Below are 144,179 nucleotides of genomic sequence, written 5' to 3'. Positions count from 1 at the left end.
TGAACTTTTCCACGTCTTTCGCCTCCCCTTTGGCTTTAGGCGGGCTCCTGGCAACGGGCAGTTTTTTGACATTGGCTATTGCCCAGTGACCTTGTTTCCCCCTTCCTACGTCACACGACAAGTTGGAGAGCGATGAAAAGCGCGGAGGAGAATTACAATCCCTTTTTGTTTTCCTCCACGCAAGAGAAGACAGCATTGCCACATATCTGTTTTTTTATATTTCTTTTAAAAATGTTTTTCTTGGTCTTAGCAAGACCCACGCTGTTGGTTGTTTTATTTTTTCCTTATTCTTTTAAATTTAATTTCAGATTCGTTTATAAAGTTTTAATTCTTTAAGCTTGCAGGTCCAGCCCGTACGTTATTGTATATTTTGACTAATAGCATACCGCTATTTATTTTTATTTTTATTGTTATTATTGCTGTACATCGGAATTACATTTACATTTTTTACACCTTAATGTGTCAATTTATGCGGACGCGTCGGGAAATTGGAACAGAGAATTGAGACTAAAAAAAATTTTTAATACAGTTTATTTAATTAATTAAAAATTTTGTAACGCAAAGTTTCAATTGTCTGTTTCGGTGAAACGCGTAATGGAGTTAGCTTGGTTCGATGTTCACTCAGAAAATTTCCCTTGAAAAGCCAGAGTGGACCTCGAATTGAGCTAATTTACCATTTTCCGCTTTTTAATTTTTAATATTTTTTACTTGTTCCATCGATTGGTTTTTTACTGTGTTTTATTTTTTGCCTTTAACTTCTTCCATCGATTAGTATTTTACTGTGTTTTATAATTTACATTTTATTTCACATGTAGCGTAATATGTCACCTCATTCAATTTAATTAGTTTTTTAAAACTGTGTTAAAATTTCCGAAAATATTTAACATATAGTTTTTTATTCGAACTTGTAAAAACTACTGAATATCCATATGTTGGATTTTTCTTGGAGCCACAGCTTTTGGTAACTTTTTGGCGAGCTAACTACAATTTCTCTTCTCATTTCCTTAATTTTGCAGCACTTTGCGCAAAAAATTTTGACCAAAATTGGTCTTTTTTGTATTGTTCTTACAACTTTGCTTATGATAATATATATACATATACATATATATATAAATATATATATATATTATTCAGTATTTAACCCTTTAACTGCGTAAGACGTGTTTAAACGTTTTTGGAGTTTCCTTTAAAAATGCTTAAGACGTCTTTACACAAATTTCAAATCGCACGAAAAATGCTTAAGACGTGTATACACGATGCCCAAATTTCGCGAAGATTGCTTAAGACGTGTTTAGACGACGCGATCTGGTCTTCCTTTCCCTACCTTTCTGCAGGCGGCTGTCAGTTGGCACAAAAGCCTTAATAGGGTGTGAAGTCTGTTTGAAAAGAACATTTTACGGATGAGTCCTGAGAATGAAGAATCATTGTCAGACAGCAGGTGTGCATTATCTTCCCAACGACCGCAAGCTAGTGAATGAAGATAACTCGTTTTACAACAGTTTGTCTTGTGGTTATTTATACAAATGAAAGTTAAACAGAATCGCTCGTTGTTTTAATATATTACCGAAATTTAGAAGAAACAGGAAAAAGTAACAATTGTAACGTAATCAATCAACCTTTATACGCCACTCCTGCGTCAGATGACGCAACTGTGGGAAGCACACCGTGTTAGGCGGGTGGCTTTGTTTACTTTAATGACCGGTCGCCTTGCCAGATGTGGTGTTTGAATCCACGTCGGCACTTGGCGTTTCTTCACTCCGTATTAGGCGGGAGTGAGAATGGTGTTTAAGCTACCTGACACCGCTTGATACCATTGTGGACCTTGCCAATCCATCCGTGCTTTAGGTTACTCACTCCGTATTAGGCGGGAGGAGACTGGTCTTCTGGTGTCATTATCTTATGTCCCTATGAAGCCTTTCCGCTAATCTGCGATAATGAGAGGGCCTTTGCGGCGAAATCTCTCCTGCTTGTTTTTCATAGATATGCAAACACCATACTGCGCTCTCTCTGACTGGAGGATCCGTCGGGGTTTTGTCCCCAACAAATCGTTTTATCTGGGCTCTCAGGCCATCTTTTCTTTAAATACTTTATTATTAATATTAGAAAGTTACAAACAAAGATTAATATATACTAACAAAACGGTTATAATTAGAAGAGGTTACAATGATCTGCTTATTAATATTAACATCGAGATTAGTAAGTTAAGAATTAATACATTATTACGGGGCTATTTACATATATACAGAAGATAGTCGACCATGCAAGGTCTCTTAATTGTGAAATCTCACGTCGTCACAATTAGGTTGTTTGAGGGATCTGAGATGATTTTCATGAGTTCCCTCACTGCCGCTAGATGTCGCTTACTGGTAGTCAGTATTTCTGGACTTGGAATTCTTGGGAGAATCTTCGCTCTAATTTTGGTGAGTTGTGGGCATCTGTGGAGGTAGTGGGCTGCGTTCGCTAAAGACCCATTCGTGCCGCAGGCGCACCGTACTTGTTGCTTGTGAAAGCGTGACATATAGCTCGGGAATCTTCCGTGATTCGTAAATATTTGAGCCAATAGATGATCTGCCCTGAGCCTTTTGAGAGATATTCTCGGGTAATATTTGTATGTTTCTCTGCCCGTTTCCTCTTCCTCCCATCTTTCCTGCCATGTCCTTAGTGTTTCTTGTAGGATCTTTGATTTTGCCGACTGTTCCGGTAGAAGAACTGTTATGTCTATTGAGGATCTTTGTGTGGTCCTTTTGGCTTCTTCATCCGCACTCTCATTCCCTTTGTTTCCGTCGTGGGCTTTTATCCAGTTTATTTCAAGGTCTTTGTTATCCCTTATCGTATGGATCATCTCTTTTAGACTAATTATGCTTCTTGATCTTTGTTCTATACTATTTAAGCTCTGTAGCGTGCTTAAGCTGTCAGTGAATATTCTAAGCGTGTTTTCTGTCCTTTGGTCTATCCAAAGGAGCGCTCTTTTGAGTGCTAAGACTTCCGCCTGGAACACTGTGGCTTCGTCATTTAGCCTGTATTGTTCTCTGTGGATTTCCTCATTGTTGAGGAAAGCTACGAATGCTGCTCCTACCTTGTTCTCCATTTTGGAGCCATCTGTATATGTCTCGAGATCTTTACCCTGTGGCGGATCTTTGTCCCATTTTGTCTTTATGATCTTTGCTGAGTGCATGTGGAGGGCTGGAAGTCTTTCTTCGACTTCATGGGCCCAGATTGTTATGTATCCTATTCTGGTATCTTCCTTAAAGTGGATGAGCCTGTACATTTGCCTTTCCATCTCTGCTCGCAAGTCCAGGGGTAATATTCCCGAAAGGACTTGGAGTGCTGAAGTCGGTGTTGTTGCATAAGCTTTTGTAATACTTAGGAGGGCTCCTCTTTGTATTTGTAGTAATTTTTGCTTTTGCCGTGCCGTCCCTGTATGCCAAATCGGACATCCATAAAGGATCATCCTTTCTATTGCTCTATTAGAGATGATCTTTATTAATTTCCCCTTCATATTCCATGTCCGTGAGACTATGTTATTAAGTTTATTTATCATGATCTGGGTCCTATCTTTTATTGTACTTAGGTGTGGAATCCATGTTGTCTTGGAATCCAATACAAAGCCCAGGTACTTGAGTACATCTTTACGCGGAATTGGGATTCCCTTCCATTTTATTCTGGATGGTGATCTGTGAAGCTTTGTTCCTTTCGGAAAAAGTATTAGCTTTGTCTTCTCTATGCTGAATTGGAGCTTGTACTTTAGGCTCCATTCGTCTATTTGTTGTAGCGCTCTGTGGGCGTGGTCCTCTAGTCTTAGCCTGTTCCCTCCTTTAATTATCAGTATGAAGTCATCCGCGTATGCTTGAATTCTTACATTTTCTCCTAGATCCAGGGCTAGCGCTGTATCCGCCATTACATTCCAGAGTATGGGGCCCAGGTTTGAACCTAGAGGGGCTCCCTTCTGGTACGCGTGTCTTAATAGTGTTCCGTCTCTGTTGTATACAATTGAACGCTCATTTAGGTAGCTACTTACTAGCTCGTATATGTTTCTCGGGCACTTTAGCGATTTGAGCCTGTCTAGTACTTCCGGCTACCACAGATTGTTGAAGACGGAGGCTACATCTAATGATATTACGCATGTGTGCATGCCTTCTCTTCTGTTTTCCTCTATTTGCAGCATTAAACCCTCTAATGCATCCATTGTGCTTTTTTCGGGTATAAAATCGTATTGTTTGATGTTCAGCGCTTTTTTGTTACTAGGAAATATGTTAACCTTTTCGCCAGTAACTTATACCTTGGCCCATGCTGATAGTAAGCATATGGGGCGATACGCTCCTGGCGTTGTTTTATCTTTTCCCTCTTTTTGGAATAACACTAAGTTCCCTTCTTTCCATGTGTTCGGGAAGTATCCCTTCTCTAGGCACTTATTTAATATTTCTTCAAAGAGATCTTCGTTGGAGATCATTGCTTCTTCTATTATTTCGATTGAGAGATCATCTAACCCTGGGGCTTTTCCTTTCTTTGTTGTTTTTAATTATATTTCTAATTTCTTCCCCTGTGAACGGGATGTCGTTATCTGTGTTTGGGCTAATCCTGGCCCCTTGTCTCATTATCCCATGTTCTATTGTGTCTGAGTTTTCCTCGTCTTGGGGAAAATGATATTTAATTATATGCCTGAGGGTCTCTTCTATTGTGTCTGTCCATTCGTCTGCATTCTTTTTAATTTTACTTATTTTTAATGGTTGGTAGTAACTCCCTTCTACTATATCAAAATACGTACCAAATGGTGAGTTTATTTTCAACTTATTCCAGTAATTTCTCCCATGATTTTTGTTTCGCTTTATTAATATTCTTTTTGTATTGCGCCTTTGCTCTTTTGTAGCGCTCTTTTGTAGTCTTGTCTTTCTTCGTTGTATGTATGTTGATACTCCCACCTTAACTTTTTAATGTCTTTGCGCTCTTTTTTGAAATGGTGATTCCACCATGGGTTTGATTTCTTTGTATCTCCTTTTACCCTTTTGTGTGTTGGGAGTAATGCCCCGATGTACACTTCTTTTAAATCTTTCGATATTAATTGTATTGTCTCATTAATTTCCTCTTCTGTGTTTAGATTATAATCCTTGGACATTACTTTATTTATACCCTCTTTTAGTAGAAGCCAATCTGTGTGTCCTCTTTTCATCCTCATGCCTATTGTTGTACTTTTGAAGCGTGAGTTAACCTCGAAGTTAATCGCGTTATGGTCACTTAGCGTGTTTCTTTTCGCGACTTTCCAATTCTCTATGTTAAGTCCCGTCTTATATTTAACTATGGTCAGGTCTATCCATGAGTTTCCTCTTGATCCCATAAATGTTGTGGGGCTGTCTGCATCGTTTATGATGCACATGCACATGTTATGTATCGCAATAAAGTCGTTTATTCTGGAACCTCTTATATCTGAGTTCAAAGAACCCCAGACTCTGCTTTTGGCGTTGAAATCGCCACATATGATTATGTTGTCATTTTCTCTTTCTTCCATTATGTAGTCTAGGACTGACATTGTTTCTTCTATATCGTCATGCGGGGGACAATACACCAATATTAGTATAAAGGAGACTGTGCCCTATACTTTTATCACTACTATTTCTGGTGTTGTCTTTAATTCTAAGATCGGAATATTAGTATCCGTGGCTATTATTGCGGATTTTGCGTTTGTATTTGCGTAATACGCTCTGTGTCTTAGTGGGAAACCACTGACTTTGTTTTTCAGAACATACGGTTTTTGTATGCATGCAAATTTAAATCTATTGTCCATTTCTAAGTCCTGTCTAAGTTGTAACGTTGCACTCCTTGAATGCTGTAAGTTTAGTTGCGTAATTTTAATTGATCCCATAATTGATTCTTTTTCTGAGGATTTGCCCTCAGGGGGCTCACTTTTGTGAGTACGGGTGTGGCAATCCCGAGGTACCCTAGCCCTTCAGGGGATCATCTTCTTGGTGAGACGGGTGTCACGATCCTGGAATCCCAGTGATCTGTCCTCTTTTCCGTCTCCTATCCTCTTGGCTGGAACCTTTTCCCTTCGCTTCTCCCTTGTGGTTTCTCTCTACGGAGTTTGGGCCTCGGCACGAGAGACTGGAGCAGCCCTTGCATCTAGTTTTCGAGTGGCGAGAAAACTGCCCACGTGTTTGCCGTGCGTGGAGACCCGTGTCGCTGGAAAGGAGGGTCCTGGTAGTTGAGGGGCGAGGTACTGTCCCCAACACACTGCTTTGGCCTCTGCTTCAGCTAAACGGGAGGCTTTCCTTTCGCATGTTTTCAACCTGAGAAAGAAGTGTCTAAAAATACTAAATATTTTAAAAGTGTTGGCGAACACCTCCTGGGGTGCAGAGCGTTGCTCTATGCTTCGCATTTACAGAGCGCTTATCCGCTCTAGACTAGACAATGGCTCAGTTGTTTATGGATCCGCTCGGTCATCTGTTTTGTTAAAACTGGATCCTGTTCACCGTCAAGGTCTGCGGATTTGTTCAGGAGCTCTCAGGACTTCTCCTGTACAGAGCCTATAAGTTGACTCTAACGGACCATCACTTTATCTGAGGCGTGAGCAATTGTCCCTTTTGCAATATTTTAATATTCTATCCCAACCTGAACATCCCAATAAGCTGTGCTTACTTGATAATGAGTGTAACACATTATTTGAAACACGTCCATCCTGTGTTCCTACTTTTCCTTTAAGAGTTCGCCCTATCATTGAGGAACTTTTCCTCTCTGATATGCACCCTCAAGCAGTACAGAATTTTGAAATTCCACCTTGGGAAAATTCACGGATCCAGCTTCTTGATGTTTTCAAACATCACGTAAAGGCGAGCACTAACGAGATCGTTTACAGACAACTCTTCGCTGAGCACAGGCACAGATATAGCAGTTATTATCCCATATACACAGATGGATCAAAGTCAAATGATCATGTCGAGATGGCTTTTGTATTTGAAGATTACATTGAGGGCAGATGCATGCACCATGCTTTCTCAGTCCTAACATGTGAACTAACTGCAATATATTATGGTCTTTTGTACATCTCAAAGCTCTGCCAGAAAATAGTTTACACGGACTCGTATAGTGCTCTTAAATCCTTGGAAGTTTTTCCCAACACTCAGTATCCTGTGGTAGTGGATGTTCTCAAAATTCATATAAATTTAACGTTTCGAGGTTATAAAGTCCTGTACTGCTTTGTTCCTGGACATGCTGGAATAAAGGGAAATGAGCTTGCAGATATCGCAGCCAAATCTGCTGTTGAACTGTCCTGTCGCCTTATCCCTTTTAGAGATATCTGCAGTGTCATCAAGGGAAAGGTCCGAAAAAAATGGCAACAAATTTGGGATGCTCAGCATCACAACAAGTTGAGAAACGTCAAGCCTAGAATTGAGCATTGGGATTTTGCTGGAAATCGTAAGGAGGACGTTCTTTTGACTCGCCTCAGAATTGGTCACACTAGAGTCACACATAACTATCTTCTCAAAGCTGAAAATGAGCCTGTTTGTTTTAATTGTAATGTTTGTTTATCTGTTCGTCATATTTTAATTGAGTGTTCATGTTTTAATAGTCTTCGCCAGAAATATTTTAATAGCTGTGACTTACCTCTCGACTGTTTATTCGGAAGAGAGGTCAATTGTAATTTATTTTATTATTTAAAAGAGACTGGCTTTTATTACCGAATGTAATTTGTTTTGATTACTGTGTCTTGAATTTTAATGCGTGCTTTTAACTTGTGTTTATATGACTTCATCCTCTGGATCTGGTACATTTGTCTACTTGTTTTTATTTATTGAATTTTAATGTCATCAATTGTAATCATCCCATCTTGTGTTTCGCGCGTTATAATCATCTTTGGTTTTTGCGCCATAATCACTCACTCACTCACTCACTCACTTTTCTGAGGATTTCTAATTCTCTTATTTTGCATGCGCACTCTTTTTCTAAACTGTTATGTTTGGTTTCTAAGTTCAAATTATGCTGTTCGTTTGCTTGATGACAGTTGACACATCTGGTCCTTTCGGACTTACATTCTGCTTTGATATGCCCCTGTTTCCCACATTTAGAGCAGCACTTCTCTGAGTTGCATGTCCTTTTTGTGTGACCGAACTTTAAGCAATTAATACACTGCGTTACTTTAAGATATTCTTTTACACTTTTTCCTGACCATTGAATATTAACTTTTTTAGTTTTCATTAGGTTTTGGAATGCTATGGGGTCTATACTTATAACCCAATTAAGTCCATATTTTGCTTTCATGTTAAATTTTACATCTATTTCCGCTTCTTCTAATTCTACATTTTGTTTAACTAGATATTCTTTTAATCCTTCCCGCGAGATTTCTTTATCTACGTTATACACTATTATTCTTGGGTTAAGTTTAACTGGTCTTTTTGGTTACATTACTTTCCTAAGTTTTATATTGTCCTTTATGGCCTCTTCGAGGATTTTTAATTCCTTCTGTTTATTTGTCTCAATTAGAACTCCTCCTCTTCGGATTTTTCTAACTTTTTTCACTCCTATCTTTAATAGATCGGGATTAATGTTCTTAGTTAGGTCCTCCTTTACTTGTTCTGATGTTGTCTCATTATCTTTAGGGTACACTAACAGTATATGTTCTGCCTCCTGTGGTCTTTTGGTCTTAGATTTTGACCTACTCCTTGAGCTTTGTCTATTAATGCTTTAGCAGCATACGTCGTTCTAGTCTCAACTAACCCTTGAAGATAGTCTTCAACGTTTTGGGTTTGTTCTATCTGACCTTGCATGTTAGCTATCCTGACATTTTGTGCTGTTACTATATTTAAAAGTCTTTTAAAGCACTTTTTTACATTTTTACAGAAAGTTTTACTTAGGTCTTCCTTACATAATAGTCCTTCTAAGTCCTCTAAGCATTCTGCTGATTTCTCCAGACATTCTGCTGTTATATCTTAACCTTCATCCTGAACAAACATCTCTGTCTCTTGGTCTGGATGAGTCTCTGCCGGGGTTTGATCTTTCCCGGGGCCTTCTGGCCGCTCTGACTCCTCTGACAGAGATGGTGACCTATGCTGTTTCTGAGCATTTTCCGGGTTCCTCTTTTTCCAGGCGCCTTTCGGCCTTTTTTGCTCGTCTTTCGTAGGCGCCATGGTGCCTTTTAATTGTTCTGCACACTATGGTCGTGTGGAGGAGTGTAGCCCTACTCGGTAACCACCGCAGGTACCGTAAGGGGTGCAACAAGTGCGGTGGGTGCTTTTCGCGGTGACCGGTACCCTGGGGTTCTCACCGATCACCACTACTAGGCTGTGGAATTAGTTGGACCCTTTTGCGAGGGAGCCCCCAGACCACGGCAAGGTCAATTCCACTGGAAAGCGATTTTAGCAAATAGATCACCCGTCGACGACGTTTAGACTCAGATAGTACTGGACGGCACCCGACGTTCTTTCTGAGATGAGTCAACAGGCTCAAAAACTTCAACGTTTCCGTTTCAATCAAAACTACTATAATCGCTTCCCCCTGGGGGAATTGTAACGTAAAACGTACTTTTTAATAAATCATATATTATACAATGTATTGAAAGTTGACTACAGCATCAAGAACAGGATAAAGTTTAAAATGTTGCAAACACCTATCTTGTTTGCTCTCGTATTTCAAGTGCGGGTGTTTCTAATAGTATATTTTTCCTTTTTATATTTTAAAACATTAAAAATGTGCTTTCAGTATGCCTGATTTTTGTATTCGAATATGTGGCTGTGTGTTCCTTGTAAACGCGAAATGACATATAAAAATTTCTTGGATGTCGAAAGGAAGATATTCTACTCGAAAACTTCAATTAAATCGAATAAATTCATATGCTGAAAGAATTTTTAGAAATATTTGTTTTTTAAATTTTATTATTAAGATTTGAAATACAAAATAGTTTTAAAATCTAGGGGAAAAAGTACGCGCTTTTTGGAAAGAAATTTACCGGTATAAAATCACATAAAATTAACGGAGGGTAAGTTAAGTAAAACAGTTAGTGTATGGAAGGGTTACATATACTGCGCACGAAAAATTAGTCAGAGGAACAATTAGGTAACGAATTAAATTAATTACATTAAAAAATTTCGTTAAAAAAACCCTCTCCAAATGTCAATGCTGATAGCAGCACTACAAATGAAAGTTATTAAGTTCGTAACTTAATTAATCCTTTGGTTCTCAATAATTTTAGCTCGCTAGCGGCCGAGCGGTAAAGTCGCTGTAGTTCGGTCTGAGGTTCGAATCCCGTAAACGGGCTCGCTGCATGGGCGTTTTCATGGTTTTCGCCAAGTGTAACGTGTATACGAGCCAGTGTCCATTACAAAGTCCTTCACGAAAGCATCCCTCCTCTTAGGCAGATAGCCCTCGAGGCTTTGTTGTAATCACATGAAACCAAATCAAATTAAAAACCAATAACTGTGTGTTCGCGATTACTTTGCAAAGATTTTTGATAAAGATTCAAGATAAGCCCGCAGCGACCTAGTAAAAATTGGCAGTTTGACCTAGTAAAAATTGGCAATCCCGGTGAATGGGCTGCCTACCTAACAGTTTTCGTGGATTTTTGCTGCCTAATAAGCCAATCTCATTTAAAAAGGTCCTTCACGAAGATCTCCTCTGAGTACTAGTCCTCGCTTGGGATTAGGTTTAGTTTGGTTTGTTAGATTATGATAAAACACGCAAAGGGCGATCTGTCTAAAGAAAGAATGTTTCGTGAAAGACTGTCGAAGAAAAACTATCTTGTACCCGTGTTACGTATAGGTAAATTCACGAAAGCGCCCATGTGGTGAGCCAGTCACAGGCAGGGGCGTAGCTAGAGGGGGACAAGAGGGGCATCTTTCCCCGGGCGCAGAAGCCAAGGGGCGCCAAAATGATGTTACGACATTTTAGAATCAATTGTTTTCCATCCTTGGCAAACAGTAGGGGGCGCGAAATCTTCAGTTGTCCCTGAGCTCTGAAAACCCTAGCTACGACTCTGGTCACAGGGATTTCAATCCGGGTCAAACTATAATTATATTAATAGTCCTCGTGTATTTTATCGTGAGCTAAACAAAATAAATTTTTTTGCGTCCATTAGGAGATTTTGCTCTTTCCCGCTACCCAAGCTATCCCACAACGGAGCACTGCTAGTTCTGTCCGGGGTTCGTATCTCGCCGAAAGGATTCTGCATGGATGCTTCCGTGTTTCTCTCATGTGTCACGTGTACACAAGCCGGTTTCCTTTAAAAAGCCCTCCAGGAAGGCATCCTTCCCCTAATGTAAAATAACCCTCGAGTGCTTTGCAACAGTCAAATAAACCAAACAATTACTACATAACATGCTTAAAATATTTTGTGTTTAAAAGTTTATGTGTCAAAGTTGGCTCCCGTTAAGTGAAATATACTGTTCCTTTTCTTTCTTTCTTTTTTTTTTTTTTTTTTTTGCTTTTATAGCAATGTTCTCGTTTTCAGAATGTGAATAAAATATTTTTAATAATGTGTCATTCTATTTGGTTTTTTGTTTAATGAAAAAATTAATTTAAGCAACAAATTTCTTATGTTCAGAAAAATTTTGCCGTTATAGACATGAGCTGCTGTCAAAAGTGCATTTTTTTACTAGTGCATGTGAGAAAATTCTTTTATGTGTGTTGTCCTATAACTGAAAAGATCCTGAGAAATTTGTATAGGGAAATAAAGTTATTAAATTTAAATAAAAAATGAAATTATTTGTGGGTTATAAGTATTTTGAGGTAAGAGTCGAAACACGAGGTATGCGATGAATTTAAAATAAGGATATATATAGTAAGGATTTCGCCGCTAGACATTCCCAACGAAATTTGCTAAATTTTTCTATATATAGAATTAATGTATATTCCGTTTAGTATATAAATTCAGTGTTATGTAACACTCTCCTTTATCAGTGTTATTCTGTGTTATATGGAGATTTAGTTATGTCCGATATAAGCATTTTATTTTTGTTTTATAAAACTGGTTCGTTTATTAGTATTATGCTTATTAAATACGATTTATCAGGTTTTTAAATCTATCAGACCCCAACCAGTGGCCTTCCTGGCTAAGACCGCTGATTACTACTAGTTCTACTTGCACTGAAACTCAAACGAACAAACTGTCTGCATGGTTGAGTTTCATAGTTTTCCCATGTGTGACATGGATATGAATGAGTTTTACTTAGAAAGCCCACACGGCAACTAGTCTATCCTTTAGACAGACGATCTCGTTTGTTTTGCCATATTCAAATAATGGGGCAAAATTTGAGAACAAAGACTAGTAAATGCATATACCATAATAAAATAAAAAAAGTGCATATTACAAAACTAAAATAAGTGCATATTCATAACTAAAATAAATGCATAAAACGTAAGAAATGAGATCACAACAAATTTTAAATTATTTTTTAATACACTAATTACTAAATTGCATTATTTTCAAATTTTATTTCATTTTTATGTATGTATTAATGCATATTTTATACGTGCGAAAGTGCGGTTGTTTAGCTTATCCATATATATTAAATAAATCTGATTTGAAAATACATATAGGTGAGATTTTCGCAACTTGAAAAAATTCCCTCGCAAAATAATTTCTGAGAAAATATATATATTAAGAAAATAAAATTTTATCTCCCTACTTGGTTTTGTGTAAAACAATTTAAAAATTAGCTTATTACTTTTTTTATATCGAAAACAACTTAATTTTTTTAAATTTTGCTGTCAGACCGGAAGTATTTAGAAGTATAAAATTGGTCTTTTGAATACATGTTTCTGTGGTATTTCCTTGTGGACGTAGACAAAAAGCCAACGCTTGAAGAAGACATTGACCGATTTCACCACCGAAAGACTTTTCCTCTAAATAGGGGGCCACTTTTATCTTTGGCTTCTGCTTTGTAAAATAGTATAACTAAACCCGTTGGCCCTGTTTGCCCGAATAGCTTCTGAGCAGCGGCGGACTTAGTATTTTTACTAGGCTGGGCAAAAACTTAAAACTGCAGCCCTCACTTATCTTCCTTTAAGTTTCTCTAAAAAGTTAAAAAAATTTTTAATAAACATAGAAATAGGTAGGGTTTGAGATAAAATGTAAAATTCATTTTATAGAAAGAAATTATTTGCGTGCCATTTTTTTTATAAAAGAAATATACATAACAAATTGTTTAGTTCTTTACGTACGGCAAAGCATAAGAGGGCTATCTGCCTAAGAAGAGAGATGCCTTCACTGACGGCTCTCGAAGAGTAATTGGCTTGTATGCAAATAACGCATGAGTGAAACGACGGAAACGCCCATGGAGCCAGCAAATTCGTCGGGATTCTAACCCCTGACCGAACTACCAGTGTTCAGAGTTTACCGCTCAGCCGCTGGAGGCCCGGCATACGGTGTATTTAATTATGACAAAGCACACTAGGGCTATCTGCTAAGGGGAGGGAGGCCTTCGTGGAGGACTTTCTAAGGGAACCTGGCTCGTATACACGTTACACATGGGGAAAACCACAAAAACACCCATTCAGCCAAACCGTTCGCGGAATTCGAACCTCGGACCGAACTACCAGTGTTCAGCGACTTTACGCTCGGCCGCTGGTGGGCGGAGGCCCGATATTATCAAAAGTTACACGGATAGAAACCGTGAGAACCCTCCTAATGCAGCTGTCTCTCCGGTGCAATGAAATAATCAAATTTACATTTTCCCTGAAATAGGCATTTTTTCAATATTTGCAGCAATAGTTACTCATACTAATAAATGACACTAGTAGAAAACGATTCAATACAAAACACTAAAATAGTTCAGCACAGTACAAAAATGTTTACATGAAATTTTTTATTTAATAATGTGCACAGTAATCACACATTATTAAATAATTAAAAATTTCATGTAAACAAATATAAGCAAATTACAAATCACTGATGCAGTAGATTGAATAATTTTATACCAATTTCTCTATACTAACATTAACCTAGCACATTAAAATTCGCAATAACGCCTTTATGTAAACTACTCAAGAATTCTATTATCGTCCTCACACAGCTCGATAACATAATAAACCAGCTCGATAACATATATTTATATATTCAAAATATATACATATTCACACTATTTTTGCACTGTAATAATCAAATTGAAATATTTGCAACAATAACTAACCAAACTAATGGAAAATGATTCAGTTCTAAATACTAAAGCAGTTCAGCATAGTACAAAAAATAGGAATGACACATTACTAATTAATATCTGAAACAAATATATACAAGTTACAAATCACGAATGCAATGGATTCAGTAATTAACACCCCAATTTCTCGAAATTAACAGTGATTTTAACCTAGCACTTTAAAATTTCATTTCAATATAATGCCCTTTATGTAGACTACTCAAGAACTCTATTATCGTCCTCACACAGCTCGATAACATAATAAACCAGCTCGATAACATATATTTATATATTCAAAATATATACATATTTACACTATTTTTGCACTGTAATAATCAAATTGAAATATTTGCAACAATAACTAGCCAAACTAATGGAAAATGATTCAGTCCTAAATACTAAAGCAGTTCAGCATAGTACAAAAAATAGGAATGACACATTACTAATTAATATCTGAAACAAATATATACAAGTTACAAATCACGAATGCAATGGATTCAGTAATTAACACCCCAATTTCTCGAAATTAACAGTGATTTTAACCTAGCACTTTAAAATTTCATTTCAATATAATGCCCTTTATGTAGACTACTCAAGAACTCTACTATCGTCCTCACGCAACCCGATAACAGTATAAATATTTACATATTCACACAAAAGAAAGAGCTCTTGGTTTGTATGTTATGGCAAAGTACCCGAAGGACATCTGCCTCAGCCAACTTGTTCGCCTGCGATTGAACTTAGCGTACAGCGGTTTTCAATTCGGTCACTAGTAGGAGCAAATTTTCAAGATAAACTGGCTCGTACTCACGTTACATATGATGAAAAGCCACGAAAACTGTCATGCAGCCAAATCATTCTCTTGAATTTGAAACTTCGGTCAAATTACCGCAATGTTTAATGACTTTACCGCTTGATCGCTGGTGAACGCACAGCTCTTGAAATTAGTCTTATGAGATGCTGTGTGTTGAACAATATATTAAAGAAGATAGAAGGTACAATATTAGTAAACGCATTTTCACAAAAATATAAAGGAAGAGAGAAATGTAATCAAAATATTAGGAGCATTTGCTATTATTTCCGGTATGGCTAGAAATTTTTATAAAAATTGTAAATTAGCTATACTATTAATCACGTTAACTTGTATTATAAATAGCGACAGTTAGAGATATTATTAGCATAACTCAGCGTCATCTCTCTTTAAAAATAGTTTTATTGAAACCTAAACCTAAACTGAAAAATAAGATGCATACTAACGATTCATCAACACGAAGACGTTAGAAACATCTTTTGTTAACTAGAGTTATGATGCAGAACTTTCTAAAAATTATCATTTAAATACAAATTGGATGAATACTATGCAACAATATACAAATTCTAATGTATAGCAAAAAGAAATATATAATGCAAGTTTAAAAAGAAATGGGTGAACAGGACGTTAAAAATTTTAAGCGATGAACAGAAGGAAGTTAGAAATTTTTTGTATAATTAGGAGCATGTTTCATATATTCATTAAACGTGTATGTGTTTAATTACATTAAATGTGTTTCACTGCATATCGGTGAGAGAAGTATTGGAAAACAAAATAAATTTTTTAACATTTCTTATATTTCTTAAAATATGGAGTCTGTAAGAAAGTTAAGTAACTTCAAGTTCAGTGATTAAAAATTGGAAAAGTAAATAATGGCTTAATATTACATATATTATAACAATATTTGTATGAATTTAGAACCGTTTAACAAGCCGAATTTTCGGATTCAATGAAAAGAATTTAAAAATTAGATTAGAACTATTTACCTAAAATGTTGAATTTGAAATTTAAGATCTAAGAAAATTCATAAATATTTATCCAAACAAACAAACAAAAAAAAAAAAAAAAAAAAAAAAAAAAAAAAAAATTAAACTGCGATACAAATTAATATTAGTACCGTAGTATCTTCTCTTAAATCCGACATTTGATAGATTGATTAAATATATATAGTAAATATATATATCAATTTCTTGTAGGTTCATTAATTTATCTGGTTTACATGGTTTACATACGTCAAAACTGATATATTAAACATTACCTCCAAAGTGAAGTTAAAAGTGGACAAGTAATGTTAAAACTAAATAGGAGAAAATTCAAATTAAACTCGGTTATTACACTTCTTAAAATTACATCAGTAAATATGAATGGTAATTTTAAGAAACACGATAACTCAGTTTAATTAAAATTTTTTCCTATTTAGTTTTTGACATTAATTGACCACTTTTAATTTCAAGAATTGGAAGATAATATTTTAGTACATTAACTATCGCTTTGCAAGATCTTAACTACTTAAGTCCCAAATTTCTTCTTTATATAATAATTGTCAAAAATAACATATAGCAGCTAAATGTTGCAACTTGAAAACGTTTTAATTCCTGTGGAGTATAAATAAGTTCTGACTCATCATTCTTTATTATAAAAATATAATATGAGTATAAAAGAAAGTAATTCGTTCGTAATTCATAGTTTCTTCTTTGTGTGTCACCCTTTGTACATTAAAGTGAAGGGCTGAAAAGTTGACCATTGTTAGTTGTCCAGGAGAATTGCATGAAGGTAGGAAATAATTGCATGAAGGTAGGAAATAAATAAATAATAGAATTGAGGAGGGCTTCAATTAATTCCGCGAAGTTGGTATACGATCGGGCAAGACATTTTGAAGTGAGCTTGCATAAAAGGGGCAATAATCTCTTTTGGGAAGGCAAGCGAACGGCAGTGAAAAATCAAATGAGGTTGGTCAACACCCCCTTAGATCTATTATATTTAGGCTGTGTTGAGTTGGCAGAGGCGCGAGCCTCGATGACAGGGTCGTCTGCCCAAAGAATAGACTTTCTTTGGTCTGACCTTGTCAGTGACGCCTGGAGTTCCTCGATTGTCCTCTCTCTGATCTTATCTTTACAGTCGTATTTGGATGTACTTAACTTCTTTTAACTTGTTTCATTAAAATGTTTCTTAGTAATTAATTATAAATATTATTAAATGTGGCCTTTAAAATTACTAATATTGTATAAAAATTAGACAACATTCCAAATACGATCCAGTAACACGCTTGAATTTGCCGCCCGGGGCACAGACCCCGGCTTGCTCCCCTCTAGATCCGGGACTGCTTCTGAGAACCGTTTGCAAAGACTTCGTGTTCCCAAAGCAATCAGTCGGAGACCAATAAAATTTGTTGTCAGCATTTCTGCTCCCTCTTTCTTTCTGTGAGTTCTTCAAATCCAGGAAAGGGTAATGCGTGCATTTGGTGCATGTGAGAAAAAAAAAAATTTCTATGCTGTTTTTTGTATTATTTTTACAGTGGAGCATTTAAAAAAAAACAGCTTTATATGCAAAGTTTTTGAATGAACTCAGCTGAAAACATATTTCTGTCTTCTGATTAAAAAAAAAATAATACTTTTTTAACCCTTTGCTGCATTTTTTAACCCTTTGTTGTATACAAATAATCCAGGGAAGTTAAACGAAAATGTTTGTATTTTTTCTACTTAAAATAACCTTAGTAATAATAAACAAATTAATTTTATTCAAATTTCGTTTTAAATAATTGCTACAGTTTGTTCACTACAGTGGACAGCATGCATGTACGTACATGCATACAAATCTCTTCCCAACGATTTATCGTCATTGCATTTGAAATCATTTCCTGCCTTGTTTGCAGTGCTCATTACCATCTTCTAAATGATAAATCTACAACTGACATGTATATACAGATCCCCCAAAATACCTTCATTTCGTCGATTGTGATTGAATTCATTTTGCTACGATTTTGTAACCTGTACCTATTGAATTCAAATTTCAAATGTTCTAGAAATTCCTTGCCAAACATAAACATTTCCAGTGGTGTTTTGGCTTGATAAGCAGTACATTTGGGTTTTAATTCACTCTTTTCGGTAGATCTTTATCTACCCACTCCACAATTTTCTCGACCGTACTGGCTTTCTCAGCTAAATGATGACTAAAAGAGGCTGTATAAGAAAATATAAGCAATATTATATAATGTTTACTGTGAGAAACTGTACTAACTTTGAAACACGAAATGGCTAACGAAATGGTTGCTACTTCCATTTTCCAAATAGCAGTGCTTTACTTAGTGATGCTATACAGCCATCTATGACCGGCAGTTGAAAGTTCTAATAATATAGAATGAATAAACACAGGAATGGAATCTGTTAAGACATTTACAGAAGAATAAACAAATTTAAACATTTTTCTACTAGAGTGGACATGATGCAACAAAGGGTTAAGTGAATTAAATTCTTTTTGCGCTCTTATTACATTTTTCTAAATTTTTCGATTCCTAAATTTTGCTATTCCTCTTTTCTTATAACACACAAGCAATTTTATAAATATGAGTGAGCCCTGAGCGCTAAGTTCGGTAAGGTCACAAAAGACGGTAATTTGAAGAAGGTTCAAATCTAGGCAAATGAGTTAATTGTGCAGGGGAGCTTTCGTGGTTTTCCCTCATGTGAACGAAATACGAATTCTTTTCCATTAAACGTCCTTTACGAGACGCGACTCTTTTAGTCATATAATCCTCAAGTGCTGTGAAAATTTCTAATCTAAATTTTTATGATATAAAATTTCATATAAATTTATTCTACCTGCCGCTTTTGTGCACATTATATTTATGAATACAAACCTGCGATTAATATTGAGAATACTATTGATGCAATTGATGTTATAATTAATACTGAAAATAATGTTTAAGCTAAAAATCAGTTTGAAGCCATTTTATAAGGTAACATGCGCCAAAGATTTTGGATTATGGTAAAGCACACAGGGGTTACTTACCTAAAAGAAGAGATTTTTTTAGGGAAACAGGCTGGTAATTCACAATACACTTATGAAAAACCTCGAAACCTCCCATGCAGCCGCTAGGATTTAATATGCTCAACTATCTTACCTTTCGACCGTTACTGGGCTTTCTCAGCTTACGAAATATCTATTTTAAGATGATTATTTACATAACAGAAGAACTAAATAAAATGACAGATTATAAATAGTGCATTTTACTGACAAAAAGTTCTTCGAAAAAAAAATACTGTAAAGAATAAGAACGATGCAGTTAACTTAACGGCGGCCGATAAGGAGTGCTGGTGCATATATTTTTTCAGAGAAAATTATTTTGCTCGTGTTGTCGTAAAACGAAAAATATTCATAAATTATTTTTTTATACTTGTTAAAATAGTCATGGATTATCTGTTTTAAGAGAATATCTTCTTAGAAAATTTTCAAAATGAAATTGGCTTGAATTCGCATTCGCATGGGGAAAATTATAAAGACACCAAGCTGCTAATCTGTTCGTTTACCAGCAACAAATCCAGGACAAATATCACACATCCAGCATCCTTGTTCACTCAACTGCAGTGAACTTAAATAAATATTTGTTTGTATATTATTAGTAGTATTAAAATAATAAAACTATTTACTCTAATAAAAACTGTTGTTTAAGACATTTTCTTTTGTTAGGGATTTCATGTAAATAATTAAATCTGCGTTGAAGCAAGACAATTTCTTAGAACTTAATGCTTCAAAAAATTGAATGCTGGGATTCCTAGGAAAGAAATTATCCTCAAAAAATATATTCCCCCAACAAATTTTGAATTTTATTCTTATAAAAACTTCTTAAATAATTAATAATTGTTATAATTATTAAATATAAAGCTTACTTATTTTTTACAAAATGTACACTACCCTTTATTTACAAAAATACCATATTCAACAACTATATTGTAAGCTAATAAATAATAATATAATAATAATAATAATAATAATAATAATGAGCTAATAAATTTGTTTCTTATTAATTATGTGCCATTTTTCCTTTTCAGCTTTCTGTTATAGGGTAATGTTTTTAATCCTTTTTCAGACAAAGTGTACTAGTGTTTCAAGGACAGGAAGGCAATAATTTTTAAACTCGGTCAATAAATTCATGATCAACTGAAAATTCATAAAGACTGTTTCGGGTTAAAATTCCCTTTCAGAATGGAATTGTGTATGTAAAAAAGTGAAATGCAAATTTTAAATTGATATTATCACCGTTTCAGCCCTTAAATAACTCCTAAATGTTTTGTTTATTGCTTTTAAAAACAGATCAGATGTTTAAAAGTTAATATCGTAATGTTTGTATTAGAAAATCTCGAAATTATCGCTTAAGAAAAAGCGGAAACCAAAGGCATTATTATTATTTATTTATACCAAGGGCACGTTTAATTTCTTTGAGATCGAGAAGATATTTTAAAAAATTTTTTATGCTATATCCTGAAATAACTTAATTTTTTTTTCATAAATCAGATGAAAAATAAGTCACATATGAAACCCATCCTTTTTCAAAACAGCTATCGCCCTCAGGGGACTCACTTTTGTGAGTACGGGTGTGGCAATCCCGAGGTACCCTAGCCCTTCAGTTGATGAGACGGGTGTCACGATCCTGGAGCCCCAGTGATCTATCCTCTTTTCCGTCTCCTCTCCTCTTGGCTGGAACTTTTTCCCTTCCCTTCTCCCTTGTGGTTTCTCTCTACGGAGTTTGGTGCTCGTCACGAGAGACTGGAACAGACATTGTTTCTAGTTTTCGAGTGGGGAGAAAACTGCCCACGTGTTTGCCGTGCGTGGAGACCCGTGTCGCTGGAAAGGAGGGTCCTGGTAGTTGAGGGGCGAGGTACTGTCTCCAACACACTGCTTTGGCCTCTGCTTCAGCTAAACGGGAGGCACCTTAGTCGTCCTCACGGGCGTCAATCGGCTGGTCACTAGTCCTTGTGTCAGTGGCTTGGGGTCAAGCTCTCGGGAGTACCTGCTTTCGGGAAAGCCGACTCTGGGGCTTCAGTTTGCGTATAGGTCCGGCTAGCCCTAACACAGGAATCTGTGTTCCCTTGTTGGGCTCCGTGGTAGGCGGGGCCGTCGGACCCGAATCTTATATTTTTCAATCATGGCTTCCTTATTTATTTTAAAAAAACCTGAAACAAACGACACGAATAAAGATATTGAAATCATTGACAAATCTGTGAGCAAGAAAATTCGTACCGATGCAAATACCAAAGAAACTACTGAATGTCCTCGTTTTGTTGTTGTTACCAGTGCCTCTGAAGAATTTAAAACGATGTCTCCTTTCCTGATAAACAAGTACATTCATTCCTGCATAGCTGAGCCAAGGAACATAAAGCGTCTCCGTTCGGGAGACCTGCTTATTGATACCTTTTCGGCCACCCAGTCTGCTTCACTTTTACGACAAACCAAACTTGGACAGGTACCTATAATTGCGTCAGCGCACAAAACGCTTAATTTCTGTAGAGGCGTGATCTCAGAAATCGACCTTCTGTGTGTTTTAGAAGAAGAGTTCGTCTCCGAGTTAGCTGATCAAAAGGTTTGTGCTGCCAAGCGGATCAAGATGCATAAATAAGCTCAGTTGATTGACACCAAACACATGATCCTGACCTTCAATTCGCCTGATCTGCTGAAGAATATTAAGGCTGGATATTTAAATTGCCCCGTAAGACCTTATATTCCAAACCCCATGCGATGCTTCCAGTGCCAGCGTTTTGGCCATTCCAAAATGTCCTGTCGTGGGACACTGACGTGCGCTCGATGCTCGTCGGTTGGCCACGATAGCGATAATTGCACTGCTGCAGCACTGTGTATTAATTGAAAGGGCAACCATCCAGCATTTTCCCGTTCCTGTCCAAAATGGAAATTTCATATGCCGAAGCCAGAAACATTTCATATGCCGAAGCCAGAAGACAAGTTCGTGTCGAGAGTCCCTCGGTTTATCCTGGACAGGGCAGACTGGGAACTCTTCTCTTCCGTTGCAGAGCTGACAGAGGAAATGGTAGAAGATGTGCATATCGATGACGCTGTTGAAGCTGTTACTAATACTATTATTCAGGCAGCTATGCTTTCGATTCCTAGAACATCAAGAAAAATACTAATATTCGAAACCGTGGTGGAATCGCGACTGTCATGAAGCACTGAAAAAACAGAAAAAAGCATGGGGTATTTTTCGTAGATATCCTACTCTGCGAAACCTCATAGCCTTTAAAAGAGCCAAAGCAAATGCACGAAAGGGAAGAAGGCAGCGCCAGTCGATTCTTGGATTTCATATGTGTCCTCAATAACATCCTCAACGCCTAGTAACCGGGTTTGGGAAACTGTCCTATAAGTCACTGAATGCCCTTCTCACTCTTTATAATAGAGTGTGGAAGGAGCTTATTTTCCCCAGTGCATGGAGGAGAGCTGTTGTAATTCCTATTGCTAAGCCAGGGAAAGATCCAAGGAATCCATCGAACTATCGGCCAATTGCCCTTACCAGTTGTGTTTGCAAACTGTTTGAAAAGATGGTAAACAGCCGCCTAGTCTACTTCTTGGAAAAGAATAATATTATATCGCCTTATCAAAGTGGTTTTTGAAAGGGAAGAACAACTGTAGATAACATGCTACTCTTGGAGACATCTATTCGAAATGCATTTGTAAGAAGAAGCCACCTTGTCTCGGTATTCTTCGACATTGAGAAAGCTTATGATATAGCATGGTGATATGGTATACTTCGTGATCTTCATGAGAGTGGCTTGCGCGGCAACCTACCAATTTTCATTGAGAATTTCTTGAACACTAGAACTTTTCAAGTAAGAATTGGCTCTGTTTTGTCAGATTTTTTTGAACAGGAAGAGGGTGTCTGTGTGGTTAGTGTAACGCTGTTCAGCCTAAAAATAAACTCTGTATTAAAAGAACTTCCTCCCACCATCTTGAGATCTCTATATGTAGATAATTTACAGATTAGCTATGGAGGGGCAGACATGAGATACATAGAGAGGCAATTGCAAATGGCTCTGAATAAGATCCAAGAATGGTCAAAGAAACAGGGATTTAGTTTTTCCAAACAGAAAACTGTGTGTGTTCACTTTTGTAGGAAGCGAGGTCTGCATCCTGAGCCTGAGTTATATCTGAATGGTACAATTATTCCAGTTGCGTCCGAAGTAAAATTTTTAGGAGTAACGTTCGACCAAAAATTGACTTTCCTTTCTCATGTTTTAAACCTGAGAAACACTTAAACTGCTTAAAAACACTAAATATTTTAAAAGTATTGGCGAACATATCCTGGGGTGCAGAGCGTTGCTCCATGCTTCGCATTTACAAAGCGCTTGTCCGCTCTAGACTGGACTATTGCTCAGTGGTTTACGGATCCGCTTGGTCATCAGTATTGTTAAAACTGGATCCTGTTCATCATCAAGCTCTGCGGATTTGTTCAGGAGCTTTCAGGACTTCTCCTCTCCAGAGGTTATATGTTCGCTCTAACGAACCATCACTTTATCTGAGGCGTGAACAATTGTCCCTTTTGCAATATTTTAATATTCTATCTCTACCTCAACATCCTAATAAGCTGTGCTTACTCTATAATGTGTGTGCCACTTTATTTGAAGCACGTCCATCCTGCGTTCCTACCTTTACTTAAAGAGTTCGCCCTGTCATTGAGGAACAATCGCTCTCTGATATGCGTCCCCAAGCAGTACAGAATTTTGAAATTCCACCATAGGAAAATTCAGGGATTCAGCTTCTTGATGTTTTGAGGATTACATAGAGGGCTGATGCCTGTACCATGCTTTCTCATTCCTAACATCTGAACTAACTGCAATATATTATGGTCTTTTGTACATCCCGAAGCTCTGCCACAAAAAGTTCATAGTTTATACAGACTCGTATAGTGCTCTTAAATCTTTGGAAGCTTTTCCCAACACTCAGAATTCTGTGGTAGTGGATGTTCTCAAAATTCATCTAAACTTAACGATTCAAGGATATGAAATCCTGTACTGCTGGGTTCCTGGACATGCTGGAATAAAGGGAAATGAGCTTGCAGATATCGCAGCAAAATCTGCTGTGGATCTGTCCAGTAAAGAAAATATTAAAAAAAATTAATATCTGCATGCAAATGAAGAATATAGAAAAATGTTGAAAGATTTAAAGATTTTTAATTTATGACAAAAACATAGAAAAGCAGAAATAGTATCAAATGTAATCGAACTATAAATATTGTTTTTTAAATGTTTCAGGAATCTCACAAAAAGAATTAATATTGCACCAGATATTTTTAATATGAATTTTATTAATAGCAGTTTAACCAATCTGCATTGAAATTCATATGATAATCAATGACCCAGAGACTTAGGTAATTTAGATTAAACAGTAATAATAATTAAAAAAAGAGCGGGTAAATTTTAAAGCCAAGTTGTTTCAAAGTAAGAGGAAAGAAAACTTTTAAGATCGTATTAGCAAGTGTACCCTGTAGCAATCATAGGGTCATCACAGAGAAACGAGTCTTTTGCAACTTTCTTGACAGCTCACACCTACGGGTACTAATAACTTCACGAATTTAAACGTAAGTATATTCTTTAAGGTTCTGTTTTCCTTTCTCCAATTTAGTGGTTTACTATGCATGGCATCATCTTGCATCTTGAAGTCAGTATCATGAGCTTAACCAGTGGTCTGAAATTGGAGGGCTGCCAAAGCAATGTTATGCGGCCCGCGAAGCGTAATGGCAAACCGCACATCGAGTTGATCAATGTTAAAACGAATTTCGCTTGCTGCGCATGCTATCGTTGGCGTGGGAGGAAATAAAACGTAAGCAACCCTAAACAAGCCTGTTAGTTATATTTGTTTTACTGTTTATATTTCCAATACTACGGAAATTTGTTGTGTGCTTATTGCATGTGCTTCTGTTTCATTTCATTTTGGTTTATTTTCTTCATAAACATTACATTTAATATCAATTATTTGACTTTAATTCAGTAATTTAAACTGGATTTATTCCTTAATTTGTGAAAGTATATACGAATGGAGCGCATGTTAAATACTCAGTTGCTTGAGTTCCCAGAAGTATAATCAATAAGCATTCAGCTAATATATCTTTTAATGTTTCCTGTTTTGTAATCCTTCTTAAAGGAAAATTTGTTTTGTTTACAATCGATATTTATACTTTAAGTAATGAAGCAACTTACAATCTGACAAGTTTTAAAACCCCGAACTGTTTACGCCCCAGATAACACAATATCAACTATATAACGTATTTATCTTCTTTTAAAATTGCGCCAAATCATATTCGGGGCATGCGAAGTAAGCGAAATTCGTTAACATTGATCAACTCAATGTGCAGTTTGCCATTACAGGGCCGGTGAAGACATTTTTGCGAATATACCATTGATTTCAAGATTTTTGTTATTTGAAGTCCTAGTTTATATTACTTTCACTTAACATTAAAAAAAATTTATAAATGAGAAGTAATAAATTTACGTTACGATAAATCCTATTGAAAGATTTGAGAATGCAGATTTTATTAACTTCTTTTGTTTCTCTAAAAAAACATATGTTCAGTTATAAATTTTTGCATTCAGAATAATCGTTTTGTTTGGGAATAAGATTATGTGAAGAGCCTTTTTTGAAGTTGAAAAGAACCCGATTTACTAACTGATCAGCATGCACAATCCGCAATTTAAACAATTTCCAGAAATTTCTCTCCAAGGCTACAAACTTTATGATAATCGAAATGCCATTAAGTAGAAGAGAAGAGAAACACGCCAATGTGACAATTAAAATCGCAATAACAACCTTGTATTTAGCGTACATATATTAAAACACTCAATCGAGGGCAGCTAAAGGTCACAATTATTTACATACAAACACGTATTTTCATTTATGCATCGAACAAAAATTTAATAAATGATAGAAAGGTTGCTGTAATTTATCCTCATGTTTTGCCCTACTTGGTAAATTTTTTCTGAGAAAGTTTTCAAAATTTGTTTATTTTTAGTTAAAATTAAAGCAATTTATTTGATGATTCATTAAACATGTTAAAATTATCTGAAATAAATGAGTCTAAGAATTTAATATTTGGCAGTCAAGATATTTGAATTACAAAGTGTAACCAACAAAAAATGTTTTTACAAGTACCAAACTTTAGATTTCTGACAGCAAATAAATATAAAACTAATTTTTTCCTCTTTGTGATATTATTATTGTTTATGTACGTTTTAACAAATAAATAGTAAGAAAAAATTCAGAAATTTTTAAAAATATTTGTTAAATTTTTTTTATAAAATTATGATATTGTTTTTCATTTTGTAGAAAAATAAATAAAAAAATAAACATGCAGCAGATAAGCTATTTAAGCACCTTTATTTCTGTTACTCCTTGGGAAGGTGAAACTAAGAGATAGAAGGGCATTCAGTTTGAATTTTTCTTTTTCATTCTCTCCCAAACGGAATTGCAGATACCATATTTGACCGCATATAAGACACATCCTTATTTAGAAGGCCACACACAAGGAAAAAAAGTTTAAATAGTCCGTGCGAAAGCGGGGTACCACAATAACTTAAAATGTGGTTTCTTTTAGTTCTCACATTTCGTAAAAGCCAAATAAACAATCATTGAATGCAATTACCAAACATATTTTTATTAAGGAAAATTAACAAACGGCAAGCTATTTTGAACATGATATGTAAATTTCAATAATGAATAAATGAATGAACGGCAGCAATTAAACATAATACAAAATAAAGCAGAAACAACAAAAAATACAGATTCAAGAAAAACGTTGCCTATCATGAAATTAGACTTAAATCACTTTCAAAACCATAAAAATCCTTTTCACTATCATCATCATCGAAAACGAGAATATCGTCATTATTAGTATCATCTTCGAATAATGCGTAGTCTTCTGTTCGTCAAGAGCATTACTGCACTTCTTAAAAAACTTAACAATTACTTCAGCCTTTACGTCCTCCCAAGATCTTTTTACTCACTCGCACACTTGTGAAATAGAAGACCGCTTCATTCTACTTGATGGTGTGACAGCATGATGTGGCTCTCCTATCCACTTGTTCCATCGTTTTCGCACTTTTTCCTTAAATGGCTTATTCACCAATACATCTAATGCAATTGGTTAGTCAGTCTACCAGGAATGACAGCTATCTGGGTTTTTAATTCTCTCGCTTTGTTCTTTATGGTTTCAGTTCTGAGGGCGCTAAACTGATCCAAACCTAAAAGAGAGGGTTTTCTTAAGAGTCCACCAGGTCACCTTGCCCTTACGTTCTGTAACCACAGTTTCATTCCAGCTTCGTCGAACCAGCCTTTCGGATGAACATGAACAATCACACCTGTTGGAAATTCTTCTTTCAGATGAGTTTTTCTTTTGAATATGAAAAGTGGCGGTAGTTTTGTGCCATCAACACAACATATTAGAACTACCGTATATCGGGTTTTTTCATGACCTGTGGTTTTTATGGTTATTGATTTAGAACCTTTAATACTCACAGTCGTCTTGGATGGTACATCAAATGTGAGTGGAATTTCATCCATATTTCCTATTTGACTGAGCTCAAAAGAAGTTTTCTTGCGTGCATTTATAACAAACATATGAAATGCTAGTATTTTTTCTTCATAATCTGCTGGCATTTTCTGTGCAATAGTTGTTTTTGTGCGCATTGATAAGCCTTGCCTTTTCATGAACCTGTAACACCAGCCCTCTGATCCTGAAAAGTTACGATTCCCATGTTTTTCTGCAAATCCTTTGGCCTTATTGATTATCATTTTGGTTGAAACACTTATCCCAGATTTCCTCTTATCTATCACCTACATTTTTACGGCATTTTCAAGTTCAGGCCAAGATGGAGCTGGGCATCGAAGGTTATGTTTTTTAGCAGTTTTCAGTTGATCTTCCTGCAGTCGGCAAGTACGTATCATTTTTTCGGTAGGTGGAGGACCAAAATGCCTTGCTGCTGCTCTGTTTCCATGCATTTTGGCATAGTTTAACACTCCTAGTTTATACTGAATTGTATAGCTTAATTTCTTGTTTTCTGTAGTCATATTTTCCAGGGTATTTTTTTTAAACAAATAGTTTTAAGCACCATTAGTGACATTTTTATACAGAGTAGCACCAATACCGACACGTGTGTCGGCTGAGTCAAAGAAAGTGTATCTAAAGAAGGAAAGGCTCCATAGACGTAACGTGACTGTCGAACCTGTTCGAACTTCGACATCAGCTTCAAGCTTTGGCGACAGATACTTCACGCATGCGCAAAATAATTATGGCAGATGTAGAAAAAGTTATGTGTCTCTAGACCTTTATCCGGGCTAAAATAGCATTGGATATTGAAAGTTAACCTGCATCCTTCACATATAACATGCAGGTAGCTTTTTTGAGACCAAATTTGGAGAAAAAAGTGCGTCTTATATGTCGTCAAATACTGTACTTCAATTCTATTTTGAATTTCCCCCACACTTACTATAAGTATTAATTGTTGCGAAAGAACTTTACTCATTTCTCTATATGTTGTTTTAACATTTTACAAATTTGCTTTCTGGCGATTGAAATTCATAAACAAAGTTCACCTTTCTTGTAATGAAATTGATTTTCATAAATTTAAAAGGCCTAGCAGAAATATTATTCCCTCCCTCCAATCTACTGAACTTTAGTGTCACTCCAGCTGACTACTAACTAAAAAATGAATATGTAGAGAAAGGTTGAAAACTTTATGCCTTTATATACTAATTTAATACTTTCAAGATTTCCCTACTGTCTATTGAATCTTGATGATATTTTTATTTCTTACTATTATGAATTGATATTTTGAAAAGCTGAATATTTTATGTAAAATTTTTCTCGATGATACCTTGACCTATAAGTACTTTAGTTCTTGAAAAATTTCCACAAAAGCTAATAAATAATGCTGCCTTGATAAATGAACATATATTTAAGCAACTTGTTTATTGATTATATTATTAGAAATTAATAAATTCTCCAAACCTTTAAAACAAAACCAAAAATTACAGCTTTAAATTTTTCGTCACATAAATAAAATTGATCAATGTTTTGTAAGGAAAAATACGGAACATATTCGACATCACTTTAAAATAGCAAATCAAAATATACTTTAATAAATATTACATAATTCCAATGAGAACACTGTGGTAAATGAATCTACAATGTTTTTAAGAATATGATACAACATGTTAGTGGAAGTTACTGATTTATGGCTTAGGCATGATAATTATATTTCTCTTATGACAATCTATAAAATAATTATAATTATTTTACACTGACTACTGAGATATTTGTAAAAAATGGAGAGTCCAAGCATTGTACTCATGAGATCCCATTTTTCCAGCTCATTACCTGAGCTCTCAAAGCCTTACAAAGCATTATATGTTTACTAATTCTCAACATTTTCTCAACCACCACCAACATAAAATGTTTGGAAATAAATTAAGAATGTTCAGTAAACTAATATTACACAATAATACATTAAGCATAATTAATAAAGCAAATGGTTGAGAGAGAAATTAACAACATTGTCTACTGCACTGTTATGCAAGAATAGAAAATGTTAGGCCATCATTATTTATAAGACATTTCACATTATTGGCTAACTTTCTGATGATAATACTCAACAATTCATGTAAAGATTCTCTAAAAATATAAATATATATGAAGAATTGGCAGTGGTGATTATCTCTTCAAAACCAGGCCTGTCGCCATAGTTTTAAAAATCAAGGCATCAGAGCCTAGGTTAAGAAAACAGTCTAATTTAAAATACTATACACATGAAATAAAATTGCATATTATGAATAGTCACTACACAAATATAAATCTTTCTCAGAATAAAATTTTAAATATATTACATATAATTTGCAGTATACATCTGTACACTAGCAAGATTTATCGGCAACTCCTGTCAATTGAGCACTCAAATTATTAATGTTTTACTCCTTTTAAACAGTAACTGCATAAAGTAAATCCATTTTCGTATTGTGATCGAATACAAAATAAATTATATATGTAAGTAAAAAAGTGTATCTGATCTTGTCTGACAGATTTCTGTCCTGAGCTATGTAACAAATACACAACTTGAAAATATAAGAGTGCAAAATTTTAATTATCTACAAGCACATACACCAGGCACTCTGACATCACAAAGAAGTCACAAGTCAGAAGGATTGGAATGCTTTCATGACATTTATAATAGTTTTCATGCTGATCCTTGCATAGCCATAGCAGCATAAACATGGCGCATTGCATAGTAACTTAAATATTATGAACAGCATCATAGTTTAAAAGTCCAGAACTGCATAAAAAAGAGACAGTATTAATATAAAACAAATTTTACTTTAAATTTTCATTTCTTTTCTTTTTTGAATAAACCAGGAATGGATGCATAGAACATCCTGCATAAGAAGGCCAGTCTTCACTAAATAATCAACAAATGTATTAAACACTTTTTTGGCCCTTATTAAAACTGATTTTGATTAACAATTGCTTTGAAACCACATTTCACAGACATCTTTCATCCTAATTTTAGTCAACAATATATATTAGATTTGAGTTGCATAGTAAAACTTTTATAACACCTAAACATGGATGCATAGCAATTCAGTTTTATTTGCATAGTATCATCTTTATAAACCTATAAAAGTACAGCAATATAACTACGATTTTAAAATAAATATCAACTCAAAAACAAATTTTATTTCGCATTAATTTTAAAAAAAAGTTATGATCAATTTGTAACCGGAAGTACGCTATTTTAATCATTCACTAAGAGATTCATAGTTTGTAGCAATTCACTATCCTATAATACCAAAGAAATTGAAAGAAGGGGGGATAGCCTAAAACAGCTAATATTTAAAAGTAACAATCTGCATCAAAAGCAATTAATAATCGACAAATGAAAATACTAATTTTAGCATACAATGGCACCACCATTTTACTTGTGAACTGCAATACCAAAAATTAAATAAATCCAAAGATATTGAACACTATTTACTCATACACATCAATCTAGATAAAATTCACGTATCCTTAATTAACAAATTATAATTTACATTATAACACTTTTCAAAACTACATATTAATTTGTTAATTACATCTTTTAATAACAATTCCTATAAAATAGTCTTTAATATACTAATATTAATAAATTATGACTGAATGACATTTAAAAAAATTTTGAATTATTATTATATATCAGAACAGAGTTATTCTTCTATTCTTTCTTGGATTTAAATTAAGTACATATTTTCAGAAAAAATTAGGTAAATGAAAATAAAATCATATCCAGTGAGGAGCTTGAAAAAAATTACATTTGTATCTAAGATATAGAAGTCAAGACTACTGTGATGTACTGTAGTAAACAAACATGTCACAAAGTATTTATATTTAAATTCTGAACTTTTGATGACTAGTCATCCGTATTTTTTGCTTCTCATAAAACCAAAATAATAACAACATTTAACAAAAAATAAAGAAAATATGAAAATCAAAATAAAAAAAATTACAAAAAAAGAAGGAAACCAAAATACTACCAGGAATACTGTAATAATTTTTATAATGAATGTTAAAGAGTATCTAATACAAAAGTCTAAATTTTTTATTCATATTACTGTGGGAAAATAATATTTATTCAAATCTGTTATAACCATTCACCCATTACATTTCACAAACAAAAATAACCACAATCAAACCTAATAATTGGATAACATGACCCACTTCATCATAGTGAACTATCAAACTACTTTTAAAATATTCATTTCCCTGATCTGTAACTTAGCATGAAATTAAATAAAAAGATTTCTTGCAAACATTATTTATATAACTGCAAATAACTAATTTTCTTGCTATGTGAACGTTAAACAGTTTTCATTTCTAAGAATAAAGCTACAGCGGTTTTGTACACTAGTTTCTTTGGTAATTTTTATTAAAAGGATTAAAAAATTTTAAATATGAATTTAATTTTGTTTTTTTTTAACTTCAATAGTTGTCAATTTATTAATTAGTTTGTTTAAATTCACAAGTTATCATAGGAACCCTGCATGTAATTTGATTACATTATCTATTTTATAATCACTAAGGCTTCATAACTCAGATCATTAACCTTCTGAAAATATTCAAGAGCACTTAAATAGCACATCATAACATTTTCTTTTCCAGGTACCCAAATAATTTTTTGAGAATTAAATACAAAAAATGCTTTCATTACAATACATTACATCCAACATAGATTAAACTATGTTTCCCTTGGAATATTCTAGAAAACAGTATAGCTCATCTACTGATGGTAGAGCTGTTATTGGCTGTATGCCAGAGAAGTTCAATTCCCCTGTTTTGGGATAAAAGTATGTTTCTAAGATTTCCCTACCCCAATACTGACATTCTATCTTATTATTTACCAGGAGACATTTTCACTATTCCTTTCCATTTTAGGATTACCGAATATAATTATACAGGAAATAACTCATGGATTTCATATGTAAATAACAAAAGAGCAAGAGATGTTATGCAAAATTTTATTTCACAGTTGCAAAGGTTTACCATTCGATTTTCCATTTATAAATAAAAAAATGTGCATACCATTTTTGTAATTATTAACAATTTGCAGTAACTCATCATTTTGTTTTGAAAATATTATCATCAAAATGTTGAGTTGCACAACATGTGAATTTCTGGAATCTCACTCTGAAGTTCTCCATTATCCTTTTAGTCATGTCAGATAGCATTGCCATGACTTCTGTCTGATAATATACACTGAATAGCAATTGAATTAGGTATAGCTGATGTTATACAAATATTGAGCTGTGTGCAAGCCTGGAAGTGACTTGCAAATGATGTAAGCAGCAGTTTGACAAGATAAGAAATGCTGCCCACAGTATCAGCAATAGTCAAAAGCAAAACAGGTAAGGTACAGATCTAAGTGCATTTGACCATGGCCAAATTTTTTAGGCCTGAAGAATGGTTCACTTTATTTCAGAAGTAGTGGCGACACTCAGATTTTCACGCATCAACGTGTCATGGGTGTACTGAGAATACGTCGATTCTGGTAAAACCATCCCTGCCAGGATGACTAAGGTCATTGGCAGCTAGCCTGAATTGTAATACCAGATTGATGGGCCACAGTATAACAGAATCACCTATCAATTTAACGCTGGTTCACAGCAACAGGTAAGCTGCCACACCATACAAAACCATTCTCTCTCAGTGGGGCACAGGATTCATTGTCCAACGAAAGTCCGCCCCTCTGCTGACTGCACAATACATAGTGCAAAGATTAGCATGGGCATGGGAACACTGTCTATCGAGCATCAAAGATGTGGTAAAATGTTGCCTAGAGTGATGAGTCGATATTAACTTTGGTACAAGCTACTGGCAGAGTACCAGTATGGCATAAAACACATGAAACAATGGGATTTTTCAAGCTAATGGAGATTGTATTCTTGTCTGGAGAGTATTCACATGGACTGAAATGAGACCCCTGGTACGTGTGACATCGTCTCTCATAGGTGAACACTGCTGGGATAACCTTGACGACCTGCTCTCTTATGTTTGCTTTCAGCAGCCCACTACAGAGATTATCCTTCAACAAGTCAATGCACCTTGTCATTGCTCCCAAATTGTATCGGAATAGTTGGATGAACATTTCGCACACCTGCATGTGCTTTCCTTTTCCTGGCCATGAAGGTCAAGATACCAGAGTCCTATCAATCATATCTGGGATGCAATTGAGAGATTTTCATGAATTGTGGGAGTATGTTCAGGAGTACTGGACATGCATGGCTTCCCACTGCTTCCAGCATCTTGTCGAGACCGTGCCAAGACAAATTGCAGCCGTCAACACGATGAAAGTTGATGCTATGCGCTACTAGACAGGTATCCCTAATTCAATTGCTCTTCAGTGTATTTCTTTTGTTTCACTGGTTGTTGCTCCACGAGAAACAAGTAATAAAAGTTGTTACCTAAGGATTCCACATAAATGGGCTGGCTGCATGGTCATTTTTGTGGTTTTCTTCAGATGTAACATGAATATGAACTAATTTTTCTGAGGAAGTCCTCCATGAAGGCATTCCTCCCTTTGAGATAATATCCCTTATAAAATCCTCCATAAAAGCATTTCTCCCTTTATGCAGATAGCTTCAATGTGTTTTTCCAAAATCAAATAAACCAAACCAATCAATGGTTGTCCTTGGCCTTCCTTAATAAACTTTCTCTTTAGGGACATCCACAGAAAGAAGTCAAAAGCTACATGATCGGGAACCAATAAAACAAAAGCTTGAACTGAGGCAAGATGCTCTGCAAACATTTTATGTAGCATGTTCATGAATACATTTGCTGCGTGTGCTGTGGCACTAACCTGTTGGAATCACATAAAGGATTATTTCTGGCTGCATGTGGAGCATAATATGGTACACCTTTCAACATCTAACATTGCTTTGTTATTTACAAATGTAATCTGAGATTTAATTTTGCTGCACCTTGCATCATATAGGGAAGAACAGTAAAAAGCTGGATATAGGAGCAATCTAATACAATGTCTCATACATCCATTCTTATAGTTAAAAATGGACACATGCATTGCTTTCTGAAATTTCACAAAACTGACTGAAAGTTTTTCTGAGTGTATTACTGTTTGTTTAATGTCATGCACTACAATCAGAGAAGTTATTTCATGGTTGTGACATTACATATATCAGAAAATATGTACTCTAATTTTAGTTTAATAAGAATCAATATAATAAAGTTTTTGATCTAGCAATAATTAAAATTAATCATAAATAAATCATTTTTTTAAATAAAATGAAAGTTACTCAAAATAAGAAATTCAATAATTTAAGTAAAAATTCCCTCGACTGTATATGGATTTTTCAAATTAATTTAAAATTAGATGGAAATTTTGAAAAATTTAATTGAAAATTGGATTTTAAGTATAAAAAAATACCTAAATAAATGTGAAAAATAACCAAAACAAAACAGTAATATTTATCATTTGATTTTTAGAAAACTTAGCAACAGTTCAAAATTATTTTTGTTATTCTAATTTTCAATTTAAAAAAATCTGACGTGTACACCACATGACTTCCTTGCATGGAATATTAAAGTATACACATTTTTTCTTGCATTTCATTTAAACTTATTGGATTGAATTAAATCTACTTCGCCGACAACGCATAAACCACGATAGAATAAATGCATTCTTTAAAATTCACTCTATTTGTTTGCCATAGCGACACTCGCTAGGTTCACTTAACAGTATTATATTTCGTTCATATTATAACTCAGAATGCACAAAATTTATATCATGTAAAGAATTATCTAATTGTTGCTACATGTTCTATTCAAATACTATAATAAAGCTAGAATGATGTATAAAAGAAATTAAACAAAACAAAAAAAAAAAAAAAAAAAGTTTTTCACAGACGATTGAGTACTTCTCATTCAATTAATTCAGTTCTCACTTCGCGACAAGGCAAAAATACATAAAAACTCAAAATATCCGTATTAAAAATTACGAAGTAAATCTTAAACGCTTATTTCCTCGAAAAAATTCCAGAAAGGATTAAGCATGATTTAATTGGCAATAATAAATGAAGGCGTTATCTTTGTTCTTACGAAGCTAAGTTTCTCTAGATTGGCAACAAATCCGCTATCCTGCTGTTTCAAATGTAAACAAGAGCAATGGTCACCATCAAAAACATTATTAGGCTTAGCGGCACTTAAACAAATTTAAAATTGTTGATAATTCTAAAAATATTCCATACAGATTTACTAAAGGCATAAAAACCTTAATCGGAAGATAAGAACAACATAATTCAATCATTTTTAAAGCAAAAAATGTACAATTTACCAACATATAAGAGTAAAGAAACTGAGATCACTGAGCCAGGTAACAGAGTGTATATATATATAAATATATTTATATGTTTGGTGCGGCTGATTGCAACCAAAATACGAGGTGCACATCTACATGTTATAGCAGTCCTATATACAAAATTTCAACGTTCTGAGGCTACTTGTTTTTGAGTTATGCAAGATACATACGTACACACGTTCGTACAGACGCCACGAAAAATTCTCTTCAGAATTAATTTTAAAGCAGTTTTATAATTTTTTTGGAGGAAAAGAGTGTTTTATTCTGTCCTTACGTACAGATATCATGGAAATACATCGTTAAATTGCATTTGAAAGAGGTCAAAATGGTATATTTTCGTTTAAATATGTTGCCTGAAACTTTTCGCGATTACGATACTTCCTTTTTACTTCGTACAAGGAAGTAAAAAAATCAACACCACATGTTTTTATGATGTACACAAAAAACATTAATTTGAATTATAGCAATGTGGATGGAAGATGATTTGATGAAGAACCTAATAATACTAACTTCTGTAGAAATTTGATTCAAAATAATAAGCACAAGCTTAAATAAAACAAAAATCTTCATGAAGTACTTAAACTTCTAAAAATATTTTATACGATAAAATTACTCTATTTTCAAATGCAAATGCAATTTTAAAACTTATAAAACCAAGAATTTCAATGACAAAATGTCATACAAGACATGACAGAGCTTGAGTTCACCTATTACCAGTATCAGAAATAAAACCTGTATGAAAGATAATTTTTTTGGGGGGGTGCTTCTAAACATTTAAGAATCATTTTTAATCTTGCTGGAAAATTTTTAGAGAGATGCAGATCTTTGATATATATACATACACTTCTAAGCATAGACAAAATACTGAAAAACACGCAGAAGCTGGAGATACATTCAAAAGCAAAAATACTTGGCAGAAATCTAAAATAAAAATATTTTTGCATTTGACTTCACCTGAAAATATAGAAACTTTCTTCAAACTTATCTATATTTCCGCCACTTCAATTTTTAAATAAGATATAGTAAAGCAAAATAAAGTTTTTTAAGTACTTTAAAATATAACTAGATATTACAAAATAATAGTCATTCTCTTTTATGTCAGAAGTTTGGGGAAAAGGGGGTTGGGAAACCTTTTTTTGGAAGGGGGACATTGTTTAAAGAATTTTCAAATATCATGTTTTACGAAACACAGACAATTAAAAGCTGGAGATCTCAGATCACATTGAGATAAAAGATATCCTCCCCAAAGACTAGAGTTTCAAATTCAATTTATAATTATATTTCAATTTTTGAAAAAGATACACGCACATACACACATATATATATAAACTTCTTTTAAGCTATTTACATCATATAATTCACATAAAATATTATTCTAAATAAAATTCAGACCTTGATCTTACAAAATGATTGTGAAACATCTTTGTAAAGTGACAAATGCTACTTTAAAGATATTAACTAGTCTTTAGCTATCAGCTATCTCTTATTTATATTCTCTTCTCTTTTTGACTATCAAGACATAATTGCTGTTAGGGCATAAAAATATAAAACTCTTTCCCATTTCATGGGCATTTAATACAACTACAGCACATTTTTATAAACCTGACAATTATACAGCCATAAACATGATTGAGCAGTATGCAGTTTATATGACAGGAGTTGCTCTCAAAATTCTGAATGAATTAATCGAAGAAAAATATTAATAGACATGAATGATTGAATATTTTACAATAATTTTAAAAAATACATTGAGTGTCAATTATACAAAAAAATTACAATATCTGTAAAATACTGTATAATGGACCATCCAATTTAATTGCAATAAAACAACACAAAAACTGTAGAACCCCAGCACAATCCACAGCTCTCCCAAATTTTGGAAGAAAGATGAAACACAATAAAATGACTGAAAAAAAATAACAAATGTTTTACAAGATATATAAGTGATAATTGAATAAACAATGTTTATGATTTATGATTAAGAAGTAGACTATTTACAAATGTTTTCCTGTCTTTGCATATCCTACAACGTTGTGAGAAACAAGTTCAGAAGGCCATTAAAATCATTTTTCAGGCACTGCGATTCTTTACTAGCATACTAAAATAAATCCAATGAGTTCTACAGAAGTTGAACCTTTGCTCAGTTTATCAAAACAAGGGAAAATACAAATAAAACAGACTACAAAAGCAGTATGTTTGCACATTCAATAAATTAAAATAGAGACACATGCTTCATGATTATTTAAAAACAAGTGAAATGATACATGCATCATTTCTTACCAAAATCTGTTTTTTTTGGAGGGGGGGGGATGACACCAATATAATTAGCTACCAAACAAAGAATGATGGAAATCGATTAAGAACTATTTTGAAACGCTCTTCTGTAAAATACAGACAATGAATCAAATAAAAACTTGCCCTTTTTTAAAAAAAACTATAATTATGTCTGTATACAGAATGCTTGCAATTTTGCAGAATAGAGCTACGTTTTAAAATGCAAGTTTTAAATACTGAAAAATGTAAACATATAATCTAAGTCATACTTTAAGTAGAAACTAGAAAAAAAGTAAGTACATATAAAATAGCACGACCATTACAAGTAACTTCATTCTACAAAATTTAATGTGTTTCATATGTAACTTCATTCCAAAAAATATCTTGCAGCATGCATAAATCAAAATCTTTTATTAAAATAAATTAAGGAATATAATTGAAAAGCATCGTAATTGCTCCTCACTTGTTCTTTGATAATAGAGAAAAAGCTGATATAGGCTCAACTTTGTGAACTCTGGATTTTTATGAAATTTCAGTCTATGAAATTATGAATGTGAGAGTTCTTCTTTGATGCTATTTATCTGTGATATCAATTTCAAAGCAGGACCAAGCTTCATGTTCATAGCATTCATAAGGTGATCTTCTTTTAATAAAAGTAATGCTTGACCATCAATTTCTTGAGATCTAAACTCATCTGCATAGTCTGAGCAACCCGGGAGATCACAAATGAACTGAAACACTTCTTGAACCTGAAATTAATTTCTATGTTAAATAATTATATGCACACACACATTACAAAAATCATAAGACATCAATCTAACCTTTACTTCGCAGTCATATTATTCATAATGATACAAAACTATGGAAAACATGAATCATCAGTTATTTATTTAATAGGAGCAATTGCTATTGCTTTAAATAAAGCCAAGAGAAAATTAAGGACAAAATGTGGCATTATGAATGCACATGGGAGATATATTACTTGTATAACTTGATGAAATTTTATTTATGTACATAATTAACAAATTAATCATCGTGAATGGCAAAAACACACAAACATTCCTTAGTGTTATTCCAACAAATGAATGCTACAAAGGGTGTTGATACATTTTTAGAATGACTTTGGAGCTGTTTCAATTAATGTTTAAAATGTATAAAGTAATTCTTAAAATGTTCAGTCTGGTAGCTTCCCCCCCCCAGGACTATAAACTTACATCATGATTTCCCTGATATAATGGCTTTTCATAAAATTTGCAGGGGTATTCATTTCAATTCCTCTTCCTCTACTTTCCAGAGTCAATCAATCATGGAGGGTTTGCACTTAGAGAAAGCTCTTTTTAAGAGAACAAAGGTACCACAGTTCCAAGGTGAAATAAGGGAAATAAGGGTTCAAAGGGGACTTCAAAGGATTATGTTCAAAAGGTACATAAGCAAAACCTGTATCAGCTTTCATTTTTTCAAGAAATGCATTGGTGCTTTATCTTGATGAAGTTTTATTCTTTGAAAGTCACTATGATAAAGAAATGAGATTTTTTGTAAATATCAATCGTAAAACTCTCTCTAGATACTCACTGTATTAATTTAAACACTTTTTACTACTTTTTTTATTTTCCATTGTACTGTGTGGCAATCATGAACCACTTGCTGAAACTTGCTTTGTATTGAGGGAACCAGGTCTGTACATTTTTTATTCCTTGTTTTCGATAATAAATAGACTTTTTTCGTTGTAGTTATTCAGGTAAACCCATGTTTGATCAAGGATCACAATGTATTTTCATTTATCTCCTACTAAATAGTTTTCATACAAGGTTCCAGAAATTATTCTCTGTTGATCCTCATGTCTCAGCAAAAATTAGTACACATTCTGTCTTTTATCTTTATCTTTTTTCAGTTGTAAATCTTGGTTCATTATTTTATGCATTAGAGTTATTTAGAAACTAAGTTCTGAATTGCTGTAGCTAATTCAATATCACATTAACACTGAAAGATGCATGCATACAGACTTCTGGCTTGCCTTGCTTTTCAAACGACAGTAATTGCATTGGTATTGTTGCAGTGTGCTTGCTGTGTACAGTATTAATTCGAAATGTTTAAAACAATTGGTCAGCCCACTGACTGACATGCAAACAGTAATTTGGTTCTTAACAGCAAAGAATGTTTCAGCAGTGGAAATGCTTTGATAGATATGTGACATGCATGGCCCTAATGCGATTTTTCTCATCCTAGGAAAGCTACCACTTAATTATGTCATAATTTTTCGTGACAACATTCTTGAAAAGCAAATTTTTTAATATGAAAAGTATATTTTGATAAATTAGGAATACTTTCTGAACTTTAAATGATTGTGCCACAGAATTACATGAGAATTTCTACAAATGAACTCCATTTCAATGCAAATATGTCAGCCACTTTATTTGTAAGGAAAGTCATTACTTTACTTAAAGCTGCTTCTAACCTGTCCTTAAATTTTACAGGTGACTGCTAAATTTAAAGATCACATTTAATGACATCAGAACATCAACTGATTTGTTAAATCTCATCTAACACTATCAGTCAAAAGGCTGTGAATATAGTCCTAAAAACTGGCAACTTACACATGTTTTAAAAGTGACTGATTTCTAACCTACATATTATAATTATAAAAAAAAAAAAAAAAAAAGTTTTTAAATTACTAAAACTTTCAAGAACTAGCAAAATTCATATTGAATGTATTTCTGTTATAATTCCAATCAGTGACAGTTACTGAAAGTTGGAGAGCAAACAGTTTAGAAATTATTAGGCATTTGTTAGCACAGCATAAGAAAAATCAGCTATGTCTTCATCAAGATTTGAACTTCAACCCAATTGCTTGCTGCATATGTTATGAACTACTCCACAAAAGTACGTAGTAAATAGAAGAAAATTCATTACATTCTTCCCTATTTAACCCTCTGCCTGGTACAGGACTTTGTTCAGAAAGGTGAAATTTTCCAAAACTGCCAGAAAAAAGAAATATTTTCTTGATGCCGAAGCATCCTTGGTACTTTAAATAGATTGCCTTAATTTCTTGGGACATATTTCAAGATACACGTGCATATATATCCTTAAAGGCATCACAAAAAAATATTCTAGGCTGTATTATATGGCCTTGCCAGCCAAAAGTTTAAAGGATGCCAGGGATGAGAGGAGATCCAGTACAGGTGGTGATTTTAGCTCTGGTACCACTCGCAGAGGCCTTTTTTAGAATTTAAGAGGCAGGAACTTGGATAAATCAGTTATGCCCTCACAGGAGATTTAAATTCCAGATTTACTGACAGCGAGCCCGATGTGCTACCAGTTATATGAAGACAGCACATAGTAAGGAAGGCAAAAATTCCTTACATTGTATTCCATTTACAGAAAACTACAGAGGAAGGAGACCTATTGGTGATGAATTATCATCCACTGCATTATAGCCACTTAAGGGGCAAAGACGAAAACTGGTAATAGCACATTAACATGCATGCCAATATAAATTTTTTGTACTATTTATTTATTGCAGCTATTGCTAGGAACTTAACACTTAAAAAATATGCAGTTAAAAGATTGACAAGAAAAATTCACAAATCCAAAAATAAAATTGTAAAATAAAAATACTTACACTCCATTTATTTGGCAATTTTCGAATTACTTCAGATTCAGATTTGACCACTTCCATTTCTTCTTCCTTTTCTGACTGAATGACAATTGGGCAAGGATTACCTTCAGCTGGTTCTATATTGTCATCTTCTATCTTGACAGGAAGAACTGACTCATCTTTGAGAGATTTAGTATTTTCTTCAAACTGCGTAGCACTTACTTCTACATTTTCATTTTGGCTCTATTAATTAAAAACAAATATTTAATGAGGGGGGGGACTGCTAAATAAAGACAACACTGCTTTTTAGACCTCTTGAATTTCAAATAAAAAACAAGCAATAAAAACCTGTTCTTACGATTACAACATGCATATTGTGAAACTTGGTAAATACTGCAGTCAAATGCAAAATTTTATAGAAAGTGTAAATACAAATAGCTGAGTAACCATTCTGACCTGATGAATATAGTTTAAAATATTTCTTTGAACAATTTACTAAATCATACTGTTAGAGGATGAAATATTTTAAAAAACAAACTAATGACAAACTAATCATGAAAATATTACATGATGCATCCTCAAGTAGCAAAGGAATAGAAAATAAAAAGTGTTTTACTGTGACTGCTTGGCACAAAGATGCCAAAACAAACTACATTTGTCTAATTTGTGCAGTTACAGGAAAAGCTTCATACTCAATGGTCCTCCCCCTTTTTAAAGAAGAAACTACATGAAGCGGCAAATTCAATTATGATTTTTCAATCATTAAAGATAAAATTATTGTAAATAGAATTTTATTTAAAATCTCTCATTCTAACAATAAACTTCTTAAAATACACTGTGTTTCAAAAGTCCAGGAACACTTTAAAAAAAATTATTGTAGCCAAACGTGTAGCATTATAAAGTAACGAAGTACATCAATTTAGAGATTAAGGTTGTAAGTTTTTTCAACAACACTCATTTTACAAACACTGTATGTGGGAATCGTGTGATCCTACAAACATCAGCATGATAATCCAACTGTCGCCACGTGTCTTCCGAGATTGTGGCTGCTATTTGTTCAATATTTCCTTTTCAATGTTATAACACATCACCTGGAAAACGAACATAAACAGGGTTCTTTACATAATCCCATAAAAAGAAATCACAAGTGGGATATCCGGGGACCTAGAAGGCCATTTTTGCAGACACTGGTCTGTAGCCTTTGTTCAGATATAAATAAAAGAAATTAAACAAAAAAAAAAAAAAAAAAAAAAAAAAAAAAAAAAAAAAGTTTTTCACAGACGATTGAGTACTTCTCATTCAATTAATTCAGTTCTCACTTCGCGACAAGGCAAAAATACATAAAAACTCAAAATATCCGTATTAAAAATTACGAAGTAAATCTTAAACGCTTATTTCCTCGAAAAAATTCCAAAAAGGATTAAGCATGATTTAATTGGCAATAATAAATGAAGGCGTTATCTTTGTTCTTACGAAGCTAAGTTTCTCTAGATTGGCAACAAATCCGCTATCCTGCTGTTTCAAATGTAAACAAGAGCAATGGTCACCATCAAAAACATTATTAGGCTTAGCGGCACTTAAACAATTTTAAAATTGTTGATAATTCTAAAAATATTCCATACAGATTTACCAAAGGCATAAAAACCTTAATCGGAAGATAAGAACAACATAATTCAATCATTTTTAAAGCAAAAAATGTACAATTTACAAACATACAAGAGTAAAGAAACTGAGATCACTGAGCCAGGTAACAGAGTGTATATATATATATATATATAAATATATTTATATGTTTGGTGCGGCTGATTGCAACCAAAATACGAGTTGCACATCTACATGTTATAGCAGTCCTATATACAAAATTTCAACGTTCTGAGGCTACTCGTTTTTGAGTTATGCAAGATATGTACGTACACATGTTCGTACAGATGCCACGAAAAATTCTCTTCAGAATTAATTTTAAAGCAGTTTTATAATTTTTTTGGAGGAAAAGAGTGTTTTATTCTGTCCTTACGTACAGATATCATGGAAATACATCGTTAAATTGCATTTGAAAGAGGTCAAAATGGGATATTTTCATTTAAATATGCTGCCTGAAACTTTTCGTGATTAAAATACTTCCTTTTTACTTCGTACAAGGAAGTAAAAGGGCCCATAAAGTTTGCTATTAGACATGGCACAAAAAACAATGACCTTTCGAGAATCTCGCTCATGTTCAATAATGTTATGCGGGTTTTCTGTTCTCCAAATTCTCAAGTTGTGTCTGTTTACCTTCCCATTTGTATGAAATGTTGCCTCATCTGAAAAAAAAAATGATTGAACTCACAAAAGCATCATCTTTGTCCTGCAATACATGGCAACACTGAAATAGCTGGTCTTTGTCTTTAAGATATAAATTTTGCATTAACTGTAGTCTCTATGGTTTCATGTTTAATTTTTTATGCAAAACATGTCACACAGTTGTTGTTTGTCACCACACAGTTATTTTAACTCATGCGAAGCCCGGAAGACACTTTGGGCCATGTGTGGCAAGAGTTAGATTATTGCATCATTGTTTGTAGAATCACAGAGTGTTGTTGAATGGAACTTACAACTTTATTCTCTAAAATGACGTACTTTGTTACTTTGTTATATTCCTCATTCAGCTACCAAAAAAAAAAAAAAAAAAAAAAAAATAAGTGATCCCAGACATTTGAAACACACCATATTACAAAAGTATTTTGAATATATTATGCAGATACGGTACGATAATATGGCATGACCAAAATTCTAAAGTGTCACATCATCAGAACTTTACTAACCAATTTCAAACATAATTGGATAGTTTTTCTTAGATGTTAAGGTAACAAAAACCAGTATAACATTTGTGAATTTGCAGCATAACATTCGTAAATTTCATAAACTGCAGATTTACAAAAACTATGATCATTCTTTTTGTTGTAATACCTACAAAAAACATTACTCAGTATGTTATTTTAACTTAGATGCATGGATGGATTAATGCACGGTAATTAGAAGTTCATAAAATGCAAATTTAAAATACTATACATCTTCACTTGTAAAATCAGTTTTCATGTGTACAAGGTGACTTAACAGAGATGAGAACATGCCTCTCATTACACATTCTTAAAACTGATGTTTAATTTAGAAAATACTATTAATGAAAACATATTAGTGATCTAAAACTAATAAAATACAATAAATCATATCAATGTTTAAAAAAATTAACATACAAAACAATTGATGCAATGCAGTATTATAATACTGTACAAAATTATAATTGATTATGCTTTGTATAATAAGTCAAATTTATATATATATTTAATCTCTAAAATTGAATGCCAATCTCAGATCCTAATATTACTTACTGATCTGTTTAAACAGTTTAATAGATTAAGATGTATTGGTTTTGGAACCAGGAATTATTTGAAGCTGATTATGTGTTACTGATATTCATCTCATTTGATCAGAAATAAACAAGTGCAGATGTCCTCCATCTTTATTAGTATTCAATATGCATTAAAAAACACACTTTTTATATTTAAGGGCTTTTCTTCTCATAATTAAATTTTTTTTTCGAAAACTCTATCAGTACAAGCTTATAAACAAATACCAGCAAAATATGGAACAATTATACAGTTAAAAAATTGTTCACACATACTTGTTTTCGCAAACCTTTCCTTCCTTTAAAACCAGCTTTCCTCTTTCGTCCAGGACCTTGAAAAGATATTTTTATCACAAATTTAGTTACCCAATTAAAAATGTTATAGAAAAATGGACCATCCACATATATACATATATACAGTACAAAGTCCGTAATCCGGACTCGTCGGGACATCGGCAATTCCAGATTAGGGATTTTTCCGGATTATAGATCATTAATTTAAATCTGGTAAGATGGCATGCAGAAATTATACAATTAAAAATATGAAACCGTAATTTATGAAATAAAGAGCAATTATGATCTAAAGGCTTTCAAATTTTACAAAAAAAAGAAGCTTAATATTCATTTGTTTACTTTATTAAAAACATTTCTTTCAATGCACATTTTTTATGTGCATGCGTAAAGTTTGTGGCTTTGAGGTCCGGATTATAGATCATTCCAGATAATGGATGTCTGGTTTACGGAATTTGTATATATACATAAAAACTACGTTAAAAAAAGTCTACATAATGCATAAAAAATTGTGTATACAGTAAACTTATTTTATTGCACTGTTATGAAGTTTATACAATTTTATTCACAAGTCAAAGAATTGATTATTTTGCATTTTATTTACATAATAAAGACCTGATTAAACTTCAATCTCTTTCTTTAACCTGACTTCATTTTAATAATTACAAGCAATGATGCACACCTTATCACTGAGGCTCTCAACTAGAAAGAAGTGCAAGTAAGACAGAGATTTTTATTTCAGACAACATTCTATACTTCACACTTATAACAAGCAACAAAATAAACAAAGTTAATTAACCCTTTGACGCACGGTGGTCGCGCCCTGAAACCACCAATTTTCAAATTTTTTTTTCTCCTCTTTCTTCGGAAATTTATGAGTGAAAATAAATGGATTACTGATCTTTGATCTCTAAATAACACAAAATGACTACAGAATCATACATGTTTTAGGTCTTAGTACTTCAAATCGGATGCCTTTTAAAATTCGTTTTCAATAAGAAAAAATAACATCCTTTTATTAATATAAACAACTTTAAATTTCAAAAGTTATTCATCGCACATCATGATTTCTATCATAAACGATCAAAAATAGCAATAATTAAACTGCATATATAAAAAAAAACCTCTATATGTATGGCATTTGCTTTGTGGTTTCAAAGCGCGACCATTGCCCCACTAGAGCATTGTGTCACAATGCTCTAGAGGCTTGGTGGTCGCGCCCTGAAACCACTGCTCTTTACAATGGCATTTGCTTGCTTAGATATAGATAAGGGGTTTTAAAATCACAGAGTTATTTTATTACTAAACAATACACGCACCTGCCCAGTAAAAAGGTCTTTCTTTTCCAGAGACTTTTCTCTGACCTCAACACACTTGCTACCCAAGCTAGTATTGTGATTTTATAAATTATTTCCTAGAGTTTAAATTTAATGTAAATATATTTTGCTGTAATTAAAAATAGAAATCACGTAAAGTTTTATCCGTACCAAAGCCAAAAAGAAGAAGCCCTCCTCCTCATTAACATAAAAAACCACAAATGTTGTGCCAGATGAAAAGAAACTAAATAATGCTGGACATAAATCGGGGAAATTTAGATCCAATCAGGGTACATTTTGTAGGAAGAAACATCATGGAAGATACATGTGCGAAACATGCAATGTGGGTCTATGCATGTACTAAAAAGACAAAACATGCTTTGAACAGTGTTACAAAAAATATTTGTTCTTTGAAATTAAAGAAAAAAAAAAAAATGCTGAGTCTTTTTTTTTTTTTTGTTCTTTATTTTACTGAGTTTTTTAATCCATGTAGCCAAACGTCCTTATTATGTAGATACTTATACTTTCACTGCTATAGAAAAATTACAGAAATGTTTAAAATTTTTTCTGACGATTTAGTTTGTAAAATAATGTAAAATATATATATTATGCAATTCTTAGATGCATTTGTTTTAAAAAATTCATAAATTTCGTCATTTATTGGAAACGCACACGGAAAAGGTAAGTTTTTTTTCCCCTACTACCTAGGTAAGTTTCAAAGTCCTAGATGCGCAGTGGTTTCACAGTGCGACCACCACCCAGAAAACAATGGACAAGAGTAGATTTTTTTAAATTCATATATAAACACAAAGAGGAGGGGGAAAATTACAGACAATATTTTTTTTAACAATCAAAATTTTTTCGTGAGAAACTGAAAATACAATTTTTAGCTGCAAGGGTAATGCAGCTAAAAATTGTATTTTCAGTACTGGAATACCAATTTTACAAAATCCATATAATTATAGAGTATTTTAAAGGCAACAGATTAACATAAGCATGACATGCAGCTTCTGAAATAAGCAAGGAAAAGCAAATCTTACATTTGAAACAACACACATTCTTGAATATATCTATTGGGTTGTTTGGAAAGTAATTTAGTTTCCCCCCCAACAGAGGACTTGAGTATTTTTTTCACAGGAACTTCACACTTAATCATTATCTATTTTGACAGCTGATATAGCAAGGCTTGCTCGTGAAAAAGCTTGATTGATTCTACACAGTAGTTTTTGGTTGGTGCCCTTTCAAATATGGAAAATGAAAAACAGCATTTTCGACATATTTTACTTTTTTTACTATCAAAAAGGTAAAAATGCCGTTCAAGCAATAAAAAAAATATCCAATGCGTATGCAGAAGATGTACTTACTGACAGAATGGCAGTGCCAAAAGTATTTGCAAAATTTTGATCCTTCAATTTCGACCTTGAAGATGCACTGTGTTCTGGAAGGCCAATTAAAGCTGATGAAGATACAATAAAGGCATTAATTAATGCCAAACAGCTCGTGAGATCACTGAGAGATTAAATTTATTGAATTCGAATATTCATGATTTGAAATGCCTAGGTTTAATTTCAAAGCTTGATATACGAGTTCCTCATGTTCTTACATGAGGAACATGTTTTTACATAAAGAAATTTGCACCATCACATTGACTTTTGTGATTTGTTTCTCATACATCAAGAAAATTATCCATTTTTACAGCTCATCATCACTGGGGACAAGAAATGGGTTGCCTATAACAATGTTAAATGCAAGAGATCATGGAGTAAAAAAGATGAACCAGCTCAAAGCACTTCGAAAGCAGACATAAAAAAAAAAAAAATAAATAAAATAAAAATAAAAATAAATAAAAATAAAAAATAAATAAATAAATAAATAAAATAATAATAATAAAAAAAGTGATGTTAATCCATTTGGTGAGATTTCAAAGGAATTGCTTCTTTTGAGCTCCTAACCAGACTACACAACGATCAATTCTGAAGTGTAGTGTCATCAGCTGGACAAACTGAATGATTCATTTGAACAGAAAAGGGCAGAACTGATCAATACAAGAGGTGTAGTATTCCACCAAGATTATGAGACACATCATACACGTTTGATAACTCGCCAGAAGCTTTTACAGCTTGAACAGGATATACTTACTGCCCATCCACCATAATTCTCATGATCTGGCAACTTCTGATTACTATTTGTTCCTGTCTCTACAAAATTTTTTAGATGATTAAACCTTTATTTCAAATCAAGAGGTCAAAAATCACCTGGATTAGAAAATTTTTTTATAAGCGTGGAATCATGTTACTGCCAGACAGGTGACAAAAGGTATTGGACCAGAATGGACAATATACAATTCAATAAAATAATTATTCACCAAAAGAAAATCTTTTTTCATTAAAAAAAAGAACGCAATTACTTTCTAATAGTTAAAACACAACTTTTAGTTTATTGCAATTTAACAAGTGCTAATACTTCTGGACACTTCGTTTACAAAAATAAAATACTTTTAAAGGAATAATGTAAAAAAAAATGTTGCAAAAAGCTCAAATTTGTTCCAATTTCCCGTGTATTTTCCAGAAATTTACTCAATGAAAAGATATTTATAAAAACAAAATATTTTTGCATCAAGTACACATAAAAGATAGAGTCAATTGTTCGAAAAGAGGTTATTCTTTAAAATTTCAAAGGAAAAGTGCTTGTTTATATTCATAAGCACCTCTCTATTTTCCATTTATCTTGCCAAAGCAGAGGAACTCTCAGTGATACAGATATATTAAAAAATGATTTTTCATGGCATTTTCTTGTGCTATAATTTTCCAAATTGAGCAATCAAAAAATTACATTACAATGGGACAGAGCTTGGGCAAAATCAATGTTATAAAAGTTGAGTATTCCTTTCTCAGACTTAGTTATGTTTCTATAAATGAATGCTAAATACTAAAAGCAACATTTACTAGCATTACATTTATTTCAAATCGAAATATTTAAATTCAAACTTGAGTTAGACATTTTTCAGAAAAAAACATATTGATTTCAATATTTGACATTAAAAAGATGCAAAACAGTAAAATGGCTTTTCATAAAATTTAAACTAAAATTTAAAAGCAGTCCAAGAAGGATAAGTTGCAGATTCTATAAAACATTAAGAGGGAGAACTGAACTCCATAAAGCATATTTCAAAAGAAACCCCCGTCCCCAAATTTATGTTACATATAAATAGCCCCATACATTCAGCAGGAAAAATTTAATTTAGGAAAACACGGGTGTTTAATATTTTGTCAATATAAGATAATCCAATGATTTTGAAATAAATGAGGCTCAATTGAAACTATAATTATTACAGTTTTGACCGTAAAGGAAAAAATAGTACTACATAGTCAAATATCTATAGGATATTAGGCTGGAGCCCATAGGTTGTGAAATTTTATGAACCTGACATTCCTCCCCTTCTTTCCATACATGTGCCATCAAAAACTGCTTATGAAAAAAATCATCAACAGGTCCTCAGAATAAAAATGACAGGAGAAAAGGAAGATTAATTTTGGGTGTTTCTGAGATGAAAGACTAAAATATCAACAGGGAATTTTATGATAATCTGATATATAAACTAAGAGATGGAATTAAGAATACAAAGGCATGGAAAATTGAGAAAGGCGTTATCCTGCACCAAGACTTATGTCATACTGCCATCAGGGTTGCCACTCAAACAGGAGAATAAAATTCCCTGACTTTTCCAGGTTTTCCAGGTGTGTTTCAAGAAAATTCCAGTCTATCCGCGTAATGTACGTTGGCTGTGCTAAGAGGTAAATTAATTATGGTATTACTTGTATTATGTAGCAAATTCACTTAATTATTCAATAAATCCCAGAGGACATTTATTCTTAATTATTCTTGGTATACTTTGATAATTTTGTTTACTTTTCCACTTAAGAAACTTAAAAAAATTTAAGATATATACATTGGATAACAAATGTATGTTTTATTTAATTATTAATCATGATCATCACCAGTTCAACACGAGGCTAATCCGGCCTTATAAATCACAACGCAATGCTAAATAGTTAGGTAAGATTTTAGGTAAATTTAATTTGTGTGAGGTATGTTCTCAAAAGGCACCTTAGCACTTGAAAACACAAATATAATTATAATAGTTGTTGTTTTCTTCACTGAAGATTGAGAGTAGAATCTTCCCAATCTCGAATAAAATAAGGCTTTTTTTTGCAGACATTCTGCAGCTAAACGAAAGAAATCTGTGGCTAATCTTTGGAATATGGTAACAGGTAGTTTGGCGACATTTTGGTAAGGTGATAAAGGTTACTAGCTAGGACTTAAGCAGTGTACATGGATAAAGTCAAGAGTGTGCGCAATGCCATTTTTGTGCAATTTTGGGATTTTTTTTAAGTGAAAATAGGTTGACGTGTACATGGATGATACCGTGTATGTGCAAGTCTTAAAAACGCGGCAAGCAGTGGGCGATTCTGCACTTTCTCCCAATTTCGCACCTAATCTTCGTCATGATTAAGCACTTTTGTTCCATAAAAGTTCTAGCATAAGAGTAATTCGGCTAGCAGATTGTTGGAAAAAAAATGTTGAGTAAAAAAAAAAAAAAAAAAAAAAAAAAAAAAAGCCTTTACTTAGTGAAAACAAAATGGCGTCCAAAAAAAAACTAGCAGGTTGCTGTAGCAGGGTTGGTCGCCAAAGTTTCGCCAAAAAATCGCCAAGTTACCATAATCCAAAGATTAACCAAATTTTTTTTTTAATAAATTGAGGTATTTTACATTTATTTCGCAGCATACATAAGGAAAAAAATGTGCATTAAATTTCGTGAAGATATGTCATCATACTGCCAGAATTAATTTCAGGATTATGCCAGAGAAAATTTCCTGAAATTTGGAAATATTATTTACTAATAATAAATAAATTTAGAGGGAAGAAGCAACATTAAATTATACGAATAACATAAAAATAAAGATAATAACTTAAAAATTGAATTAGAATAATCAACGATATTTTAGCGAATATAGTTATATTACATGGTTAGCCTAGATGACTGATTACTATTTTTTTATTTTACTGCAAAATGGCAAGGTATTTATTAAAAAGGATAAAAAAAGAGAAAAAAGGTTCAAAAAGATTTTGTGGTGAAATTCTAGTATACGGTAAGGCTTTGGTACGATTTTGAAAATTGTCGCCAAGACTAAAATGACCCGTTTACTGCACATCATCATGTCGCCAATTCCCATTGTACCATACATGGAGATTATTCTAAACAAAGAACGTCTATGTAAAGAAAAGGTTCCATACAAGTAAAATGCTATTACGCCGCTAGAATGCGCAGGGAAAATTTGCCAAGGGATTTGGCGACGGAACCTGGCAGCTAGAATTTCCCTCTCCGTGATGTGTACAGGAAATTGAGAAACACGTGTTAAAAATAAACGTTCTTTGACAAAAAGAAAACTATGAAAACCCATTTTTAAATTATTGTGAAAAATCCAAGAAGAAACGTTTTATCAAAGGACGTTTCTTCTTGGATTTTTCGCAATAATTTTAAAAATGGATTTTCGTAGTTTCCCCCCCTGAAAATAACTAATCCATGAATTAATTTACTTGCGCCAAAAAATATTTTCTTTTCCTTTAGAGTTTAACCACTTGCGCTAAGACTAAACTTCACGGTTGCGGTGCCGTGCGCTACAGTATAACAAGCGGTAAAGTGTCTCATTTACATCGCTCCGCATCTGTGAGTGCAATCCAGAGCTGTAACTGGAGAAATACACAATCTCGTTGTTAGGCGACATGTGCACCACATTATTTTCATTTTTGCGATAAATGCTTATCGACGTGGTGTTCACGTCGCTCGCAGTTTGAGACAAAACATCTCGATGTGCGTGGCACGTCTTTTTAGCGCAAGTGGTTAAAGAAATTTTAAACTATATTCATTTTATGAACTCTTTATAACATGACCTTCGAACTTCAACACCGGTTTCGAGCTTTGGCGACAGATATATCACGCATGCACAGCTGTTTCCCTCTATGATGGAACGGAGCCACGTCTGTTGCAGAGAAATTTCCCTTCTTTACAATACATATTCTTTGATTTTAACCGCCATAGTACCGTATACATACCGTATATTATGATTAAACTCATTTTGTTTTATACGAGAACAGGTACTTTCTTTAGTTCATGCACTGCACATGCGATTCTCGAGAATACTGGAAACCAAAAGTTGCCGGAAACTTGCTTTGCCTTTCTAAAAGACAATCAAATTGGAGCTGCGAAAATTGGCTCTGTGCCAGCTGCCCAAATGACATTCACGTGATACACAATTCGCCAAAAAAGTTATCTCTTCCGACGTCAGCGCAAAAATCGCTTTTTTTGGCGGGATCGTTGTATGAACTTCCCTGACTTTTCCAGATTTTGACAAAAATGCTCAAATTCTCTGACTTTTCCCTGAATTTTTTGGTCAATTTTCGAATTCCCTGACTTTTTCTAGTTCTCCCGGTTTTCCAGGTAGTGTGGCAACCCTGTGCCATGATACAAGCCACTTTTGTCAAATGTGGCTTCACCACACTTCCCCACCCACCTTATTCTCTCAGTTCCCTACTAGGAAGAATTCACTATGAGGACTTCATTTCGACATGGACATTGTCACTGAAGTATCATTTAGTGTGCGAGACTTAGGACAGATGACTGCAAATAAACTGCAGCACAGCATGCATAAGTGCATTGAAAAAAGGTCAGATTAAGTAGAGAAATCATAATGAGAATCTGTAGTTCAGACATCCCTTCAATGTGAGGCTGAAAACGTTTCACCCTTCCCTCATGAATTGGATGCTGCCCTTTAATTATAACATTTTAAACTTATTTGAAACGAAAATCTAATAAATGAAATATTTAATTTTAAATTTTAAAAATTACATGTTCAACTCATACAATAGATTTCTTCAACCCATCAAATGTTTTGCAGTACATATATTATTATCGCATAATGCATTCTACTTCTTATTCCTCAACTTTTATCTTTACAAATGATACTTTGAAGTAATAAAATGGAACTATACTACATTATGTGATAATATGGTACATCATGCAATTGCTCAAGCATAATTTCCTAGGTAATGTTTAGAGAGTTAATGAGGATATAAGGCTCAATAATACCTGATATGTTAGACAGAATGTCACTATGAACTTCAAGGTTCATAAATATATATGTCCAGCATTACAGTTCCAGCAGCGGTGAATGGATAATACCACTGAATAGTTACGCTTCAATTCAAATTAAAATACCAATGAATGAACTAGCTGCATTGGTTTTTTTGTAGCTTTCTACACATGTAATATGTCAGTTTCCTTTAGAAAATCCTCCACAAAGGAAGATACACTTTCTCTTAGCCAAACAGTCCTGTGTCTTTTAATCTTAATCAACTAAATAAACCAACAGGAACCAACACATGTCCCTTGAACAAACTATTACATTACATGGGTTTATGAGTAACGCACACAAAGGGACCTCAAATAAAAATTAGTTTTTTAAAAGCAATTCTTATATATTTTATTAACTTTGTGAAATTAAAATTATTTTCTTGGAAATCAATAAAACATTTAATAAAATGTTAAAATATATATTTAATTTTATTCATACATAAAACAAAATTTTAATTATGAAAAACACTCTGTACTTCTTAAATTTATTTAATGTTGATAACCTACTCTGCTTATTGCTAAAACTTTCAAAATATCTTAAAGAGCAATGTCAATTTTTTATATTTTCTTAGAAAAGGAAATGAATCCGCAACTATAAAGCAAACTTTATACTGCAAATTTCTATTAATTATATTAGAGATTTTAAAATTTTACTTTTAAAATCTCTAATATAATTAATCTAATTACTACAGTCAATTCTGCTCTCAGCTATTCAGCAAAATCTAAAGGAAAAAAATCTGAAATCAAAAACTGTTAAACATTTATGATTTTAAGAAATACTTGTCTTAAAAAGACGTTCTAAAAATCTTAGATTTTCACATAGGGTTCATACATGAAAGATCTATAAAAGCTACAACTAACAATAAAATGGAAAAAAATTGCAACCATACCAAACTTATTATTTTTCAACAATACAGAAAGAAAAATGAGGATGCTGTCTCTTCAAAATATCAAACCATAACCAGCATTACAACAAAAAATAAAGTGATCCTGCAGAATTAATACATAACTCAAAACAGATTATAAAGTGACAACAATTTCAGTCTCTATTCTAAAATAATATTGAAACAGATATTAATAGATTTTATCTTCACAAACAGCAATGCAACATTCAGTTAAAAAAAAACCTGATTTCAGTGGATAAATTTCTCCCTACCTTAACTATCAAAATACTTAAAACAACCAGCTTCATTTCCATTAAATGCCTATTTTTGTTCGAGACACCCTTCAAATAATGACAACAAAAAAGGGCTAAAATAATTTATGAATACAAAAATAACTGGAAATAGGATAGCTCCTTAATACTTAGGTCTTAATTAAAGAATGCAAAAGACAGAAAAACCAACTAGTTAAACATCACGACCATCCCACTGTAATGTAAGTTAACATAGTAAAATCAAAGTGTCACAGGCAAATTTGTATTAGTTACATGAATGACTAATCATGCAATGACAACCCGACAACTAAATAACAATATTTCCCAAATGGCAAGGCGCTAAAGGTAAGCAACGATACTCCGTACGGTACAGATAAAATAGGATACCACATGGCAACCAACTGAACAACAGTTTTATCCTGGTAATGTCAGTTTCACGTCACAAGAATAGAAACCCCTAAAATGATACTGCATAAGCTGCAGATTGCTGTGATTACTTAGCTGATCTCAGTGCCATACTGGGAGCACTTAGCTATGGACATACGAGTATAAAAAATACAACCTTAATGATTAGAAAAGGTTATAGGTCCAACAAATCTCATTTACTGTTGCAACATAAAGTCAAATGTATCACTAGCATATGAAATGGTCAAATGAAAAGGATCATGGAGGATATGCTATACTTAAAGCATGCTCTCAAGAGAAACATTAAACGCAAGAAACTGACATCTGCATTCTAATTAAGGATTACTACACATCAGGGCCATCATCTGGATCTTTTTCATTACAGAACAACATACAAAACACAATTTTCTTTAGAAAGTTAGATACACCAATGTTGCCTATTGGTCATTGTTAAATTAAATGTGTTTTTCTTATCTCTTGTAATAATACTCTTGTTTTCAGTCAGTATTATCAGAAAAAAATTTTTAAAGCATAAAGTATTTTATTTAAATCTGCATTTTTTTAAATAGCTTATGAGATACATTTTTTATGTTTAGGAAACTCTAATGGCAGTCAGAATAAGTGCAATGAAGAAAATCAAATGAAATGGCTATAAGAAGCATCTTGCATGCACTGAGAACTATTTTTTGCATAAACAAAAATGCAATATAAATAGAATTAACAATAGAATAGAAGAGAAACACGCCAATGTGACAATAAAAATCGCAATAACAACCTTATATTTAGCGTATATATTTCAAACAACCAATTTCGAGGGCAGCTAAAAATCACTCCTCGTCAGGAGAACAAAATTACTAGAAAGGGGAAAAAGAAGAAAAATAAAGCATTGGCAAAGGAGTCTCAGAAACATGTGGTTGTTATCAGCACTGCACATGGTTGTAACCGGATTGCAAATCAGAGTTACACTGGCCGCCTACTTTTACTGAGTCAAGCTATCTGATCAAATATATAACACAGACTACTAAAAAAAAAAAAAAAAAAAAGGGAGCGAGGGGCAACTGCACCTTTACACACTAAGTCTGAACCTCAAATAAAGGGAAAGCAACCTCTGTAAAGGCATTTTTTATACCCTCCCGTAGTACCATGCATGCAGAGGCAATGCCATCTATTGGCAAAAATAATAAACAGGAATTATGTTAATAGAATTTTAAAGGTGTTAGAAAGGACTGGATTGGAATTAAAATCATTCACTAAACATGCTAAATCCTTGTGAATATGAAAAGCCTCAAGAAAATCCAATTCACCAATGGAAAAAGCCTTTTGGATAATTTTTGCAGATCCAAAGTCGAAATTATGATTAAATTTCCAACTATAATACGCTCATATTAATACAGGGAAGATCATGAAAACCACCTATACAACTAGCTAGTTCCCTTGAGTTAGGTGTGTTTGATTATGGCAAAGCACGTGAAGGCTACCTGCCTAAGAAGAACGATGCCTTCGTGGAGGATATTCTACGGTAAAATGGCTCATATCCACATTACAAATGGAGACGTTGAAACTGATTTTGAAATAAAATTCATAACGCATGTCTTATACTGTAATATACAGCCTTTATTAGTTATTTAATTAAACAGTGTAGATTAGTGTAAAAAATTTTTTTTCAGTTTGTTACAAAAAGCTTAAAAAAATTTAAACAAATAATAATAAAAAAGCAGTAAAACGTATTTCCCCTCGTTTTACATTTAACACTTATAAAAAATTAATTTCATATTTTATAACAGTTTGGTGAAACAAGCCTTCATAAATATAATTTATAAAAACATGGAGCGCAGCAGCACAATATTACTACTCAAAAATAGTTCTAGCAGATTAGTGATATTTTAGTTCATAAAAAATAGTAAAATACAGGGTGTTTATAAATAAAGAACCCTATTTCAAAGCTGCCTACAAGTGGTCAAAAAATAGTGAAATTTTGTGGTGGACTAAATGGAGAGATGAGCACTTCTTTCAGTGAAAAAAAATTAGTTACAAATAGCATTCACTAGAAGACATTATATTAATAAATTATACTTTTAGGCACACCTTTATAATAGTTTTACAATTTTAGTTACAAAAATGTTCTACATAATGGCCATCATTTTCAGCTACAACCTGAAATCGCAAGATGGCATGCTCTACAGTTGACTGAAGTGCGTGCTGGGAAATGTTCAGCACGTGGCAGGAAATGCTGGCTTTAAGGTTACGTAAAGTTCTTGGATTGTCAGAACTTACCAGATGTTTCAAACGTCTTGAAATCCAAAAATTGCATGGACTAAGGTCTAGGGATTGGGGAGGTCACATATCATGAAAGTTCTGGTTAATGACACGTTCTTTTGTAAAATGACATTCAAGAACATTTGTAACATACTGTGCAATATGTGAAGGAGCTCTAATTTGCGTAAGACTGTCTGTGCAAGGCACGGATGTGCTTGCAGAGAAGGAGGAATTTTATTCTCTAACAGGGATGCATATCGCTGCCGGGTGATAAAGCATGTCACTGGACCTGTGGAACTTAACTCCTTGAAAAAGTATGGGCCGAGAAAAAAAATACATAAAATCCACCCCACACCCTTTTGGTGAAGGCAATGAAAATTCTAAGACTAGGTGCGGTTTTTTTTAATCTCCAAATTCGGCAGCTGTGAGTATTAACTGCACTGTCCAAATGAAAATGCACTTCATCCATCCAGAGGCTATTCCAGGGGTCATTCTGATTCAACCTCAAAGCAAGAAACTAAACTGAGAACTGGAGTCGAGCGTCAAAATCATGCAGAAGCAACCGCTGCACTAGTGCAAGTCTGTAAGAGTAATATCGGAGGATATTCCACAAGATCTTATGGACATTTAAATGTGGTCTATCCAGCACCTCTGCTGTACTCAGGACACTGCTAACCTGAAAGTTTGCAGCTGTGTCCTCTAGGACATGAAGCACAACCTCCTGTACTGCTTCTTCAGAAATAGGTTTTCTTCCTATTCCAGGAAAAACAAAAAATGATTCTGTTTCTTTAAATTTCATTATTTTCCAGAGGTTTTTAACATTCATTGCACTCTTAGAATCCCTTTCAAAGTCCAAAATTTCCGTAGAACAATGACAGCAGAATTATTATTTTAAGACTAATTTTACTAACAAAGCGTGATCTCGTAAACTTATCGTCATTGTGAACAACATGCACATTCAAAACGAAGTCTCCGTGAATGTTTCTAGGTTTTATAAAAGCTGTTGCATTAATGTTGACAAAGATTTGCATTTTTACTACAGGTTTTCAAATTAAAACACCCTCTGGTGACACTATTTGTAACTAATTATTTTTTCACTGAAAGAAAGTCTCATTCCTTCATTAAGTCTGCCACAAAATTTCATAATTTTCTGATCACCGACTTCTCTTGTAGGCATCTTTGAAACAAAGTTCTTTAATTATAAACACCCTGTATATATATATATATATATAGATAGATAGATATATCTAAAAAATCTAGCTGTGAAATTTAATAAACACCTACAATTTCTACTTCAGTATAAAATAACAACAAAAATTTGAAAGTGAAGTTATATTAAAAAAAAGGAAATTATGTATGCAGTTTTTAAAGTTATAAAACATACTTGATTTAAAAATAATGAGCAAAAATACAGTAACATCCCAAATTATGTCACCTTAACCAAACTGTAAGAGTAAAGTTTCATATGGTTTATTAGCACTAAATATGTTGCAAATTTTTTTACATCGTGTATTCGGAAGGAAGAACAGGTAAGTCGCTTTCAAAGGGTGGTAGAGATTACAAATTCTGCAACCAATACAGAAAACTGATTCAAGTTTCCTTTTAATTCACAATGCTGTTATTAAGGAAAATAAAAATAATTTGGAAGTTGATATGGATGAGATAATATAACTCCTAATCTTCTTAGTCAATAGAAGTACAAGATTTTTTTTAAGAAATTGAAAAATCATACAAGATTTATTTTAAAAAAAAGTAAATTTTCAAAATTAAATCAAGAGAAATTTTATTGAAGAATAAATATCCTCATAAATATTGATTTGGATAAGAAAAAAGAAGTAATAAACAGAAAAGAAATAAAACATATTCTCACCTGCTATAAGGAGTTTTTAAGGGGGGTAAAGAAGTGTTTGTTGGTCCAAACTTCATGGACAAACAAAGCCTTAACAAAACAGTATCCAAAGACCTTTTTTACTGCCATAAAATCAAGATTTGCAAGTGGTAATCTTTATATGACAAACAACGGTAAAAAATTTGCATCAAGTACAAATGCATATTATCTTTATTTATTTATTTTTGCAAAAATTATTTTCATCATGACTTTTCCCATTTTAACATTGCTGCAAAACTTTGCATATTTCCATGGCCCATATAGGAAACGAATTACAACATAACTTCAGGATACTCATGTATTCACATATACTTTCAATGAGGGAAAATTTGTATCAAATTTTCAAAAAAGGGTAAATGGGGTCAAAATAAAACAAATCATCTCAGGAAGATGATTTTAAAAAACTGGAATATTTTTTGTGATAAATTTTGCCTATTACGCTTATAATTTTAAAACACAATCAATGCATTATTAAGAGATTAGTGATTGTACAATGAATTACAATCTAATCTTTAAATATTTTTAAACCTTTTGCATTAAAAATTGTTATTATTCGGAATATTTTATTTATAAAGTATTGTAAATTTAGTATTTCCACAATAAGACAATACAATTTAAATTTTGAAACTAACAGCTGATTAAATGAAATGAAATGTTTCAGATCTGAACCAAAGTGGGGATTTGACTAAAATGTGCCAAATTGCTCTCCAATATTTTTGAAAAGGAAGGCTATGGGTAAAATGAACATTTTACCTGCAGCCACATTTTCTTGAACGGCTGAAGGCAGTAGCCCCACACGTTTGGAACAGCACACATTGTATCTTTTAGCACAGGAAGTAGAGCAAAAGCGTTTTGAACGTTTAAATTTGGATTTTGGCCCCATTTTCCCACAAAATTCACACTTTGCCAATTCCACATTACCTCGAGGTCTGTGTATTTTCATCTTCTTTTCAGGAGATGCAGCTGGAAAGAATATGTAAGAAATAAATTATAAATAAAAAATAATAAGATGAAAGAAAGCAAATAATTTTATTAACATTGTAATAAAACCAGAATTAAAATTTTAACATATTTTAACAAATCAAAACTGAAAATAAAATTTTACTCATTTAAGATTAGGTGCTCATGTGATCTGTTTTACTTTTCAAAATGTAATAATGACATTCAATACATTTATTTCAATTAATTAAATCCCTTTATTTCCTATTTATTTTTTTCTTAAAATTGTTAAAATAAAATTGTACATTTTCTGTTGATAAACGTTCTTTAAGAACTACTCATTCAAGTCTCAAATATATAAATAAAATATCACATAAACTCTGAGTTATTTTCATTGTTTTATACCAGTACTTACCCTGACAGAAAAGTAACAGATAATAAATACAACATGCACAGTACTTCCTTTACACTATACGGAAAATAACACTTGCTAAAAGAAAATTCGAATGAAAAGAATACTGATAGTTTTCAATTCAGTTTTGATTAATGATCATGACATAACTCATAATGATAAAAAAATAGTATTTGATTGTAAGAATATATTAATAGTAAAATAATTTTGACACAATGCTTTTGGAATTTAATACTTATACATAGAGAGACTTAAGTTAAGCCTTTGCAACACCAACTAGCTTGAAAATAATTATACTGAAACTTGTTCATACTCTTTTTACAAAAAAAAAAAAAAAAAAAAAAAAAAATTACAGCATATCATTCCCAAAATAATGAATAAGTGACTGAAGAGAAAATATACAAGGATAGCCCCAATATAGTTACAAGTGGAATAATGAATAAGTGACTGAAGAGAAAATATACAAGGAAAACCCTAATATAGTGGAATAATGAGAAATTTATATTGAGTACCTGATGCTTATTTTAAATACAATTTCAGAAAAGAATAAATTGTATTACCAATAGGTGAATCTTCGGTTTTTTTAAGCTTCTCTGCTGAATCAAACAATGAAGATCTGCTGACCTAAAAATAATTTAAGAAAAATGTTACACAATGTCAAGCAACAATTTTGTAAAAACAATAAACACCAGCATTTTAACCATCTAACAATATCAAAGTTATCATCTTGAGGAAATTGAATTTGGTTTATATCAGTGGCATTACTCCTTAACTCTTGAGTTAAAAGTAAACATATTAAGCTTTACCTCAAAATAAAACATTTATAGCATATAGCTATCTTTTTTTATTGAATAGTTTCAGTAAGTTCCCTGTAAGTTTGTCTCATATGCAATGCATTTCTTGCGAAACATCTTAAAAAATGCAGTGTTATTTTATATTATGACCATTATGGTTTTTTTTATTGATATCAAAATAGAGAGAGCAAATAGAAATATAACCAAATTATAACAAAATAATCAAGTCAATAAAGTCAATAACCAAGTCAATAAAAAATATATGTATGACCACCAGGCTTTCTAGAATTTTCATAACATTGTAACTCAAAACATGAAAAAATACTGATAGCATTTCTTAGTTAACTACTGCCATGCTTATATAGCATCCTCACTTCATCTGGTCACAACGACCCCCCCCAAAAAAAAATTATACATATATTTCTTTAACCAGAATTAAGAATTTTAAGAACTTACTATACAATACACACTACTTCATATAGTGTTCAAACAATTCATATAATTTTTCAGAATAAAAATTACAAATACTTATTTTAATGAATATTGTTATATTTGACTACCAATATTTTTGTGCCCTTTTTCTTTTCAGAAAGATTCCTAAGCTATCAATATTTATTGTAAGTTGATAAACATTATCAACATATGAAAACAAAATATGCTTTAGAAGTTGATTTATTAATAATTATAAAAAATAAAACATGTTCTCCTTCACATCTTTCTACAATTTCTTTTTGTGCTAGCCTTTTTCCGAAGTACACAGCAATCTGTTTTTACTTAAAAAACATCAAAGAATTGCAGACACTTTGTGAAAATCGTTAGCAACAGAGGGGTATCGAGGAAATGCATTTACTCATAGTTCCCTTTAGAAAATTTTCAGCAAAATTCTGTATTCTTGCAGAAATTTTACTGCAATTTCTTCTACTGCTGGTAAATTTCACAAGCTCATATTTTAAAACTAAGGCAAAAAATATCATGATTTGTTTATAAAAACAGTTGGAACATGGAATGCTACAAAGAAGAATACATATGAAAATGGCGACATAGCTTGACTGAAGGGTTGTCATAGGAAGATTGCCGAAAGATTGTTTATGCACATAGTTGCCATAGAGTTTGGCACATACTGATAATTTGGTGACTTCTACTAAGGTGGTTGCGTTAATATGCAAGTACCAATGCTTGGAAATGTTATACATCAAAGGAAAAAATTACTTAAGAATTAAGTTTAAATTCAGTCATGTTTTCATGTTAACTGCTTGCCTGATTATCCCGAATTATCTCAGGTTCATATATATTGCAGTTAATTATTATCCCGAGAAAACTCAGACGAAGCAGAATTTGTTAGTCCGATTTCTTTTATCACGGTTTTACTCGGTCTGGAGGAAATGAAAGGAAATATTCAGCTTTGATTGGCAGTTTGCCAAATTTTGTTGGTTACGTGGTTCTTTTGGAGGGACTGGTCACGTGTTTCCCAATTGTATAGTATACGTTGGCTTGTGGATTAGTAATGTATAAAACAGGATGCATGCGTTGGGAAAAAAATAAAATAATGTCGATGATGCAAGATAGCGAAAGCGATGATTTTTCAGATAGTGATTATGAAGGGGGGGGAATCAAATCCAACGAGACAGTGTACTCTGTGCTCCCGTGAAAGAGATTCCAGCGGTAAGCCAGTAAGAAAAGAGACCAGATACCAGTGTAGAATGTCAGGTATCACTCTATGTTGTAACTTGTTTCAAAAACAATCATACAAAGATTAATATTTAACTATTTTCGTTTGCCCGAGATAACTCGGGATAGTAAACTAATATTAAAAATAAATGCTTTTACACCTTTAAAAAATTAAAAATTCAACTTAAAACCTACATATTTCGATTTGTTTTGTTTTGTTGTATTTAATAATAAAATTTAAAAATGTGATGATTTTTTGCAATTTTTTTCAAAAAAATTTGTAAGAGAAGCGGTTAAAAAAAAGTTAACCTTTAAGCATGGTATGAGTCCTGGTACCTAAACAACCCATTTTAACTCACTTTTTAGTAAATGTTATGTGTCTTGGTATCTTCATTATTTTTAATAAAATCACTATACTAAAATTTTAAATTATTTTAAGTAAAATAAATTTATTTTAAGATAATTTTAATTTAAAATTCTTCAATGATGAAATAGTTTAAAAGGAATAATTTTACTCATAAGCTCAAAGGTTTCAATTATAGCAATTGCATGCAATTTTCATAACCATTAATGGTTAATTTAATTCAAATGCCCAACTACACTGGTTATCATAAATTAAGGAAAAATCACAAAAATCGCGAATACTGAAAAAGTTACATGTAGAATTTTATGAAACTTACCCACAAACACATAGTAAGGTATCAAATAACATAAAAATAAATTACCAGACAATTATGGTAGTATAGAAATTAGCACCTGTATAAAATGAAAAAATTGAAGGTGTCAGTTTGCTATAGAAAAGTACCTTCAATATGGAATATGGTTGCCTCTAGAAGCAATATAGCACATACAGCGATGCGTGATGCTCTTAATTATGCGGTCTATCAGTTCCATAGGAAGCGAGAGCCATTGCTCTTGCAAAGCAGTTGCAAGTGTGGCAAGGGTCTGAGGGGGTGGATTGACAGCAGTTAGACGTCTCTCTAAAGCATCTCAAACGTGCTCGATAGGATTCATGTCCGGGGATCGAGCTGGCCACTCCATGTGCATAATTGTTTCCTGTTGAAGATAATCATGTATGATGTGAGCTCTGTGTGGTCTTGCATTATCTCCCTGTAACAGGAAAGCATCACCTATTGCCCCGGCACATGGGTGCACATAAACATCAAGGATGTCATCTCTATAAACCGGAGCATTCGCGATTTCTGTTGGAAAGACATGGAGGTCTGTGCGTCTACCCAAAGAGATGCCACCCCAAACACAGACACTGCCTCTTCCGCATGCATATCTTTAACAGATGCTTGACGGATGATAATGGGTTCCGGGTTCTCTCCATATCAAATAACGCCTACTATCGCTTTCTAGACTAAACCTGGACTCATCCGTAAAGAGAACAGCCCTCCACTGATCAGGCGTCCAGTAGACATGTTGTCGCGCCTATTGCAAACGGTCATGCCAACTGCAAACGGTCCCTCCTATGGTGTGACGTGAGCGGCATGCAAATGGCTAGTCGCCTCGCATACAGACCACCTTCTTGAAGCCTTCTACACACAGTTAACATTGATATCAACCTTCAGGTGGCTACAGCAAAGGAGGATCTAAGAAGAGTCGGAATAGTGGTTCTATTCCTGCGTGCACATAATGTCAACTATCGGTCATCAGCGCTCATCGTAGCAGTTGGCCGTCCTTGGCTGAACCTCCTAGATGCCGAATCTGTGGTTTGAAATCGCCTCCAAAGTCTATGAACCACAAAAGGACTCACATTTAGCCATCTGGCCACTTCTGTTTGACTTTATCCTGCCTCTAGTCTCCCAATAGCTCTTCATCGTACTTCTGCAGGCAAATGATGCCTGGAGGTCATTGTTACGAATTGGCTATCTCAGATTTCTGATGTCACTATCGCAGTGAAATATGTGGGCTTGCTCTCAAACACAGACTTTTATTCTCCTCGCAGATGACGTATTCCGAGTGCAACACCACTAATTTGCATATTGTAGTTTTATTCAGCTACTCTTACTTGGCAACATATTCAAATTTTACACGGTTTGGCTTATTTTTGAGGGAGTTATCGCTATTTTTGTGATTTTCCCTTAATTTATGATAACCAGTGTATGTAAATAAAATTAAGTGTAAAACTAACTTAGCAATCAAATTAATTAATGGCATTAATAGCTCACAATGGAATAATATAAAACATAAAAAGGGGACACTATCAATTCAAAGTTTCATCAAAACTTAAGACAGCACACTTTAGAATATACAGTACAAAGTCCGTAATCTGGACGTCCATTATCCAGAATTATCTATAATCCAGACCTCAAAGCCACAAACTTATGCATGCACATTTAATGCGAGCGTCCGCTACACATGTGCGTAAAGCGTTTACCCATGCGCGCTTCCGATAGTGAAGAGATAGATAAGTGACAGCGAGTTTATTGAAAACGAACAAATTTCGATTGACAAGTTAGTCGGTATTCTCGACACAGCAATTACAGGACTTGAACAGTGGAACTTTGTAACTGAACAAGAAATTACGTCTGTTTATAGAATTAAAGAGAAAGTATCAGCACAAAAAACGAAGCAACTTAAACAACTTACATTGAAAGAAATGTTTAATAAAGTAAACAAATAAATATTAAGCTTTTTTTTTTTTTGCAATTTTTGATACCCTTTAGATCATAATTGCTCTTTATTTCAGAAATTAGAGTTTCATATTTTTAATTGTATAATTTCTGCATGGCATCTTAGAAGATTTAAACAGATGATCTATAATCCAGAAAAACCACTAATCCAGAATCGCCGAAGTCCTGACGAGTCCGGATTACAGACTTTGTACTGTATCAATTAACCCTCTGCAGTTGTATGTCTCACTTTCAGACATCAAAGTGTTTTTACTGTCCCAGTCATATGTCTGCTCTCAGCCACCACAGCAAAGAACCACACTAATCTTGATATTAAGTCGTCACGCTTCACCATATTGCATATTATGTACTACTCTCTGTTCAATGAAAATTAATTCCAACCAGCATGATACCTATGCACAAATTAAATACGACTGCAAAAGTTAAAAATCTAGAAATATTTTTTACCCTACAAAGAAAATGCACAGCCTTGGTCTTGCTAATTTAATCTAGATTCTGTGTAACTATAGAGAATTTTAAAGTGAATAAAAATATTTAAAAAAATGTATTTCTTTAAAAAAAGGGGGGGGAGTAAAGAAAAGAAAGAAGAAAAGCCAAAAACTTGAGGGTGAAATTATATATAACATTCACATCACTTAAAACCATTCCTCTTGAGCAAAGAGAAAATAAACATCATCATTACCTACAGCTTCTGCTTACAAATTCTTTTTATTATTAAACTGACAATAAAACCAAATAAAACATATCCTTATTTCATACACAACAGTGCTGAAATAATTACTCTTGGAAGATAAATTTTGTTCTAATTAATGCAATTATGAGGTTGTAAGCTATTGTGCAACAAATATTAACTAATAACAAGTTGTTTTAATAACAGTAGAATATCCCCCACAAAAGATATCCACTTCAAAAATTACATCTGAAAATATCTATTATCATAAAATTTTTTTTTACAATTTACACTAAGATAAAGGAGTACTGCCTAACTATTTTTTCCTCCCATAATAATTAATCTAATGAGTTTAAGTATGTACACTGCACAAAAAAAGGGGGGACAGTTCTAACAGTTCTACATTCCCCGTTCTACTGAGACAATTGACGAAATTCAAATTGCGTTTTTCATGTCTCAAACGCGCAACTTAGAATATATATTAGATTTACTAATAACAAGTTGTTTTAATAACAGTAGAATATCCCCCACAAAAGATATCCACTTCAAAAATTACATCTGAAAATATTTATTATCATACAATTTTTTTTACAATTTATACTAAGATAAAGGAGCACTGCCTAACTATTTTTTCCTCCCATAATAATTAATCTAATGAGTTTAAGTATGTACACTGTGCAAAAAAAGGGGGGACAGTTCTACATTCCCCGTTCTACTGGGACAATTGATGAAATTCAAATTGCGTTTTTCATGTCTCAAACGCGCAACTTAGAATATATATTAGATTTATATATAGCATTATTCTAACACAAGTATTTTGACACAAAATCAGACTTTTCTGAAGTGACATGCCATTTTTTTCCATATTTCGAATCTATGACTCAAATTATGCCAGGTAAAAATCGCAAGAGTAGTTTTTAAAAAATTAGCTCTCAAAATTTTAGCTCCTCAATGTTCATTGAATTTGGTACATATTTATTAATATCTCATTTTTTATTGAATTTTTTTTATTCTTCCTTTCACATTTCAAAATTTAGAGGTTCATTCCAAATAAAACTCACTCATTTTTTATGATTTGTTTTTAAAATAATTTTCATATATTTTTCAAAAAACATTTTGAATTATAACCTATAAAGTTTTACCATCATCTTAAAGTAGGTGTATTTCTAAGCATACCTGCAAACAATTAGACTTCCTTTCACATTTCAAAATTTAGAGGTTCATTCCAAATAAAATTCACTCATTTTTTATGATTTGTTTTTAAAATAATTTTCATATATTTTTCAAAAAACATTTTGAATTATAACCTATAAAGTTTTACCATCATCTTAAAGTAGGTGTATTTCTAAGCATACCTGCAAACAATTAGACTTTTTTATTCAAAATTTTCTAAGATATACATGAATTTACATATTTGCACATTTTGAAATTTGACATCTTTTTTTCGAGTGATAATAACGCCAAATGTGGTTATAAATTTTTTTAAAGTGAATTGCCACAGCTATTTTTAACCTTAAATTTCAAATAGTTTTATGGAGAATTAATCATATGAAATATTTACCCTCAATGATGTATAATAAATATTTATTAATACTATATGAAAAGCTATTTTTTTTAAATTATGGATGATATTATCCAGATTTTAAAGTTTTTCTAAAATTTCTAAGCTGAAAAAGTTTGTTTGATGTTTAATTTCATAATGTTTTTAAGCAAACAGGATGTTGGCAGTTTGGGTCATGTCCCAGCTTTAAAAATATACATATAAATATAAATTTTTACATTAATCCTCTTAGAAAGAATCTTTTAAGTAGTAATTTTCTCTCGTGTTGTAGAATAAGAATCGTGTCACTCGGTGATACAGGATAAAGGCTGCTGGAGGGTTTGTTTCTTCCTCATTAAACAAAAATCTTTTAATTCAAATATTTATCCTTTGAACTTTATTTATAGTTAAAATGTCTAGAAAATGAAAAGCTGTCTTTATCTGAAGCGCATTTGATGGAATTGATATTTTAAAAATTTTTTCAAGAATGCGAAATTTATGGAAGTGTAACAATCAAAAAATCTTAATTTTCTTGTGTAAGCACTAAAAACAAATGTAGAAGGAAAGATGGAAATCGGGAAGGGAAGCAAAAATTTAAAGGGTAATCAACTTCAAGAAAGTTGGGTGTTCAAAAAGAAAACACTTGGACATGTACACCAGCAAATAGTAGATATTATGTTTATGCTAACAAAAAAGAGAAAAATGATATCATTGCAGATTAAAGTGAAGAGCGACTGGTTTTCAACTGTATGGTTGCATGAATTTAAATTACTTCATAGAACATCATATTGTATCATAAACGGAGCACCCCATGATTTCTCAGTCGAATTATTTAAAGATTCCGGAATTTATCCAATGACGTATATAGATATCAGCTAAAGACGTTTTCTCTCTTGATGAAACCAGACTATCCTTTAATCTCATGCCTTCACAATGCTTAGCCTGTAAAGACTGATAAAGCTCTGACCAAATACTGATGAAATGGATCGATTTGGATTATCAAGTTACAGCAAAGCCGGCCTACCTGCCTTAAAGGAGGGATGCCTGTGTAAAGAACTTTCTACATGAAACCAGTTCATATACATGTTACACATGAGAAAAACCACAAAAATACCCATGCAACCAGCCCGTTCACCGGGATTCGAAACCCGGAGCAGACTACCAGTATTCAGAGACTTTACCGCTCAGCCATTTGTGGGCTCTTTTGAAATGGAAAACAATAAATTTATTTAAAATTAATGTCAGAAATACAAAGATGTTTAAAAAAGTTGTATGCTTTTTAATATACTTGCAAAATGCCTAAAGAAAAAGAATATTAGAATAAAGTAGCAAAACATATTACTATCAATTCATATTCACTGTAAGAAGATCCAGTTAATAAAGGATCAAGAAAATAGCTAAGTATGCATTAAATAATTAAAGAAAGAAAACATTTAATAGACTGTGATATTACTAACCGGGAAAGGCTCTGGGCCTTCTTGTATTACAAATCCATCTATAACATGGGTTAACACTTGAGGTTTCACTATAGCTTTCTGCAGTTTTTCCTTCACATTGCCAAGAGGCAGTTTTGTAATAGGTTGCTGTGGTTTCAAAGGTTCACTTTCAATCAATTCAATAGGTTCAGTTTGTTGAGCAACAGGTTCAACAGATTCTTCAGGTGCAGATACTGGTTTTGTGTCATCATCTGCAGGACAAACGTCTTCTGGCGCTATGTTAGTAGAAGCAGGTGGAGTGTATGGCAGGACAGGAGAAGTATTCACAGCAGCTGAAACAGAAGTGCTGGCATTAGCTGTTGTGGCAGTCGTAGTCACAGGTGCACATGACACTGGTGTTGTCGATGAGGACGAAGTTATCGTAGAAATTCCAATAGTGGATGAAACAGTTGTTTGCACAATTTTAGTTGATGGTGCCACCATTGCATGTGATTTCACAGGTAATGATGGAGGTAGTGGTTTGGTTTCAATAGCTATTGATTTACTTTGCGTGGCTGTGGATTTTGTTTCAGAAGCAACAGGCACAACAGGTTTTACTTGATTTGAGTGAGTCTGATTAGCTGCATCAGATTTTTGTTGGGGAGTTGGCTGGTGCTGAGGCTGTGAATGTGACTGGCTTGTCTGAGTCTGTGTTGTAGCCATCTGTGGAGCAAGTGGAGAAGGACTTGCTCCTGGAGAGGAACCAGTCGGAAGTTTACTTTTTGGCCTGATCTAAAAAATAATTCAAGTTAGAAGATGAGGAAAATAAAATACACTCAAAGAAATATGAAACTTTGTTCTTAGAACTATCAATCAGAGCTCAAAGCGATATGAAAATGTATAGTTCTAAAAATACACCGTTGAGTTATATAATTAAAAAATACGTATCTACACCAAGATGCATCTTTACTCTTAATTAGAAAGATAAAATGTTTATTAATATGAAAATAAAAAGCAAATACCAGATCAGAAAATTATAATTAATAATCTTGAAACGCATCACAATCATTTATGAACTGAAACAGACAATCCATGTTACATATTTTGAGGGTTACAAGTTTAACATTAAAAGCTTAACTTCTTATTTTTATTCATTTATTTATTTACTATTTAAGGAGTTATTCATATTTTAGACAAAAAAAAAAAAAAAAAAAAAAAAAAATCTGAAAACTTGATTTGTGATCCAAAAAGTTTAATTTTTGGATTTTATTCACTCAAAAATTAACATAATATCTAAATTTTCAGTTGTTTTAGTCAATATAAAACTTCAAGGAATGCACACAGCAAATGAATTCTTCTACAGAACCAACCAAAGTTCCATTTATCGGCTCCTTTATTGATAAATTTGCCACCCTTTAAAAAAGAAGACATATCTCTAATTATCCGAAGTGATGTTTTGGAAATTATTCTATGAATAAAATTTGCTTACTTCATGTAGATAAATATAAAAAATATTAATATCTTTACCAAATAGCTGTGTAATAAATCTGTTCTTATTTTTTTCTCATTATCAATAACATTAGATTAAAAACATTATGATTATTAGAAGTAGCTTTAAATTTGGACATTTTTCAAATCCTGGAACTTGCTTACACATGAGTTCAAACTATTCCCTCAAATACTCAATTTACTTATTCAAGTATAGTTCATCTTTATTGAAGCTGCATAAAAAAAAACTGAAGATGATTTCCTTAAATATATATATATTCACTCCACTAATTCTCAAACTTGATAAAATGTGCTACACTAAGAACCAAAATGATTATATATTCCGTAAAGATATTTCTAAATAATGTTATACGTCTTGTTTTACTTATTTCCAAATCATTAAATAAAAGTCAATTTTTTTTATAATGTTTCTTCTAAAGCTGACAAAAGATCATACTCTTTCTCTGATGATTTATTTCAGAAAGTATCATCAGATGTACATGGGTGTGTCCCAGAAATACTGGAACAAACTTAAATGCCAGGTAGAGCATGTGAAAAGGATTGAGAATTGCATAACAAGGCAAGACTGCGTATGTCATTAGGTGGTGCTGTTCACGATGTTTGGGCAGCAACTGCTTAGTCAGGCCTTACCTCTGATACATTTTCCGGTGATGTGTTGCTATGCAATTTTCAATCCTTTTGACGTACCCTATCTACTCTTAATTTGTACCAATATTTACGGGACACGCTGTACATGAAGATTTTACTAAAAATAACAAGAAGAGGTAGTACTTTTCTCTGAATCAGTTATGAGATTTAATGCAATACCAAAACTTTTGTTAGTGTTAATAAATGACTGTAATCTTTGACTGATCACTCAATTTTCACTTGTGAATGAAATGTTAGTTTATAAACAAAATTTCAATATTAATAAATTAACAAGACAGCAAGTGACTATGCTTCCCTAGTATTCATGAAAGAACATTAGAACCCTCACTTTTAAAATAAAATCATTCAAAGAAAATTAAATAAAAGAAAGAAGTTACATTCTTCTAATTAAGAACATATTCAAGTAAAATAACAAAAAACTTCATAATTAGATATAAAAAGTGCACAAGAATTTAATTGATGATACAAATCAATTATGGTTTTGCATGCCCCAAAACACTGCTTAGGAAAGACAGTTCTTTTTATAAAATATCTACATAACTGACTAACCAGCAGTAGAGAACTGCAAAATTCAGCATCCTGCTTAAAGAATTCAACATTTTATTATTTAATTCTACTAGGAATCTAGCATAAATAATTAAATTAAATTTCTCTTCAATTTTTTATACATGTTTTAAATATTGATACACATTATTAAAAATTTTTAATGAAATCTGATTAGTATGATTCAATTCAGAAAAGAAACTAGCAATATATTTATTGAGTGGTAATAATAACACACTAAGTATTTTTTTTTATTTTTCATAAACTCTGCTAGCATGATATTATTAAAACTAACAACAAAATTACTTTATGGAAAAGAAAATTATTTAAAAATTATGAAGATGTCAATCCTTATTATTCTCTTAGCTGCCATTTTTTTTTACAAACCAATCATTTGGCATTAATGATAAAATTATAACATATTTCAGGAAGAAAGAAATCAAAATTAATTTTAAAAAACTCTGAACAAATTTGAAATTTAAATGAAGTGACTACTTTAGATACATTACGTAAACAGAATTACCTACGCTCATATTCACACTTTTATTTTATTAAAAAATGCTTTAAAAGCATAATTTAAACTGACGTAACTAGTAGAGAGCATTAAGAATGAAATGACTAAATTCTATTTTTGCCTCTTTATGAATACAGTAGAATAGGATATTTACTTGTGTGCGGATGGGTGTAGCATTTGAGTTGACTGTAGCGGCACTGGAAACAACAGTCTGAGTAGCAACTGCAACAGTCTGTGTTCCTGAACGAACCTAGTCAAAGAGAAATTATGCAAATTTACATAATTTAATTTCCAACATATATAGTAAGAGTTGCAAGAAGCAGAAGTGTAAAGTAAAAAATCTCCCAAAGGTGAAAACCCAAATGTTTTCTGATAAAACTATTATTGCCTTCTTCAGGTAGCAAAAATTTATCTGGACCCCCCTTCCCCGCTTGAACAACAGAAATGAAATAAAATTAAAAAAGGTAGGAATAGGATCAAAATCAAAATATCAAGAACTACAGGCCTTTAAGCCAGAAATTTCCTTAAGAAAGACAAGAACTCTCCTTAAGTTTCATTCAGTGCCTAATGACGACTTTTTTTTTTTTTTTTTTTGTGTGTGTGTGTGTACCACAGTGGCAATAAAAGCATTTTATAAGGAATGAAATAGAGTGGACAAACATGTATAAAACTAAAGTTCACAAAATTGACAACACGGAGACATGATCCTAAAGGACCGATCAGACTCAGGATAGAGCAGTACTAAGCCATGGAAAGAGATGAAAAATTATCTCTGTCTCAGTTTTCAGTGTGCAGCTTATTGTCTTCTTCAGAAAATATACAAACAGAACATTTGAGAAACTGCAAATTGAAAACTCTGAGAAACAATATGGCTCCAAGAATATCAAAATTCATCAGCTTCCAATAAAATAAACTCTAATAACAGCAGCCAATTTGTCAAATTTTTAAACATTTCAATAATGTCATGGGGAAAAAATATTTTTTATCATTTGCAGACACTACTACTTAGGGATTATTTACTTAATACATGCGGCTTAATTCTTTACACTTGAGGTCTTTCTTGCTTGGGCAAACCTGAGACGATTTTTGAGCCTCAAGACGATTTTCTGCATATTTGGTGAATTTCTTACAGATAACATATTTGGTGAACTTCACATGCAATTTAAAGAAATCAAATCGTTCTTTTGTATCAGAAGATACTTATGATCCTGTGGCTCTTTTCTCAGATAAAAACGGTATTCTTTGTGGTATTTCTTTGGATTCTGAATTTTCAGTTCTATATAATTATTGTCATTTTTACATTCACTATCTATTACTCTGATTTTTCACCTTTTTACATCTCTTCCTCACTGCTATCCTTATCACTTATTTCTCCATCTCTATCATCAAGTAACAACCTATATACACAGTAAGTCATCAAAATAAGTGGAGATCGAGGCTCTGCTCTCGAGTTACCACATCAAATCAAGAAAAGACCAAGAGTCACCTCTTCAATGAAAAAGTTTAATATTGAATGTTATCTTCTTCTGTTCTAGTTTAATATTGAATGTATTGATTTTAAATGCAAAAATGCATGAATTTTAATATTTAATGATAAAAATGCCTGATATTTAGATTATTAATCACTAATCTGTAAGGTTTCAAATACTTCTGCACATTATTTTTACAACCAATTAATACAGACCTGCTAATGGTCAAGCCATTATTTGTTGGATATTGCTAAGATACAATCAGTTCAAATCTAAAAAGGTATGATCAGGTAAGTCAAATATGCCAAGCCAAAACATTTGGAAGTTTGGCACAGCATGTATTCTCGACCAGTTAGATGTTAAAGTCCTTGAGTGAAGTAAAGCCTCCCACAGTTAATTAATGGTATTGTTCAAAATGTCTTAATCTATTAAATTTCTTAAAACAAAGATTTATACAGTCAATTCCACTTAATCGGACCACATCGGGAAGCGATCGTTTCAATCCTATTAACCGGCTGGTCCGATTACACAACCATACCCTATGTTGTAAGACAGGGTAGTAAACAGTAAATGTAACAATAAACTATATGTTTATGTAGTAAACAATAAATGTACACGTAAATCATGTACTAAAATGTAATTATGAACTTTATGGTGCAGTACACACATATGGCGAACATACATGTACAAACAAGAAATACAGTCGAATGTTTTTTCATTGAGAAAATTAATTTAGAAATGAATTCTAAGAAACAATCTCCACGATACTCAACATGCAAAGCACAATAAAAACAATTTCTTACCAAGTTCCAGTCAGCATTTGAAAAATTTATCCAATGTGATCTGACACGTTCTCTTGAAGGACTGCGCACGTTAATGAAATCGTCACAAACATCTAACGCAGCAATGGGACTGCCTTCATTTCCCTCCTGCATGAAATACTGACGCAAAGTTTCAGTGCATTTCCTTGCATCCTGTGTTCTCACTTGCACCAACTTATTAGCGGCATCAATCATCATCACTTTCTTGGTCTTCTGATGCTGTCATGTGTTTTTCTGCAATTCGAGCAACGATTGCATCGTCGTATTCTTCGTTTTCATTGTAGCATTGAAGCTTGTGGTCAACGGATAGAAATTCTTCGCAATTTTGTACCTGTTGAAGTTCCACACGTAAATCATCATTTTTACTTTCAGTGAGCATGTCCACATCCATCTCCAAAACTAAGTGCTTAAAGTCACAGTGAGAAAAACAGTTCTGAATTGTCTCACTGCTCACTTTTCGCCAGCTGTCGGCCACAAATGTAACTGCTTGTAAGATGTTGACCTTTGCACTGACTTCGCTGGCTTTCCCTGATAAGGTCAGCAAATTTTCTGCAATTGCTTCAAGGATGTAATTAACCAACCTTGCACAATAAAGGGTCTTCAAATTTTTTATGATGCCCATGTCCATTGGCTGGACCAAAGCTGTGGTCCTGGGAAATAGAAATTCCAGTCCTCATTTAGATTCATCAAGCAATCTAAATGAGGATGAGCGTCACAACTGTCAAGAAAAAACAGCACTTTTCTCCACTGGCATTGTAGCTCTCTGTCTCAATCCTTCAGCCATTCTTTAAAAAGTTCAGAGGTCATCCACGCATTTCTATTTGCACGATACACAACTGGTAAACTCTCCATCCTAAGTCCTTTAAAGCTGCGAGGCTTAGTGCTTTTTCCTATAACCAACAGCTTCCTCTTGTCTGTTCCTGACATGTTTGAGCAACACAAGACAGTTATGCGATCCATAGCTTTTTTGGAGCCGAAGAGTGCAACATATTTGTAACTTAACGAGCCATCCGGTGTAGAACGATAATACAGCCCAATCTCATTAGCATTGTAGATGTCATCTGCTGAAAAATTTTCAAGAAGCTCGGGTAGTTTTGCTGATTTCCATTCTTCAGCATTTGCATTATCAGCACTTTCTTGAATTTTACGTCATGTCCAGATTTCCATCGAGACAACCAACCGTCCATAGCTTTAAAGTCATCGTGGCCCAGCTATTTAGCAAGTTGTTCTGCTTTCCATTTTAACATTGGGCCACTTACTCACAGACTGTCCAATAAAATTGGCAAACCATTCATTAAGGGCTTCATTGACATCTGGGTCCTTGCCTTTACGCTTCCGTTTTTTGGAAGTTCCTTCTCGTCCTTCCCACTGTGCCCATTCGTCTCGCAGCTCATTTTCTTGTTTTATCAAGAGCGAAATTGTAGTCTTTGCCAATCCAGTTATTTTCACCATCCAACGCTGACTAGTGTCTTGTGGTTGTTGCTTGATCTTATCCAGGAACCAATTTTTTCAGCTAATGCCACGTTGTGGCATTTTGGCAGGGGAGACAAGACACACGCACAGTTCACTGACTAAAGTGGTCTGAAGAAACCTTGGTGTTTCGGGTTCAAGATGTTGAGGTCAAGAGGGAGATAAAAAGCTAGCCATTCAAAGCTTTGGCACTAAAATCACCCCAAAAAGGTGATGAAATGATAGCTTTCTTGTGCAAACTTTGATCATGATTGACAGGTGGGAATTCCTTCCAGGTGGAGCCGGACACTCTATTATTCATTTCCTCAAACTCGGAGGCGCAGGTCAAAGAAAGGCCAAAGAAAATGGTGCGCATGTTCACCTCCAACCAGTTTTGCTTTTGTCATGTACTTTAAGGAATTTCTGACCTTTGATAAAGCATTTTCCTGGGGAGCAGCAACTATAGATCCTCCCATATGTCGCAGACCACCTGTACATCCGCTGTATGTGGCCGACTTGTGGCTTTTGTTCCTTATTTGCTCTCACTTTTTTTTGTCTTATTAAATGGAATTTTGGTCCAAATAAATGAATAATATTAGGCTTATGTTCATAGGATTTGTTTCGGTTCTTTAGGATTTGGTTAAAAAATGCGGCTGGTCCGATTATCCGGTGGTCTAATTAATCGGATTCGAATGTAATCAATTTTGATGAATGTTCCAGCCATCAAAATAGTATAAACATTACCGCTAGAAGTTATTGCTTTAAAAAGCAACCGACAACACCTGAACATTCAGAGTGCTACCGAAGATAGCACAGAAAATAACATTCAGCATGCAAATACTCTTTTAACTATCAACAAAAATGGATAAAAAAGAAACTATAAACAAATGCTTGGAACTACAATATCTTATTTGTCAATGATGACAATATAGAAAAATGAAATTTATAGTCAGCTTAATGACATCATAAGAATTCAGATTATGGAACTTGCTGAATTTATTAGGTATATCTCAGAAAAAAATATTCTTACAGTTGTGTTAATTTAGGTACTTAATTAAAGCAAATCAGGATTAATTAAAGCAAAGTAAATTAGGATTGCTTTTCTTAAAATGAATGACTTTGAAATTTTCTAATAAATGTATAGGGCATTTTCTCTCTCCTTTACCACATGCTTTCACAGTGTAAATGGAAGCATGCTCAACGCATATTCGGAAGCTCTGAAGTTTAAATCTTGGGGAGGGCAATTGCAGATTTCAGTTTTCCGACACTGAAAATTTCTAAAGTGGTGCCCGAACTAAAAGGTGGTGAATGAAAATTCGTCTCTACCAGGATCTGGCACCACCTTTCTACATGCCTTCATAGTGTAACTTGAAGCAAGTTTGACATGTCTTCAGGTCAGAAGATTCGAATTCTGGAGAGGGAAACTATAAATTTCTTCAGTTTCCTGACATTAAAAATTTCTAAAAGATCCTACAGACATCAATTTGTACTTTTCCACACAAAGAACAATGAACCTGCTTTTGTAGTTAATATATTTTCATTGGATTTTCAGTTCTAGGCGAGACTACCACTTCACAAAGATTTTAACTGTTTGACCACTGGTGGACCTTCCTCTTGCTAAAGGAAACTGATTCATATTTACATTACACTGGAAAACCATGATATCAAATATGAAGCTATCCCCACTGCCCTCCACAAATAGAACTTAAAACAAAACTATTAGTATTCCGTAGTTTTATCTGAAATATTACTGACAGGTTATTTTAAACTTTTATTCCTATTTCACTTTTACAATAAATAAAATATCATAGTTTTATATTTCTACTTCCAAGCATTTTTATAGCAAAGTAAGGATTTATCATTTAATTGTATCGCAGTTTATAACAATTCAACTAGTAAATATTTTCAGAAAATACATTTTTAACCTTCGATGTATTTATATTTTAAATAAATGCACTGTAATACACATTTAAACAACATTTTAAAATAACAGCAGTTAAAAATAAATGAAGGAGGGAAAAATTACTTTTATCCTCATTTAACATTTGAATATATCCAGCTTAAGTTTGTTAGATCAACTATTCCCCATCTTTTTTAATTTACAAACTATTGATTCTTGTACCCTTAACCATAAAAAATGAGGAAAATTCATATTTTATTGAAGAAAAATTTAAATAATTGAAAAACATTATCCCTGAATCTATGTCATTATTTTTGAATTTGTGCATTAACTTATCAAACATTTTAAAATGATTTCAGTTACACACGGACAAATATTCAGAAGTCTGGAACATAATAATATGCATTTTCAAGCTCTGAACAGTTTGACAGTTAAAAGCTCTATACTAAAATTCACTTAAATATAAGCTGTATATTCTATGTATTTTATCTTAATGGATTAAAACACATGGATAGTTATTAAATTACTTTTAATAAAAGCACCTGAAATATTCATCTATTTCTCACATCCGGTCTTCTTTTTTTTTACAAAACATATATTTATCTTTACCAAAGTTAATAACAGCATACTGGCATCAAATGAAATAAAATTATTATGAATCACTTAAGGTTAATATAATAACTTTCCAACACCACAATAACTACAGTATTGGAAACATAATACATTTCTGTAGTTTGTAAATACTTTATGGCAATTTAAAGAGTAAAAAAAAAATCACAATTAATATTAATGGTAGCCCTCATAACTGATATTTGTTATTGAGGTATATATAAAAATGTTTCATATAATTTCAATCTTTTACTAATTCAAAAAACTGTTTTGTTTTGCATATATAGTTATTTCCTAGAGCTGGGCATGTCTTTTCATTTATTTAACACTTATAATAAGCATAGTTAGCTTTTAATAGAAATCACATTTAAAATTGCTTTTACTGGATTTAATAGAAAGCATTCCATAAAAGTTTCATACAACAATTTGATTAAAAATCTTCCCCTCTTCAAAAAGGAAAGAAAACACACACAGCTTTTACACTGCATTTTTAATGAAATACAAAGTGATTTAAAAAAAATGGAGATCTATTTTTTTAATAACAAATGCTACATGTATATGTTATGCATGCTGAACAAAAACGTTTAACCCTAAAAGGATATGGACGTAAAATTCTACGTAGAAGTACGACTATCCAATTCGTTACAAATGGAGATTTTTGCCAGTTTCCGATGGATCCAATTTAGGGTTGAATGTATAATGGAAGAAAAGAATTAAAGTGAGACGATGAAGAAAATACGACATTTTGGGGAACTTCAAAATTTCAGAGCAAAAACACACAATGCTCGGAGAAATAAACATACCAAACAAATCAAAATGGTTCAAAACAATTCATGGTGACAGATTTACTTACTATAATGTAACTTCACTAAATAATTTGTAACACAAAATGACCCACCAGTGTCAGTTAGTTGATTGTCATAGGCCATATATAATATATATTTTTTGTATATAAATTTATAATTTTATGTTGTTTCCTTTTACAAATTATTCATTTTTACTACTACACCATGTTTAATTTTACAATAAAAGTTTTTTCTAATTATTTTTATTATTAATAATCAGATTAAAATTCATAATTTATCTAACGTAATTATTACTTAGCACATTTTAGGTTAGCAACATTATTTTGCTACTAAACATATCGAAAATATATTTTTGTTTCAAAACTTTTTATTGATCTAATATTACAGATTTTAAGAAGTCTTATTATTATATATTTTTTAGATCAAACTTCCATTCATTATTTGTTTTTATATGTTATATTTCTCCTGTTTTACATGTTTTTGTTTTCTGAACTTCGTCCAATCAAATTGAAAATAATTATTCTATTTTTAAGCTTTTTGTTTATGATGCTATAATTTTTTTTAACTATGGCCTGTATGGTTTCAAAGTCTTCCCATGTTTTTATTTTCTCATGTAAATAGATTGCTTGTATTTACATGTTTTTATTTTTTGGACATGTTCTTATGAAAATAAATATTTTGAAACTTTTTTGATGCCATTATTTGACAAAATGTTTTTGCACTACTAACTATAACATATAGGGGTTGGACTAAGACACAAATAACATTGGCCGATTTTCTGACATTAAGTATTAAACTTTAATTTGTCTCTGTTGGTTCAGAAAAAGGTTAATTATTTTAGTTCTTTTGTTGTTCCAACACTCTGATGGTGATGCCACAAAACATGTAAATTTATTTTTTCATTTATCGTTTCAGCTCTTTTTATCCTTCTCATGCTGTCTGCCAATATGCTTCTACTTTTTTTGCCTGGTGATGCCACATTTTGCCTTTTTTTGCATGGTGATGCCACAAAACATGTAAATTTATTTTTTCATTTATCGTTTCAGCTCTTTTTATCCTTCTCATGCTGTCTGCCAATATGCTTCTACTTTTTTTTTTTTTTTTTTTGAAATTTGTTTTATTCTGAATCGAATATGGGATGTATTTTAAACATACCATTTATTTTAATTTATTCTGCATATCAACACCACTCATCACTGCTTCCAGTTTGCAATTGGATTAGATTTTGAACTGCTTTTCACTTTGCATTTATTCATTTACTTATATATCTCTATAGTATATGTCATATCATAATCGACTACAAATGGGATCGAACTGATGAAGACACACATTTCTATGATTTACTGAAATATAAAATTCTAATTTATAATTTGTATCATTATCAATTCAGAAACAGGCCATTTCATTTACTTCTTTCATTGCATCCTCTGACAACAATGTGGGGAACAATATAAATAACCTTTTCATTTTTTGCACCTTTTCATGCAATTAGTCACCGTAATTCTCAATTCTATTTTGAATGGTTTGCTTCAAGCTTGCATGTTTAAATGTTTTATTTTTATTTTTACTTTATAGTACAACCACTACTTGTGCAGCTTTTAGCACTATTTTAGTAACATCTTACTACTATCTCCAAGAAAAATTTCAATTTTCTCGCCAATTTAGGCAAAACTTTCTTAAATAGAAAACTGCACTTTTACGACAACCCTTTTTACTTCCATCACTTAATACTTGAATTTTCAGCCATTTGGTTTTTAAATTTTGAAGACAAGTTTGTTAATTTTAACATACTATTTTGATCCTTAAATTTCTAATTAACTACTTGTTTTAAATTTAATTTAAGATTGTATCATTTTTTATCTTCTTATGATTTTGAATAAACTTTTAATTGTTTTACTTCTGTTTTTGATTTTCAATGAGAGTGTAGAGGATATGTCTTCTAAAGAAAGCATCTCGTACAAATTAATTGTGTTCTTAATGAGAAACTTTAAAGTTACTTGCTATTTTGTTTTACAGGATTCTTATAGCTTAAATGGACTTTGTCTTTATTTGGATTGAGTATTAGTCGTGACTTATGGTTTGAATCTAGCAAATAATTTGATGCTTACTTGGAAGTAAGATGAACACTCTCTTGTTGTTAATTGATAGTAGATTGGTTTATCCCCTTGATAAGTCGATTAATATGCGATCAATGACAACAGCTTCTAGTTAAATATTTAAAATTTACTTTTGGTTTTGGATTTTTTAGCCGATTTATAACAAGAAGTTGAAATTACTATTTAATATGCTTTTTACCTTCTAAAAAAGTTTTTCTTTTATGGTTTTAATTCAATTTGTGTTCCTTGGAGATGGTACAGTAGACATTCGTTTTTACGAACCTCTTTTTTACGAACACTCTTGATTTGACGAACTAGCGAATGGTCCCTAATACACTCCCATAGATGTAATGTAATTTTGTGCTATTATTTACGAACTACAAATCAGGAAAATCTCTTTTTTGCAAACTCAGTTTTCATACTTCTGTGTGTTTCATTGGGACGAAGTGTTAAGGTCAAATAAAATCTCCAACTATTTTGAGGCAGCAAGTGCGAAATATTCGAAGAAGTACAGTAAGGAAGGAGGGGGCAGAGAAGAGGGGGAATTAGGACAAATTTATGGTGTTGTTTGTTGTGGGAGGTTCTCAGAAGAGCATCGGCCTGATGTTGTTGGGTGGGGGTGAGACCATTCATGTTAAAGGGGTTTGGGTTGCTTCTAAAAGAGAGTTGTTGCTTTTTGTAATGTCATAGTCATTTGATCTGGACAACTCAATCAGTGAAGTCCCGTTAGTCGAGAGGGAGATTGGGCCAGTTTTTGTTAAGTAAGATTCTTAGAGCTATGTCGCAAATGAAGAAACGATTTTGTTTAGCGGTTGAAATAAAGAAGAAGATTTTAAAAGAAGTTGACGAAAAAATATTAAGCAAGACACAAATTGCTCAGAAATATGGAATTTCTAAAAATAGTTTATCGACGATTTTAAAGGCAAAAGAGAAGATCTTTGGAGCTAAAAACGGAAACGATGAATGTGGACCCTCCTCTCGAAAATCAAAACACCCAAATTTGGAAAGGGCTTTGCTTGTTTGGTTTCGAAAGATGAGAAGCTTAAACATTCCAATTGATGGAAATGTACTTAAAGAACAAGCACACTTTTTTGCTTCCAAATTAAACATCACAGATTTTAAAGCATCAGATGGTTGGTTACAGAAATTTAAATTTCGGAATGGTTTGAGTTTCCGGAAAGTTTGTGTTGAAAGTGTAGCAGTAGACACGTCATCAGCAAATGAATGGAAAGAAGAAAAGTTGAAATTGCTTCTTTCTGAATACGCTGCAGATGACGTTTTTAATGCAGACGAAATGGCTTTGTTTTTTAAGATTTTGCCAGAAAGAACATTAGCTTACAAAGGAGATAAATGTGTTAGAGGTAATAAAGCTAAAGAGAGACTTACAGTTTTGATTGCAGCCAGCCAACATGACTGGGTCACAAAAATTGCCTCTGCTCTTTATTGGAAAATATCTGAAACCAAGGTGTTTCAAAAACGTTCAGAAGATTCCTGCTGCATATTATGCTAATAATAAGGCCTGGATGACTGGCAACATCTACGAAAAATGGTTGAGAGATTTAGATAACCGTTTTTCAGCAGAGAAGCGCAAAGTTCTCCTAATCGTGGACAATTGTACTGCACACATGGAAGTCACTGGGCTTCAGGCAATCCGTCTGGAATATCTCCCACCAAATGCAACTGCAGTTTTACAGCCAATGGATCAGGGGATAATCAATAGTTTCAAGCGAAAATATAAGACAGTGCTCTTGCAAAGAGTAATCCTTGGCTTGGAAAGGGAACAACCTTATCAGATTGATATTCTTGGTGCAATGCATTTATCAATCAGTGCATGGAATGATGTTTTAGATGAAACAATTTCTAAAGCCTTTCGACATGCAGGTTTTGTTAAAGAAACAGACATAACTGAAGAAATCCATGACAATAGATCTCACGACGAAGATGAGATTCTCATGCATGAACTTCGCCGTAGAAATCCACAGTTGCCAGAACTTTCATTCGAGGATTTTTTAAATGTGGATTCTAATCTCATCTGCACGGAGGAAATATCGGATCACGATATTATTAGCAGCATAATCAATGAGAATGAGAGACTTTCAGATCCAGGAGAAGAAGAAGAAGAAGAAAATGAAGTAACACCAAGACCGACTTTAAAAAAAGCTGCTGAATACTTGTCAGAACTTGGATGATTTTTTGAGGCCAGTGATAATTGTGAAATGCTAACAAATATAGAGAAGATGGAGTCTTGCATTGTACAATCTGTTGTTTTAAAACAGACAAAGATAAGTGATTATTTTGTTGCTCAAGGGCTTAATAAAGGTACGTTTTACAAATATTTTATATTTCTTGTTTGTTTAATAGAATGGATATCATTTATTAAGTAGTAATACTATTAAAAATAATTCCTAATACATAAATAAAAGCATGGAATAGTGTCACTAACCTGTTTTGAAAACATTAAAATGTGAAATACTAACAATTTCTGATGCTTTTCTAAATTACGAACTCTCGATTTAACGAACTGTTTTCGTAGGTTCGTAAAAACAAGCGTCTACTGTATATAGAAAGATTTCTTATATATATATATATATATATATTTCCCTTGAAAAGCCAAAATGAACTTTGAATTGGGCTAATTAACCATTTTCCGCTTCTTAATTTTAATATATTTTGCATTTTACCTTGTTCAATCAATTAGTATTTTACCGTGTTTTATAATTTACTTTTTAATTAGCATATAGCCTATTATTTTACCTCATTCAATTGATTTGCTTTTTACTGCGTTAAAATTTCCTAACATGTTTAGCATATAGCTTTCTTATTAATTTAAGTAAATATTCAAATATTTTTTCCATTTTCATACTTTTCATAGCAACTGAATATGTTTATGTTGGAGTTTTCTTGGAGCCACAGCTCTTGGTAACTTTTTGGCGAGCTTACTAAAATTTATCTTCTAATTTCCTTAATTTTGCAGCACATTGTGCAAAATTTTGACCTAAATTGGTCTTTTTAGTTTTGTTCTTACAACCTTACTTATAATAATATATATATGTATGTATAAAAAGTATATGTATATATAAAAAGACATGTATATATAGACACATGTATATATAAAAAGACAATTTTAACATTTTACAATTAGTTTATTCAAATAATTCTGAAATTAAAAGAGGTCTTTAATGAAAACCTTCTAAAAAAATTCTATCGAAGAAAAGAAATATATCAAATACCAGAAAATTTTATTTAATGAACAGCATGACAAACAAAAACATTAAAATAGTAATTTTCAAATAAGTAACAAAAATTATGCCCACCCTTACTTGCTTGGGCTTCTGAGGAGCTAAAGGTGTGCAAGTTGTTGGAGGAACAGGTGCAGTTGCAGCAGCAACTGGTAAATGCATTGCAGTCTGTGGTGGTGACTGTATAAACATATCTGACTGTTGACTACGAATGATTATGGGATTCTGCGTTAAAAGAGTAGATGATTGCAAGCATCCTGGTGTGGCCCAGGATATACCTTGTGGCAGAGAGCCTAGAGCTTGTAAGGAGCCTACAAGAAATTTATGACAATTTCTCAAATTCTGATCATACAAATTTTATCTTTTGATTTAACCATCAGCATATAAGTATTAAATTATTACCTAGAAACTGAGCTTGGCCGAGCATAGTACCAGCCTGAGTGGTGATAATTTGCGGTTGTGAAGTGATCTGTTTTAAATGGCTTCCATTAAATACTTGAGCTGTGGAATGGACTGGTAAAGATGATGAATAGAGAGACTTAGGTTGCAAAGCTGCCTGTTGGTTATGAAATGTCTAAAAATAACATGTTTTACAACATTGGAGTGCACTAAAAACTATTGAAAAATGCATTTTAGAAGCTAAAAAATTATACTTAAATATACATGTAGATTATTAAGACCACAAAAAGGCGAAAAAAATTACTCAGAAGATAAAGAAGAGAGATTAAATAAAGTCAAACTTTTTTAAAGTGAAGTAACACTCTCTACATACATAACACTAAAATTGCAGAACTATAAAAAGTTTATTTACAACTGTTTCTATGTGCATAAATGCATCATACACATACAGTCAAAAGTCGTTAATCCAGACTCGTCGGGACTTCGGCGATTCCAGATTATCGATCATCAGTTTAAATCTGGTAAGATGGCATTCAGAAATTATAAAATTAAAAATATGAAACCGTAATTTATGAAATAAAGAACAATTATGATCTAAAGGGTATCAAAATTTACAAAAAAAATCTGATGTGTAATCCACATGACTTCCTTGTACGGAATATTAAATTATACGCATTTTTTCTTGCATTTCATTTAAACATATTGGGTTGAATTAAATCTACTTTGCCGACAGCGCATAAACCACAATAGAATAAATGCATTCTTTAAAAATCACTCTAGTATTTGTTTACCATAACGAAACTCTGGCGCTAGATTCACTTAACAGTATTAATAATTATATAACAGTTAACTTATATAATAATTATATAACAGTTGACTTATATAATATTTATATAATGGAAAATAAGTTAACTGTTATATAATCCAATAATTATATAACAGTTAACTTATATATTTCGTTCATATTATAACTCATAATGCACAAAATTTATATTATTAAAGAATAGAATTATCTAATCGTTGCCACATGTTCTATTCAAATACTATAATAAAGCTAGAATGATGTATAAAAGAAATTAAGCAAACAAAACAAAAAAGAAACAGTTTTCCACAGACAACTGAGTATTTCTCAATTAATTCAGTTTTCACGTCGTGAGAAGGCAAAAATACATAAAAACTCAAAATATCTATATTAAAAATTACGAAGTAAATCTTAAACACTTATTTCCCCCCCAAAAAAAAAATTCCAGAAAGAATTAAGCATGATTTAATTGGAAATAATAAATGAATGCATTATCTTTGTTGTTGAGAAGCTAAGTTTCTCTAGATTGGCAACAAATCATATCAATGGGTGCCACAAAAAAAAGGCTTAGCAGCACTTAGACAACTTTAAAATTGTTGATAAGTCTAAAAATATTGCATACAGATTTACTAAAGGCATAAAAACATTAACTGGAAGATAAAAACAACATAATACAATCATTTTTAAAGCAAAAAATGTACAATTTACAAACATATAAGAGTAAAGAAACTGAGATCACTGAGCCGGGTAACAGAGTGGATATATATATAAATATATTTATATACATTTGGTGCGGGCGATTGCAACCAAAATACGAGGTGCACATCTACATGTTATAGCAGTCCTATATACAAAATTTCAACGTTCTGAGGCTACTCGTTTTTGAGTTATGCGAGATACGTACGTACGTACACACATACGTTCGTACAGACGCCACGAAAAATTCTCTTCAGAATTAATTTTAAAGCAGTTTTATAATTTTTTTGAAGGAAAAGAGTATTTTATTCTGTCCTTATGTGCAGATATCATGGAAAAACATCGTTAAATTTCATTCGATGGTGGTCAAAATGGATATTTTTCGTTGAAATATGCTGCCTGAAACTTTTCGCTATTACAATACTTCCTTTTTACTTCGTACAAGGAAGTAAAAAGCAATGATTTTCTATAAAATTTAAGCCAATATCAGACTGAAACTCTAATTTTAATAACTGTCAAGGCTTCCAGGATAATTTTTAAAGGAAAGAGATTTAAAATTTACATGTGTTGTTGTCTGCGTGATACAGACCTATTAAAAGCCCCCACTACAGTTTCTTTCTTTAAATTAGGCACTTCAAGGTTGTGAACGTAACGTGTGTCATCATAACCACACAACATATATTTCCTTCAACACATTTGTAACTGTAATTTAATTTCAGTCATCACAATGCATGTATGCAATGATATGCATACATACATGGATATTTTCGTTGAAATATGCTGCCTGGAACTTTTAACGATTACAATACTTCCTTTTTACTTCATACAAGGAAGTAAAAAAAACTTAATATTTATTTGTTTACTTTATTAAACATTTCTTTTAATGTAAGTTGTTTAAGTTGCTTCGTTTTTTATGTGATAATACTTTCTCTTTAATTCTATAAACAAACATAATTTCTTGTTCAGTTACAAAGTTCCGCTGTTCAAGTCCTATAATTGCTGTGTCGAGAATACCAACTAATTTGTCAATCGAAATTTTTTCGTTTTCAATTTTCTTCGCTATCGGAAGTGAATTATAATGATGAGCAATTTGATTTAAATCATATCAAAGACGGAGTACATCGAGATGAAATACTACATTTAGCAGGGAATTATAAGCCAAATAAAATAAAAACAACTGCCCTGAAGATAAGGATAGTGCTGACAGATCAACTTCCAATTCATTGCGTGCCACCACGTTAAAGATAAACAAAGTTTAGATAAACAAAGGATATGCCTTTATCCATTTTTCGCAGCAATTCCACTTTTTGTTTAATGGACTTCGAAACATACTTTCGCTTTTTAGATCCTTTACATATTAGCAAATATATAACAGAAATTCTATTTGACATAATCGAAAGTTCAAACTTACTTTTATAAAATCGCTCTAACAGTCTGCAAAAAAATAATAAGCCGAATCCAATTCGAAGATTAAGGAACAACGCAATCTGCAACATTAACTGAATTAAATAATTTTAGCTTAGCTTATACCGTCCATTATACATTAAACGCGCATTCGTAAACGTATTTTGCGCACGCGCACACTCGCAGCCTCAAAGGTCTTCTGCGGCATGTGACACATGCGCAAGCTTTGAGGTCCGGAATATGATGTCCGAATTAATGACTTTTGACTGTATATAATAAAGTAAGTACATTGCAAACATTCTTAAAATACTCAATCTCATATATTTTTATAATAACAATAAAGCTTGGAGGAACATCTGTAATATTTGTTAAGAAGACTAACAGGACACATTTATAGGGCAGTAAAGTGGCATTCAGAGCCCAAATCTGTCATTCAGATTACAGAAACTCAATATTAATTAAAAAAATAATGAAAATAACAGCACAATAAAAAATAAAAATAATTTAAATTCACATCACAAATATTTATTGATGTTTTTATAGAATATGTATACATATGTGTGCCATGTGTGTATATATGTATATTCAAAGCAAATTCAAATAGTACATCCCAACATGGTAATAATAAAATAAGAGCACAAATAAAAAAAATATATATGTACGATATATGCATTCATGTATGTATGTGTGTGTGTGTGCATACACACATACATACATAGAGGTCTACACACACACATATATATGTATGTACATTACATATGTATATGTATGAATAAAGGCGACGAACTGCACATGCTCACACCATATTAGTTTGTGCTTTCTTCGGCTCCTGAAAATACGCCATTTTTTCCGGTAAATGCCGTTTTATAGCATTTTATTTTGTGATATTTTGAAGCTAATTGTGTTCCAGTTGTGATATTATATCACACTTTATGTTTCTGAGACTATTTGACGAACTTATGGATGTTTGCATTTTTGTGTGCTTACGTGGCTCATCATGCTTTGGCTTCAATTTTTGGATTACTATTTCTATGATATAAAAGGTCTGAAATGATCATCAAACTGTAAGCATGTTTGATTTCTACATTATTCCACTATTTTAAAAGGGGTACTGATTGGATAATGTCTTTACAAATTTCAAAAAACAAAATTGTAAACTCAATTAATCCCACCCAATTACACATTGGTGTTAGAAGACTAAAAAAAAAATTAATAAAGGAGGTGTTCTAATAGAAAGACCTCTGACATTGAAGCCTTAGAAACAGAGGTTAAAAGAAATGATTTATTTAGAAACAATATTGTAATTCAACGTCCTGTAAAGAAAGATCCAAAAATTATTATTTATGATGTTTATTCTGATCTCTCTCGAGATGAACTTAAGAAGATGAACCATTATAAAATATGGTCTTTGAAAATCGTGGTTTTGACTTAAAATTTTTGATAAAAGGTAGAAATACCAAAAGGACATTGGGTGGCCACCGTAGATGCTAAGAAATATAGAGAACTTATAAAAGCAGGAAAACTTAACATAAGATGGTCTTGTCTTAGAATTAAAGAATTTTTGAAAGTAATTCAGTGTTTCAAATGTTCAAAGTATGCGCACTTTCAAACAAAATGCCTAGAACTGCAAATATGTGCTAAGTGTGGTGAAGTTGGCCATAAACATTGGGAGTGTAAAGCTACTCCAAAATGTATTAATTGCAAAGAGGCAAATGAAAAGTATAAATTTAAGCTTAGCATTGATCATTCTAGCTTATATAAAAATTGTCATTGTCACAAACGACAAATGGATCTTTTAATCAGTCGTACTAATTATGGTTAGTAGAAGTGACGAAGACTGTAAAATGGTTCAAATAAATTTACATCACACCAAAGCTGCTGTAAATCAATTATATATTAAAGCTATTGAAAGAGGCTATAAAATAGCCTTGATTCAAGAACCTTATGTAATGGATAATAAAGTTGGATAAAAGATAATAACAGTTGTAATAAAAGACAATAATGAGTTGTGGGGGAATCTCAAAGAAATTTCGAACTTTTTGTGACAAAAATTATCCACGAGCGGCAATCGTTCTGTTTGACAGCTCTGCAGAAATGCTTTTGTATGCTTCTTTGAATATAGTGGCAATCAAAATGATTATTAATAATAGAAACATAGTTTTTGTTTCGGTGTATTGCCCCCTAATGACGCCTTGAATGATTATTTATTCAAGGCCAATAATACTGAATATTCGCATGAAGACTCGGAAATAATTATTTGTGGAGATTTCAATGCTAAGAGTCCCCTATAAGGTCCTTATGATCACTCAATAGATCCAAAAGGTGATGCTATAATTGAATTCTGCTCAACAAACAATTTAAATGTTCTTAATAGTCCTGAAGGACCGGCTATGTTTTCTGGTGCTAGGGGCGAAAGCTGGATAGACCTTACCATTGTAAGATCTTCTTTTGTCCTGAATTGGTCTGTTTCTATGGATATATCATGTAGCGATCATCGCTACATTGAGATCGGACTTTAAACAACTTACTTAGGGAGAAGAAATTTGAATGTTTCTACATTTGGGATTTGAATTGGCTAAATTTTCGTGCAGAACTGTATAACTTTATAAATCAAGTTTCCGAAAAAAATTTAGAAAATACTTCTGATTTAAATATTTATATTAAAGATCTTACTAAATAGAGGATATCTGTAAGAAAAATAAGAAGATGAACAAATTTAAACAGAGCAACGCTCTGAGTAAACAGATGCACTGGTGGTCCGAAAAACTGGCTGTTTTAAGAAGTATCGAAGAAAGTATTGAAGAAAATTTCAGAGATGTTAGAATTGTAAAGATTCAATATAAGAGGAAATTAGCTGAATATAAACGAGAAATCAACATTAGTAAAAATTGTGCTTGGGTACAACTATGTGACACTTTGAATATTCATCAACCTTTTGGCATTCCTTACTATATTGCTGTTAATAAATATAAACCAGCTTTACAAATTGCCTCTTTGAAATATCAAATGGGTCTTGTACTAAGAATATAGACGAAACAGTAAATTACCTCCTACAATATCACTTTCCTTGTGATACTATTTATGGAGATCTATCATGTTATTATGAAGTTAGATCAGATTGTAGGATACTTCCAGAGACTATAAACAATTATGATTTTACTTTGGATGAAGTGGAATTTACTCTTAAAAAGTTAAGGTAAAGCTTTTGGTAAATATGGCCTGACAATGGATATTATTTTAGAAATCATTGAATGTAATAAAAAGATCTTTGTAGCTATTCTGAACGAATGTCTTCAGAAGAGAATTTTTTCTGAATGTTGGAAAGAGGCTGATTTGGTTTTGTTCAACAAAAAAGATCCTTCCTCTTTTCGTCCCATTTGCTTACTGCCTTTCTGAGGCAAGGTGCTGGATAAACTCATGACACAATGGTTACAATATTATTTATTATCAAATAATCTTTTAAATAAAAATCAGTTTGATTTTATGCCGGGTAAAAGTACTACCCAGGCTATAAGATAATTTAATTTCTGACATCCTTCGAAATAGAAGTAATGGTAAACATATTGCAATTTTATCCTTAGATGTAAAGAGCGCTTTCAACAATGTTTGGTAGCCCATTTTATTAAAGGAACTAAAAAATATTAAATGTCCAAGAAATATCTTCTTATTAGCATGTGATTTCCTGAATGAAAGAAAAGTTTCCTTATATGATGGTAATAAGTGGCATCACAGAAATTACCAAAGGGGTTGTCCCCAAGGCTCAATATCTGGTCCACTTTTGTGGAATATTATTGCTAACATATACCTTTAAGCATAACCTTAACCAGGGTTCGTACACATTTCCTTACATGAAAATTAAGGACTTTTAAGGACCATCAAAGAAAAAATTAAGGACCTATCAGCAAACAAAAAAACGAGTAGAATAAAGCAATTATCCATACAACCGACTTCATGCTTGTAATTTTACTTTAAGAAACTAACAGAAGTGTGTATTATGCACTATTATTAAATTCAATTTAATACTTACCATAAAACAATTTTGAAAATTAAACTAACTCCCTACAAGTTATGAAGTAGATAACATTAAATTAGGAACATAATTTCTTGAAAAACATGTATAAGTGTACTTTACACTAATAACAGTCACTATTTTAGAGATTTAATGATTATTATTTAACTTATTTGATATTTATTTAAACACAGTCAACTACTATTATAATCACAATGTAAGAATATTTTGCAGATTAAAATAACTGATTTGTAAACATACAATTTATTTCCTTGGTTTTTTTGAAAGATACTAGAATAATAAACTGTACAATAAAAGATACAAAACATTTGTGCTTTTTTTAAATCTGAAATCTTTTCAGCTATTTTAACATCTAATTTATTTATGTCCATTTCCTTTTCTTTAATTATTCTTCTAAGTTCATTTCTTTGATAAACAAATCAATGTTCCTGCTGGTCTCAGCTTCATCTGCTAAAGCATCTACTTCTTCATTAATATCTTTAATGTCCCTTTGAAGAAATTTTTTCTTCTGCTTCATATAATCAATTTCTTCCTCAATAATATTTCTTTTCCTCTTTGAATTTTCAGATTTAGTTAAAGATTTTTGTTCTTTTAAATACTGCATATATTTAGACCTTGCAGAAGCTGCTGCTGATCTCATTTCTTTATTAATTTCGATATTAAGAACACCTCCAGAAAATTTTATGTAATCAAATACTGTGCATTGAAAAATGTATGATGAGTCACTTAAATTTTCAATTTCAATTGCTTTATTTACAGAGAAGCCCCTTTCCACAGAGGCCTGTCCATGTGACAAGATAAGAATCATTTCCACTATTTTCCATACTTTTGAATAATGAAAATCATGAAAATAAGAAGTGAGAAATGTGTCAAGAGAAAGATTTTGAGGATCAAAAGTAGAAAATTCATGTAAATTTGTCTTAACTACTTTGTCTAGAAACTCTCCAAACTGCAGCAGAATTTCATCACTATCATCTTGTAAAACACGTTTATTCCGCATTAATACCGTTAGAACTATTTTCATTTTGTTCTGGGCTTTTTCTGGACTTTTAACCATCAATCGCGGGTCTATACAAGATGCATTTCGAATAAGAGAATAATTTATTGAACATTTAGACATTAAGTGTTGTACCATTGTTAAGACACATTGTTGACCTTCTTGTTTCAATGCAAAACTTTCAGCTTGTGAAATGTCCTTCTTGCGGCATTTATCATTCATTAACTGCTCAGCAATAAATCCCAAATAAACTTTACTTTTATCATTATAACAATTTGGATCGTTAAAATTAAATTTATAAACATTTTTTGCTTTAGTTATTTTTGAATATTCTAGTTTCAAAACTTTAAAGTGCTGAAGGCTATCATTTACAAGTTTTAAGATATCTTCAGCGAAAAAGGGAATAAGTGGTTTATCACTTTGATAATATTCAAGGAAAGGCAATAATATTTGAAGGAAAGGCAATAATTATATCTCAACAGAGAGAGAAAAAAATTAAAATTTTATAAGAAATGTTTTATCTTTAGTTGCCTCCAAAATATTTGAGAAGGATTTCGATGAATTTTTTTTAAACTTCCCCATTTCAACTTTTTTAATGTACAGTAGCAAGTCATCCCATATTTCAATGGCTCTTTCAACTGCTGGGACATTTTGCAACCATCGGTAAAAGCAGAACTTCACATGTAGCTTTTTTAAGCCATATATACTTAAAACAATCTTCACGTCTTGCAGGAGAATCTTTAAAAATCTAATATAAGGAGGTTAAGAATGATGGAATGTCCCAGCCAGTGGATGACATCCCATGCTTGAAAGCATTGTTAAGAATGTGTAAACCGCATGTCCCTAATGTCAAGCACTGAATGTTATATTCCTTTGTCAAGTCCTGTTGCAATAAATCATAAAATTTCCAGTTTACTGCAGGACCATTCATTGATATTTGTAAGAGTTATGACAAGTCTAGTTTTTCAACACATTCATAATATTTGGATAAAATAATTTCACTTGTTGCATGCCCTATAAATGCAGAAGTAAGGTACTGAGTTCTGACCTTATTTTCGTGATGCATAAATAAGCTTTACAAATAAGTCAAATTTGTTTTGCTTCTAACTCTTCCTTTGCCTGATTTTGCATTATCCTTAATTTATGGACATGAGTGTATATGTATATAATGTATGTGTATATATATATAATAAGAAATGTATACTAAAAATATACATTTTTTACTCTCTCTCTATATATATACAGTACAAAGTCTGACATCTGGACATCCAATATCTGGAATGATCTAAATTCCGGACCTCAAAGCCACCACCAACCAATTTTCTAGGGCTTTTTTTGGAGGGAAGGGGTATGCTTTATGCATGCGCATTAGATTCTTTTCCTCATCATAAAAAAACATGCCGGAAATCCCGATTCTTAATCTCAGTTTGGCGCTAAATAAAATCTTATTATTGAAGAAATAATTATTTTAGCATAAATTTGTGTGATTAGTAACTTAACTCCATAGCTGCGTATCTGCTTGGCATAATCTCAAACCGAAACATTTGTTAATTTTATACCAACTAATATTTTATATCCTTGATGCCGAAATCGCGAATCATTATTTATTGTATTTTGCTTTCATCACCACGTGTTTATCAACGGATTACAACTTGAGTGATGACTCATGCAGCGACGCCAAATAACAGAGTATTATCCGATTACAGATTTAAGTTTAATGCGCTAAAATGCTGACAAGGGGAGATTTAACAGAAATTTCTTTCCTTATGCTAAAAATGGATTTTGTTGATGATACTCATAGGACAAACGATTATATTTAGTGCTATTTGAATTAAGAATAACTGATTTGTTATTCACGTAAAGCCAGAACCAGCACCAGAGCTCGCACGGCTGCGCCAGGCGGCAGAATTTAGGGAAGTTAAACAGAAGTTTTTCATTGCGATGACAATGCCCCAATCATCAATCAATTAACGGAGGGCGAAATCTGTAGTATGGGTTCTAAATCCAGAAAATACAGCTACCGATAGTGTAGAAAGTACCAGAGAGGTTACTGAACGAGAAAAAAATTTTTGACAAGTTATTCGGAATTCTCGACACAGCAATTACAGGACTTGAACAATGGAACTTAATAACTGAACAAGAAATTATATGTCTATAGTATAAGTCTAAATTATTAGCAGAGAAAACAAATCAAACAACTCACATTGAAAGAAATGTTTAATAAAGTAAACATATAAATATTAAGTTCTTTTCTTTTTTAAATTTTGATACCCTTTAAATCATAAATGCTTCATTATTTCATAAACCACGATTTCATATTTTCAATTTTATAATTTCTACGTGCCATCTTAGTAGATTTAAAATGATCTAATATCCGGAAAAATCTCAAATCTGGAATCGCCGAAGTCCCGACGAGTCCAAACCTCAGACTTTGTACTGTATAAATATATATATATTCCATATTATATATATATATAATATGGAATGTATATTTTCAGTTAAACTTCTACCCAATAACTTTAGTAATTCATGAAAGTTAATTTTGCGTCTAGTTAATTCAGGAAAATTAGTTTCAATTAGTTGTTTTCAGCTTTAAAAATATTAAATTTTTTTAAAATTAGTTAGTTGTTTTCAACTAATAATTGTATCGCTATTAGCAAAAATAATGCATTGCTATTAACAGCATAGGATTAAACCAAATACTTAATTGTCTATTGAAGCTTCAAAACATATTTCCGAACTTCACTTTTTCTCGGCTAGCGTTACCGAATTTGCAACTGGAGACCTAAAATCGAAATGGAGCCAACAGATTTCCCGCGAAATCGATAACAGACCATCTGCAGAAATAAACTCATAATTCCGATATCCCATACATATAGTATGTGCAAAAGAGAATAAACTCCGTAAAAGGTGATAAAAATTAATTTATGGCTTAATTGAAACAAACACAGAAATTAAGCTAAGCAAAACCGTGTAAAAACAAATTGAAATGATAAAACGAAACTTAATTTTCATGTGAATTTTCAACGCTGACTCTTCCATTCTAGAAATTTCAATTTGTTTCAGGCAAAGACCACATTTAGCTTTATAAGGATTGTCATCCATCAATATCCAGTCTTTATAGTCAGCTTGATGAGGCCACAGATTATTGAAAATGCACTTGCCAGGCATCGGCGTCGGAAGGGTTGTGGCCTTCCAGGTTGGGACTGCTCTAATTTTGGCAAATATTTTCAGAATCCCCCCCCCTTTTTTTTTCTCGAGCACCTTCATCATCACTTTTGCTTCTTAAAAAACTTCCGGCTTCATGCTTTCGTCACAATCTGCCAAAATTTATGGATAACACCTGTTTCAAAAGATTGGGTGAATAGCCAATCAGACACCGATACTTTCGTTCGGGTAGCTGGTTTTTTTTTTTTTTTTTTTAAATCATGAGAAATCGCAATTCACACTGAGAATGGCAATCATTAGAAATGATAAGAAAATGTCAAATGAGCAAAATTAAGGACCGTTTATTCATTTTGGCCAAAATTAAGGACTTTTAAGGACCAAAAATCATTTTTGAAAAAATTAAGGACTTTTAAGAACTTTTAAGGACCGTACGAACCCTGTTAACACAAAATATTAGTATACAAGCTTATGCTGACGATTTTGTTTTATTGGCCATGGGAGGATTGGATTTTGGATTGGATTACTCAATTATGGCAAAGCACATGAGGGCTATCTGCCGAAAGGAAGGGATGCCTTCATGGAGGGCTTTCCCTGGAAAACTGGCTCGTATACACGTTACACACGGGAAAAACCACGAAAATGCCCATGCAGCCAGCCCGTTCGTGGGATTCAAACCTCAGACCGAAGTACCAGTGTTCAGCGTCTTTACCGCTTGGTCGCTGGTGTGCCTATTGGCCATGGGAAGTGGTCGCCATACTATTGATAAAGCTTTAAGTTTCGCCACTCAAGAATTAAAGAAGTGGTCTTTCCATGTTAAACTCAAATTTGATTCAAAGAAGAGCTTTCTTTTGGATATTGCCAAAACTAATACTAGATTAATACATCCTAGGTGAAAAAAATATGGACAACCAGAGAATCAAATATTTGGGCATTATGATCGATGAAAAGCTCACTTTTATAGCTTACCTAGATCAAATGCTCCCACATTCTTAATACATTTAGTAAAATGAATCTCCAAGGTAAATTTCTTAAGAGTTTACAGACTATTGACAGAAAGATCTTGTATGCATGTTGCACACGGTGAACTGGAACGGTCCGAATGCATAACAAAATTTTGCAAATTCAAAGAACCGCTTTATTGGGGATTACTAAGTGTTTTAGAACTGTTTCCACAGTAGCTCTTCAGATTTTGGCTGGATGTCCTCCGATCGATACTTTAGTAGAACAAGAATATGCTATCTTTAAATTAAAAGCCGGTAATAAAACTGTCCATTTTTTTAGTGAGATCTTCTCAGCTAGAGATTTGGGCTTTGACAAAGGTTTAAACATTCACCCAGCTTTGTTGAAACGGTTGAATTGGCATAAAGGCCTCTCAAATATGACACGACTTTTACAGATGGATCTAAATTAAATGGTCATGTGGGGGCAGCCTTTTATGTATTCTCAGATGAGAAACTAAGCTTACAAAGGAAATATAGACTTTCTGACAATGCTTTTGTCTATCAGGCAGAGTTAGTGGCCCTGCAAGAGGCCTTATATTGGCTTATTTCTAATTCTGTAATAGATCCTGTAGAAATCTATAGTGACTGCGAAAGTGCAATTGTTTCAATTATGGATGTTTGTCCAAGTAACGACCTAATTACACAGATAAAAGACATGCTCATTTTTCTTAGCAATTTCAGAGATATTAAACTCTTCTGGACGAAGATTCATATTGGTACTATTGGTAACGAGTTAGCAGATAGATTGGCAAAGGCTGCCACTGAAAATCAAATTACTGATTTTGAAGTAAAGACTTCCTTTGACAGTTTGAAATCCTTGTTGAAAAGAAAAAGTTTGACTCAGAGCAAAGTGGGACGACCCAGATTCTAAAGAAAGATTTACATATAATTTAATCTCTACTGTAAGTGAGAGAAGATGCCTAAGTGACAAGCATCTAAACCAAGCTTTAACTAATCATGGACACTTTCCCTTTTATTATAATAGGTTTTCAATAAAAAATTGTGCCCGTCCATGTAGCATGAGTAATGTCGATATTGAGCACCTGTTGTTTACATGCTCTTCTATGAAAAATATTGTTCTAAGATTTATTCCAGACATTGCTAAATTTAATACTCTAAAGAATCTAAGTAAAAATACAGTGACTAAATTGAAATTGTCACATTTCATAAAATATGTACCTGTAAACGAAATGAATTTATATATTGATTGTGTTTAAAATTTCCCTGTCTGTTTTAAGGAAAACTAGGATGTTTATGATATTCTGTTATTTTATTTCTTTGTATATGTAAGTAACATATTTTTACGCATGTAAGTAATATGTGTTATTCTTTACAAAGTATGTAATGATGTGCTTTTGTTGGTGTAGATGGTAATGGGCCTGATTTAGGCCTCATTTTAGATCTCATTGTTTCTTTAATTAATAGCTCCACTAAGCCCTATTAAGCCTCTAATGGCGGTACAGGAAGTTTGACCAGTCATACATATGTATACACATACATATATACATACATAAACATATATATATATACATACATACACAGATGTCAAAAAAACTTCTCCAATTTATGAAACCCCAGCAGCCTATCCGTTAAACCAACTGAAATAAAATTTCATATATTGATAATTGAAGATATGCGCTCAAGAATGGAATGATTTAAAATAGAGCTTTCATAGTTATGGACGGTTATAGTGGAAAAATTTCTGGAAATTTTTAATGGCAACACTCTTCCCCCCCTTGTCAAACTGATGAAACTATAAACATTGAAAAACTATAAATGGCACTCGAAAGATATATATATGATGAAAATTGTTCTTTGCAAAAATAAAACATTTGCAAAGAACAGCATTGCAAACGACCAATGACAACACAAGAGAGAAAAAAAAAAAAAAAAAAAAAAACTTTCATTGAAATTACAAGATTTTAACCTGCCTACCTTTGCAGATGATAATGCACTGTATGTGGGAGATTATTGATAGCAGTGATGAATGTAATATCACAGGAGGAATCTGCATAACTTCACATTTTATGGAATTTTTTTATTATGACAAATGTCATGGATTTGATGTGTACATGTTAGATTTTAGATATCCTCAGAACCAATCCACTGGAGTGGGGTTGGGGGTCATGGTGACAGTGAAAGTACAAAGTTAGGGAAGATGAGTCTGCCTTCAAATGGTGTTGCAGCACTTGCTGAACACATGCGGCAACATATGGAGGAGCACCCTTTCGCATCCACATAAAGTCATTAACGACATTTCGCTGCTGAAACTGAGCACATGTGACTGAGCATATTTTCATACCTGTGGAAGTGACTTGCTTGAAGAAACATAGACCGAGAATGAATGCACTTGTGATGCCACATCACACAGTCATTTTATAGCTTTGGATAAAGACACTGGTGCACATCATGAGGATTTAGGAAACTTAATAAGAAAATTGATCGGATCACCACAGAGATGAGAAAAGATACTAAAAAAGTATGAAGATGGTATATGTATCCCAGACTTGTTAGAGAAATATTTCCAGGTTCATCATTACTTTTATTTTATGATACCGGCAATAAGAAAAAATGTTGCACTTTTAAATCAAAGGTATAAAAAAACTAAACTCAGTGGCATAACAGCCCTACTGGGCCAAACCTGCTTTCTTGATCGTGGGCCCCCAAGGTACGTAAGCATATGCCCTGCACAAGTGGTCAGCTTAATCATAGGACCCCCAGTGTTTAGTCCCCAAGCAAACTTGGTACTCATTTTATTGACCTAAGTGATGGAAATCAAGGGATGAAAGGCTGAGTCGACCTTGCCCAGCCCGGGAATCGAACCCCAGACCTGTGGTGCTGCTGCGCGATGTGCAGCTACTGCGCCACTGGGTCTCTAAATCAAAGGTATATCTTACCAAAAATTGCAAATTAATAATAATTTAATAAACACTATTTCTAACAGTAAACTAACACATAGAATTTTTTGAAAGTCATCTATTTACTTAAAAATTTTTATACCCAGCAGCAAAACCCTGGTATACAAATGATAAAAATTAATTTTGAATAAAAAGTTTAGTGTGTAATAGATGATAAAAATGACTGACAGTTGGAATTAATCAAAAAATGAGAAGATCAACAACAAACTATAAAAAAGTTTGAGGATTAAATTACTCTTCTGTTATTGGGACCGGATTCAGGAATGTACGTGTGCAAAAATATGCGAGTCTATATACACACACATATGTGCAAATACATTCATATATTTCTGAATGTGGTCCCAACAATAGAAGAGTATCAATTTTTAATCATGCAAAGACTACAAAAAAACAAAATTAAAGTAAAAATTTTCCAACATGTTCTGAGAAATTTAGTTAGAATCTCTTTCCATTTTACTGACAAAAATTTCAAATAAATGAATAAGACATACAAACCTCAATTTTTCACTTCTATTCATAAAACAGAAATGAAAAGCATAGACTACAAATGCAAAATGTGAGAATAATTATATAAAAAATTATATTGTGTTACAAAAATTAAAACTGAGAGTTTGCAATATCCAGAAAGAAGGTCAGTTCATAATATCATTCTGAATTTAAAAAAATAATAAAAACTGGTTACTTTGGTTAAAAAATTAGCTAAAATATATTACTATGGTAAAATAATATATTAACATATTAATATATATGCTGTTTATTACACTCTGCACTGTATAATCTGAAATACACATATTATGCATATGAATACTGCACAATAGCTGTACACAACTCTAATGTTCAATTTTTTTTTACTAATAATTTAAATATTATGCCTTAATAATTAAATATTTGAACTTACATATGTTTTTCCTTTCTGTGAATCGGCTAGAGCTTTATGGTTGAAAATGGACTGCTGATTTGGAAGTACTCCTAACTGTCCAATAACTACAGTCTGATTGGCATTTGCTGGTGCAAATCCAGATTGACTGTGGATAATTGTTGATTTCCCTGGAGTTGTCATCATCTGCTGAGGAAAATTTGATTTAGGAGTAGTTCCTACAACTTGACCGGATGCAGTCATCATTGTACCAGCATTTACAGCCATGCCCTTCAATAAGACATTCATGAACAGGACAATATTAAAACGATGTTGTCAATTTTATTTTCCAAGAGAGGAATGCAAGGTATTTACGTAACTTGATGATATGACAATTTATTTCACACTTCAAAAGCATTTACTGCACAACAAAATGAACTGAATTTAACTTCCCCTCACCACCAGGAAAAAGGAAAATAAATTTAAATATTATTTTGCATGTTAAGGAAATTAAATGTGAAAAAATTACGATGAAGGAGAAAAATTAATTTATTAATATCAAAATGCATGCTTCCTGAAGTAAATATTAAACAAATGAGAAAAAGTAAAATGAAAAAATCCACTTATATATATATTTAAAACATACAGAGGGCGTTTACACATTTTTAGAAAAATTTTGATAAAAATTTAAAAAGGCACATGCTTTGGAATAAAAATTTCTGGGAATAATGTATTATTTGAAATGAGAAATATTATCTGCTACTTTTAAATTTACTCTTCTTTCAAAACATTGCACATAAATAAGCTGTACGTTGAAGGGTATGTTTTTGCAATTTATGATGAGAAACATCTATTTCATAATTCAAAAATGTTGTGTAATGCGTGGTATTAGCAACATTAATTGGAAAGGGAAATTTTCTTTTTGCCAAGAACACACAGTTGTCTTGCACAGAATAATTTCTAGAACCCTGTATGAAAATTATTTAGCAAGAGATAAATGGAAATACATTGCGATCTATCATCAAGCATGGGTTTACCTAAATGACAACAACAACAACAAAAAAAAAAAGTCTATTTATTAGAATAGAGGAGAAACACAGCAATGTGACAATCAAAATTGCAATAACAACCTTGTATTTAGCGTAAGTATGTTAAAATTTCGAGGGCAGCTAAAGGTCCCTCCTCATCAGGAGAACGAAATTCCTAGAAAGGGGAAAAAAAAGAAAAATAAAGCATTGCAAAGGAGTCTCAGAAACCTTATCAGCACTTATCTGGTCCTTATCAGCACTGCACGTGGTCGTAACCGGACATTGAATCAGAGTTACACTGGCCGCCTACTTTTACCGAGCCAAGCTATTGATCAAACATACGACACAAAGACTAAAATGCAAGAAAATCACCGAAGTAAAAAAATAGAGAGCGAGGGGCAACTGCACCTTCAAGCACCAAGTCTGAACTTCGAATAAAGGGAAAGCAACCTCTGTAACGGCTTTTTATATCCTGCGGTAGTATCAAATGCGAGGAGGCAACGCAATCTATTGGCAAAAATAACAGCCAAGAATTATCTTAATAGAATTTTAAAGGCATTAGGAAGGACTGGATTGAACTTAAAATCATTCACTAAACATGCTAAATCTTTGTGAATGTGAAAAGCCTCATCACCAACGGAAGCCTTTTGGATAATTTTTGCAGATCCAAAGTCAAAATTATAATTAAATTTCCAAATATGATACGCAATTGAAGACTTGTTAATTTCACCTTTTCGGACATAAGCTTCATGTTCCTTGATATGAAACTTCAACGCTCTTTTTGTTTGGCTAATATATCTTAAGCCACACTAACATAATATACTATAAATTCCTTAAGAATTAAATGCTATTAAAGCAAGCTTCTTGCTTTAAGATATATTGTCCAAACAAAAACAGCGTTGAAGTTTCATATCAAGGAACATGAATGTTATGTCCGAAAAGGCGAAATTAACAAGTCTTCAATTGTGTATCAGAATCGGAAATAAAATCATAATTTTGACTTATTTGCATGACTTGGATCTGCAAAAATTATCCAAAAGGCTTCTTCCATTGGTGAATTGGATTCTCTTGAGGCTTTTCACATTCATAAAGATTTAGCATGTTTAGTGAATGATTTTAAGTCCAATCCAGTCCTTCCTAACGCCTTTAAAATTCTATTAACATAATTCTTGGTTATTATTTTTGCCGATAGATGGTGTTGCCTCCTCGCGTTGGTACTACCGGAGAGTATAAAAAAACCGTTACAGAGGTTGCTTTCCCTTTATTTGAAGTTCAGACTTGGAGCATGAAGGTGCAGTTGCCCCTCGCTCCCTATTTTTTGACTTCGCCGATTTTCTTGAGTTTTAGTCTTTGTGTCATGTTTGATCAGATAACCTGGCTCAGTAAAAGTAGGCGGCCAGTGTAACTCTGATTCAATATCCGGTTACAACCATGTGCAGTGCTGATAAGGACCACGTGTTTCTGAGACTCCTTTGCCAATGCTTTATTTTTCTTCTTTTCTCCCCTTTCTAGGAATTTCGTTCTCCTCAAGAGGAGGGACCCTTTAGCTGCTCTTGAAATCGATTGAGTGTTTTAATATACTTACGCTAAAAACAAGGTTGTTATTGTGATTTTGATCGCCTATTTATTATTGAGAACGAAGAACACAAAATGCACAAACCTAGTTTCATTGATGCAAAGCAAGTTTCAGAAAGCAGTTTACGATTGTCATACAGTTTTCTTACAATGGGAAATACAAACTAAGAATGGGAAAAAATGCTTAAATTAACTCGATGTAAAATCAAGAGAGAGTTTTATGCCAGATATTTACAGAAAAAATACCATTTCTTTATCCCATTGACTTTCAGTGACATCATCAGGTCAAATAAACTTTGAAAAGCATTACTGCATTCCTTGGAAAAAATTAAGATAAGTATTGCACAATTTTTAAATGGTTTCCTGCAAGTCCCCTGACCTTTCACCTATGGATTATAGTGCATTCACATCTTCAAAAGAGTTCTTTTTAAGAACAAATCCACTATGATTGATGTTCTCTGGAAAATAATGAGGAAGGAAAGGAAATCAGTACCCCTGGAAATCTTATGAAAAGCCCTTTTATCATGGAAATCATGATGTAGATTCATAGTTGAGAAAAAAGGCTATCTATTAGATTTGAACTTTTAAAAAAATATTCTTTACATTTCAAACAATAATTAGTATGGCTCCAAAATTGCTCTAAAAATGTGAAAATAGCTTATCTACTGAAGCACTTAAGGAAATGTGATGCTTGGAATTTAGTATGATGTACATTCTAGTGATACATTAATATGTCATCATTTTTAATTCTACTGTAACAGAAGGAAATGAGGAAGGAAACCACTAATTACTAATGAGTAACATCCAAGCCAGAATTTTATGCAGTAAGATACAATACTACAAAAATAGTTTTACAAAACTGTCATTAAGATAATGGCTGTAAAACAGTTTAAGAAAATCAGAATATTAATTTTACTGCCATAATTAAATTAAATAGAAAATATAACATTATCAAGGTTAACATCAAATATAGCAAAAACAAACTTATACTATAAAAATGCACTCTTAAATGCAATTCTCAGGTCACTAGCCATGACCTCAACCAGATCATAACCTAAACCATGGAATATAAAAAAGAAGGGAAACTGGTATTACCATTTTCCTCAAAAATGGTCCACTTATTGTCGCATTATTTATAAAGCACGCTGCAATCACTAGCTTTCCGTCTTTTCGTAGTATTTGCATAGTAATAGCAAAAATACTGGTTTGATATGAATTTTCATTATAAAAAAGTCAAATAATGGAAACTGTTTCGTCCCTGGACGCAACAGTGGTTATGGAACTGTTCGACTGAAGAATAAAAGCTTGGGAATCAAGAAATGAGATATATTTAGAGTTCCAAAGGTGAGCAACATTTATATTATGACTGATCATATATACGAATTTATATAACTTTTCAGAATGTCTTGATTGTTAGTAAATAAGAGAATATTTACTGTATGCTTATAAAAAAAGTAATAAATTGGAAATTAGTTAAATATTGCATGTAACTTATGTGCATTTGCATTTCATCCATGAAAGTATGCAATCATTAGATTTTAAAGCTAAATAAATTTCTGAAATTATACAAGAAAGATAGAGTATTTGCCCTTCTATTTCATTTACAGAAAAGAGGATAAACTCATTCCCTCCTTCTTTTCAGTTTGAAATACGTTTTTATAATAAATGGAAAAGAAGACAATGCTGCATGATTGAGCGAAAACATAACAGCGGATAAGTGTAATGAAAAATGGATTTTCTGTGAGATAAATTCAGCATATTAAATAAGTTATGAATATGAAATCATGCCACCTGATCATGAATGAATGGCTATTAAAAATTAAGATCTAAATCTTGTTACAGTGCAGAGTGAAAACCATTATGCCCAAGGATTTTAAATTTAAATTTGAATTTGTAGAACTGTTCAAGTGTTACAAACTGGCAGTGTTTGGTGACTTTTGCTGCTCAACTGCTGGTGGGAAAGAACAAGGTGCTTGCAAATTGAACGAATCACTCTAGCCTTCTATAGCTCACCCTTGTGAGTAACAATATAAAACAATACTGTTAAGATTGTTTCAGGATTACTTATATAATTACTGTTACATTTTTATTAAAATTTTGTTATTTAATTGAACTTGTTTCTTTTAATGTGAGTCTTTAATCGTTGAAAAAGAGATATTAAATTGAGAATAAAAAAAGTAAATAATTACTGCAAGAGAAAACAGACTTTAGTTCTACATAAGTAATTATATTTTTTAAATACCGCAGCAAGCACACATTAGATATTCTGATATTAAACTGGTAGTTTTGCAACAAATCTAATTAGACTCTATTAGTAAATAATCAGTTCAATAAATGAAAATAAAAAATAGGGGATCTTTTCCAGTAAAAGATAACACATGCACAACATTTTTTTTCAAAAAAGCTACATGTACCAATTTGAAACTTAACAGCGAGAAAATATCATCTCATTATAACTGCGATAAAATTTTTCTAAACATAAGAAATTCCATCTTTTTGGCTATTGAATGGGACAGAATTTTCCTCCTGCACATGTACTTTTAAAATAAAAAAGATCTGCATTATATTTTTAGTTAAAATACTGCATTTATTGGTTAGAAGTTAAAGCAGCACAAAATTAAAGATAGATTGAATTAGTTTCAATATTTTTAACTCTTTATATTTAATTATGAATAATATAAAGTTCAGCATAACCAAGTGTTCAGAATATTTAACTGAATTCAAATTCGAATTCTATTTTAAAATCTTGTGAAATCAATTTGAAAAATACTTCTCAAATAACAAAGATATGGAAATTTTTAACAGAAAACGATAAAAAAATCAAAATCAAAACTGACATCTGATTCATAAAAAAGAATAACTCATGATAGTAAAGAAAATTTACTGACTGAAGCAAAAAATTCCATAAGCTTCATTAAAATTTCGTCACAGTTTATATCAAGCTGTGTATCTGAGCATTTTACAAAATGAGAGACGCAAAGAGCCTATTCTAATTAAATTTAACATATATACAGTAAGTATTATTACCAGTAATATGATTATTTTTCTAAGGGGGAGGGATTGAAAAATTATCTTCAAATTAATCATTCATAAAAAGTACAAGCCCTACAGCATGAAAAAATTAATTTTATAATTTGAGGAATAAAATACAATCATTAGTGAGTAGAATATTACAACGTTGATAATAATGCAATTCATCACATTAAAAGCAAACATTTTTCAACCCGCTAGTAAGCTTAGCCGCCTGGCTACTCAATAAATGTTTACATTTGGAACTGCTAAGATGGAACAGAAGCGACATCTGGTGAACACATTTTAGGACCCCCCCCCTTTTTTTTTACCAAGCAGTTTCACCTCCTTCATTATACTCTGTGACCTTAAACATATAAATATTTTCTTATAGGAACTAAAAATGCAACTTATTGCCTTTTGTGAAAAACTGTAAATATTCAATTACTTTATTTGATGTGTTTACAGCTTGAAGTGCCTGGCCTCCAACTGAAGTTTTAGCATCCAAAGTTGTTTTTGCCTGCAGCTGGAGACTTAAACCTTGAGTAGCACCTAAATTCTGTATTGGAGTGGTCATGCCAGCATGTTGCAAAGTTAGGTTACCTGGAAAAAGCATCTGTTGCTGTGGGTACAAATGTTGAAGATATGAAGCTGAAAGAGGTTGCTGAATAACTTGAACCTGAAAAAGAAACAATATTTACATTAGATGATAACTGGCACATAGCCATAAAAATACACTTAGAAACTTACAGCAATGTATTCCTTCATATGATAATATTTTTCTATCTTGATACAAATAATTTAAGACTATAAGCTCTAAAATGATGTACTTCTTTACCTCATTTGTTAGCAATAACTAAATCCATGGGGATTACCTATGTTCTGAGAAGTCTGATAAACAAGAAAAGCTTAATTTGGCCTATTTGCATTTGATTGTATTTACAATTTACTATTGTTACTGATTTTTCAATTTCCAGACTTTGTCTAATTAGCCGACATTTATTCTGATTTTCACTGAAAATAAATACCTTGTTGTTTCTGTAATTAACAGAATTCTGTTAATATAAAAATTTAAATTTTTACATGCAAAATATAAAAAAATTACATTATTTCACAATTATACATAAAATGTTATTACTTACATTATTTTATAATTATACATAAACTTTTATATCAATTATTTACAGAAAAATTTTACATTAATCATATGAATATAATTATTAGATATTCATGTTACTTATAAAGAGATATTTTTTTTCTTTTATCTACTTTAAATGCTGCTTTATTATAAATCTAGCTGTTCATGTTGCACGATATAAAATTCATAACAATATGTTGTGGAGAAATCATTATTATAACACAAATAATATTGAAGAAAATATCCCATATAAATACACTTGTACACTTTTCGCAAGATATATTCTGAGTACGTTATTACAGAAAAATTTTACATTAATCATATGAATATAATTATTAGATATTTATGTTACTTATAAAGAGATATTTTTTTTCTTTTATCTACTTTAAATGCTGCTTTATTATAAATCTAGCTGTTCATGTTGCACGATATAAAATTCATAACAATATGTTGTGGAGAAATCATTATTATAACACAAATAATATTGATGAAAATATCCCATATAAATACACTTGTACACTTTTCACAAGATATGTTCTGAGTACGTTATTACTTTGGAATTTTAACTAAGCTTGTGCTTTGAAAATAGCAAGGCCTATAATGATAACGGCTTAATTTGATCTGTTTATGCTGCACTAATAGGGATAGCAATTGAACAAACTGATTATCAGAATATGTCGGATTTTGTGCTGTGTATGAAGCAATTGATTTCTTTCTTTCTATTATGTAAACAAATGATAATATATATGTAATATATTACAAAATATGATGGCTGCTCTAAGAAGCAATTGGCGACCTCAAAATTAACTATTCTAAATTTGGTGTCCTCCCCCCCCCCAAATTCAAAATCTTTCCGTATTACATAACTTGAAAAATGGAACTAAAATCCAAAATTAACCAATCACAGATTAGCTATACTTTATGCACTTACCTAGTATAGATAGCTATTAACTAAGTCTCTCTCTCTTTCGCCTGCCTGCTGACAATGTCGCTTAGCCTCTGCTAGCTATTCGCCATTATGTAAAATGCAATTGCATATCTTAATTTATAAGGTGCGTTTAGCAAATTTAATCTTCTACCAGTTATAAAGTTATGTGCTAAGAAATTCATTATCTAAAAATAAATGATGTTTAACTATCAAACTGGTCATGCTTCTTCTAAAATTCCACCAGATGATTCCAATTATGATGGAATTTCCAATCATTTATGCAGCAGTAGTTTCAGCTATGACTAGAACGCGATTATTTTTATCTCTCGCCTAAAGTACAACATTACATATATGCATTACATTTTACAATTAATTGCATTCCTTTCCTTCTTTGTTAATTTTACTTTTTTAAAGTTTAAAATTATTATTTATTTTCCATATTTTGCATTTTTAATCACTGCTATTTTCTGTCTGCTACTGAGCTTCCTAATTATTATTACAACTTATCATAAACATTAAATTCTGAAAAATAACGGTACTGAAACCTTACAAATTATTATGTTTGCTGCAGATTCAATGGAGGTCTCCTAATGGATACAAATCCAGTCTATAGATGTTTGTAGCATTTTTTTTTTAATTACTTGTTGTTTTATGTAAATTTTAAAGGGCCATTATTTTGTAAAATGGCTGTGATTTTCCATGTGCTAGTTGGGCAAAAAAATTAGTCACTAACGATTGGCTGCTTTTTGAAAGGGTAGGTAAACCGTAATTATCAATAATATTTAAAATAATGATGGTAACAAAATTTTAAATGTCAAAGACATTTAAGTAAATTAAGAGAGAAAATTTAACGTCCTTGGGTATTAGTCGGGATCCACTAATACATCGGCAATAATCTATACTCTCTCTTGGCATCTGAATACATTTTTGATATGAGATTAATTCAAAACTTTTTCCTTTTTAGTTTCAAGGCAGAATATTGTTTGGCAATGACACAAACTGTTATTCTGTGTAACTTAACTTCTATGAGCTTAATTCTATCTTCATATCTGCTAAATTAGGTAACTAGTGGACCTACAAATCAATTCACAAATCCTTCATACACCTTCCATTCTTAAACAGTTTCGTTGCTTGAGATTTGGAACTAGAAAACTCAGAACTGTCAATTTGGGGGGGGGGGGGGGTGCAGGAGGAGAGAAGCAAAAATTATTGCTAAAAATATGCCTGAAAATAATGGATTGTTTCATTTCTCATTAAATGTAATATACACTTGACACAAAATGCAGCAGTAATTCACATTGTTCCAAGAAATTTCCACAGGGAAAAGATTAATAAGAAAGTTCATTTAAGATACCATCTGCTGTCACTGCTGCTGCACTATGGCCCCCTTTTTTTGCATTTTTCATAGTCAATAATTTTTAATTTTATTGTTAATATGCACAAAACATCCTATATGAAACCTCAAGTTTTTATATGATCAAATAGTCTTTTAACTAATATCAAAATAACTTGATGTACCTCAAAGCTTGAGATTTCTTATGCTTATTTCTTGAGATTATTTATTATTTAAATCATCTCATTTTAAGAATTTATTCACAATTTATTGCCTTTTATTTGTTTCTCCACACACACATTGGCATCCATAATGAAAGTTTCCCATTGAGAGTAATCAACAGCCATCATCATAGCTGTATATAGCTCTGAATGGGAAGCTTTCATTATTAATTTAAATTCAAATTGTTTAATGTGCTTATAGTTGTTACCTTTTTCTTCTGATTCATGGACAATTAATTGAGTTATTTCATAAGGCAATAGACCCAACAGCTGAGAAACCCAATTTTATTCTTCTAACTCAATATGTTGTGCCTGTCTCTCAAATAAGACTAAATAAAAACTTACATCACCTTCATTCAAATCATACTTATAAGCATTAATTTACTCATATCACAAAAATTATTTTAACTAACATTAGAAGGAACAGAATCATTTCCATTACTACTTCTGATTTCCGCTTCTATTTTCAATTTTTCGAGTTCAAATGTTCTTTGCTTATCTTTTTCTAAAATTTCCATTTCAAGTGTTCCTTGCTTTTCTTTTTTGAAAATTTCCATCTTTTATATGAAAGCAGCAGAATATGAAAATATCTTTTCTAACACAATAATTATACTTAAGTTCTATCAGTTCAAATGCTCTTTGCTTTTCTAACTTCTCCCTGTCTAAACATTAATCTATAATTCTATCTAACATTTGTTTAGTAAATTCTTCATTATAGTTCTTAATATTCAAAATCATATAAGCCTACAGTTTTAATATCAGAAAGGACATCTACATCAAGTTCGAAGGCAAGTTCTTTTAAGTCACATTTCTTGCCCATTGCCAAATAAGCCATCTTAGACTTCAATTTTCAAATAATAACACAATAATTATACTTAAGTTCTATCAGTTTAATACTCAGACATAATAAACAGTTTATAAATGCACATACCTTTCTACTTTCAGTTTTGGTAACCTTCCAGGCTTAACATACATTAAGCCAACACCTTAAATCCTTGGTAATAATTTTTCTTAATCCCACTTCTGAATTATTAGCTTACTTACTTTCTTTAAGAAATATTCTTCACTTATGTTAATAAATCTTTATTCTCCCATTACTCACATATCAATGAGATGATACAACTAAAAATACAAAATTACTACACGCACTTCAAAAAACATTACCGTTCAAATCAGCATCCATCAAAATACTCCCTCGTTGCCACTCAGGCAAAATATATTTAAAATAAAATCAATGTGTTGCATTTACAATACTACTACTTCATGTGCTAAACCACATCAATGTACAATTTAATATATTACCTACACCATGTCAAAATAATGAATCAAATTGTTATTTCAAGAAATATGCATTTAAAGATTTTGTAACATGCTCTCACTTGGTTTTCAGAAAAATTAAGTTGAGACTTTATATAGTTTTTTTATATGAATCCGTGAGAATACGCAACCATCTTTTTTAGTATAATGTAAAACAAGGAAAACAAGGAGGTATCTAAATGCATGTAAAACAAAACTAAGGAGAAAAGAATTCCAAATTTGTGACATTTTAATTTTTCTTGCAAGATGTTGAAGCTGGTTTTAATATATTTTCTAATTAAAGGGGCCCCTCATACGATACATTGGTGACATTTTAAATTTGCACATTAGAGGTTGGGCGTATAAATTTGCCAATTTAGGCAAATAAGTATAGTGGCTACTTTAACAAGGAAGGACCTTCAAAATTAACTTTCATTTCCCACTTTAGGAAACAATATTTGTATTTAGCACCTAACTTACAATATTTACTTTGCATTGCATATGTACTACATTATGTTTCGTTTCCCTCATACCATATAAATTTACAGTTTACTTAATCCAGAATGCTGCAAGCATGCCTTGTTGTTATTAGCATATTTGCCAATTGGTCCAAGACAACCCTGGGGATATACAAGTGTCTTGAGAATACTGATAGCTAAAATCTAGACTTTCTGGCCACTATGGCAACACCTCAATGGCTTGACCACCACATTGGCGATGAAAAAACCTAAAAAATATTTATTTGTATGTAAAGTTCCCCCCCAAAATGTTTTAACTTAATAATAAAATTATAACACTAACTTGCTGAAGAGGAGACTGAGCCATAGTCATCGTGGGATGTATCATAGTCGGATGAGGCCCTGAGCTTTGAGACATCATATTTCCCGTTTGAACTGTTTGTGCCTGTGCTGTTAGCTGGGGAACCATTTGGACAGTAGTCCCAGAACTTGTATTAACATTTTGTTGCATGGTTTGCATCTGCTGAGCCTGGGATACATTAATAGTAGCAACATTTATAGGCACTGATGTTGTTACATTCATATGACTTGCTTGTTGATCACTTGTATTACCCATTGACATTGCCTGAGCTTGCTGTTGAGGCTGTTGTTGCATTTGTTGCTGTGGCTGCATTTGTTGCTGTTGAAGCTGAGATTGCTGCATCTGATTTTGTTGCTGTGGTGGTGGTGGCTGTTGTTGGATCAGCATTTGTGTATGATTTTCATCAGCCATTTTCAAAATGTGTTAGCATGCATCTAAAAAGATGAAGTTATAAAAATCAATTAGAATGTAGTTTAATTTGAAAAATAAATAATTTTTTAAACATGTTATGATATAAAGTAAATTTCAAAGTAATGCCTTCACAAAATATACAGTAGCAAAAAGTTACACACACACACACACACACACAAAAAAAAAAAAAAAAAAAAAAAAAAAAAAAGTCATGCAATTTCCTCTTCTCCCTCATAAACTTACCATACAATACTAATTGCTTTCTTTAAATTCATTTTCAATAAATGTCTAAAATCTCTCCAGAAATTTTAATATTAAGAGAAAAACGCACATTACTTTCCTTTCCAGATGGCCCTAAAATACAGATTTCTTAAATAAAAACTGTCTTCCATATCAATGCAGTAACACATATACCACAAAGAAATTTTTTTTTTTTTTTTTTTTTTTATTTCAATCGCTTCAGGTACCTCTTTTGGATGAGATACTTTTTCCTATTTTCTTAACTAATATCCTCAAAATTAATTGTTTTAAACTCAACTTTAAAAATTATTGTTGTTTGTAGAATCTGTCTGCAATGGAGATAATTACACTAAACCTAAAATCACGGTACTTGTCTTCTGTAGCAGCTCTGACGAGAAAGTGGATTTGGTATGTTTTAACACTGGCAAGAAACAAAAAATTAGCAATCTGCACATGTGCAAGAAACAGTTAATAATATAACTGATTTTTTATAATGTATCACTACAGCAGTACAGATTTTCCCACTAATAGAGAAAGAAGCTACAGTTGATTGTGAGACATTATTAGCAGCAACTGCTAAACAGTGGCACAAGTCTATAAAAATGAAATTTTCCATTACATCCATATCTCTTTCTTTTTTAAAAATTGCTAACAAAATTACATTAAGTAAAATAAATAGAATTTTTTGGTATGTTTAATAATAAATAGAATTTTGTGGCAATGTTTACAATGAATGTTATTTTAAACTGCTTTAAACAATACTTAATGCAAATACTAATTAAGTTCTAATTATGTTCTTATTTTTAATAAACTGCTGACAAAATTGTACTAAATTCTACAATGAATACAAATGTATATTAAATCTCTTTTTTTGCTTTTAAGGGTGTTTAGAACTTGCTTTTATGAATGTTTATGACATTTGGAAACAAACTACCCTTTCTTAGCTAGAATTGAACCAATGCCACTACAGAAGAAAAATACTAAATTACTTACAGAAAACAATTGCGAATCTACTCTAAAGCAATCACCAAGAAGTTTCTACCAGGTCTAAAGAAACTTGTAAGCAGGTATTATTAAGTGATTTTCAAGATAAACACCTAATTAAAAAGTAAATTATATATGCATGTAATAAAATTTGGAAGCACTTCCGCAGAGAACCCGGTAAATGTAAACATTGCCAACTTTGGCGATAATAGTTCAAACCTGGTAACCCGGCGGATTTATCCTATTCGCTTGTTCGAAGTTTGCAACCATTCCTCTTGCCTTCACTTTGTTGAATTATCACTGTCGTTGCTCGCATTTGCAGATTTATATTATTCTTCTCTTATTTATTATTATTTTTCCTGTATTTTTTTAACAACGAATAGATAGAAATATTTTCGTAGATAGATGCCGGTTCTCGGTTCGGGATGAAACGAAGAAAATACGGCGGGAGGGGTGAATGCTAATTTGTAACATGGCTGTTCACGTTGTGTTTTTAATTATTAACAGCTGTAAGCATGCAGAACTATGAGGTTTTTAACCCCTAAAATAATTTGTTTTCGTAGGCCGCAAAAATATGCATGTGCATTTTAAATAATTAATTAATGCTTTTATTTTTATTATTGGTTATTGTCATCTAAAATTATGAGAATAAATCAATTTTTATGGTATAAAATTTTAACAAGATAATATATTGTTAATGCTTTTCTAACAATAACCTTTCAGAGGATGGCAGGTTTGACATAAATAGATGATTAAATTGAAATAAAAAATATGATTGATTACAGAATAGTTTGATGCATCATCATGGTCATCAAAATTAGCAAACCACTGCTGGTGTAAGGAATATATTGTTTTCCGTGTTAACTGGAATAAGAAAATTTGTTTTTGTTTATCACGTTTAACCGGGTAATTTCAGTACATTAATACTAATTTATATTTTTTATTTCCGTTGTAAATGTTTATATATTGTCTTATGCTTAATATATTCTTTTCTGTGCTAACTTGAATTTAATACAAATTTATTTCTGTATATCACGTTTAACCGGTTAGTTTTACATCTACATGCATATTATCTGTGAATTTTTACTACCATATGCTTAATATATTGTTTTGTCTGTTAACTTGAACTTACATGCACTAAAAATCACGTTTACAAAATAATATCACGCTTACGGCTCGGCTCACCGTCGATGAACCGCGAGCTTAGCGATTAAAAATGCACCGGCGCCAACGGGTTCTCTGCGGATGAAAACCCTAAAATTTTTTTCTTGCAATCATACATCATTCTTTTTCTTCCGTAAAACACAAACTGTACCAAGAATAGGCAGTACCACAATCTTTTCTATTGAGGTACGCACGAGTAACGCGTGCCTACAAATGTGTAGATAACCTTACCTAGAAAAATAGCAATCTTAATTGAGATAGGCATTTAACATTAAGAATGAGATTTAATACGGAGAAGTAATATAGATACATAATAAAGGCTTAAGAAGCGTACAGTCCCACACAGATCGCAGTTACATATCACGTGGAAGGCACAAGAGTTGTTTCACAGACGCGCAGACACAGATTGAAGTCGTTACCCAGAACTGCAGAGGAAAATTTTCCTCTTCCCAAGCGAGAAGGAGTGAGAGACAGGGTCACCAGTGAGGTACCCGTGAGTAACGCATGCCTACAAATGTGTAGATAACCTTTCCTAGAAAAATAGCAATCTTAATTGAGATAGGCATTTAACATTAAGAATGATATTTAATAAGGAGAAGTAATACATATAGATACATAATAACACACAGATCGCAGTTACATATCACGTGGAAGGCACAAGAGTTGTTTCACAGACGCGCAGACACAGATTGAAGTCGTTACCCAGAACTGTCGGGGAAAATTCTCCTCTTCCCGTCAGCCTGTAGGGTTGTCAAGCAGGTTTACTGTTTCGCCAATTGGCGCTTTTCTCCAGAGTTTTTGAGTCTGTATTGCCTGTTTGGCGCTGCCGCTACATACTTCCTCCGCAGTGTCAACGAAATGTGACATACCGACATGGGGATCGGATTAATCATCCAGAACAGGTGATACCAATGTCCGAATGTTTTTTTACACTCTTTGGAACAACTTGTGAAGAGTCCATGGTTACAAAAGCAGGTTTCAATCTATCTATGAAGATTGTTTGTTTAGTCCCTTTTACTTCGAGATCAAACGTTTTATCTCGTCTTTCTAGCACTTTAAATGGTCCATCATAGGGAGCTTGCAGTGGTTTTCGAACTCCGTCGTGTCGAACAAACACATGTGTGGATTCGTGAAGCCGTGGATGAACGAAACAGGTTCGCAGACCGTGGCTAGAAGTCGTAGTCGGGCGGACACTGGCAAAATGGGATTTTAAATCCTCCACAAACTGTTTGGGGGACACGTTCATAGGTGTCGAATTGAAAAATTCTCCTGGGAGACAAATCGTCTTTCCATACACAAGTTCAGAAAAGGCTGCTCCTATGTCCTCCTTGAGAGCGGAGCGGAAACCCATCAGAAGCGTTGGAAGAGCCGCCACCCGGTTACTGGCATCATAAACTTTTAAGGCAGCTTTCAAAGGACGGTGGAATTCCTCGATAAGTCCATTCGCCTGTGGATGGTACGACGACGTCCTGATTCTCTTGATTCCCAATAACTGGGAAAGAGCTCGAAATAAGCTGCTTTCAAACTGTCGCCTTTGGTCAGTAATAACAGCTGGACAACCAAATCGTGTAATCCAAATAACAGCTGGACAACCAAATCGTGTAATCCAGTGGTCATAGAAAGCTTGTGCTACTGTGCATGCAGTTACGTCTGGTAGGGGTACTGCTTCGGGCCATTTAGTAAACCTATCTATCATAGTTAAACAGTAATAATTATTTTGAGAAGAAGGTAGCAGACCAACAAGGTCAAGGTGGACGTGATCAAATCTCTGTGATTGGTCTGGAAACTTCATTAACGGGGTTCTAGTATGTCTGCTTACTTTTGCTTTCTGACATGGAATGCACTGTCGTGCCCATTGTGTGCAATCTTTACGGATGGAAGACCAAACAAATCGAGAACATATTAACTTTGTTGATGCACGAATGCTGGGGTGAGACAAATTGTGCAATGTGGCAAAAACTTTCTCACGGAATGCTGGGGGAATGTAAGGGCGGGCGGTACCTGTTGACAAATCACAATATATTGGTAAACTACAATTAGGTAAGGTAACTTTTTTGAGTTGAGCTTTTCTGGATCAATTTGTTGCATTTTAGCAATTTCCTCATAGTCAATAGGGTTAGGCATGCTTATTGCTTCTATGAGCAAAAGAGTGTCCGCGGCAATATTATCCGAACCTTTTATATGGTATATTTCAGTGGTGAATTGTGAGATAAAGTCTAACTGCCTAGCCTGACGAGGTGAACACTTATCCAAACGCTGTCGGAATGCATACGTAAACGGTTTGTGATCGGTGATTAAAAAAAAGGTTCCATGCTTCCAACATATGCTTAAAATGCCTAATAGCAGCATAAGCTGCCAATAGCTCCCGATCGTACGCACTATAGTTCCTTTCTGCTTGCGAAAGCTTTCGTGAGAAAAATGCGAGAGGCTGAAGTTTCTATCACCTATTTGTGATAGCATTCCGCCAATCGCGAAGTCTGACGCATCAACCAGTAAAACCAACTGGGCATCTTTCTTCGGGTGTGCTAAAGGAACCGCATTCACGATTAACTGTTTACACTTTTGAAATTCATTACGCACTTCCTCAGACAAATTCAGGGTTGTCTTATCATTTTTCTTAGCCCCTTTTAAATACGAAGTTAAATGTATTTGATTCTGGGCTACGTTGGGTAAAACTCGACAGTAAAAATTAAAAAATCCTAAAAATCTCTGCAAATCTTTTATTGTTTTAGGAAGTGGGTAGTTAAGAATCAGTTCAACTTTGTTCGTCAGAGATTTGGTACCATCTTTATTAATTAAATGTCCTCAGAAAGCTACTTCGGGAACGCCAAAAACACATTTCGAAGCGTTTATTGTCAATCCATATGTAGTTAATCTTTCAAAAACAGTACGTAAGTGAGATTTATGATCATCTTCTGTATCACTAAATATTAAAATATCATCTAAGTAGACATAGGCAAATTTTAGATCTCCAAGAATTTCGTTCATAAAACTTTGAAAGGTTTGAGCTGCTCCGCACAGTCCGAAATTTAAAAACGGAAATTCAAAAAGACCAAATGGGCTGCAAACTGCAGTTTTTGGTATATGATCTGGATGAACTGGTATATTATGATATAAATTTTTGAAAAAATTTTCTTACCGCTAAGTGTATTATTAAAATCTTGTAAATGCGGGATAGGATATCTATCGGGTTTGGTGCACGCGTTTAATTTTCGGTAATCTCCTACTGGCCGTATATCGCCTGAACTTTTAGAAACTACATGGAGAGGTGATGACCATGTCGATTTTGATGGCCTACAAATACCTTGATCCATCATAAATTGAAATTCTTTTTTTACTGCTTCGTATAACTTAGGGCTTAACCTACGCAGTTTACTATGCACGGGAGGACCGTTTGTTTCTATGTAATGAACCGTACTATGCTTTACTCTGCCCAAAGCAGATTTCAACTTCAGTAAATCCGGAAAGTCTTTCAAAATTCTGTGATACGGTGAATCACTCAATATTAACTTTACCGAAAAATAATTTTCAGAATTGGAAAGAAAACCAATTCGAGTTAATTTCGTAGTATTATCGATAAGCCTACCTCATTTTAAATCGATTAAAAGATCAAAATGTCTTAAAAAATCAGCTCCTATTATAGGCACTGGTACATCGGCGATTAAAAACTTCCGTCCAAGTCCTAAATTCACATTTAACAATTTTGTTCCATACGTAGAAATTCTGGAATTATTCGTGGCAAATAACTGTAATGAATCAGGATACATTTTCTTAAACTTAGAAGTCGCTGGCACACATGAGACATCCGAACCCGAATCAATCAAAAATTTTAAATTTAATCTGTGATCGTAAACATGTAAACGACATGAACGCGTGACTGCCGACGAGTTTCGGTCGACAGGCGCTACTTCTAGTTTTTTGGGGCTGTAGTATTCTGAGAAAAAGAACAAGGTGCTCGACATTTTCGTGCATTACTACCAAATCTTGAATGAAAATAACAATAATTGCTAACGCGCTCTTGAGAATGCCCACGTGAAAAACTACGTGGTCTGTTATGTGGAACCCGAGGGAATTTATTCCTCGTTTATTCGCGGGAGAGTCGCTCGACCTGTTTACTTAGGGCAGAAATTTCACTCCTTAAGGCCTTAAGCTCTTCGAGGGGACCACAAGAATCGTTCGGATCGCTGGGGGAACTGGCCGAAGCTGCCTGGACAGCGAACACGCTATTGTTCATTGGCGTGCGCACTTCAGCTGTCTTGTCAGCAATTTTTGCTAAATTATCTAAGGATTCATAACTTGTTGATAAAATAGCAGGTAAAGTTCTAGCATACGGTGCAGCCTTGGCGCAATTTTGAAAATTATCGCCAACACCAAAAATGATCCAAAGAACGTCTATATACTATACACTATATACAATGTGTGTATATACATAGTATATACTATGTTTAACTACATATATTCTTTGAATGACCCGTTTACTACTCATCGTATATGTCCCATTTTTGCTGCTCATCATAAAGTCACCAAAAGTAGCCAAATCCCGTGTGCACCGGATACTAGGATTAAACCAAATAGCATGCACTTTGGAAGGTAACCTTTGCAGCCATAATGATTTTAAAAATTCGTCAGTTATACATTTTCCAACCAATTCTCTCATTTTTCTCAATAAGTGAGATAGATGGTTGGTCATCTCCTAAACGCGTTCAATTCAGAAATAAGTCTGCGTATTTGTTCGTTTTCCGAATCGAAAATTCCGCTATTAACCTAGCTTTTAGGGCATTATATTTTTCCGTCGCAGGGGGATTAAATAAAATACCTGATATTGCAGAAAGAGTTTCAGGGTCTATGGAAGAAATCACGTGATCATATTTTGTAATATCGTTACTTATCTTTGCTAGAGCAAAGTTACTTTCAACTTGAATAAACCAAAGTTTAACATTATTTTTCCATAAAGGGGGAATTTTAACCACCACATGTGAGATTTGTGGCTCCTGTGCCACCACATTCAATTCGTCGTTGGTTTGGCCTTCCGATCCTGGCATGGTTAACAATTATAAATATATCGTTAATCGTTAACTTAATTTTTTGCACTATGCTTTAGACTTACGTATCAGTTTAGAATAAAATAATGAAGTCATTCAATATCTCAATAAAATTGCAAGCACCAATATTACACAAAGATAAATTTTAAACAATGAATAATTAAGTTTAAATTAAAACTATAATTTTAGAGCAAAATATATCACAAAAGCACATTATGACCAATCGCAGATAAGGGGAAAAAAATTGACCACATACCTGTAAATTCTCCTTAACAGTGTGATAAACCACGCATAATCCATACCATAAAATGAGAAAGAAACTAAGGAAAATAAAGAGGATGGAGCAGTTATCACTCAGAAAAAAGAGCATTCTCATCAAAATAAGGCATATTTTTAGCTTTATAAGAAAGATTGAGACAGATAGCCATTAGGAATCTGAAATAAAAGGAGCGAGAGACAGGGTCACCAGTGAGGTACCCGCGAATAACGCATGCCTACAAATGTGTAGATAACCTTACCTAGAAAAATAGCAATCTTAATTGAGATAGACATTTAACATTAAGAATGAGATTTAATAAGGAGAAGTAATATAGATACATAATAATGGCTTAAGGAAGCGTACAGTCCCACACAGATCGCAGTTACATATCACGTGGAAGGCACAAGAGTTGTTTCACAGACGCGCACACACACACTGAAGTCGTTACCCAGAACCAGAACTGCCAGGGAAAATCCTTCTCTTCCCGTCAGCCCGTAGGGCTGTCAAGCAGGTTTCACTGTTTCGCCAATTGGCGCTTTTCACCAGAGTTTTTGAGTCTGTATCGCCTGTTTGGCGCTGCCGCTACACTGTTTTTGGTAACCCAGAAGATTTTTATAACACACTCTTCAGTTTGGTTTCTGTAGCAGTATTTCTTTACAAACGATCACAGAATCTAAGACTGTCAGCTCGTTTGCTCTTTTTATAATGTCTTTGCAGCATTCATAACACTGCAGTTACAAGAAAATTCAACATTTAAAGGCATTAAAAATTCAAATTCAGGTGGAAAATGTTTGAAATTTTTTGAATAGAAAAGTTGCAAAATTTATCAGAAAACAACGACTGCATAAAACTTTAAAAAAGGAGAAGAAATAGAACATTCTAAAGCTTTAAAATAAACTTTTATAAAATAAGTTGTTTTAGAAATAAAATTACGAATTTTTATTGCTTTAAAATATTTATTTATTTATTTATTTTTGAATAACACAACTAAAGTAAAAAAAAGCCCTCCCCCTCAAAAATCACTTTGATGCCCTCCCCTTTTTTTAGAGACAATGATAAGAACAGGAGGTTCAGGATAAATTAGTCAGTTCAAGATGGCAAAATGAAGGGTAAATGAATTATGCTGCAACTATTTATAACCATTGTTTTTGGGTATTTACTGGTGTAAATGAAAAAAATAACCATTTAAAATTATTGTTTGGTAAAATTATTTCTGCTCCAATGGAAAAAAAATACTATATGACCTTATTTTGCTAGAATACGATTTTTTGTTTCCAAGAGAAACATGCTAATATAAAATTTAAAAGGTAAAGTAAAATCTCTCTTAACCAGCAACCAATTAACTAGCAATTAAAGAAAACACTTTTAAAGATCAAAATTGTAATCTAAAATATAGTCCTATGATGTAAAAAAAGAAAATATACAATGGACTAAATTTTAAATGTGGAAAACATTTATGTTGCGTTTCTGTTACCACACCTTCTTGGCATGCCTTCGTGGTGTGGTGGTCTGCTCGCTAGGTGCGTATTTCAGAGGTCTGTGGTTCGATTCCCAGAGAAGGTGTTGCTCATTTTTCATCTTGCCTGCTTTAAAAAAATTACCCAATAGCTCTACAAGTTGAGCAACAGAAATTGTCTTGGTTTAAAACAGGTTTGAAGACCCTGGCCAACATCTTGGATTTATTTACATGTTAAGAGAACACAATCATTAGTGAAGAAGAGGCACAGATTTGTATGGATACAGAAAATTCTGTTCCCATTACACTCTATCAAGAACGATAGGGACGGAAAAGATGAAGATAAGACACAGAGAGAAAGAAAGTTATGTGGAAGGAAGCTGATGAAGAATTGTTATAAGATTTGTCGATAATTACCCTCTATACCAGTATATGATGTTATGAAGCTTTATTGCATACACAGTGAATAAAAAAAAAAAAAAAAAAAAAAAGGGAAAATATATTTCAGGGTACCCCTTGGTGAAAATTAGCGATTGTTTTGGTGCCATTCCTGTTTATGTGCAATGCCCTTCCAAGTAAAATAGCAAAATATAATGCAATAAAACTATGAAATAAAAATGTTCAAAATATAATTTATGCCACTGGCAGCCATAAAAAAATTATAATCTCAATAAACTGCACTTGAAATCAAAATAAAACAAGGAAATAACATAAAAAATGGAAATATCTAATCTTTGCAGTACAAAAAGGATATATCGTTATTTAGAAATTTCTGCATCTTCAGTGCGTAGCACACAGAATTCCGTAACAGCATCCAAAAAAACTAAAATTACCTGAACTAGAATCTATATACCGCCGTCGTTCACAAATATAAAAATCAAAAATATCCTCCATACTGCCAGTGGCATTTTTTTCAAAAATGTTCATTCGTGAAATAACTATGCGACACGCGAGATGGGGCCCAGCCCTGCATAAAAATCGCAGTATCTAAAATGCCACATTACTGCAGTTCATGTATCACGAAACATTTTAACATTGACTCTTAAGTGAGCTGGAATCACAGTGGTCCAGCTGTCGACTGCTCTTCAAAGAAAAATGGTTCAGTTATAAAACTAGCTGTCATTCAACACCAAATGGTGCGGAATGACTGCCATGCAGTCGAATGCAGTAGGAGAATGCAATGAAACTAGGTAGATAACATGAGGGATTTCTTTGACCCAGATCAATTAAAAGCGCTTTGAATCAGTATCTTCATGTTTTAGGGCCGAATTCAGGCTTAAAAAATTACAAATTAGCGATCTGTAAGAAAACGATTTCCACATTGTACACACTTGTGGGAGTGATTTGCAATCTCTTATTTCCTAACCGCTAATTCGTGGTTTTCAGGGACGAATTTCTCACATACACGGATGGCGCACTCGACTTTTATCGAATTTAATGCCTTTAAATGGTAATTTGATTACTTCAAAGTTTCTTAAGTTTATAAAACATATTAAACCCGTGTAACAAAAGGTTAAGTTACATTCTGACCCATATTTCGTTTAACAATATTGGATACAGCGCCATTTTCCCCCTGGTTGTGAGGTTTCGAACTACCTTTTTTTCGCGGAAAATAAATTCCCATGAGCTCCTTTACACGGTTACCAAATTTGATAACATTTGCTTTAGAAGTTTTCCTTTTATGACTGTTTCAATGTGGAACTTTAATTATAACTACCCTGTATATTATTTAATTTTAATTTGAAGCTATGCGTTATATGTATACCATGCGTAAAATTTTCGCTTTTATGGAAAAAATAAAGAATCGAAGCAAATATACTTAGGATAATGGACCAAAACTGAAAAAATTTCCCCTCCCTCCGAAAATAAAATATTGAAACTTCGACCTTGAATTTATTGGGTTATCGAAATATTTAAATTGACTTGTGTTCTAAGTCCTAGTTCCGACAATAATTCCGTCAAAAATTCCAAATTACTGAAGCTGAAGTAAAAGGTTTAGTATATATTCACTGTATGTTAATAAAGTAATCAGAGTGTAATAAAAATAGATCATAGATTTTATGCTGATGCAACTTTTCGTCTGAATTCACAACATGTAATGGAAGAGAACGCTTGTAGAGATTTGTTTTTGACATGCCTCTAAAAGTAGATGTCATACTCCTTTTGTCTCTTCAATGTCAAAAAACTTTCCTTTGAGACGCAACTTTAGTTTTTGGGAAAGAAAAAAAAACGCAAGAAGACAAATTTGAAGAACATGCAGGACGATTGAGTACACATACTTATTTTTGGAACACATGCGGTTCTCCGATTGGTTATTGAATAATGAAAAGATGCATTGTCATGCAATACAGAACATTTGGAATATGTTTTCTGACTGATTAACGTAAGATTAAAAGTCATCTGCTTAATTCACAGCCATTTACAAGTCAACTACTCGGGCAATTGCAGAATCGCTTTGATCCTGAGCTTGTAAGACAAACCTAATATCACTGGATTTATACACTTCTTTAATCTTCCGAGAACGTTCCTTCTTTAGCTCATATTCCAGGAATATTAAGTGAATACAATTATTGCAAAAGAAATTGAATATTCATTTGCACTACGACTTGGTAGTTTACTAACGATTTAACAAAACTTAAATTCTGCTTTTTGTGTCTAAGAATACAATAATATTTTAAATATTTGCAAATAAAATATTAAATTGGAGCTTCACCAGTTGCCTAGCATTTAAAGATTGTTAAATACTAATTGTTTGTTGCGAAGTTTAACCCAGGCTGCATGGTTGGTTTTCGTAGCTTTATAGGTACTCTTTACAAAGGTTCTCTATGAAAGATTCTTAATCAAATAGCTCCCATGTTCTTTCTATGTTCAAATAACCAACTAACCTAGTTTAAGTGTGATTTCCAAGTGAAGTTACTAGCAAAACCCGAATACTCATTAAAAATCATGTAGCTTGCCAGTCGGGAGTAACATGAAAGATACGGTGCCAATAATTGAATTGCTGTTACGGTACGCTGTTTCTAAACTTATGGTCATTCCTTAAATAAATATAATTGATTTGTAACTTCTACTAGAGCTGACGGTAAGAACTGAAGTGTAAATAAATAATATCATGTGCAATCTTGATTAATATAAATTAGAAATATTTGCATTCAGACAAAGTGTGTGTGTGTGTGTGTGATTATGGCAAAGCCTCGACGGCTATCTGCCTAAGGGGAGGGATGCCTTCGTGGAGGACTTTCTAAGGGAAACTGGCTCGTATACATGTTACACATAGGGAAAACCACGAAAACGCTCATGCAGCCAGCCCGTTTGAGGGATTCGAACCTTGGACCAAACTACCAGTGTTCAGCAACTTTACTGCTCGGCCGCTGGTGGGCCGATTCAGACACAGTTTTTTGAAATATTTGCAATTACTTTATAAGAAGGATTTATTAATAACAGTAATAATTACTTATTATATTACTGTACATTCTAAATTAGAATTTTAAGGATATAATGAAAATATGCTACGCACAAAAATACATTTTAAGATAAAAACGAGTTGATTTTTTACGTTTAAAAACTTCTTAAATTCATTTAATAAACATCATACCCTCGTTGTTAATTGAATCCAGAATATTGGGTGTCGTTTATATAATTATTCTTACTTGTCTACAAAACCTGCTGACTTATCCAGCCATTAAGTAGCTGTAGATCATTTCTACATAACCACTGCACTTCTATTAATTCGGTCTATAGAGGGTTGTATATTTATATCATACTTTTATAAAAATGATTATTCTAAATCTTATGTTTCTATAAAAATATACTGTGCTTTAAAAATATGGATGATAGTATCAGCCGCCTTTTCAGCCACTTCATAAGCAACAGTTTGTTTATAAATAAATTATGAAGTTAATGTCATAAAATATTTTAATAAAATTCAAATAAACATCAAACGAAAGTTCTTAGTTTTACACAATTCGATTTAAACGAAGTTAAAGTAAAATAGCAGACGATAAAACGCTGAAGGTAAAAATTTACTCTTATTTTTTAAAAAAAAAGGTAGAGAGAAATTTTTAAAAAATAGTTAAAAATTTGAATAATATCATCTATAATTTAAAAAAAATAGCTTTTCTTATAGTATTAATAAATATTTATTATGCATCATTGAGGGAAAAAATTTCATATAACTAATTCTCCGTAAAATTTTATTTGAAATTTAAGGTTAAAAATAGCTGTGGCAATTCACTGTAACAAAAATCCATAAACCACATTTGGCGTTATTATCGCTCCAAAAAAAGATGCCAAATTTCAAAACGCGAAAATTTGTAAATTCGTGTATATCTTAGAAAATTTTGAATAAAAAAAGTCTAATTTTTTGCAGATATGTTTAGAAATACACCTAATTTAAGATAAAAATTTTATAGGTTATAATTCAAAATTTTTTTTGAAAAATTTATAAAAATTATTTTAAAATAGAAATTTAAAAAATAAAACACAAAAAATGGGTAAATTTTATTTGGAATGAACCTTAATTTCGAAATGTGAAAGGAAAAATCAAAAAGGTTTAATAAAAAAAGAGATATTAATAAATATTTGCCAAATTCAATTAACATTGAGGAGCTAAAATTTTTAGAGCTACTACTTTAAAAACTACTCGTACAATTTTTACAAAATTTCGCATTCTGGCATAACTTGAGTCGTAGAATCGAAATATGGAAAGAAATTGGTATGTTATTTCAGAAAAAGTCCGATTTTGTGTCAAAATTTTTATGTTAGATAAGTGCTATACATAAATCTAATATATATCCTAAGTCGCACCTTCGAGACATGAAAAACGCAGTTTGAATTTTGTCAATCCGCCCAGTAGATCGGAAGACATAGCACTGTCCCCCTTTTTTTTTTTAGCAGTGTACATGGGTAAAGTCAAGGTAGTGCGCAATGCCTAGTTTATGCAATTCTCTAAATTTTTTTAAAGTGAAAATAGGTCAATGTGTACATGGATACAGAGCTTGTGCAATTCTTGTTATTTTTGCTTTGTGTAGCGGTGATTTCAGGTACACAAAGCCAAAATAACAAGGTAAGGAATTGCACAAACTCAGTATCCATGTACTGCCAAAAATCGCCAATTTTCGCCAAGGAGTTTTCGTAAATATACTTTTACCCTCTTCGTTTGTGTATTATTGGTTATTTGTTCGTGTTTGTGTGTTAAGAGAGCGGTGAATTTTTTCTGGTTTATATGATAGTTTTAACTTTGTTTTAGCTTCCTGATTTTGTTTAAGTGAAAATAGATTGACGTGTGCATGGACAAAGTTAAGGCAGTGTGCAATGCCTAATTTGTGCAATTCTCTGGTGCTTAAGTTAAAATATGGCGATGTGCACATTAACACCAAGTTTGTATAAGTCTTTGACTTCTTGTTTTGGTTTTGTGTAACAGGTGGAAGGATCGGCATCATCTTGAAATTGGTTCCGATCCTTGGCGTAAAAAAAAAAAGGACGATTTATTCAGGGGTACTGTAAAGTAAATTTTAACCACATCTTTATATTATCTAACTAAATAAAGAATAATCTCTTTGTTTAAACTCAGAATGATTGGTGACATTTAGCTAACTTTAATGTTCAGCGGGATTTTATAATCAGATCAAATGTTTTACTTCAAACTTCAAGGTTTACAACATTGGCTTTTATATCTTTTATATCACTTTGTTTTATTCAAAAATTTTTAATTTTGGCTCAAGTCGGTAACAAACAAGATGACTGTTTTTATAATTTTACAGTGGAAATTTTGACCATTGATTTGACTTTTCTAATGTGAATTCTGTATTTTAATATGCTCAGCTTTCCAGAATTCAGCATTCCTGAGCTTTTCGGAACTGAGGTCATACTGTACATCATTATGAAATTTGTTAAACATTTTTTTAACACCTGAAAAGAAAAAAAAAAGGGGGGACCTATGTCAGTAAAAATATATGTATGGGTGCACGTTGGCGATAATTGACGATTTTTGGCGTTGCACGGACACCGAGTTTGTGCAATTTTTTTACTTGTTATTTTGGCTTTGTGTAGTGCCAATTTTTGCAGCAAATGTCTCCGTTACACAAATACAAAATAACAAGTCAAAGAATTGCACAAACCCAGAGCCCATGTACACATCGACCTATTTTCTCTTTAAAAAAAATCAGAGAATTGCACACACTAGGCATTGCACATTCCCTTGACTTTGTCCACGTACACATTGATCTATATTCACTTAAAAAGTTAAAGGAGCAGCCAACAAAAATATATAATCTCAATAATCTACAATTTAAATCAAGCAATAAAATAACATAAAAAAGGAAATATATCTTAGCACTACATAAAGGAAATATGCACTTTCCTTATTTACAAATTTGCCTGTCTTCAGTCAAACAAAATTCCTTAACACCATCCAAAAACTTCCTAAAAATTATCTGAACTAGAATCTGTGTACTGGTGTCACCACATAAGTTCACAAAAACAAGAGTAAAAAATATCCTCCGTTGTGCTGGTATCGTCCGATGTTCGACCATACGCATTTCCTTCCTACAATCAGGACACTTAACAATGGCTACCAAGCAAAACTTCATTTACACACCAGTCAATTAACGCTTTTTTCCTTTCATTCTAAATCGTACAGAAATTTCAAATCAATCTTACCACAGCCATTTTACCATGTAAACTACAAAATTACAATGTACTTATCTAAAATCCGACACACGCTTCCCAAATCTTTTCCCATGATTAAAATTGATGCTATAATGCAACCAATTACGTCATAATAGGCTTTCCATAACATTCAACTACTCAGGTTACCATAAATGAAACAACAACTAAATCTACTGTAAGCTCTATGTCTGATCACTCTCAAAATCAACAAAGTTTTATTAAAAATCTACACCAAACTAAGATAGGATTTTCTGCATTTAGAATAATTTTTAATTAAAAATGATCAAGTTCCAATGCTGTATTCCTCAGCACTCTTAAATACCCTTTCTCTATGTTTAATGACAGCCACAAAATCACTGTTTTGCAGAAGAAGAAATAAACATGTATCACTTTTAGTTTTGTACCTTAATTTGAATTATATATCATATAAAGTAAAGTGTGGAAGTGAAATCAGGGCTCAATTTCTAAAATCGGTACTATTCGGTTTTGAGGGCCGTAAAAAATCGCCAAACTATTATTAATGCCAGTGCTGCCAAAAATATTTGCGGCAACCCTAATGCAAGAAAGTAAGTATGATATTAAATAACTATTTAAGATTGAAGTTTTAATTTAGATGAATGATTAATTTCGTATAATACTTTTTTATTATTATAATATATATAAAAAAGGCTAAACATGACTAAATGGAAGCATAAGAGTAAATAACTATTTCAGATCATTATTATAATTTATATAAAAATTGCTAAACATAACTGAATGGATGCCTGCATCACTAGTTAGCTACAGAGTTATCGCTAAAGCATAATTTCATCTCGTTGGTTGTTCAAACATAATTTTCTATAATGAATGATGCCTTTTTAAAAAAAAAAACGGTACAACTCTGATATACGCCCTAATTTCACCAAATGTGGCGATATGTGTTCTGCGCTGGTTTTTGGCGTGATTGCGTGTTGTATGGCAACCCTGTTGACGTTGAAAAGTCTTTCCCTGGAGTTCGTTGGTTCCTGTCATGCTTTGTGTCTGAGAAGCTAGGGGGGAAAGATTTAATGGTGAAAGTTATTGAATTGAAGTTCGGCATAAGGAAATATTGTCGTGGTCATCCTGTTGAGGGGCAATGGGTATTTGGAGGTGTGGAAAGAAGGTATGGGAGATTATTTTTAGTGGTTGTGCGTGATAGAAGTAGGGATTTGTGATTATTTGTTATTTTATTTATTTGTGAACCATAGTATGAATTTTCTGGATAGTGTGTCTGGCTGTCATATAAATACGATACTAGTGATTACGTGGCGGCATGTTAAAGGCGGTATGAAATTGGTAATATCTGCTCTTCGAAAAAGCATTAATGGTAAGTGCATTTTATTTTATTCTTGTTCTTATTTTGTAGAATGTAATGTTCATTGCTTTTTTTTTAGTATGAATTTCTGTCGTTATTGTTGTTTTTTTAAATTGTTTGAAATTTATTTTAGTTATTTTGTTGATTAGTGCGTACCATCTGAATTCTGCAATTCGTAGATGTTTTTTAAAGTTGAAACAGAAAGCTGTGTACATGGTATTCTTTGAAATTTATTGTTGTTATGTTAATTTATTAAAGTGAGGTGCGCGTAGTTCGTAAATTCGTTTGTTGCCTAAATTGTGCAATTCGTAGATGTTTTTTTAAGTTGAAACAGGATGCTGTGTACATGGTATTCTTTGAAATTTATTGTTATGTTAATTTATTAAAGCGAGGTGTGCGTAGTTCTTAAATTCGTTCGTTGCCTAGATTGTGCCATTCGTAGATTTTTTTTTAATTAAAACATATCGCTGTGTACATGGACTCTTGTAAAATAATTTTGGTTAGAAACTTCACGGTTTTGCTATCTAATTTTTTTGTTTTTGTTTCGGAATTTTAGCTTAAATTGTGCGTTCAAAACGTGGTTTTTGCATTTGCGAAAACCGTGTTTTTGGAGACATTTTAGGCTTAAAGTTGGAAATGTAGACAAAAAATTTAGATAGCAATATGGCAGCGTGGAGTTTCTCGCCAAATACTTTTGGCGAGAAATTTGGCGCCTTGAGGGCGCATATCAGAGTAGTTCCAAAAAAACTTCTCGGTAAAGGGCAGAATCGTCCACTTATTTGTTTGCCGCTTCTTACAAGGGTAAAAACAATTGGATTTTTGTCAATTTTTTTTACTTTTTAAGTGAAAATAGGTCAATAGATAAGATAATCAAGATAAAGTCAAGATCATAGATAAAGCCAAGGGTGTGCGCAGTTAGATTTTTGTGCAATTCTGGGATTTTTTTTTTTTTTAAGTGAAAGTAGGTTGATGTGTATATGGATACCGAGTATGTGTAATTCTTAAATACGCGTCAAGCAGTGGGTGATTCTGCCGTTTACCCAAAATTCTATTGCAGACTTTTCGTCAAGAGCAATTTCCAAGTTGTTAAATCCATAGGCTATCAGAAAAGGATTTAAAAAATTGGTACTATTCGGTTTCGAAGGCCGCAAAAAATCGCCAAAACTATTGTTGATGCCAATGCTGCCAAAAATAATTTCGGCAACCCTAATAACTGCGGCAAGAAAGGAATGTTTTAATTTAGATGAAAGGTTAATTTCATATAATACTTTTTTATTATTATAATTTATATGAAAAAGGCTAAACATGACTGAATGGAAGCATAACAGTAAATAACTATTTCAGATCATTATTATAATTTATATAAAAATTGCTAAACATAACTGAATGGATGCCTGCATCGCTATTTCGCTACCAACTTATCGCTAAAGCATAATTTCATCTCGTTGGTTGTTCTAACGTAATTTTCTATAATGAATGATGCCTTTTCTTTGAAAATATTCTCGGTAAAGTGCAGAATCACTCACTTATTTGTTTGCCGCTTTTTACAAATGTAAAAACAATTGGATTTTTGTCAATTTTCTTTTCCTTTTTAAGTGAAAATAGGTCGATGTGTACATAGATAAAGTCAAGGGTGTGCGCAGTGCCATTTTTGTGCAATTCTAGGATTTTTTTTTAAGTGAAACTATGTCGATGTGCACATGGATCCCGAGTATGTGCAATTCTTAAAAATGCGTCAAGCAGTGGGTGATTCAGCACTTTACCCAAAGATTTGGCGCGCTGTTAAATGGACGGGTTTGCTAGATTTGGCACTTTTGCGCGTACATTTTCGCTGCAATTTTTTTACGGCCCTCGAAACCGAATAGTACCAAAAAATTAAACTAGTATTTCAATGGCGTCTTAAGAAATATAGAGCTATATAAACTTGCGCAATCTGAAATCAGTGCATATGCTAGATTTGGCACGCTGTTAAATGGGCACGTTTGCTATATTTGGTGCTTTTGCGCATACATTTTCGCTGCAATTTTTTATGGTCCTCAAAACGGAATAGTACCCTAAAATCATAATACCAGAGCCCTGTGGAAGACTTGTGAAGAAATATAAAGTAATTAACAAATATTTAAATAGAGATAAAAATTAATACATTATGATAGACTAAAGACAAATAGTTAAATAATAAACAAAAATACCAGAACACACCTTGCCTAAAACTTTGGCTTGATTTAATGATTTTACTCAAAAACTGAGCAGTACTAGAGCTGGCTTAGGCTGAATTTAAGGCCTCAGTATAACTTTACATACACAGCATTTAGTTTAAAACATGTCTCTCTTTTATTAGACATTATTTCGGGAAAAGTGCAGAATCAAACACTGGTTGGCACATTTTTAATAATTGTACGAACTCGTTATCCATGTACACACCAACCAATTTTCACTCAGAGAATTGCACAAAGTCGGCAATGTACACTTCCTTGACTTTGTCCATGTACACATTGATCTATTTGCACTTAAAAAGGTCAAAGGAAATTGACAAAAATCTATTTCTTCTTACTTTTGTAAAAAGCACCAAACAAAATGTGCCAAATAAATGGGCGATGCACTTCACCCCATTATTTCTATTTTAGAACTATTAATGTCAAAATTAGATATGCCAAAACTGAAGAAAAAAACCAAAATGCAATGAACAGGAAATCTGACTAACACAGAAACAAGAATATCAACTTTGAACTCTATGTTTCATTATTGGGTTAGAGAGAAGGGTACCCCTTGTATTATCGTGAAGGTGTAATTTCATAAGGTTAACTTGAAGTTTCTGTACGATTTGGAAAGAAAGGGGAAAAGAACATTACTTGACTGGTGTGTAAATGAAGGTTTACTTAGTAGCCATTATTAAGTGTCCTGTTTGTAGGAAGGAAATGCATATAGTCGGACGATACGGAAGATATTTTTTACTTTTATTTTGTGAATTTATGAGGTGATGCCAGTATACAGATTCTAGTTCAGATAATTTTCAGAAGTTTTTGGATGCTGTTAAGGAATATTGTTTGACTGAAAATGTGTTAATTTGTAAATAATGTACGTGGATATTTCCTTTCTGTATTGCACAGATGAATTTCCTTTTTTATGCTATTTCATTGTTTGATTTAAAATGTAGTTTATTGAGTTTTTTTTTTTTTTTTTTGTTGTTGTTGGCTGCTTCATTGACATTTTAAGTGAATATAGTTCGAAGTGTACATGGGCAATGTCAAGAGAGTGTGCAATGCCTAGTTTGGGCAATTCTCTGATGTTTTTAAGTGAAAATAGGTCGATGTGTACATGGATAAAAGGAGTGCACAATTTCAAGTTTGTGCAATTCAGGGATTTTTTTTCTTAAGCGAAAATAGGTTGGCACCAAAATAACAAGTCAAAGAATTGCACAAACTCGGTATCCATGTACCACCAAAAATCACCAATTTTCATCAAGGGGTACCCATAAACATACTTTTATCCATTGTTTTAATACGATACTGTATATATAAGAAAATATATTCTAAATAGTTTACTGCAATTAAACTAATGAGGAAGAATCAGTCTTAATAACATGAGTATCTGGGGCTAGGTAATGTACAGCTACCATAATATAAAGATTTTATTTTGCTTATTTTCAAAGGATATGAATATGTTATTGTACAACTTATGAAATGTAATAGAAGACGTGGCATTTCGTTTCATTATGTAAAACTTTAAAACAGGTAAACGTGCAGTATGATCCTTTAATTTCTGAATATTTTCCAAAAATCATTTCTTCTTTAGATATATATACATACTGAATTCTATTTTATATCCTTTTTATACGATTACATATTTATTATATACAACAAACATAAAATTTCTACGTAGTTGTGAATCAATCAATTTCAATTGTTTTAAATGTATGTTAAAATATATATAAAACTTAAAACTAAATAGTCAGTTATTCTGAATTAACACTGCTGAAATATTAATGAAGTTTTCAGAAAATTATAAATGAATAATTTCTAAAAAAATACTGCAGCAGTATATAAAGTAAAGCAAGATTGTCACACAATCAAATATAAAAAATTCATCAAAATCAATCACATTGATTTTTGTCATTTTTTTTAAGACTAGTTGTTTAAAACAACAAGCGTACGAGACACTGAAATCAATGTCAAGTTTTAGCACTTAAATAGGTAACAAATGAAATTAAAAAGGACTATAAATAAACATTTGACATACATTTCTGCTTTTGTAGTTCAGTAATATACTTTAATACATAAATTTTCTATATGATTCAACATTAAAACAAAAGCGCCTTCATAAGTTTAACAATTCTACTAAATTACTTCCGGAAGTCAGAAATCCCACACAGCAAGTCACTTAACTTCTAATTATTTCATTCATTGAATATATCTTAATCACGGCTTTCACTGAACAATAACATTTAACATATCAAATCGCTTAATGAATAAGAAAAATAAATCTTAATACGTATCCAAAAGGTATTTTTGCAGTACACGCGAACAGAAAACTGCAAATTAAATGATGTTTCCCATAGCATTAGGCTTATTACTCTACCTCTAGCTCTACTTTCTTAAAATTGGGGATTTTAAAGTTAAAGGAAAATTAGATTTTCAAGAGTAGAAGAAAATAAAATCATACACAAAGGAAAATACATCGTAACTATACTATAATATTAATTTATGATATTTTGTTTTATCAGAGCAAACATTCAATAAACAGTTCTTAGTATTCATATCATATTTTTCTGGTTATTAAACAAGAAAATGCCTGTTTTAGCGTTAAGCCAAGGTATTTAAAAACTAGACACAGCAATAAGTAAACAAAATTACAACATCAAAATAAACCCCGAAAGGGCACTTACCCACACCAGAAGTGACGCTAGGTCGTCGAATGGAAGTATTTACGGCCAGTTCAATTCTGATCAATAAAGCATTACTATTAAATTATCTTTAAATTACTTTAAATACATGGCACAAGAATTTATAAAACGAATCCATTAAACAATAACACCTGTCACATTTTTTTCCACAATTAAAAAAATAAAAAGCGGTATTTAAAGCTGTCTCTCCCTTTCCCCCTTACAGAAAGATTATTTCAACCAGTGCCTCTTCTTCTCATGGGACTGAAACATAATCCCGGAAGTGAAAGCGGTATGTATTTCTTCCGGCTAAAGCTATGCCAAAGTAAAACGAAGAATTGTAAATATATAGTATGCATTAAAAAAAATAAATATTTTGAATTCAACTTAGTTTGAATTTGTTTCGCTTGAAGAAGACTGTCAGCACTTCAATTCCACAATTTTCGCATAGAAAGCATCTAAAAATATAAGATGTATAACGTCTACAAATACACACCTTAGATATTCACATATACGTAAAAAAACTCAATAATTAAATCGATCATTATATAATAATTTATGGCTATGACCAATTTTACTGCCTAAAGGTATCATTTAATTAAAACATTTAGACATCGTCGGTTCAGCCAAACTCGATAAAGTTCGCTGTTACGGGTACCCGCGTGTAGACGCTATCCCGGCATATTGATTCCTGATTTTCGATTCTTTGAATGTTCTAACAGCTTATGAAACACAGCGAAGAAAATGAAAGTTCAGAACAGTTTTCACAGTATGGGTGAGCACATAGATATGAGTCCAACAGAAACACACCTGCGGTGCAGGCTTTGAGGCGAAGGTAAGTGCGCAAGATAAGCAACTGACATGTCGTGGATAAAAAGAAATGCCTTAGCTCGCAGAATTTGAGAGTTTCTCAGGTGTTGCATTAGCAGATTAGAAGTAGATAACATAAAATGCCAGTAAACATAAATGCATAGAAATATATATATATATATATATATATATACATTATATACAGGTAAGGTTCTCTAAATATAAATCGCAGGTAAGGTTAGCTACATATTTACAACCATCAGCAGCTAACCAGAAAATCAAAAAAGTGAGAGAATGTGCATAGATATAATTAAGGTGTCAAAACTGAATATTTGAATTTTAAAAATAACAGTTAATTATCAAGATGTCTGAGGACCGCAAGCGGCCGTTTTCGATTACTGTCAGAATTATAGTCATAATTTAGCACTGGTATTGTTAACATTTGGCATATTTTTGAAAAATTTATCTGCGAGATTAGCAAAGTAAACATATAAAGTTCGCACTTTAAGCTCTTGGTGAATTGCCGAGTTTCTGACGAACCATCGACAATTCGCCGCTTGTCTGAGTAAGACATTCTGAAGTATTTGAAGTATCTTTACATTTGTAAGACTAGCATTATTTATTTCCTAACATAAACATAAAGTATAGAAAAAGCAAAAAACATTTATAAATACAAAAACGTAAGTGATGCCATTCACAAAAAGGGTAATGTTATTTTTAATAGTTCGCTGGCTTTGCCGCAACATCCTCACCCTGGTCAATCTCCAGGGGGATAACCAGCTGCACAGGTCGGGTAATGGTATGTCCATTGGTGCGCAGAACACAAGTACGGACTTTTTTGTCGCGCCCAAGGATTAGCTCCTCAACACGGGCCTTTTTCCAGGTGTGGCGAGGTCTAACATCTTCTTGTAGTAGGGCAATGTCCCCTTTCCGTATTTTATTTGTTTCAGATGGATTCCGCACTTGATGAAATGTACGCAAGTCCATCAAATATTCCTTTTGCCATCTTTTCCAAAAGGAGTCCATCAAATGTTGACGATTCTTCCACATACGATTTAAATTTGTTTCAAGATTTGTGAGGCTGGAAGGAATAGTAGTTAATTTCTTTTCTTTTCTATGAGGAAGTGCAAGGGTGTTAAAGCTTCCTCAGAGTCATCTTTTATTCCATATTCGTGGACAATAGGTCTACTGTTAAGAGCGGCTTCAATATCACATAATACAGTGCTCAAACCAGCGTAATCGAAATGAGCCTTACCTAATGTTTTCCGAAGGCATAGCTTAATTGAGCCTATCATTCTTTTCCACCATCCTCCCCACCAAACCGCTCGGGGGGCGATGAATTTCCATTTGATGTTGTGGTGGGCATAAAACTGTTGTGCCTTGGCAGAGGATATAGTATCCCACAATAATTTCAGCTCTTTGTCCGCAGCGAAGAACGTTGTGGCATTATCAGTGTACACTGTATGAGGAAGTGAACGTCTAGAGACAAAACGTTGTAATGCAAGTAGGAAGATGTCAGTATGCAGATCGGAAACTAATTCTAAGTGGATAGCTCAAGTTGTAGCACATGTGAAGATGACAATGTAAGCTTTTGTAACGGAGTTATTTTTTACGTAGAGTGGTCTAGCAAAATCAATTCCGGTAGTTTCGAAAGGAGATGACTTTTGAATTCGCTCAGCTGGTAATGGAGCTTCTATCTGTTCACTTCTCTTTTGTTTCAGTACTTTATATGGAAGGCAAGTCTTTATCACCTTTTTAATGGCTTGTCTTGCTCTTAATATCCAATATTCTGAACGAAGCTGAGAAAATACAATCCGAACACCGAGATGATGCATTCGTAAATGTGTTTGGCGTATCAGTAGGCTTGTAAAATGATGAGAACCTTATGGGATGTTTTTCAGCATGAGATAAATCAGGAAATTGTAGTCGACCACCAAGAAGTATAATATTGCTCTTGAAGAAAGGGTTAAATTGTTTCATCCTTGATTTCTTAGGGAGTGATTTTCCTGTCAACAAAGCTTCATATTCTGAAGGAAACGATTCTTTCTGAACGGTCTGTATCCAATAAATACGATGTGATAAGGTCGCAGAAATCTACGACGAATGATTTCAAATTCAGAGTGCAATATACGTGATGAAATCACGGGATTAAATATAATTATTTAATTTTTATTAAAATAATATTAAGTTGTAAAAAAATAGTTGTTATTAAAATAATATTAAATTGCTGGAAATGTTATAAACGCAGGCTCGAGAGCCACGTATGGCTCTCGCACGACTGATGTATAGAATTTGATTTTCTAAAAAAGATAAGTTTTTTCTGTTCAGAATTGTATGTAGCCATTTTTTAGCATTGAATAATTTTTTTATGCTGTGTTTTGTTTTCAACCTGATGTCACAACCCAGGGTTTGCATAGCGGTTTCGGCCACTACACCACAACAAGCTTGATTCAGTTCTGTGGCATGTAATTCACCCACTAACTTTTCTTGTTTCCTACAGTTGTGAATAAAGCGAAGAATCCAAGATGTTACACGTAACAATCGAACGTAAGAACTGTAGTTTCCAGCCTTTATGATTGGTTGAGTAGATACGATTTTGAAGTGTCTGAACTTTTTCTTTCTTTGCCTCGAAGTTAGGACTATAATCTTTAGAAATAGTACGGAATGAGGCCAATATTCTAGAGATTTGACTAACCATGGAGGGCCGTTCCACCAGATTTCCAGGTTTTTTAGTGTTGATGGTGAAACACCTCGAGAAAGTTTGTCAGCTGGATTGTTTTTGCCAGGGCAATGTCTCCATTGTGAAGGATTGGTATAGGAAATAATTTCTGTTACTCTGTTGCTAACAAAAGTTTTCCATTTGTTGGGGTCACTGCGTATCCACCCTAAGACAACTTGGGAATCACTCCACAATGTTGCATTTGACGAACAGATGTTTGTTTCAGCACAGAAAAATTGCAACAATCGTGCTCCCATCAGGGCCGCCAATAGCTCCAAACGAGGTAAGGTAACTTTCTTTATAGGAGCTAGTTTGTTGCGACTACACACTAAATTCACATTCGATTGGTCACCTTTAAAGGTAACAATGTACAGAACTGAACCATAGGCACGTTCAGATGCGTCACAAAACACATGAACAGCAAAAGGAACATGTGATGAAATGCCTATGCATCGAGGAATTTGAAGGGAGCAAATGTCATCAAGTTCTTTCACAGCTGCATACCGTAAAGGTGATAAATTAACAGGTAGTAATTCATCTCGCTTGATTCCAAGAATCCATTTATCTTGGAATAAGATTTTCCCAAGAATAGTAAACGGTGAAAAAAGGCCTAAGGGATCATAAAAAGTAGCAATGCAGCGGAGTAACCATCCCTTTGTAAGTGGTTTGTCTGTAGAAACACAGAGGGAAGTCTTGAATGCATGTTTCAAAGTATCAGAAGTTGTATTCCAGCCAATACCTAAGACAGTTGTTTCCATTTTGTGAGATTCTTCATGTGTTTGTAGTACATCTTTGAGTTTCAAAGAGATTGTAGGACATTTTTCCATAGGCAATTTAATTAGAGCCATTAAATTCTTGATATCGTGATATAGCATTATAATGCGTGATTCAGTTTCCATACTAGCAAGAAAGTCATCCATATAGAGATGTTTATATATCACTGGTGCAGCAATTGGAAATTCTGCGATACATTTTGCAGCCAATTCTCGTGTCGCAGCACAGAGTAAAAACGGACTGCAAGTAAGGCCAAATGGTAAGCGAGTAAATCTGTAAACAGTTATTTCATCTGTAAGAGTAGTAGGTTGAGATGAATCAGATTTTAATTTGTACCAGAAAAATTTTGTGACATCTCTGTCTTCTTTATGTAGTTGTCGCCAACGACGCACGCTCCGCTCTTGGGGAACGGAATGATTTAGATATTGTTCCTCTTTTGTGTCAAATGTCAAATAAAGTGATTCATACAAAATAGTGCCAAGTTTAGATGAGTTTGAAACCAAATCGGAGTCTACAAAAGCGGCGGACCAGAATCGAAGAACGCGGATCATATAGGTAAGCAACCTTTCTTCATTTGCTTAGAATTTTGAATGATCTGTTTTTTACTGAATTGAAATGATAAAAATTTTTGGCGCCTGAACAGGGACCACCGATGTAGACTATATTGAAGTGAAAGATTTAGGAATGTTTGAAAAATAGCTCCTTTTGATTTGAGAAGTTTATTTATGAGTTGAGAGTACTGATTTTTAATTTGAAATATTTTCTATCTGAAATATTTAAACATGTTTACTAAAATAGAAGAATTAAAGAAAAGGCGAACTGTAGTTAGCAGTATGACAACAAAGTTCATAAATAATTGTAAAGAATACCTCCAAGAAACAGAACACGATTTGTGTATTCTTTTTAATGAAAATATTGATTTATTAGATTCAAAATATAGCAGCCTAAAAGAATTAGATAAACAAATACAAGAATTAATTAAGGCTACTGAATATGAATCGGGATTTGAAACTTGTGAAGTTTATTCCGAGAAAATAATTTCCATGAAATCAAAACTAACATTTATGTTAAAAGAGAATAGGAAACCTGAAATTCCTGTTTCGAATACATTTGGTAATATTGTGAATGATATTTCAAATATTTCTGTATCTCATTCAAAAATTAAATTTCCCAAATTATCGATCAATAAATTTTATGGCGATCCTGTTAATTGGTTATCATTTTGGAACCAGTTTGACAAAGCGATACATCACAATAGTGATTTAACAGATAGAGACAAATTTAATTATTTGATTTCATTTTTATCAGGCGCTGCTTGTAATGCTGTTAGTGGTTTTACATTATCAAGTGAAAATTATTTCACCGCAATCGAGTTACTTAAAACACGCTTTGGTAGAACAAATTTAATTATAAATGCACATATGGGAAAACTGCTAAATTTAGAACCTGTTAGGAATGCTAACAACATATTTGCATTACGTAAGTTGTATGATGGTATCGAAATACAGATAAGAAGTTTGAAATCACTTTATGTAACTTCTGGCACATATGGCACGTTATTGACACCAGTTTTATTAAAGTTAATTCCGAATGAACTGAAACTTGATTTCCAAAGAAAAGTGAAATCTAAAGATAACTTCGATGTAAACGAATTATTAGAGTTCTTGAAAACGGAAAATGAGTGCGGCGAATCTATGCTACAAATTCAAGATAAAATAAACAACCCTAATTCGAGCCACTTTTCTAAAGAAAAAAGAATAAATAAAATTTCTATTCCAACGGCTGCTGTGTTAAAGGTTTCAATTAACAGCTGCATATTTTGCGAGGATTCAGAAAAAGAAAAACATACTTCCGATGCTTGCCCGAAGTTCTGTAGCAGAGAGAAAGGCGTCACTTCGGAAACTCGGAATATGTTATTTATGCCTTAAAAGGGGTAACCATTTGGCAAAAAATTGCTTTAACTTCGAAAAGATAAAGTGTGATTCATATGGTTGGAAACACAATAGTTTAATCTGTGACAGAAATAGTTTAGATGAGAAAAAATCAAATAAGAAGGATCTCAATTCGACGAACAAATCATGTTTAGAGAAAGTTTTATTACAAACTTTAGTAGTAAGAGTGCGTGTCAATGGTCCAGAAAAATACTGCCGCTGTTTAATTGATTCTGGGAGTCAACGAAGCTATGTATCTAAATTTTTAGCTAATGCTATGCAATACGAATGTATTAACGAAAGCAGTGTGATTCAGTCTGTTCGGAGGAACTGAAGTGGTTGAAACTCATAAACAGTTCGTTGTACGTTTAAGTAGTATCAAAAACGATTATCAGTGTAACTTCAAAGCTTTTGATCAGGCGAAAATTTGTTCTGATATTGAAAAATTGAACATCAAGCCTTATTTAAATGAGTTAAAAACCATAACATATTCTTGAATGATGTTGAAGGTAGGCATAAAAAATTGTTTTTCGAGCATTCGCCTTCTGAAATTCATATCCTCATAGGCGGGGACATAGCGGGAAAATTGCTTACAAGGAAAATAAAGAAGTTAGAATGTGGATTAGTTTGCATTGAAATTTATTTAGGCTGGAGTATCATGGGGAAAATTCCCGTAGAAATAGAAAATAAATATGATTATTCTTATGCATTTTCTATGTTAGTATCAGATAGTAAAATTTCTGATTTATGGAAACTTGATACTCTTGGGATATTAGATCCTTCAGAAAGTCAAACTAAAAGGGAATTAAAAAAACAAACAATGACACATTTTCTTTCCAATGTGACAAGAGATGAATAAGGAAGGTTTCAAGTTTGTTTACCCTGGATTGAAAATCATTCCTACTTCCAAACTATCGGTAAATAGCAGAAAAGAGATTAAAGAGCACAGTGAAGAATTTAAGGGATGGAGGATTTTTAGAAGATTATGACACAATTTTTAAATCTTGGGAAGATGATAAAATAATAGAGATTGTTCCTGAGGAAGAAGTTAATAACGCCTCTCATTATTTACCCCATCGTGCTGTTATTCGAATGAATTCCGCCACGACAAAAATAAGACCGGTTTTCAATGGATCCGTAAGAACTAAAGGATCACCTTCCATAAATGACTGTTTGGAAAAGAGTCCAAATTTGATTGATACTGTTCCAGCTATAATAAATAAATTTCGACTGGGAAAAATTGGCGTGAGCGCTTATATTAAGAAGGCTTTTCTGCAGATAGCACTTAGTCCTAAAGACAGAGATTATTTAAGATTTTTATGGTGGGAACAGGGAAATTCTAAGCGTTTGAAAATATACAGGCATAGAAGAGTGGTCTTTGGAATAACCAGCAGTCCATTTCGCTTAAATGCAACACTAACGAAATTAATGAATGAAGTACCAGAAAATTATCGTGCGAGTGCTAATAAATTAGTAGAATCCTGGTACGTTGATAATTTAGTTACAAGTGTGAATGATGAATCAGAATTAAAGAAGTTAAAATAATGATGCCACTGAAATTTTGGCAAGTGCTAAATTTGAATTACAAGAGTGGGCATATAACTGTCCTCGAAATGCAAGGGATGCATTTGTTGTTGAACCCATTTTAGAACAGTCGAAGCTTGATAAATTAAATGAGAATGAGTTTTTCGATGATCCTTGTGAAGCTAAAACGGTCACCATTTTGGGACTTCTTTGGGATTTGCATGATGACACATTAAGTTGTGATATTAAGGGATTAAATGAATCGAAACACAAACCTGTTACTAAAAGAACAATTTTGTCTGAAATTCATAAAATTTATGACCCTATTGGATTCACCTGCCCTATAATTTTAATTTCTAAATTCTGTTACAAAACTGCTGGGAATTAAAAGTAACTTGGGATGAAGCTCTTCCTGAAGAAATTCAAAGGAAATACATGAAATGGAAAAATGATGCAAATCGTTTAACAGAAATAAAAATTCATCGACAAATGATGCTTAATATTGATTCTGAATTGAAATTATCCTTTCATATATTTTTGATGCATCCCGAATGGCATATGCAACCTGCGTTTATTTAAGAAATGAAAATGGAAATGAAGTTTCTTCTCATTTAGTTCAAGCTCGATCTAGAGTTGCTCCTCTAAAACCCACATCAATTTGTAGACTAGAATTATTAGCTTGTGTTGTTGGTGCGAGATTAATGAAATCTATAAAACAAGATTTGAAGGAAGAATATATACCTACGTTTTATTGGACAGATTCAAGGAACACATTGTACTGGATTAAGAATAAAGAAAATTGGGGTGTATTTGTTATGAATAGAGTGAAAAAATAAGAGCTCTTACTAATCCTGATACATGGAATTATGTTCCTGGCAACTTGAATCCTGCGGATATTCCGTCAAGAGGATGTTCTGTTGAAACTATTAAAGCCAAAAGAGGGCTTGAAGGTCCAGCATGGTTGAAGTTGAATCCAGACTGTTGGCCTACTTGTGATATTTCTCCTGACAAAGATATGATTGATCGAGAAAGAAGAAAAACAGTTGTATCCTCGTTAACAAATTTAGATGAAGAATTTTCGCATTTATCACGAATTTCTTCTTTTGAGAAAA

General features: G+C 32.7%; 1 protein-coding gene across 5 annotated transcripts; it reads right to left on the bottom strand.

Moving 5' to 3' along the window:
- Window positions 1-38,484: 38,484 nt before the first annotated feature.
- On the bottom strand, window positions 38,485-135,558 carry LOC118204962 (uncharacterized). 5 transcript variants are annotated; one of them, XM_085819936.1, is made up of 13 exons: window positions 135,313-135,558; window positions 112,855-113,306; window positions 107,586-107,816; window positions 101,568-101,816; window positions 85,657-85,828; window positions 85,330-85,565; window positions 73,020-73,115; window positions 69,694-70,443; window positions 61,486-61,549; window positions 60,328-60,537; window positions 45,347-45,402; window positions 41,710-41,928; window positions 38,485-38,839 (listed from the first exon to the last, which is right to left on the bottom strand). In XM_085819936.1, exons 2-13 carry the CDS (start codon window positions 113,281-113,283, stop codon window positions 38,636-38,638), a joined length of 2,916 nt encoding a protein of 971 aa, XP_085676062.1. In that variant the 5' UTR covers window positions 113,284-113,306; window positions 135,313-135,558; the 3' UTR covers window positions 38,485-38,635. The 5 variants fall into 5 exon arrangements, with proteins under 5 accessions (XP_085676062.1, XP_085676063.1, XP_085676064.1 ...); XM_085819937.1 differs by having other exon boundaries at window positions 85,336-85,565; XM_085819938.1 differs by having other exon boundaries at window positions 85,657-85,810.
- Window positions 135,559-144,179: the final 8,621 nt, after the last annotated feature.

This window comes from Stegodyphus dumicola, chromosome 7 (assembly GCF_044657685.1).
Source record: "Stegodyphus dumicola isolate Sdum_Otavi_A_Nest chromosome 7, ASM4465768v1".
Lineage (NCBI taxonomy): Eukaryota > Metazoa > Arthropoda > Arachnida > Araneae > Eresidae > Stegodyphus > Stegodyphus dumicola.
This window is presented reverse-complemented; position numbering and strand designations above follow the sequence as displayed.

What these genes read in the sequence shown, in the direction of transcription:
- LOC118204962 (XM_085819936.1), bottom strand. Translation starts at nt 113,283, where the DNA reads ATGGCTGATGAAAATCATACACAAATGCTGATCCAACAACAGCCACCA. An exon ending in CTGTAAACACATCAAATAAA is followed by an intron (nt 101,817 to 107,585) that starts GTAATTGAATAT and finishes GTCTTATTGAAG; the next exon opens with GGCATGGCTGTAAATGCTGG. An exon ending in TCAAGAAAATGTGGCTGCAG is followed by an intron (nt 45,403 to 60,327) that starts GTAAAATGTTCA and finishes TATCTTTTCAAG; the next exon opens with GTCCTGGACGAAAGAGGAAA.